The sequence below is a fragment of the Palaemon carinicauda genome, chromosome 23 (genome assembly GCF_036898095.1).
Source record: "Palaemon carinicauda isolate YSFRI2023 chromosome 23, ASM3689809v2, whole genome shotgun sequence".
NCBI lineage: Eukaryota > Metazoa > Arthropoda > Malacostraca > Decapoda > Palaemonidae > Palaemon > Palaemon carinicauda.
This window is the reverse complement of record NC_090747.1, coordinates 63833591-63956426: the sequence shown is the minus strand read 5'-3', so window position 1 is coordinate 63956426 and position 122836 is coordinate 63833591. Positions and strand designations below refer to the sequence as shown.

The window sequence follows — 122836 nt, the reverse complement described above, 5'->3', positions numbered from 1 at the left end:
AGTGTTTGGAACATCATATTCATTAAGGAGAGCTTATAATTGCCTTCCAGCTTCAATATCGAGAGAGACCGGAAGAGTGGTGATGTATGAGCTAAGTAATCACTGGAGCTTATGATTATTACCAGTCTTTTTTGAATTACAATTAATAGTTGCAAGACATTTCTACTACTACTCCCCCACGCTGTATTGCAGTAATTTAGGTGAGGAGTTACTAACGAGTGATTCAATTGTTTTATAATATATAAGGGGAAATACTCTTTTAATCTATCTATTTATTAACTGTCATATTTACATGCTCACATAAAGTTAGTTTATTATCAAGAATTATCCCTAAATATTTACCACTGGACTTCTGATCCAGAGTGTGATTTCCTATAGCAACCCTTATGTTATCCGGAACTCTACGTAGAGAAAAGATTATGAAGTATGTCTTTCTTTCATTTAAGGTTAACTTATTTGCTAGTAGCCAGTTTTTTTACACGAGTTAAATCAGCGGTTAGTGTATCGCAGAGGGAGTAGATATTTTTATGTCTGAAATGAAGCGTAGTGTCATCAGCAAAGAGTATGGAGCTTAACCTACCTACTGATCGAGGTAGATCATTGATATAGGCGAGGAAAAATAACGGTCCTAGGACTGATCCCTGGGGAACACCTATTTTGACATCCATAACCTCTGAGAGATGGCCATCGAGGGTCACAAATTGTTTTCGACTCGTTAAGTAGGATTTTAGTAAGAGTAACGCATTTCCACGTATTCCATAATGTTCGAGCTTTTTAAGCAGCACATCATGAGAGACTGTGTCAAAGGCTTTACTCAAATCTAAAAAGACCGCACCAAGGTATTCATTTTTATTCATCGCATTGTAGATATTTTCAAGAAGGTCATTTACAGCATCACTTGTACTAACGCCACGCAGAAAGCCATACTGACAGGTTGAAAAGATATTACATCTAGTAAAGAAAGAGTAGAGTCGATTTTACAATAATTTTTCAAAAATTTTATTCAATAAGGGAAGGCAACTTATTGGTCTATAGTTATTGACATCCGATTTATCACCAGACTTATGTAGCACAGTAACGCACGCTATTTTAAAAGTGTCAGGATAAATGCCAGAGGCAATACAATGGTTGAACAATAAGGATATAGGAAAGGCAAGTAAACTAGCATTATTCTTATATAGTTTAGTAGGGGGAGAATGAATATTTGCTTTTTTGTTCTTTAGTTTTTTTATAATGTTGATTACTTCAAGTGGAGAAGATGGGGTCAAATAGAGTGCTGATTTGAAGGAGGCAAATAGGAATGAAAATCTAACTGATTATTTTAAGGCAGAGCATCTCGGAGAGTAATGCCAATTGTAGAGAAATGAAGATTAAAAGCATTTGCGAGATGCGGGTAAACACACTGAAAGATTAAATTTTCTTAAACCAGTATTGTACTTTAATAATATTCTTTATTTTTTTGTATTTTATACATTTTATTCTTAACATCATTATTCATATAACGTGTGTAATAAGTTCCAAGCAAGGCGAAACTAAAAAGGATTGTTGGTGCACATATTTCAAATTCCCAATAATGGAGTGGAAATGTTTTATCTTAATAGTCCGGAGTGAAAATTCAGTTTAATAATGCATTGCATACAATCCAAACACGTTCAAAATGTTATGGATGAAAGTGCTTCCGTGACTGCCCACCACTCTTCTGGAAGGGACTTGGCCCGACACCTGCGACATAGGAGTCGTTACTTTCGCTCTACCTCAGGACCAAAGGGCATTGCCGTTTCATTGGTTCGTAAACTGACGAGTTTGGTTATAGGAACTTTGTGAAGATAATTGTCGTATTAAAGGACCAAGAGTTGTATTGGTTTAGGAATTAATCATATTAAAAGTAACTTGTAATGGTTCCAGCATAAACAGAGTCCTTTAATAGTACTTAAAACTTAACATATCAAAATAGATACCTGGTGGCTGGTGTCGAGTCCAGACGTACAGTACTTCCCAGCGTCCTCTTGGCTTTTTTAATTAATTTTATTTCAGAATGAATAAATTATCTAAGTTGGAATAGCACGACACTATAAGCCCAAGGGCTCCAAAAGCAAAATAGTTGAGTGAGGAAGTAAATAATGTTAGTGGAGTAATAGCCAATTAAAAAAAACTTTACTATTAATGTAAGGGTACGAGGATATGCAGTGTAAAGTGTAATTGTGAGTACGTTATCCAACATACTTGTCCTTGTCAGGGGGGGGGGGGCATGGCTGTTGCTGTCCTATCCCTCGTGTGTGTGTGTGTGTGTGAACTTACGATATCAAGAACCTGAAGGTGGTCTGTTATCCCTTTGTATGAAGGGAGGTGCATTCTTTTTCTTCAGTGTCTGCCAAACCTAGAAGCGCCAAGGACATATAACCGGGTAAAACATAGTTGTGGTTTTTTCTCATGAATGCTAAGTCAGCATGATCATGTCTCGTCTTCATTACAATCTAAACTGCAACTATTGAAGAATGAGACTATGAAATAATCAAAAGTCTGATATGATAACGTGAATTGTGCAGTTTCTCTCCACGATGGAGACCCTGCAATAGTACTAAACCCTTGTCCACATGATCGAGCATGCCGGAGGGGCAAACAGTGATACCAGGCTACAATAGTTGGTAAGAATGAGGGTTAATGACGTCAGAAGCAGGAAAACCACAGACAGATCTGGCATAATACAGTGTTGCCAGATCCCTGCCTTTAGTTTTCCTGCTTCTGACATCAACCACCCTCATTTTCACTAACTATTGTAGCCTGGTATCACTGTTTGTCCGTCGGGCATGCTCGATCGTGTGGACAGGGCTTACGATCCTCTTGAATGCCAAAAGATGTCCCAGTGGGAGGAAACATCAGCGCACAGGATGCTTGAAGATGCGTCTCGGTACATCGGTGTCAACACACCTTTTACCAGTACATGGTCTCGTGCCAGGATGAGTAAGGGTGACGAATTGTTTCTTTTGGGGGGAAGAATTATCAGTACTTGCTACACCTTGAAGATGCGTCTCGGTACATCGGTGTCAACACACCTTTTACCAGTACATGGTCTCGTGCCAGGATGAGTAAGGGTGACGAATTGTTTCTTTTGGGGGGAAGAATTATCAGTACTTGCTACACTCATATTAGCTGAGCATACATAATATCGGTTAGGATGAAAGGTCAATACCTTTTTTTTTCCTCCTTCCTGGATGATCTCGCTCTTTCGGGAGAGGAGAAGCACGTTGAAAATGTCTTATGTGCAGCTACTGCTTGTATCTGCTCCTTCGTCTGTTTCAGAACCTTTAGACATGCTATCTGATGAGGAAGGAGTCGCCAAAGCACAGGTCAAATGATGGGGCAAAGTCTCGCGAGCCAACCGATTCGTATGCATGTTTTTATGATATGAGCAGTGGCGTGCTAAATGCCAAGCAGTGGTTCTTCTTCGTCCTTCCGTGACCATGCTTACGACCAACAAAGGCTGCTACAAAGAAATCCGTCAGATATGGAAAATAGTCTTCGGATAGTTGCTCCTAGTCGTACTAGTGGCGAAAAACTTTACTCGCCGATCTTTCCTTACTGTGTGGGAGGGACTGTACGCACCAGGAACGCATCGACTTGGGAAGATGATCCTAGTAATGTTCTCACATCATACAGGAGGAGAGAGGTTATGTATCCGGAACGCTTCGTTCTGCGAGAAAACTCTCGTTACTGGCTACAGGATCATATTACTGGAAGTTCAAATTTTCATAAGCCCGGCAGTCTTGGTTACAGTCTCCCGTTGTAAGACGTGTCGTATTACGTGTAGAACAAATACCAAATTTTGTTAAGTAATTTGAAACATTTTATAAAATAAACTATCTTATACACTGCCTCCCTCAACAACCCAGCATGTCCCAGCAAAAGGAGTGCTGACGTTGACGAAACAACCGCCACGTGTTCTTGATCTCATCTTATACACTGCCTCCCTCAACAACCCAGCAAAAGGAGTGCTGACGTTGACGAAACAACCGCCACGTGTTCTTAATCTCATCTTATTCACTGCCTCCCTCAACAACCCAGCAAAAGGAGTGCTGACGTTGACGAAACAACCGTCACGTGTTCTTGATCTCATCTTATACACTGCCTCCCTCAACAACCCAGCAAAAGGAGTGCTGACGTTGACAAAATAACCGCCACGTGTTCTTGATCTCATCTTATACACTGCCTCCCTCAACAACCCAGCATGTCCCAGCAAAAGGAGTGCTGACGTTGACGAAACAACCGCCACGTGTTCTTGTTCTCATCTTATACACTGCCTCCCTCAACAACCCAGCAAAAGGAGTGCTGACGTTGACGAAACAACCGCCACGTGTTCTTGATCTCATCTTATACACTGCCTCCCTCAACAACCCAGCAAAAGGAGTGCTGACGTTGACAAAATAACCGCCACGTGTTCTTGATCTCATCTTATACACTGCCTCCCTCAACAACCCAGCATGTCCCAGCAAAAGGAGTGCTGACGTTGACGAAACAACCGCCACGTGTTCTTGATCTCATCTTATACACTGCCTCCCTCAACAACCCAGCAAAAGGAGTGCTGACGTTGACGAAACAACCGCCACGTGTTCTTGATCTCATCTTATACCCTGCCTCCCTCAACAACCCAGCATGTCCCAGCAAAAGGAGTGCTGACGTTGACGAAACAACCGCCACGTGTTCTTGATCTCATCTTATACCCTGCCTCCCTCAACAACCCAGCATGTCCCAGCAAAAGGAGTGCTGACGTTGACGAAACAACCGCCACGTGTTCTTGATCTCATCTTATACCCTGCCTCCCTCAACAACCCAGCATGTCCCAGCAAAAGGAGTGCTGACGTTGACGAAACAACCGCCACGTGTTCTTGATCTCGTTAAGTTTAATGAAGGATGAAACAAGTGTCATGTGTTGATAATGTTGAAAACTTTTTCATCTGGATATGATTACTCATATTATTTGTGAAAGAGCCAAGGTATTGTATGCCGACTTTGTTAGAAAGGTGATGTTAAAAATTAGGTGAAGCATCCAAAGCATACCATGGCTAATTTGATAATTTTAATTTAAAAACTGACATACATTACATTTATTTTTCTTTTTTTGTGCTGCATAACCAACCTTCCGTTTCAAATGCTTTGTGGTCGCCATCTTTTTCCAATTTATTTTTGATTACATTGTAACCAAACATCATTCTTCTATATTTTTCATTTCCCGCGGGCAGCACTAAGGCAGACACCATGAGAATGACAACATGCAGTACTGTACTAAATCCACCATAATCTTGAGTACCTCGCGTGTTACCAAGTTATTGCGTTGTACTAAAGACTATAGAACATAAATATTGGAGAATTCTGGGTGAATTATGTTCAAACAAGGGTGTATATGTTCAAACTACCCTTTTACCATGATGAAAAGCTTCTCAATGGAATAATCTATAAACTCCTGGCATTGAAACAGAGCTTTTTCAATGTAAATATTTAAATGTGTGCACAACCTAAAATGGATGTTGGTACTATTGGAGAATTCTGGGTGAATTATGTTCAAACAAGGGTGTATATGTTCAAACTACCCTTTTACCATGATGAAAAGCTTCTCAATGGAATAATCTATAAACTCCTGGCATTGAAACAGAGCTTTTTCAATGTAAATATTTAAATGTGTGCACAACCTAAAATGGATGTTGGTACTCTTTATTAAGTTTACTACCTTAACTCGCCCACCCTGCAAGTCCTAGAATAAAATTAGTGAGGCTTGCTGTACATGGTAAGTGGGCAGGATCTACCTACCACCTAAAGGCAACTAGAGCTTGTTAAAAAGTTTAAACAATCCTTCCAGCTTCGAATAGGTCACACACCAGTTTGTATAGTTAGGAAATACTCCAAAAGCTGGTAGCGCTTACTTTACTGGTCGTCATGTTAGCTCCTTCGTCTCTTGGAACCTTTCCTAATCAAGACTGAGACTCGTTTTGACGACTTTTGATCCACACAATGACGAAGGAAACGCTGAGCTTGCATGCAAGTAAGGTTTTTTGATTAGGAAGTTTCCTATTACTACTTGACAAACTTAGGTAGATATTACACCTGTTTCTATTCAGTAGATAAACTCCTCAGTCATAGTAGTAAGGACTGGTAATGGAGATGTAAACTCCCTTCACAGTGTGTCTTCCAATTCCTTCTCTCCTGTAAAGGAAATGCCTCTCAAGAAACTCCATGGGACCTCACCACCTTTATCATTGCAGTGCCTTATTTTTATGATTATTATTACTTGATAAGCTATAACCCTAGCTGGAAAATCAAGAAGCTATAAGCCCAAGGACTCCAACAGGAAAAAATAGCTCAGTGAGGAAAGGAAATAAAGTAAATGAGAAAATATAAACTATTTAAAAAAAAAGTACCATCAAAAGTTATGTCATATATAAACTATAAAAAGACTCATGATAATGTTCAACTTGGTCAAAGCTATAATAAAGCTTCTAGAATACTGTGCAGTATTGGGCCTCATGATGCCTAGTATTACGAACAGTATGGAACTGTCTGGGAAGCTATGCATGTAAAGGATGGTCAGATTTACAGAAATTCTTGTGCAACATCTAAAATGAACTATTTGAACGACAGTGCCAGAGAAATTTAATAGACCGTAAGTTCCCGTCCTACAAATTAAGATGAGAATCAGCAGCTGAAGACCCCACAGGAGAACAATACTCAAAACAAGGTAGAATGAAAGAATTAAAACACCTCTTCAGAATATAGATCAATGAAAATCTTTTAAGACTCTCAATAAGACAATTTTTTTTTTTGCAATTGAAGACAGACCTAATGCATTTCTCAAAACTAAATTTTCTGATAAGAATCACACCTAAAATTTAAAGTCATACAAAGTTAAAGAACATTATCAATGCCGAGATCTGATTGTTATAGAGCCACTCTCCTTGACCTACTTACAATACTACTTTGAGTTTTGTTAGGATTCAACTAAATAATCCATAATTTGCATCATGCACTATCTTTGGTTAGATCTCCATTAATGGATTCAGCAACCCCAGGGGATGGAATTGATGCAAATAGAGTAGCATCATCTGCATATGCAACAAGCTTGTTTTCTAGGCCAAATCACATGCCATGTCCATAAGAATTGATCGACCAAGATCACTACGCTGTAGAACACACTTCATCATATTCCTATACTTACTATGGTACCCATCATCTCTTACCAACTCTCTGCAGATATTCTTCAAGTCGCTCTCACCAACCCATACATATATTTTTGGCTTCCTTCCATCTAAATTAGGCTACCAGAATAAAGGCAAAGTTTTATATAGTAGCCAATTATCAGTGGTTGATAGTACAGTTATTGGGCCCTTTGACTGGCCAGAGTGCTACATTGGATCAATCTCTCTGGTTATGGCTCATTTTACCTTTGCCTAGACACACCAAATTGTGTGGCCTATTCTCTCCTCAATACACTTGACAACACCAAGATTACCAAATAAATAAACTCAAGAGGTTAACCACTGCACTACACTTGTTCAGTGCCTACTTTCACTTTGGTAAGAGTTGAAGAGAATGTTTTAACTATGGTAAGTAGCTCTTCTAGGAGAAAGACACTACAAAATCAAACCATTGTTCTATGGTCTTTGATAGTGCCACAGCCTCTGTACCATGATCCTCCACTGTCTTGGGGTAGAGTTCTCTTGCTTGAGGGTACACTTTTCTATTTTATATCAGGTTGCATAAAAAAAGTCAGGAAAAAAACAACTTCGTATATTTTGTCATTTACGCAATTCAACATTTATCACAGACCCACTCGCACACAGTAACGCATTCGTCTCTAAAAAATATCTTGAAGATTTATTCGTCGCCTTCCTCCTCTTTATTGTCGTCGTTGACATTCCTAAGAAGAAAAAAATATTTAGAAAAGAACAACATACCAAAAAGCCTTAATCATTAACACCATAGATTTACAAATATAATACCTAGTTGAAAAGAGTATCTGAAAGTTATCATAAAACTGCCTAGGGGAAGGAAAAGTTATCCTAATACTGCCAAGCTGAGGCAAAAGTTGTCTTATTACTGCCCAGTTGAAGCAAAAGTTCCCTTAATACTGCCCAGTTGAAGTAAGTCATATTACCACTGCCTAGCTGAAGGAAAAGTTATCTCAATACTGCCTAGTTGAAACAAAAGTTCTCTTAATACTGCCTAGTTGAAACAAAAGTTATCTTAATACTGCCTAGTTGAAACAAAAGTTCTCTTAATACTGCCTAGTTGAAACAAAAGTTCTCTTAATACTGCCTAGTTGAAACAAAAGTTCTCTTAATACTGCCTAGTTGAAACAAAAGTTCTCTTAATACTGCCTAGTTGAAACAAAAGTTCTCTTAATACTGACTAATTGAAGTAAGTCATATAACCACTGCCTAGCTGAAGGAAAAGTTCTCTTAATACTGCCTAGTTGAAACAAAAGTTCTCTTAATACTGCCTAGTTGAAACAAAAGTTCTCTTAATACTGCCTAGTTGAAACAAAAGTTCTCTTAATACTGCCTAGTTGAAACAAAAGTTCTCTTAATACTGCCTAGTTGAAACAAAAGTTCTCTTAATACTGCCTAGTTGAAACAAAAGTTCTCTTAATACTGCCTAGTTGAAACAAAAGTTCTCTTAATACTGCCTAGTTGAAACAAAAGTTCTCTTAATACTGCATAGTTGAAACAAAAGTTATCTTAATACTGCCTAGTTGAAACAAAAGTTATCTTAATACTGCCTAGTTGAAACAAAAGTTCTCTTAATACTGCCTAGTTGAAACAAAAGTTCTCTTAATACTGACTAATTGAAGTAAGTCATATTACCACTGCCTAGCTGAAGGAAAAGTTCTCTTAATACTGCCTAGTTGAAACAAAAGTTCTCTTAATACTGCCTAGTTGAAACAAAAGTTATCTTAATACTGCCTAGTTGAAACAAAAGTTCTCTTAATACTGCCTAGTTGAAACAAAAGTTATCTTAATACTGCCTAGTTGAAACAAAAGTTCTCTTAATACTGCATAGTTGAAACAAAAGTTATCTTAATACTGCCTAGTTGAAACAAAAGTTATCTTAATACTGCATAGTTGAAACAAAAGTTATCTTAATACTGCCTAGTTGAAACAAAAGTTATCTTAATACTGCCTAGTTGAAACAAAAGTTCTCTTAATACTGCCTAGTTGAAACAAAAGTTCTCTTAATACTGACTAATTGAAGTAAGTCATATTACCACTGCCTAGCTGAAGGAAAAGTTCTCTTAATACTGCCTAGTTGAAACAAAAGTTCTCTTAATACTGCCTAGTTGAAACAAAAGTTCTCTTAATACTGCCTAGTTGAAACAAAAGTTCTCTTAATACTGCCTAGTTGAAACAAAAGTTCTCTTAATACTGCCTAGTTGAAACAAAAGTTCTCTTAATACTGCCTAGTTGAAACAAAAGTTCTCTTAATACTGCCTAGTTGAAACAAAAGTTATCTTAATACTGCCTAGTTGAAACAAAAGTTCTCTTAATACTGCCTAGTTGAAACAAAAGTTATCTTAATACTGCCTAGTTGAAACAAAAGTTCTCTTAATACTGCCTAGTTGAAACAAAAGTTCTCTTAATACTGCCTAGTTGAAACAAAAGTTCTCTTAATACTGACTAATTGAAGTAAGTCATATTACCACTGCCTAGCTGAAGGAAAAGTTCTCTTAATACTGCCTAGTTGAAACAAAAGTTCTCTTAATACTGCCTAGTTGAAACAAAAGTTATCTTAATACTGCCTAGTTGAAACAAAAGTTCTCTTAATACTGCCTAGTTGAAACAAAAGTTCTCTTAATACTGCCTAGTTGAAACAAAAGTTCTCTTAATACTGCCTAGTTGAAACAAAAGTTCTCTTAATACTGCCTAGTTGAAACAAAAGTTCTCTTAATACTGCCTAGTTGAAACAAAAGTTCTCTTAATACTGCCTAGTTGAAACAAAAGTTCTCTTAATACTGCCTAGTTGAAACAAAAGTTCTCTTAATACTGCCTAGTTGAAACAAAAGTTCTCTTAATACTGCCTAGTTGAAACAAAAGTTCTCTTAATACTGCCTAGTTGAAACAAAAGTTCTCTTAATACTGACTAATTGAAGTAAGTCATATTACCACTGCCTAGCTGAAGGAAAAGTTCTCTTAATACTGCCTAGTTGAAACAAAAGTTCTCTTAATACTGCCTAGTTGAAACAAAAGTTATCTTAATACTGCCTAGTTGAAACAAAAGTTCTCTTAATACTGACTAATTTTAGTAAAAGTCATATTACCACTGCCTAGCTGAAGGAAAAGTTCTCTTAATACTGCATAGTTGAAACAAAAGTTCTCTTAATACTGCCTAGTTGAAACAAAAGTTCTCTTAATACTGCCTAGTTGAAACAAAAGTTCTCTTAATACTGACTAATTGAAGTAAGTCATATTACCACTGCCTAGCTGAAGGAAAAGTTCTCTTAATACTGCCTAGTTGAAACAAAAGTTCTCTTAATACTGCCTAGTTGAAACAAAAGTTCTCTTAATACTGCATAGTTGAAACAAAAGTTCTCTTAATACTGCCTAGTTGAAACAAAAGTTCTCTTAATACTGCATAGTTGAAACAAAAGTTCTCTTAATACTGCATAGTTGAAACAAAAGTTCTCTTAATACTGCCTAGTTGAAACAAAAGTTCTCTTAATACTGCCTAGTTGAAACAAAAGTTCTCTTAATACTGCCTAGTTGAAACAAAAGTTCTCTTAATACTGCCTAGTTGAAACAAAAGTTCTCTTAATACTGCCTAGTTGAAACAAAAGTTCTCTTAATACTGCCTAGTTGAAACAAAAGTTCTCTTAATACTGCCTAGTTGAAACAAAAGTTCTCTTAATACTGCATAGTTGAAACAAAAGTTCTCTTAATACTGCATAGTTGAAACAAAAGTTCTCTTAATACTGACTAATTGAAGTAAGTCATATTACCACTGCCTAGCTGAAGGAAAAGTTCTCTTAATACTGCCTAGTTGAAACAAAAGTTCTCTTAATACTGCCTAGTTGAAACAAAAGTTATCTTAATACTGCCTAGTTGAAACAAAAGTTCTCTTAATACTGCCAAGTTGAAACAAAAGTTCTCTTAATACTGACTAATTGAAGTAAGTCATATTACCACTGCCTAGCTGAAGGAAAAGTTCTCTTAATACTGCATAGTTGAAACAAAAGTTCTCTTAATACTGCCTAGTTGAAACAAAAGTTCTCTTAATACTGCCTAGTTGAAACAAAAGTTCTCTTAATACTGCCTAGTTGAAACAAAAGTTCTCTTAATACTGCATAGTTGAAACAAAAGTTCTCTTAATACTGCCTAGTTGAAACAAAAGTTCTCTTAATACTGCATAGTTGAAACAAAAGTTATCTTAATACTGCATAGTTGAAACAAAAGTTCTCTTAATACTGACTAATTGAAGTAAGTCATATTACCACTGCCTAGCTGAAGGAAAAGTTCTCTTAATACTGCCTAGTTGAAACAAAAGTTCTCTTAATACTGCCTAGTTGAAACAAAAGTTATCTTAATACTGCCTAGTTGAAACAAAAGTTCTCTTAATACTGACTAATTTTAGTAAGTCATATTACCACTGCCTAGCTGAAGGAAAAGTTCTCTTAATACTGCATAGTTGAAACAAAAGTTCTCTTAATACTGCCTAGTTGAAACAAAAGTTCTCTTAATACTGCCTAGTTGAAACAAAAGTTCTCTTAATACTGACTAATTGAAGTAAGTCATATTACCACTGCCTAGCTGAAGGAAAAGTTCTCTTAATACTGCCTAGTTGAAACAAAAGTTCTCTTAATACTGCCTAGTTGAAACAAAAGTTCTCTTAATACTGCATAGTTGAAACAAAAGTTCTCTTAATACTGCCTAGTTGAAACAAAAGTTCTCTTAATACTGCATAGTTGAAACAAAAGTTCTCTTAATACTGCCTAGTTGAAACAAAAGTTCTCTTAATACTGCATAGTTGAAACAAAAGTTATCTTAATACTGCATAGTTGAAACAAAAGTTCTCTTAATACTGACTAATTGAAGTAAGTCATATTACCACTGCCTAGCTGAAGGAAAAGTTCTCTTAATACTGCCTAGTTGAAACAAAAGTTCTCTTAATACTGCCTAGTTGAAACTAAAGTTATCTTAATACTGCCTAGTTGAAACAAAAGTTCTCTTAATACTGCCTAGTTGAAACAAAAGTTATCTTAATACTGCCTAGTTGAAACAAAAGTTCTCTTAATACTGCATAGTTGAAACAAAAGTTCTCTTAATACTGCCTAGTTGAAACAAAAGTTCTCTTAATACTGACTAATTTTAGTAAAAGTCATATTACCACTGCCTAGCTGAAGGAAAAGTTCTCTTAATACTGCCTAGTTGAAACAAAAGTTCTCTTAATACTGCCTAGTTGAAACAAAAGTTATCTTAATACTGCCTAGTTGAAACAAAAGTTCTCTTAATACTGCCTAGTTGAAACAAAAGTTCTCTTAATACTGCCTAGTTGAAACAAAAGTTCTCTTAATACTGCCTAGTTGAAACAAAAGTTCTCTTAATACTGCCTAGTTGAAACAAAAGTTATCTTAATACTGCCTAGTTGAAACAAAAGTTCTCTTAATACTGCCTAGTTGAAACAAAAGTTCTCTTAATACTGCCTAGTTGAAAAAAAAGTTATCTTAATACTGCCTAGTTGAAACAAAAGTTCTCTTAATACTGCCTAGTTGAAACAAAAGTTCTCTTAATACTGACTAATTGAAGTAAGTCATATTACCACTGCCTAGCTGAAGGAAAAGTTCTCTTAATACTGCCTAGTTGAAACAAAAGTTCTCTTAATACTGCCTAGTTGAAACAAAAGTTATCTTAATACTGCCTAGTTGAAACAAAAGTTCTCTTAATACTGCCTAGTTGAAACAAAAGTTCTCTTAATACTGCCTAGTTGAAACAAAAGTTCTCTTAATACTGCCTAGTTGAAACAAAAGTTCTCTTAATACTGCATAGTTGAAACAAAAGTTCTCTTAATACTGCATAGTTGAAACAAAAGTTCTCTTAATACTGCCTAGTTGAAACAAAAGTTATCTTAATACTGCCTAGTTGAAACAAAAGTTCTCTTAATACTGCCTAGTTGAAACAAAAGTTATCTTAATACTGCCTAGTTGAAACAAAAGTTATCTTAATACTGCCTAGTTGAAACAAAAGTTCTCTTAATACTGCCTAGTTGAAACAAAAGTTCTCTTAATACTGACTAATTGAAGTAAGTCATATTACCACTGCCTAGCTGAAGGAAAAGTTCTCTTAATACTGCCTAGTTGAAACAAAAGTTCTCTTAATACTGCCTAGTTGAAACAAAAGTTCTCTTAATACTGCCTAGTTGAAACAAAAGTTCTCTTAATACTGCCTAGTTGAAACAAAAGTTCTCTTAATACTGCCTAGTTGAAACAAAAGTTCTCTTAATACTGCCTAGTTGAAACAAAAGTTCTCTTAATACTGCCTAGTTGAAACAAAAGTTATCTTAATACTGCCTAGTTGAAACAAAAGTTCTCTTAATACTGCCTAGTTGAAACAAAAGTTCTCTTAATACTGACTAATTGAAGTAAGTCATATTACCACTGCCTAGCTGAAGGAAAAGTTCTCTTAATACTGCCTAGTTGAAACAAAAGTTCTCTTAATACTGCCTAGTTGAAACAAAAGTTATCTTAATACTGCCTAGTTGAAACAAAAGTTATCTTAATACTGCCTAGTTGAAACAAAAGTTCTCTTAATACTGCCTAGTTGAAACAAAAGTTCTCTTAATACTGCCTAGTTGAAACAAAAGTTCTCTTAATACTGACTAATTGAAGTAAGTCATATTACCACTGCCTAGCTGAAGGAAAAGTTCTCTTAATACTGCCTAGTTGAAACAAAAGTTCTCTTAATACTGCCTAGTTGAAACAAAAGTTATCTTAATACTGCCTAGTTGAAACAAAAGTTCTCTTAATACTGCCTAGTTGAAACAAAAGTTCTCTTAATACTGCCTAGTTGAAACAAAAGTTCTCTTAATAGTGCCTAGTTGAAACAAAAGTTCTCTTAATACTGCCTAGTTGAAACAAAAGTTCTCTTAATACTGCCTAGTTGAAACAAAAGTTCTCTTAATAGTGCCTAGTTGAAACAAAAGTTCTCTTAATACTGCCTAGTTGAAACAAAAGTTCTCTTAATACTGCCTAGTTGAAACAAAAGTTCTCTTAATACTGACTAATTGAAGTAAGTCATATTACCACTGCCTAGCTGAAGGAAAAGTTCTCTTAATACTGCCTAGTTGAAACAAAAGTTCTCTTAATAGTGCCTAGTTGAAACAAAAGTTCTCTTAATACTGCCTAGTTGAAACAAAAGTTCTCTTAATACTGCCTAGTTGAAACAAAAGTTATCTTAATACTGCCTAGTTGAAACAAAAGTTCTCTTAATACTGACTAATTGAAGTAAGTCATATTACCACTGCCTAGCTGAAGGAAAAGTTCTCGTAATACTGCCTAGTTGAAACAAAAGTTCTCTTAATACTGCCTAGTTGAAACAAAAGTTCTCTTAATACTGCCTAGTTGAAACAAAAGTTCTCTTAATACTGCATAGTTGAAACAAAAGTTATCTTAATACTGCCTAGTTGAAACAAAAGTTATCTTAATACTGCCTAGTTGAAACAAAAGTTCTCTTAATACTGCATAGTTGAAACAAAAGTTCTCTTAATACTGCCTAGTTGAAACAAAAGTTCTCTTAATACTGACTAATTTTAGTAAAAGTCATATTACCACTGCCTAGCTGAAGGAAAAGTTCTCTTAATACTGCATAGTTGAAACAAAAGTTCTCTTAATACTGCCTAGTTGAAACAAAAGTTCTCTTAATACTGCATAGTTGAAACAAAAGTTCTCTTAATACTGCCTAGTTGAAACAAAAGTTCTCTTAATACTGCCTAGTTGAAACAAAAGTTCTCTTAATACTGCCTAGTTGAAACAAAAGTTCTCTTAATACTGCCTAGTTGAAACAAAAGTTATCTTAATACTGCCTAGTTGAAACAAAAGTTCTCTTAATACTGACTAATTTTAGTAAAAGTCATATTACCACTGCCTAGCTGAAGGAAAAGTTCTCTTAATACTGCCTAGTTGAAACAAAAGTTATCTTAATACTGCCTAGTTGAAACAAAAGTTCTCTTAATACTGACTAATTTTAGTAAAAGTCATATTACCACTGCCTAGCTGAAAGAAAAGTTCTCTTAATACTGCCTAGTTGAAACAAAAGTTTTCTTAATACTGCCTAGCTGAAACAAAAGTTCTCTTAATACTGACTAATTGAAGTAAAAGTCATATTACCACTGCCTAGCTGAAGGAAAAGTTCTCTTAATACTGCCTAGTTGAAACAAAAGTTATCTTAATACTACCTAGGTGAAACAAAAGTTCTCTTAATACTGACTAATTGAAGTAAAAGTCACATTACCACTGCCTAGCGGAAGCAGAAGTTATCTTAATACTGCCTAGTTGAAGCAGAAGTTATCTTAATACTGCCTAGTTGAAACAAAAGTTCTCTTAATACTGCCAACTTGAAGCAAAAGTTATCTTAATACTGCCTAGTTGAAACAAAAGTTCTCTTAATACTGCCAACTTGAAGTAAAAGTAATTTTACCACTGCCTAGTTGAAGAAAAAGTTAACTGAAGCAAAAAGTTGTCTTATTACTGCCTAGTTGAAACAAAATTCTCTCTCTAAAAGTCTTGTCCCCAACACCAACCTATCCCTCTGGCACGTCACAAGCGAGCGTTACCGGCGCATTCTCTCGCGCACCGGTAATTTCTGCTCTCCCATTGCTGGGTGTGGCCAGAGAGGCTCGGTTGACAGGAGGAGGTTCGATCGTCTCGCATGCCAATGACTCATTCACCAGCGATATCCAACCGGAAAAGTTGGTGGACAGAGTCCCGACTGGTGGATCTAAGGAGCATGCTCATTCTTATTATTATCTATCTTTTATTTACGTTTATGATTGTTAAATGCAAGGGAAAATAGTTTTCAAGTGAAACTTACCTTCTATTCATTTTCAGCTTCATCATCCGGCTTTGATCGTTTCCTGGAAAAGTTACAGAATTAAAAATTAGAGATATATTAAATACTTTCACAACCATCATTAGTGTTTTCAGGTGTGAGGAGAATATGTAAAGAATAGGCCAGACTATCCGGTGTATGTGTAGGCAAAGGAAAAATGAGCCGTAACGAGAGAGAGGGATCCAATGTAGCACTATCTGGCCAAAGGACTCTTGCGGTAGAGTATCTCAATGGGTGGCTGGTGCTTTGGCCAACCTACTACCAACAATTTGAAACTACTCATTTTGACTTCAAATTAAAATTTAGTTGGAATTCAATTTTCATTTTTCTATTGACAATAAAAATTACTTTTTATGAATAGAACATTTTTAAACGTATAGTAACATGAAATATGATACACTCAATGGCTCAGCAGATAGACATAAAGGTTTCTCCAAAATGGAACCATCCATAGCTCACAAGGATGGCAAAGCTACAACAACAACAGGCAGCCTGATCGTAGGCAAGGTTTGTTTCCAATAGACTAGCTTGTAAAGTTAATGATTCCATGTCAACGTCAACTTAATTTTGTCATATGATCTATTTAACTTACTTTTCAAAAACTCTTTTATTTTATTTTTGAAAACAAATAAATATGAAAATCACATCCTATATTGTGCAACTTTATTTTCCTTATTAACAACTGGGAACTGAATTTATGTACATGTACAGTTAATCAATCTATAATTAACGTATAAGGATTGAATTAGACTGAAGTGAACGGTAAAAATTTGTAAATAACAGAAAGGAAATATAAATGACATGTCTGGGTAAGGCAAAATATTTTGGGGTGTTACTCCAAATACTCGAAACAACCCTACTGGATGGTAAAGACGTCTAAGTTTAAAAACTAGTCTTGCCTAGCAACCTGCTGGACTGGGGTTCGTGGCCCGCTCGATAGTTTCTTCACCATCCTTATGAGCTAAGGATGGGGGTTTTTTTAGGGAGTCATCAGCAGCTAATACCTGGCCCTCCCTGGTCCTAGCTTGGGTGGAGAGGTATATTGGGCACTGGTCATATGAATATATACGGTCAGTCTCTAAGGCATTGTCACTGTCCCTCGCCTCTCCCATTCATGAGCGGCCTTTAAAATTAGCAGCCGTAAGTCATGGACTTTCTGTCTATCAACGGTATATGGTACAATTTTGGGAGGTACTGACAAAAAATATGCGATGGAAGAAGAGTGGCAGAAAGGGCATCAATGGATTATGTGTTGATAACAAGAAGAATGTTTGGAAGATTGAAAGTTGTGTTCAGACATACCGCTAGCCATACCCGCTGAGTATGGTTAATGGTATGTATGATAATTTTGTGGTTGAAGGAAAATTAATTGTAGCAAAAGTGAGGACATTCTGTGTGCGTATAAAAGTAATCATAAATTACGCAGGAAACTGTAATTTTACTTAACAATATACTTTTTACCACAGTCATGTATGTAATAAACAAAAGCGGTTGGTACCTAGTTTTTCACTTTTCATGTTTCCTGTGGATTTCTAATCAAATATTTTCCACATGCAGTTTTATAAGTGATAAGTAATATACTGTACAGTAAATGTACATAGGTATCTACGTTCAATTGACATTCAAAACCTCAACTTTTTGGGGACGACCTTAGGCAATGTAAAATTTGTTATCATTATTATTATTAATACTAACTGAACTACAACCTAGTTGGAAAACCAGGATGCTACAAGCCCCAGGGCTCCAACAAGGAGAAATAGCAAGGTGAGGAAAGGAAATAAACTATATACAGTACGAGATATAAATGAAAATTTCTTAAAAAATTGTATTTTTCCTAACACCTTACCAAGAACTACTCTCTTCAGGATCTGGGATGGGAGTGGGAGTGTGCTCGAGAAGGACCCGTGCCCCTCTATATCATGATGTCGAGTCAGCCCCTTCCGCCGCTCCCGGGGCCCTCGTGGATTGCTTACACCCGAGGTCACTCCAGTACCGTGGTATAGGTGTGGGGGGAAGTGTTGTCAAGACTCGGTCCCTCTCAGCGTCCAGGACTGTCCTTGGAGTTTCCATCTTGAAGGGGGTCTTGGTAATGAAGTAGTTGAGCACCAAAGGTTGATGACTGGTCACCAACTGCTGGTAGCCTTCTCTAACATGGACAGGCTGCTGAAGAATCTCAATGATTCAGGCCCCACGGGCTGGATGGCTCCCTTTGTGAGCATATCCTGGATCTTCCTCTCTGAGGCCCACCTTCGCACTGTCAAAGGCAGCCCAGATTCCTGTGAAGAAGATTCGGTGTCCGTTCCGCAGGCCCTGGACCATCCAAGGGTCTGCTCCTTAATTCAACAATTTTTTCCATCTTATGACGAGGCATCCCCCTACCCTCGGAAGACACAGGGAAGAGGGATGTCCTACCCCCTAGTAGGTAACTACTAGGGAATTGGGCATTACGGCAACTCCGGTTGGCAGGGGTTCAACTACGCTTCCCGGCCGAATGCGCGGTGTGTCCTCCGGAAGGGGGGATTAGTTGAGGGACCCCAGTGGGAGATACCAGAAGCCTGGCTCTTTCCCAGAGGCAGGGGTAGACTCACAGGCTGTGGTCTGCCTACTCTGTTCCTTCGGCAGGAACTGGTAACCATCTGACAATGATGATGAGGACACATTGTGGAGCATCACGTCATGTCTCTCCTTCTCCATTTGGCGAGGGCCTCTACCACTTGGTCCTCCAGGAAGTGCGTCTCCCACTATGGGGATGTTTTGAAGGGCTAGCAACTCCCTGTATAGGAGCGTCCTCGCCATCCCGTGGAGTATGGCCTCCCTCCTCCAAAGCACACAGTTAGTCGCTGCAGTGTAGGACTGTCCTCCCAGAAAAGAGAAAGCCCTAGACACAAGAGACTGCCAACTCCCCAAACTCGTTCCTCGCTGCTCCATTCCAGACGACGTTCTCAAGGGCGTAGGCCACAACAGCCGTAGACCAGAAGTCCAACCACGAGGCCACGTCAACCATTGCCCACCCCGCAGCTTTCATGGCTGTAGCTTCCAGGACTGAGAAGCTCACGGAGCCTCCCACCAACCTCTCTTCGGTGGAACCCGAGGCCAAAGCCGCCAGGTTCTCCTCCGTGGACCGATGTCCTTGACTGGTCCCCTCTGGGGTGTAGAGGCAACTGTGACTCACCTCCGGGAAGGTCAGCAACCTAGAGGCGTTGCCTGATCTATGAGAACACCTGGTCTCCGAAAAAACCAAGGCGACATCCTGCAGTGTCTTCCCAACGTCTTGAGAGAGGGGAAGGGCCAAGGAGCGTCTGGCCTCCTTTGGGGAGCCGAAGCGGGGTTCCAGGCCTGTGGTGGGCCTATTCGCTCGGGTGGGGGTGTGCTTCGGAAGGTCCTTCAACCTACGGATCAGGCCAAGAACCCTAAGGAAGATGAACTCTTCCCCTTTCTTCATCATTGGGAAGGTCCATTGAACCATCCTCGGAAGCAGAAGTCCACCTGTGGACCTGTCGCTTGGAGGTCCATCCCACGGTACAGGGTAGTGACTGTCCCGGGGTTCTGCCTCACCGGCAGAAGGGGCATCATGGCGCCCCTCCCCCCAGCTCCTCTTTGAGACTGGGGCGGAACAAGGAGACCCAGATGCGGAAGACAGCGGTCTGGAGGGGTGGCTTTTCCTTCCTCGGCCCTCCATTGCCTCCCGGGAAATCTTCCCACGGGGCGGGGGAAACTGCGCCTGCAGCTCCCCACTCTGGCAAGTGGTCTCTCAGTGGGAACCTGAACGGGGTTCTTGTGCCAATGAGGACCACTCGGCGCTTGGAAGATGTTGATCGGGAGTCGGTACCACCACCGCGCAATCAGATGGGGGAGCAGCTACCTGAGGCACAGCAGGTGCTGCGCAGGCAGTCGGCAGGTACGAGGATGGCGGCCCAGGCTGGGCAGCGGGAGGTCGACTCACGTGGCGGGGAACTCCCCACTAGGTGGTGAGCTTTGTCCTGGAGTAGGGGACCGAGCCTCGCCAACATTTCCCTCCACCCCTTCTCTACCACCAGACTGGAGTGCCCTTGGGTGGAAGCGATCCCTGATGGCCCGGGGAGCCAGGGCACCAGCCACCCATTGAGATACTACCACTAAAGAGTTATGGCGTCTTTTGACTGGCCAGACAGTACTACATTGGATCCTTCTCTCTAGTTACGGTTCATTTTCCCTTTGCCTACACACACACACACACACACACCGAATAGTCTGGCCTATTCTTTACATATCCTCTGTGTCACACCCGACAACACTGAAATTACTTAATAATTCTTCTTCGCTCAAGAGGTTAACTAATGCACTATATTTGTTCAATGGCTACTTTCTTCTTGGTAAGGGTAGAAGAGACTCTTTAGCTATGGTAAGCAGCTCTTCTAGGAGAAGGACACTCCAAAATGAAACCATTGTTTTCTACTCTTGGGTAGTGCCATAGCCTCTGTACCATGGTCTTCCACTATCTTGGTTTAGAGTTCTCTTGCTTGAGGGTACACTCAGGCACACTAGTTTATCTAATTTCTCTTCCGCTTTTGTTAAAGCTTATGTCGTTTATAAAGGAGATATTTATTTTAATGTTGTTACTCTTCTTAAAATATTTGATTTTTCCTTTTTCCTTTCCTCACTGGGCTATTCTCCCTGTTGGAGCCCCTGGGCTTATAGCATCTTGCTTTTCCAACTAGGGTTGTAGCTTAGCAAGTAATAATAATAATAATGAGGCAGAGGGGCGCAGTTCGTCCTCCTCGAGCACACTCACACTCGCATCAGGGATCCTAAAGAGTGTAGTTTGTGGCAAGTCATGTCGGAACAAATTCAAAATATCTTCAAGATCAGGAACGTTAAAATAGAAGAATCACGCCAACCTGTTGGACATAAAATTATCCACTGCAAGTTTGAAAATCTACCGACTCAACTGCCTGATTGAAAAGAGCATTCCACAATCTGGTGAAAACTGGAAAATAACTCACCGGGAGGCTGGAGCTACGAATGCAGATGCTACCCACTCCGGCTTCACTCCGGCAAATTTCTGGTTAGCCGCGGATGCCTTCACTTCCTCAGCTTTTTCCTTATCGTCAAAATATACCATAAACCCTCTGTAAATAAGAGATAATGTTAATTGCATGTGTAAAACTAAGTGCTTAATCTTATGTACAATAATACCTTCCTAATTTTCCAATAGAGAACGTCCAACTTGAAAAAACCATTTGGAGATACAAACAAATGAAAACGTGACCTTTTGTTGACTTTTGTAGTCGAAAATCGTTAAGAATACAAATTAGGTGAAGACAAAATCTAACAAAATTTGACTTACAAACTTTTCTTCCTATTAAATCAAGAAGTTGTGGACTTAGTACAGCAATTATTTTTGGGTACCAACACGCAATCTTGTAACAACTATTATGACATGTACAGTAACTACTATTACTAGCCAAGCTACAACCCTAGGTGGAAAAGCAAGATGCTATAAGCCCCAGGGCTACAATAGGGAAAAATGAGCAAAAAATTTATACAACCAAGTAAAATGCAAACATATGATCAAGTTCAAAATGGGAATACAGTTCAATATGTAATTCTTACATGTCAAAATCACAAATTCCAACAGTTAACGTTAACCCTTCGATGGTCGTTGGACAAATTTTGTCTGATTCCTTACTAACTTTGGCACTGCTAAACTTAATTCGTGTCTAGTTATTACCAGCCATTTCTTTCATTATTCAATACAAAAATTTTACAAGGAGAGAAAATAAATAAGCTACAGGAGCAATAATGAATAATTACATTATGTCAAGAACAGTGACATTAAAATAGATTTTCATAGGTTAACTATAAAAAGAGATTGATCTCAGCCGGTTCAACATAAAAGGGACTTGTAGGAAAAATCTATTTTTGGGTGAGATAGCCATGTCGTCCTGATGCAAGTTCCCTCTGGCAACTTTCTACAGTATAATATTTCTGCGATTGATATTGCAAGAGAATTACCTTCAGGTATCATAGGGTTCTAACCCCCGGAACGACTATCCGTAGATATCATGTATCATTGGGGACGTATCATGAGATAACCATAGATATCTGCACCCCAAACAGACCTTACCCAGTTTAATCCTATAACGGGAAGGATAAGTGAGGAGCCGTTACAGATCCTATCACCTTTCGGTGCTCCAATATGGCCCTGGCGCTCCAAATAGAACAAGAGCTAAACGAACCTTCCAAACGAAAACGATTCAGCCTTGTTGAACTTCTTTACAAGCGCCTTAGCAGTATCCGCGGTTACGTCCTTTTTGAAAAACAGGTACACGGCTTTAGGGTTGCGATCTCTACTCTGTAATGAACAAAAAATTATGAGCAAAATTAATTCACAAGTTCCCAATTGAAAACTGTAAGAACATTTCAAAGGAGATTATTATCATCCGCACTCTAGTTTTGGGGTGTTTAAATGTGCGTGGATGTAGTACGATAGAGAGTAAAAGATGTGAGATTGGAAGTATGTTTAGAAGTAGAAGGATGGATGTATTGGCCTTGTGTGAGACAAAGATGAAAGGAAAGGGTGAAGTGATGTTTGGTGAAATGTCTGGTAGAGTGTCTGGGATTGAAAGGGGAAGAGCGAGAGAGGGTGTGGCGTTATTGCTGAGTGAATGGATGACAGGTAAAGTAGTGGAATGGAAGGAGATATCATCTAGGTTAATGTGGGTAAGGGTTAGGTTGGGTAGGGAATGTTGGGCGTTTGTCAGTGCGTATGGGCCAGGTAGTAAGAAAAGTGAAGAAGATCGGAATGAGTTCTGGAATGATTTAACTAGGTGTGTAGAAGGACTGGGTAGAAGGAATTATGTAGTTGTTATGGGTGACTTAAATGCTAGAGTGGGCGCTGGAGAGGTAGAAGGTGTCATTGGTAAGTATGGCGTACCAGGTGAAAATGAGAGTGGTGAGAGACTGGTAGACAAGTGTGTTGAACAAGAGATGGTAATAGGTGCTAGCTTCTTTAAAAAGAAAGATAAGAATAAGTATACGTGGGTAAGAGTGGCAAATGGAAGAGTAGTAGAAAGGCCATTAATGGATTATGTGTTGGTAACTAAAAGAATGTTTGGAAGATTGAAAGACGTGCACGTGTTTAGGGGTATGGCTAACGGTATGTCTGATCATTTTTTGGTGGAAGGAAAATTAGTTGTAGCAAAAGAGTGGGGGAATAGAGTAGGTGGATGTAAAAGGGAGCTAGTGAGGGTTGAAGAGCTAATAAAACCGGGGGTAAAAAGTAAATATCAGGAAAGGTTGAAAATGGCATATGACGAGGTGAGAGTAAGAGAAACTGGTAATTTAGAGGAGGAGTGGAAGTTGGTAAAAGAAAATTTTGTTGGGATTGCAAGTGATGTATGTGGCAAGAAGGTTGTTGGAGGCAGCATGAGGAAGGGCAGTGAATGGTGGAATGAAGGAGTGAAGGTGAAAGTGGAAGAGAAAAAGAGGGCTTTTGAAGAATGGCTGCAGAGTAATAGTATAGAGAAGTATGAAAAATATGGAGAGAAAAAGGTGGAAGTAAAGCGCAAGGTACGTGAGGCAAAGAGGGCAGCTGACCTGAGGTGGGGTCAGGGATTGGGTCAGTCATATGAAGAGAATAAGAAGAAGTTTTGGAAAGAAGTGAAGAGAGTAAGGAAGGCTGGCGCAAGAATTGAAGAGACAGTGAAAGATGGAAATGGAAGGTTGTTAAAAGGAGAGGAGGCAAGGAAAAGGTGGGCGGAATATTTTGAAAGTTTGCTGAATGTTGAGGATAATAGGGAGGCAGATATAATTGCTGTTCCAGGTGTTGAGGTGCCACTGATGGGAGGTGAGAATGAGAGAGAGATAACAATAGAGGAAGTGAGGAGAGCACTAGATGAAACGAGAGTAGGAAAAGCATCTGGTATGGACGGTGTGAAAGCTGAGATGTTGAAGGAAGGGGGTGTGACTGTACTTGAATGGTTGGTGAGATTGTTTAATATGTGTTTTGTGTTGTCAATGGTACCAGTAGATTGGGTTTGTGCATGTATTGTACCACTATATAAGGGTAAGGGAGATGTGCATGAGTGTTGTAATTCAAGAGGTATTAGTTTGTTGAGTGTAGTTGGAAAAGTGTATGGTAGAGTGTTGATTAATAGGATTAAGGATAAAACAGAGAATGCAATCTTGGAAGTACAGGGTGGTTTTAGAAGAGGTAGGGGTTGTATGAATCAGATTTTTACAGTTAGGCAGATATGCGAGAAATATTTAGCAAAAGGTAAGGAGGTGTATGTTGCGTTTATGGATCTGGAGAAAGCATATGATAGAGTTGATAGGGAAGCAATGTGGGATGTGATGAGGTTATATGGAGTTGGTGGAAGTTTGTTGCAAGCAGTGAAAAGTTTATACAAAGGTAGTAAAGCATGTGTTAGAATAGGAAATGAAGTGAGTGATTGGTTTCCGGTGAGAGTGGGGCTGAGACAGGGATGTGTGATGTCGCCGTGGTTGTTTAACTTGTATGTTGATGGAGTGGTGAGAGAGGTGAATGCTCGAGTGCTTGGACGAGGATTAAAACTGGTAGGCGAGAATGACCATGAATGGGAGGTAAATCCGTTGTTGTTTGCGGATGATACTGTACTGGTAGCAGACACAGAAGAGAAGCTTGACCGACTAGTGACAGAATTTGGAAGGGTGTGTGAGAGAAGGAAGTTGAGAGTTAATGTGGGTAAGAGTAAGGTTATGAGATGTACGAGAAGGGAAGGTGGTGCAAGGTTGAATGTCATGTTGAATGGAGAGTTACTTGAGGAGGTGGATCAGTTTAAGTACTTGGGGTCTATTGTTGCAGCAAATGGTGGAGTGGAAGCAGATGTACGTCAGAGAGTGAATGAAGGTTGCAAAGTGTTGGGGGCAGTTAAGGGAGTAGTAAAAAATAGAGGGTTGGGCATGAATGTAAAGAGAGTTCTATATGAGAAAGTGATTGTACCAACTGTGATGTATGGATCGGAGTCGTGGGGAATGAAAGTGATGGAGAGACAGAAATTGAATGTGTTTGAGATGAAGTGTCTGAGGAGTATGGCTGGTGTATCTCGAGTAGATAGGGTTAGGAACGAAGTGGTGAGGGAGAGAATGGGTGTAAGAAATGAGTTAGCGGCTAGAGTGGATATGAATGTGTTGAGGTGGTTTGGCCATGTTGAGAGAATGGAAAATGGTTGTCTGCTAAAGAAGGTGATGAATGCAAGAGTTGATGGGAGAAGTACAAGAGGAAGGCCAAGGTTTGGGTGGATGGATGGTGTGAAGAAAGCTCTGGGTGATAGGAGGATAGATGTGAGAGAGGCAAGAGAGCGTGCTAGAAATAGGAATGAATGGCGAGCGATTGTGACGCAGTTCCAGTAGGCCCTGCTGCTTCCTCCAGGGCCTTAGATGACCGCGGAGGTAGCAGCAGTAGGGGAGTCAGCATTATGAAGCTTCATCTGTGGTGGAAATGTGGGAGGTTGGGCTGTGGCACCCTAGCAGTACCAGCTGAACTCGGTTGGGTCCCTGATTAGGCTGAAGGAACATAGAGAGTAGAGGTCCCCTTTTTGTTTTGTTTCATTGTTGGTGTCGGCTACCCCCCAAAATTGGGGGAAGTGCCTTGGTATATAGATAGATAGATTATTATTACTGTCTAAGCTACAATTCTGGTTGGAAAAAGAAGGATGCTATAAGCCTATGGGCTCTAGAAGAAAATAACCCAGTGAGTAAAGGAAATGAACAAAAACAACAACAACAACAAATACAGCCACTTTCAGTGCACTGCAGGACAAAGGCCTCAGACATGTTCTTATTCATGCCTGAGGTTTGGCAAGTTTTTATCATCATGCTAGCCAGCGCGGATTGGTGATGATGGGAGGCTTTAGTCTGATCGCTCACAGCAAACCAACCTAGTATGGGTAACGCCCAAACCCGAGAGAGAGAGAGAGAGAGAGAGAGAGAGAGAGAGAGAGAGAGAGAGAGAGAGAGAGAGAGAGAGAGAGAGAGAGAGAGAGAGAGAAAGGGGGGGGTGCGTATTCCGTGTATAACTAATAATAATGTCTATCTACGAACTGTATGGAAAATGTGATACCCTATAACATATTGGTGCTGTTGTAATATTCATTATGAAGAGATTTCAAATGTCAAGAAAATTATATAAATTAGTGTTAATGGTACTATATGTGCGCATAATCATAATACTGCAGCGTGACCTTGAGATCAGCTGATCTCCCAAACAAAAGTAAATCAAAAGTAATTGTTGATTATTGAAATGCTCAAGAAATTAAAAAATAAAATATGAACGTGCTTTAATAAACCACAATTAAACACAATAATGTCTAATGAAATATGAAGGCTTAATATTGAATGTAAAATTGAATACTTTGTGCAGCTTTAGAAATTAACTACCCGTATGCGATTGCCAGAGCGAACACATACACTCACAGAAAGAGCTACAACGAATTCGCATGATACCTAATAATAAGACGAACTGTATGGAAACTGATTTTCAGTAACATATTGGCGCCGATGTAATATTTGAAGATATTTCTAATATGTTAAGAAAAAAAAAATGGCAATCGCATATAAGCCACACAGTATTTTGATAGGTAGGTAGCGGCACTTTCAGATCAGCTGATCATAACCAAAGATTTTAAGTAATTCTTGACTGGTAAAATGCTTCCAAAATTGAAAAGTAGAATACAAAAAATGCATTAATAGAGCATATGATATCCTTTCAAAAAGAAAATGGAATAACGATAGGGGTGCACAGGGCGTTTAAAAATTAACAATAATACTATAAAACACTCACCTTTCTGATTGCAGAGCCATTAACTTTTGGCACCTTGGGTGTGTCGGGAGCCTTTGGGGAGGCTGTTTCTTCAGGCACTTCTGCAGGGGCAACCTCTGCCTTTGGAGTTTTGGGTTTCTTTGGACTTTTGGGTTTCTTTGGGGTCTTCGTTTTAACGGGGGTTACGTTTTCTACTGCGGCGGCCTGTGCCTTCTTAGCGGATTTTGGAGTCTGCAAAGAAAAAGGTATATGAAAATAAAAATCTATAGTACAAATGTTAAGTTATAATAAAAATGTTATTTTCATTAGTAAAATAAATTTTTGAATATACTTACCCGATAATCATGTAGCTGTCAACTCCGTTGCCCGACAGAAATCTAAGGAGGGATACGCCAGCTATCACAATACTAGAAGGGGGTGTACTAACAGCGCCACCTGTGGCCAGGTACTCAAGTACTTCTTGTTGACACCTCCTCAATTATTCCTCGATCCCACTGGTTCTTTATGGGGAGGAAGGGAGGGTCAATTAAATCATGATTATCGGGTAAGTATATTCAAAAATTTATTTTACTAATGAAAATAACATTTTTCAATATTAAACTTACCCGATAATCATGTAGCTGATTCGCACCCAGGGGGGTGGGTGAAAACCAGTGAACAAGATTAAAGGATAGCCAAGTATCCCCAAATTTCATATAACAGTTATCTCTAATAACAAATGAAATCATAAGTACCTGGTAAGGAAGTCGAATTGAACCGTTACTCTGCCTCTTTTTTAAGTTCGTCTTCCTTACTGAGCGCAGCGTTCCTCTTGGAGGCTGAATCAACCCAAGGTGCTAAAGTATATAGGGTTGCAACCCCTACTAAAGGACCTCTACACAACCTTTAACCTAGGCGCTTCTCAAGAATGAATTGACCACCCGCCAAATCAAAAGGATGCGGAAGGCTTCTTAGCCTACCGTAACAACCATAAAAACAACAAAAAGAATTCAAGAGAAAAGTTAAAAAGGTTATGGGATTAAGGGAATGTAGTGGCTGAGCCCTCACCTACTACTGCACTCGCTGCTACGAATGGTCCCAGGGTGTAGCAGTTCTCGTAAAGAGACTGGACATCTTTCAGATAAAATGATGCAAACACTGACTTGCTCCTCCAATAGGTTGCATCCATTACACTCTGCAGAGAACGGTTTTTATTAAAGGCCATCGAAGTAGCTACGGCTCTTACTTCGTGGGTCCTTACCTTCAGCAATGCAAGGTCTTCCTCCTTTAAGTGAGAATGTGCTTCTCTGATCAGAAGCCTTATATAATACGAAAGCCCATTCTTGGACATGGGTCTCGAGGGTTTCCTGATGGCACACCATAAGGCTTCTGACTGTCCTCGGAGAGGTTTAGACCTCTTGAGATAATATTTGAGAGCTCTGACAGGGCAAAGAACTCTCTCAAGTTCGTTACCTACCATGTTGGCAAGGCTAGGTATCTCGAACGATCTAGGCCAAGGACGTGAAGGAAGTTCGTTCTTTGCTAGGAATCCAAGCTGGAAAGAACATGTAGCAGACTCGGTCGTGAAACCAATGTTCTTGCTGAAGGCATGAACCTCACTGACTCTCTTAGCTGTTGCCAGGCAAACGAGAAAAAGAGTCTTGAGGGTAAGGTCCTTGAATGAAGCTGACTGGAGAGGTTCGAACCTAGATGTCATAAGGAACCTTAAGACTACGTCTAAATTCCAGCCTGGGGTGGAAAGACGACGATCTTTAGACGTCTCAAAAGACTTAAGAATGTCTTGAAGGTCCTTGTTGGAAGAGAGGTCCAAACCTCTATGGCGGAGAACTGAGGCCAACATACTCCTATATCCCTTAATCGTAGGAGCTGAAAGGGATCTCTCATTCCTAAGATGAAGCAGGAAGTCAGCTATTTGGGTCACAGAGGTATTGGTAGAGGATATTGAATTGGCTCTACACCAGCTTCGGAAGACCTCCCACTTAGACTGGTAGACCCTACGAGTGGAAACCCTTCTTGCTCTGGCAATAGCCCTGGCTGCCTCCTTCGAAAAGCCTCGAGCTCTAGCGAATCTTTCGACAGTCTGAAGGCAGTCAGTTGAAGAGCGTGGAGGTTTGGATGTAACCTGTCTACGTGAGGTTGACGTAGAAGGTCCACTCTTAGAGGTAGAGTCCTGGGGAAGTCTACTAGCCATTGTAGTACCTCTGTGAACCATTCTCTTGCAGGCCAAAGGGGAGCAACCAGCGTCAGCCGTGTCCCTTCGTGCGAGACGAATTTCTGCAGAACCTTGTTGATTATCTTGAACGGAGGGAATGCGTACAGGTCGAGATGGGACCAGTTCAGTAGAAAGGCATCCACATGAACTGCTGCAGGGTCTGGAACAGGAGAACAAAACAGAGGAAGTCTCTTGGTCATGGAGGTGGCAAACAGATCTATGGTAGGTTGACCCCACAAGGTCCAAAGTCTGTTGCACACACTCTTGTGGAGGGTCCATTCCGTGGGAATGACCTGATTCCTTCTGCTCAGACGATCTGCTGACACGTTCATATTGCCCTGGATGAACCTCGTGACTAGAGAGAGGTTTAGACTTCTTGACCAAATGAGGAGGTCCCTTGCGATCTCGTAAAGGCTCCTCGAATGGGTCCCCCCTTGCTTGGAGATGTAAGCCAAGGCTGTGGTGTTGTCCGAGTTCACCTCCACCACTTTGCCTAGCAGGAGGGACTTGAAGTTCAACAGGGCTAGATGAACTGCCAGCAGTTCCTTGCAGTTGATGTGGAGAGATCGTTGTTCCTCGTTCCACATTCCGGAGCATTCCTTTCCGTCCAAGGTTGCACCCCAGCCCGAGTCCGATGCATCTGAGAAGAGATGAAGATTGGGGGTCTGAATGGCCAAGGATAGACCCTCTCTGAGAAGGAGGTTGTGCTTCCACCACAGGAGAGTGGTCTTCATCTCTTGGTTGATAGGGATAGAGATTGCTTCCAGGGTAGAACTCTTGTCCCAATGAGCTGCAAGGTGGAATTGAAGAGGGCGGAGGTGGAGTCTGCCCAGCTCGACAAACAGGGCTAGGGACGAGAGAGTCCCTGTGAGACTCATCCACTGTCTCACTGAGCAACTGTTCCTCTTCAGCATGCTCATGATGCACTCTAGGGCTTGGCTTATCCTGGGGGCCGATGGAAAAGCCCGAAAACTCTGACTCTGAATTTCCATTCCCAGATACACGATGGATTGTGAGGGAATGAGTTGAGATTTTTCCAAATTGACTAATAGACCCAGGTCTCTGATAAGGTCTAAAGTCCAATGAAGATTCTCCAGACAACGACGACTCGAGGAGGCTCTCAACAGCCAGTCGTCTAGGTAGAGGGAGGCTCTGATGTTTGACAAGTGAAGGAATTTGGCTACATTCCTCATCAGAAGGGTAAAGACCATAGGAGCTGTGCTTAGGCCAAAACACAGGGCTTGGAATTGGTAGACGACCTTTCCGAAAACGAATCTTAGGAAAGGTTGGGAGTCTGGATGAATCGGAACGTGAAAATAAGCATCTTTCAAGTCCAATGAGACCATCCAGTCCTCCTGTCTGACCGCTGCTAAGACCGACTTGGTCGTCTCCATCGTGAACGTCAGCTTGGTGACATACTCGTTGAGAGCGCTGACGTCCAGCACAGGTCTCCAACCTCCTGTCTTCTTGGCCACAAGAAAGAGGCGGTTGTAGAAGCCCGGGGATTGATGGTCCCGGACTACAACCACAGCCTTCTTCTGCACAAGAAGCGACACCTCCTGGTGCAAAGCTAGCCTCTTGTCCTCCTCTTTGTAGTTGGGAGAGAGGTTGATGGGCGAAGTGGTCAGAGGTGGTTGAAGGAAGAATGGAATCCTGTAACCGAACCTCAGCCAACTGACAGACTGTGCGTCTGCACCTCTCATCTCCCAAGCTCGCCAGAAGGTCTTGAGTCTGGCTCCTACTGTCGTCTGGAGAATCGGAGAGTCAGTGTTTTCCTTTGGATGGCTTGGATCCTTTCCTGGACTTGCCTCTGTAAGAGTCTGGACGGGAGCTTCCTCGGCTGGGGGCTCTACCACGAAAGGGCGGTATGAATCTAGTCGCAGGGGTATCAGCCACTGGGGAGCGGTAAGTCTTAGGGGCTGAGGTGGAAGCCTTAGACTTACGAGCCGAAGAAGCTACAAGGTCGTGCGTGTCCTTCTGTATCAAAGCAGTCGACAAATCTTTAATGAGCTCTTCGGGAAAAATGAACTTCGAAAGAGGAGCAAACAGAAGTTGTGAACGTTGGCAAGGGGTAATGCTGGCGGAAAGGAAAGAACACAGCTGTTCTCTTTTCTTCAAAACCCCTGAGACAAACAAGGACGCTAGCTCGCCCGATCCATCTCTGATGGCCTTATCCATACATGACATTAACAGCATGGCATAATCTTTGTCCGTATGGGAGGTTTTCTTGCTGAGGGCCCCCAGGCACCAGTCGAGAAAATTAAACATTTCAAAAGCTCTAAACACTCCTTTAAGCAAGTGATCCAAGTCCGAGAAGGTCCAACACACTTTTGAGCGTCTCATAGCAGATCTTCGAGGCGAGTCTACCAGACTTGAGAAGTCAGCCTGGGCAGAGGCAGGTATTCCCAAGCCTGGTGCTTCCCCTGTGGCATACCAAACGCTCGCTTTCGAAGTGAGCTTCGTTGGAGGGAACATGAAGGAAGTCTTGCCAAGAAGTTGCTTAGACTGCAGCCATTCCCCTAAGATCCTAAAAGCCCTCTTGGAGGATCTAGCTAGGACAAGCTTGGTATAGGAAGACTGAGCTTGTTGCACTCCCAGCGAAAACTCAGATGGTGGAGAGCGGGGTATAGCTGAGACAAAATGGTCTGGATAAACCTCCCTGAGAAGAGCCAAGACCTTGCGAAAATCAAGAGACTGTGGAGAGGGTTTGGATTCGTCCACGTCCGAAGAGGGATCAAGGTGTGCTTCCTCATCATCCGAAATCTCAACCCCAGAATGAGGCGACGGGATCGGATACGAATGCTGAACCGCAGAGTCAGAACGAGCAGGAACAACAACAGAGGTGGAAGGAGGAGGTGCAGCAAGTTCCTGTTCCTGTGGTAAGAGTGGAGCGTGAAGAGATCGAGGCTGTGCAGAACAAGGTAAAGTTCCCGCAAGCAGAGATGTCTGAGGTGCAGGATCAGGGTGCACGGGTAGAGCTCGGTGCAGCAGCTGAGCAGACTGACTCACAGGTGGAAGAGGTTGTTGTACCTCCACCGAGAGTTGCACCGCCGGTGGAGCAGCCAGGGGAGGAGGAGGAAGAGTGGAGTAATCCTCCTGATCCCAAACTGAAGGTTGCCTTAAAGAAGGCTGATGCTGAACAACACCGGGAACAGTGAACACAGAAACTGGTTCAACATCGTACGCCTGGCAGATGGAGCTGCGACTGGGTGCAGCGAGTGCAGGCGGGTGCAGCACAGGCTGAACAGGTGCAGGAGGTTGGTGCACCACCGGTGCAGGCGGGTGCAGCAAAGGCTGAACGGGTGCAGGAGGTTGGTGCACCACCGGTGCAGGCGGGTGCAGCACAGGCTGAACGGGTGCAGGAGGTTGGTGCACCACCGGTGCAGGCGGGTGCAGCATAGGCTGAACGGGTGCAGGAGATTGGTGCACCACAGGTGCAGGAGGTGCAGCACTCTCAGCACAACACTCACGCATCAGGTCCGAAAGCTGAGCTTGCATGGACTGAAGCATAGACCACTTGGGATCAGCAGAGACAGTAGCAGACTGAGGTAAAGCCATAACAGTGGTTGCACCACCGGTGCAGCTCTGTTGTACCTTACTCCTCTTGGGCGGAGTACAATCGCTAGAAGACTGAGGCGAGTCAGAGCTGAGCCAACGACTGCAACCTGGCTGAGCACTCGAGGGTTGGACTCTGCGTTTAAGCGGTCTAGAGACCTGAGACCAACGTTTCTTCCCCGAGAAAAGATCAGCGGACGAGCGGAAGACGGGCTCAATCGTCTGCAAGTGGGAGTGACGGTCTGTGGAAGACACGCCCGCAACCACTGAGGATAATTCTGTGCGCCTAACAAGGCCTGCCGAACCCTTATGCCCTTCGACATTGCTTCTCCCCTGGGCTTGGGAGCTTGCAAGAGGTCCCGGACTGGGAGAACGACTGGCTCGCACAGAAAAATCCCCACGCACCACACTGGCACTAACACTAGCACAAGGCACTGCACCGACACTAGCACTCGTCACAGCACTGGCACTAACTTCACCCACTGCACTCTTGGCCTTCAACTCTTTCACTTCGGCCATCAGAGACTTATGGTCACTTACCACTGACTCTACCTTATCGCCTAAAGCCTGAATAGCACGTAAAACCACTGACATATCAGGCGGAGGGCACACAGTAGGATCGGGGGTAGCCACTACAGGGGTAGGATCAGGAAGAGGATCATGAGATGAGGAAAATAAAGAAGAGTGAGAAGAACTCCTCCTAGCTCTAATTCTCTCTAACTTAGAAGAATACTTTAAAAGTCGGACAAAATCCAATTCCGAAAGACCGGCGCATTCCTCACATCGATTTTCTAACTGACAGGGTCTGTCCCTACAGTCAGAACAAGCGGTGTGAGGATCTACCGAGACCTTCGGAATACGTCTATTGCAAGACCTACAACGTCTATGGGAGGGGGCTTGCGAAATGTCAGACATTTTGTTTTCAAGAGAAGTCAAAGGGAGATCCAAAAAACAAGCAAAAATTCGTTAACCGTTAAACTGAATTAAATAAAAGCTATCTAGCTAATATCAGAAGGTTTCCAGTAATGCGACAGCCGTAAATCAAAGAGAATACATCACCAAATAAGCGAGAATAAACTCGAAGACCATAAGCGTATCCCAGAACGTCTAGCCGGAGGCACGACAGAGGAATAATTGAGGAGGTGTCAACAAGAAGTACTTGAGTACCTGGCCACAGGTGGCGCTGTTAGTACACCCCCTTCTAGTATTGTGATAGCTGGCGTATCCCTCCTTAGATTTCTGTCGGGCAACGGAGTTGACAGCTACATGATTATCGGGTAAGTTTAATATTGAAAAATATTACATATTCAAGTATTTATCATAAATGTACTCTTGTAAATATCGTATTTAATCCTTTTTCTTTAATGTATAGCTTATGAACATTTTCGTTTTCTACATTAAAATTACAAATAAAAATATTTTACATGCATGTGGTTTTCAGTAAATGGTTTGGGCCAAACCACACTTATAACTGAAGAACACATAAAAGGATATACTAATTGATAAATATATGCCTAATATTTAATAAATACCGGCCTAAAATAAATAAAAATACATAAAATGATATTTTCATAAAATAAATTTTTGAACATACTTACCCGGTGGTTATATAAACATAGGTTTAGTCTCTGACGTCCCGGCAGAAATTCAAAACTAGTGGCAATCGCAGATTGAGTAGCCAGGTGTACCACCTGCGCGCCCTCACGCGAAGGTACTTGGAAACATTCCTCGAATCCTCAGATTTTCCATGCCCATAGACTGTCTCTCTAGAGGGGAGGAGGGAGGGAATCAAATTGATATAACCACCAGGTAAGTATGTTAAAAAATTTAATTTATTATGAAAATATCATTTTTAAACATAAGACTTACCCGGTGGTTATATAAATATAGCTGATTGACACCCTTGGTGGAGGGTCAGAGACAGCCAACATTGTTGGAATTTTACTTGAGTTAATAAACCTTAAGGGTTCGTACCTGATAAGGAAGCCGACTTTAATGAATACTTTCATTATGTCGGCTTTCCTTATGAGATCCAGCGATCCACCCAGGGGGCTGAAGACCTCTAGGAGCTGTCAAACCGGTGTAAATACCTCTATGTTGACAGGACCTACTCCAATACCCTTGTTCCGGGTGCTCTCAAAGAACAAAATGACCACCTGACTAAAATCAATGATTGTGGAAGACTCGCAATCTCCACGAACAACCATAAAAAAACAAAAGTTCCAAGAGAAGAAAAGGGTATAGGATTATGGGAATGTAGTGGTGGATCCTTCCCCCACTACTGCACTCGCTGCTATAATGTGAAGCGAACACAGATTTACTCCACCAAAAAGGTTGTGTCCTTACAGCTTTGCAACGATCCATTCTGCTTGAAGGCCACCGAAGTTGTTACAGCTCCAACTTCATGCATCTTGGCTTTTCAAAACTTGAGGTCTGCCTCACTGCAATGTGCATGAGTCTCTCTTATTAAGAGCCTGATGAAGAATGAAAGTGCATTCTTCGACATCTGTAACAAGGACTTCTAGATCAAGCACCAAAGAGCTTCCAACTTGCCTCGCAACTCTTCCGTACAGTCCAGATAGAACTTCAGGCCTCTTACTGGGCACAGGACTCTCTCCAACTCCTCGCCAATCACATCCGAAAGGTTCGAAATCTCAAAAGCCTTGAGCCAAGGTTGAGAAGGGCGTTCATTCTTGGCGAGAAAGCCTAACTGCAATGAGCAGATAGCTTTGTTATCTCGAAAAAACCAACGTTTTAGCTAAAAGCATGAATCCCACTGACTGTTTGAGCTGTCGCCAGACTGACAAAAATAAGTGTCTTCATCGTGAGGTCCTTAAATGAAGCTAAATGCAAGGGATCAAACCTGTCACTCATAAAGAACTTCAGGACAATATTCAGATTCCAAGCTGGTGAATCCTGGAGCTGTTGTGCTTTGTTTGAAACAATCTGAGAAGTTTCTGTAGGTCTTTAACATTAGAAAAGTCCAAGTTTTTGTGCCATGAATACGGTTGCTAACATACTCTTGTATCCTTTGATGGTAGACGATGACAAAATTGCGTTTCCTTCGAAGATATAACAGGAAGTCAGTAATCTGAGTTATAGAAGTACTGGACGAGGAAAGAGATTTGACTCTGCACCATTCTCTAAAAACCTCCCACTTGGATTGATAAACCTTGATGGAAGAAGTCCTCCTTGCTCTTGCAAAAGCTCTAGCTGCTTCCTACGAAAAAAAACCTCTAGTTCTTGTGAGTTTTTTGATAATCTGAAAACAGCTAGATGAAGAGCTTGGAGATTTCGATGGTACCTTTCCAAGTGGGGTTGTTTGAGTAGATCTACTCTTAATGAAAGATTTCTTGGAGTGTCTACCATCCATTCCAGTACCTCTGTGAACCACTCTTTGTCGGCCAAAAGAGGGCCACTGTAGTCACTCCGTCTTTTCATGTGACACAAACTTTTGCACCACTTTGTATTGAATTTGAACGGTGGAAATGCGTACATGTCCATGTTACGAGCTGTTCGACGCTCGACGTCGCGTTCTGCTTGAAGTCTCGTCCCATTAGATGCTCGACATTACGTCTTGCTGGACGCTCGACGTCACGTTAAGTGGACGTTCGACGTCACATCTGTCCGCTTGACTCCTTGGGTTATAGTGGCTAAAACACGGCATTTAATGGGGGAGTTGTGAAGACGTTCGTCATCAAGAACCTCTCGACTAGTAGCCTTACGACGCTTGGCGTCCAGGTGAGGATTTACCTGACGCTCAGGGTCCAAGCCTGCTACTCTCTTGTTGTTCGCCGGTTGATAACTCGAATGAGCGAAGAGTTTCTGTTGCATATCTTGCAGCATATTAAAATTAGGGTCAACCTGTTGTGGTACAGGAGACATCACGTCTACCACAAGCTCTCTTTCTACACCGTTTAAAGAACACGCAGAGAGTCCAGAGGATGATAACCAGTCTGACGGTGGTGGAGGAGCCTGAACCGAGGTCATGTCAGGCTCAGACAGCTGTCCTGCAACTGGGTGAGATGGAAGTTTCTTGACAGTTGCCGACATCTTAAAAGACGTTTGGTAGGAGAGCTTTCTTCGGTAGAATGAAAAAACGCTCAGGACTGCTCCCAAGACTACAACTAGAAGCTTGCGGTGTTCATGATAGGATGCTGATTGACCGTGTCCACCTTCCTCTTCAGAGGTTTGGAAGCTTGACACCAGCCCTGTCTGGGCGCTACGTCATCCGAAGATGACGAAAAAACTTTTACCTCACCTTTCCTATGATGAAGGCGAGCGTCCTGGGAAGCGTCAAAAGGAATGCTCGAGGAGGCATCTGCTCAGAAGCCAAAGCCTCTCGCTTCCTTTTGTCGTTCGACATTCCTTCTCCCCGGGGTTGGGGAGCTTGGAAGAGGTCTATGGTTAGAACGTTCGACATTCCTTCTCCCAGGGTTTAAGGAGCCTGGAAGAGGTCTATGGTTAGAAGAACGACAGGTCATAGCAGACGCACCACCTATTCGAGGGGTGGTGCTTAGGCTGAAACAAAGAGCCCAAAACTGGACAACTTCCTCCTATACACGAACCTTCAGGAATTGCTTGAAGTTTGGATGGATGAGGATGTGGAAGTAAGCATCCTGGAGGTCTAAAGAGACCATCCTGTGTACCTTTCCTACTGCTGTAAGGACTGATTTCGATGTCTCCATGAAGAACTTTGACTTCTGAATGAAGGCGTTGAGAGCAGTTACATCCAGGACCGGACAATAGCCTCCCTCCGAAAAAAAGAGAGACATTGGATGTTGCATAGCTTGTGTCTTTGGCTCCTCTCTGTATTTGGCAGAGAGGTCTATTAGAGTAACTAATAAAGGAGGTTTCACTAGGAAAAAGATTTCGCAACCATCCTTTAGTAATAGCAGGGACCAAAGGTCTGCTCCTCTCCTCTCTCAGGCTCGCCAGAAGTAGTTAAGTCTGCCTCCTACTGTTGTCTGTGCAGTTTAGAGAAAAAGTAAGCATAAACTTTCTTGCTGATTAAGACACCAAAACCTGTGTCTTTGACCAACTCTTGAGGGAGAAGAGAGAAAGAAAAAAAAGAGGTGATGTGTACCTCAATTCTGACTTCTGATTCAAAGTTATCCTGCCTCATTGCCTGTATTTCTTAAGAGACTCAGCTATCCACACAGCACCCAGGGGGCTGTAAAAGTCTCTGTGGGGCTGCCACAAGGTCCTCGACCTTAACGTGGCTAGACCTCCACCCTTGTTATCCTGGCATACCTGATAAGGAAGCTGGCTTCATAGGTTTCTATGCCTCATTTAATGGGACAAATATATTCTTAAAAATAATACATTCCTTTGTATGATAAAAACTTAGCTACTTTTAGTTTGTAAGAAGAGTTTTACTTTCCATTCTCTGCATCGCAAAAGAAATGAAAATAAGTCAAGCTACGTAGTAACAACGTAGCTTACGTCATTTGACTGTGACGTTATAGTGTTGGCGGAGTTCCTTCCGCCAATGTTTTCAAGAATAGGTTCGTTAGTTTTACAGTAGGTTGAAAAAACTTCTAATCCTAACTTTTAAACTATGAACATAGCGATCAAATACCAAAGAAAATCAAAATAAGCAAATGCCAATAACCAATTTAGTAGTACATCACCAAGATAACTGCCAAAATTCAGGTTAAAAACGAGTGAAAAAACAACGATGTTGCCGGCGTGAGCAGCAGAGAAAATCTGAGGATTCATGGAATGTTTCTGAGTACCTTCGCGTGAGGGCGCGCAGGTGGTACAACTGGCTACTCAATCTGCGATTGCCACGAGTTTTGAATTTCTGCCGGGACGTCAAGAGACTAAAGCTATATTTATATAACCACCGGGTAAGTCTTATGTTTAAAAATATATTTTAAATTTTAAAAATCTTAAAAGATTTTGGCGTCAAAGAGTCCACGTGACGTAAACATGGCGGCACGTGCAAGAGGCCACAAAATCGATAAACATTAATGCTGTCTTTAAAATCGTAATTATAAATAATAATAGAATATACAAATACAGTAGCACCTAGTTCCATTACACTTACCTTCATTATGAAATATTCGCACTACGCAATCTGTAAACACTTTTTAAAGTAACTTTATATAGACTGCGTCTGCACTTTACGCCAGTCTATTTCCTAAAGGCTGAGAAGAGATCTTCATCAATGGAATTCATCGCTTTGTAACGGCTCCCCATTTCTTCCCAATACGCACTCACTCACTCTCTCTCTCACTCTCATTATCATTAATATTATTACAAATAAGCGGTTGTAGAAACCTGGTGACCGCACATCTCGCACCCTCTCTATTGCCTCCTCCTCCAACAAGAGAGACATTTGATGTTGCATAGCCTGCATCTTTGACTCCTCTCTGTATCTGGCAGAGAGATCTATTGGAACTAATACTAAAGGAGGTTTGCCTATGAAAGGGATATTGTATCCCTCCTTTAGTAACTGTACGGACCAAAGGTCTGCTTCTCTCTTCTCCTAAGCTCGCCAGAAGTTGTTTAGTCTGGCTCCCACTGCTGTCTGAAGGCGAATGCAGTCAGACTCTGTTTCGCCCTGGTTTGGATATTCTTCTCCTTGCTCTCCTTTCCTCGGGTCTGGAACTACCCCTACTGAAAGTTTTCCCTCGAAAGGGCTGCGAAAACTGAGGGAACGGAGCTTCCTCCTTAGGCTTGCGAGATGTAGACAGAACCTCCCTTGCTGTTTTTGACACCCAATCCTGTGTGGCCTTTTGGGTTAAAGCGGAAGAGACCTCTCTGACCAACTCTTGAGGAAAAAGAGAGGAAGAAAGAGGTGCGTACAGCAATTCTGACCTCTGAATGGGTGTAACCCCAATGGACAGAAAAGAACACATTTGGGCTCTTTTCTTTAGAACACCCGCCGAGAAAAGGGCCGCCAACTCATTGGATCCGTCTCTTAAGGCTTTATCCATGCACGACATAATGTGGACGAGACTTTCAGTGTCCACATCCTTCAAGGCAGAAACCTTTTTCCCCAAGGCTCCCAGAGTCCAGTCAAGGAAATTGAATACCTCAAATGCTCTGAAGACGCCTTTGAGAAGATGATCAAACTCTGACATTGACCACAGTATTTTAGTCTTTCTCATGGCTGCCCGACGTGGAGCGTCTACCAGACTCGAAAAGTCTCCTTGGGCAGAGGCAGGAACTCCCAAGCCGAGAACTTCTCCCGTCTCGTACCAAGCGCTAGATCTGGAAGCCAATCTAGTCGGGGGAAAAGAGAAACCAGTCTTTCCCTGGTCCTTCTTGGATTGCATCCAGTCTCCCATCATTCTCAAAGCTCTCTTAGATGATCGAGACAGCACCATCTTTGTAAACAGAGACTCCTTCCCTAGCGTAAACTCTGAAGGCGGGGAACGAGGAGCAGCAGGCACGAAATAATTCGGAAACTCTTCGGTAAAAACTCTCATGAGTTTCTTGAAGTCAACCAAAGGATGAAGGTTCTTAGGATCTTGTCCTTCCGAGACTTCCTCTAAAAGAGAAGGATGAAGGTTCTTAGGATCTTGTCCTTCCGAGACTTCCTCTAAAAGAGAAGGATGAAGGTTCTTAGGATCTTGTCCTTCCGAGACTTCCTCTAAAAGAGAAGGATGAAGGTTCTTAGGATCTTGTCCTTCCGAGACTTCCTCTAAAAGAGAAGGATGAAGGTTCTTAGGATCTTGTCCTTCCGAGACATCCTCTAAAAAATCAGTAGGGAAAAGGTGAATGTTGATCCTTTCCTTCGACAAGTCTCTAATCGAGGTAGAGACGTCTTGTTTCCTAGGAATCAACTCCTTAGGGTCCTGACTTCTGGCGCCAATGGGTCCAAGATCATGACGCCTAGCGTCACGTTGTCCCAACGCTTGACGATCGGAACTAAGATGCTCGCGATCATTACGATCGGAACTAGGACGTTCACGATCTCGACGCTCGGCTCGTCTGGCGTCATCACGACGTCCGAGGCTCTTATGCTCGGCGTCACGTCTAACTGCTTGATGCTCGGTGTCATGCGGACCAGTCTCTCGATGCTTAGATAGAGGTTCCTCATTACGCCGCTCGGCGTCATGGCTACCAGGTTCTCGACGCTTGGAAAGCTGCCTGTCGTCAAGGACCTCTCGACTTTCAGCCTTCTGATGCTTGGCGTCAAGGTGTGAAGAATCCTGACGATCGGGGTCTTGGTGAGCCACTCTCTTCTTGTCTGCAGGCTGATAGACTTGCATGAGGGAAGAGAGTTTCTGCTGCATATCTTGCAATATACTAAAATTAGGGTCAACTTGTTGTGGCAAAACAGGAGACGTTGCTTCTACCACAAGATCGCTTTCTACATCGCTCAAGGAAAGCGCAGAGCGTCCAGGGGACAAAAACCAATCTGAAGGAGCAGGAGGAGCATGTACCGAGGTTATGCCAGTCTCAGAAAACTGTCTTGCAACCAGTGGGGCTGGACGCTTGACAGCTTCCGACATCCTTCTATCTCCTACCGACATAACAGGGCGCTTGGCAGGAGAGCATTCTTCTGAGGAAGGAAAATGCTCCGGATTGCACCAATGGCTGCAACCAGGAGCCTGAGGCGTCAAGACACGACGCTGATCGACAGACTCAATCTTCCTCTTCAGAGGTCTGGATGCGAGACGCCAGCCCCGTCTGGACGCTGCGTCATCCGAAGAGGACGAAAACACTTTCACCTCACCTTTCCCATGGCGAGGGCGAGCGTCCTGTGAAGCGTTAACAGGTACGCTCGAGGGGACGCCTGCTCGGGCGCTAACGCCTCTCTTATCCTTACGCCGTTCAACATTCCTTCTCCCAGGGGTCGGGGAACTTGGAAGAGGTCTATGGCTAGGAGAACGACAGGTGCGAGCAGACGCACCCTCCACTGCACTTTTAGCACTGACACTAACACTCTTTAATACTTTAACATCGGACATTAACTTGGTTCCGTCCTCTGCGAGCGACTCGACTCTCTCGCCCAGGGCTTGAATGGCCACCATCATGTCCTTTAGAGTTGGTTCAACAGTAGGTTCCTTGACACGGGGAGGGGAACGTAAAGAAAGCCTTCTAATCTTATCCCTCTTAAGCTTACGAGCGTAGCGGCCATACTCCAACCACTCACTCTCAGACAAAATATCACATTCATCGCAACGATCATCCAACTCACAAACTTTCCCTCTACATTTTACACAAATGGAGTGGGGATCAACAGAGGCTTTAGAAACCCGGGTCTTACAACCTTTCACACACAATCTATAAGTTGAAGAAGAGTCAGACATTTAGATTATTTTAAAGAGAGATCAACCAAGCAAGAGTCAAAATAACAAAATCCAAAAGTGGTTCATGAAAATCCAAATGACTGGTTTGCGAGTTATCTAGGGAACCGCAAAGTTAAAGTAGTAATATCAAATGTTGAATCTGAGACAAGAAAACTAACCAAAGGGGTGCCTCAAGGCAGTGTACTAGGTCCTCTCCTGTTTGAAATTTACACGATTGAACTGGCAAATATACTTGAAACTCACAGAGTTAAGTTTAAAATATACGCTGATGATACACAATTCTATTTCCCAATAGAATCAGTTGATGAAGCTAAAAGAAAGATACATGAAATAATGAATGACATTAAGGCTTGGATGTTAACAAAAGAGCTCAAGCTCAATGAATATAAAAGTGAATGTATTATTTTTGGAAATGAAAAAGATATATAAGAATTGAATGCTCCCAAAGAATTGAAATAGGTCAATCGATTATTGACCTAAAGAAATCTGTCAGAAATCTTGGAGTAATCATGGATGATAGACTGACAATGAATGAACATATAAATAATACGGTAAGAAATTGTAACTATCACATTAAATTATTTATTAGTAAATCTATGGCCATACTCATTAATCACCACATATTTTCAAGAATTGATTACTGCAACTCACTGTTCTATGGATTACCAAATTATCAGCTGAAGAAAGTTCAGAGAGTACGAAACAGAGCCGCTAAATTAATAAAAGGACTACACAATAGGGAAAGAGTTACCCCTGCACTAATTAAATTAAACTGGCTGCCGGTAAAAGCGAGAATTGAATACAAGCTACTCTTACTAACGTTTAAGATACTGAACCAAAATGAACCAAAATATCTAAAAGAATGCCTGAACAAACTAGAACTAGAAACAAATGTTACCATAAGACACACGAGTGACAAACATAGGCTATCTGAACCAGGAACAAATAGTAAATTTGGTGAAAAGGCTTTTAGCTACTGTGTGCCTAGACACTATAATAAACTGCCAACTGAAATGAAGGACCTAAAGGAAGCAATTGAATTTAAGAAGAAACTAAAGACATTACTTTTCACATGATCATATGATTTGGAAGATGCTACAATCAAAGAATTGTATAAGTTATAATGAAAATGTTTCGTTAGATGATTGATATGGACCCGCCAGAGTAGTAGTTCACTCGACTTCAGTGGAGGGTTGGATTTAAACCCAAAACAAGTAAACAAATAAACACAAATCCAAACAGCGAAAGCCAAAACCAAATTGTATGATGCTGCCCACGAGGGAAAGATCTGAGGAATGACTGGAATGCTTTTTCCAGGTACCTGAGTAGGGGGGGGGCAGGGGGTATATCTAGGCCTATCTGGCTAAGCGAAACCCCCCCCCCCCCACCCCGACACCCCCGGGGGGCAAATCGGCGATTGCCGCGAGTTTAAAAATTTCTACCGTGACGATTTTTAAAAATAGAAATTTTTCTCAGACAACATCTATTTACCAATACAATTTATTATAATTTTATTAAAAAGATTGCATTTTTTTAATCTTTTTTTTTTTAATTCTATACCGAAATAAGTTTTACAAAATTATAAACCAACTCAACAAAATTATATCAATTGATAAAAATTACAATAGTTTATTGTAAAAACGGTTATAATGAAAATATTACATATTTAAGTATTTATCATGAATGTACTCGTGTAGATATCGTATTTAATCCTTTTGCTGTAATGTATGACTAATGAACATTTTCGTTTTCAACATTACTTATTTTTTTTTAATATGAAAATACAATTACATTTTCTTAACACATTTTTTTCCTTTTATAAAGAAATATTTCCTTGACAAATTATATTTTTGTATATACATTATAAAATCTAATGATAAAATTACATTTTTATTTCATTATTTTGTTAAATAAAATAAAAATGTAATTTCATCATATTATATTAGATGTTATAATGTATATACAAAAATATAAAATATAATTTGTTAAGGAAATATTTCTTTATAAACGGAAAATATATGTATGTTAAATAAAAATATTTTACATGCACATATTTTTCAGTGAATTATTTTGGCCAAACCACATTTATAACTGAAGAACACATAAGAGAATATACTAATTGATAAATATATGCCTAATATTTATTAAATATCGGCCTAAAATACATAAAACTACATAAAATTATATTTAAAAATCTTAAAAGATTTTGGCGTCAAAGAGACCACGTGACATAAACATGGCGGCACGTGCAAGAGGACACGAAATCGATAAACTTAATACTGTCTTTAAAATCGTAATTACAAATAATAATACAGAATATACAATTACAGTAGCACTTCGTTCCATTACACTTACCTTCATTATGAAATATTCGCACTACGCAATCTGTAACCACTTTTAAAAGGAATTTTATATAGACTGCGTCTACACTTTACGCCGGTCTATTTCGTAAAGGCTGAGAACGCAGAGATCTTCATCAATGGAATTCATCGCTTTGTAACGGCTCCCCATTTCTTCCCAATACGCTCTCTCTCTCTCTCTCTCTCTCTCTCTCTCTCTCTCTCTCTCTCTCTCTCTCTCTCTCTCTCTCTCTCTCTCTCTCTCTCTCTCTCTCTCTCATTATTATTATCATTAATAATATTATTACAAGCTAGGCCACAATCCTAGTTGGAAAAGCAAGATGCTACAAGCCCAAGGGCTCCAACGGGGAAAAAATAGCCTGGTGAGGAAAGGAAACAAAGGAATAAACTACGAGAAGTAATAAATAATAGGAATAGAATATTTTAAGAACAGTAACAACTTTGAATTACATCTTGCGTATATAAACTATAAAATCCTCAAAAAAAAGAGGAAGAAAAATAAGATAGAGCAGCAGGCTCGAGTGTACCAGCAAGCAAGAGAACTCCAAGAGTGGAAGGCCATGGTACACAAGTTATGGCACTTCCCAAGACTAAAGAATAATAGTTTGATTTTGGAGTATCCTTCTCCTAGAAGAGCTGCTTACCATAGCTAAAGTCTCTTCTACCCTTACCAAGAGGAAAGTAGCAACTGAATAATTACAGTACAGTAGTTAACCCCCTGAGCAAAGAAGAGTTGTTTACTAATCTCAGTGTTGCCAGGTGTATGAGGACAGAGGAGAATGTGTAATGAATATGCCAGAATAATCAGTCTGTGTGTAGGCAAAGATAAAATGAGCCATAACCAGAGGGGAATTCGTTGTAGTACTATCTGGCCAGTCAAAGGACCCAATCACTCTTTTAGGTGTAGTATCTCAAAGGGTGGCTGGTGCCCTGGCCAACGTATTACACCGAATATTCTGGTTTATTGTTTCCACATTCTCGTCCATTTGACAACACAGGGACTACCAAACAATTCTTCTTCTGTCAAGAGATCAACTATTGCACTGTAATTGTTCAGTGGTCACTCTCCTCTTGGTAAGGGTATCAGAGACTTTTCAGCTATGGTAAACAGCTCTTCTAGGAGAAGGACATTCCAGAATCAAACCATTGTTCTCTAGTCTTGGGTAGTGCCATAACCTATGTACCATGGTCTTCCATTGTCTTGGTAAGTTGTCTTATAATTCATATAGGATATATTTATTTTAATTTTTTCTTGTTTCCTTTCCTCATTGGGTTATCTTCCCTGTTGGGCTTATATCATCCTGCTTTTCCAACTAGGGTTGTAGCTTAGCAAGTGATAATAATGATAGTAATAATCAGGTTTGAATTTCTTTCTTCTTTTATATATTTCTTACACTAAATAGAAATTATCCTATCATTTTCTGTAGTCTTCCCCGTAGAGTTGCTGAAGCTCAGTTAATTTTTTTTTTTCTATATTTCTGACAAAAAATATGGATCAAATCTTCATCATTTTCAAAAAAATACATTTTACACTTTCCCCATGATGTCTATAATGTTTAGCATTAGCGTAATAGTTCTTGATTTAATGAATATCACTGATTCAAATGTATTGTCATTTTTCTTTAATTTCTTCCTTCTCGGTCTAAGTCATAGATATGTTACTACTAGATGCCACAAGAACAGCCCCCGCATAGGTGTAGATGGCGGCCATCTTTGGTAGGAGAATTTGTCTAGGTTGTTCGACGCAGATTCAGTTGTCATCACACACACATGTATATATATATGTGTGTATATATATAAATATGTATTTATATATAAATATATATATATATATGTAAATATATATATATATAATATTTATATATATATATATATATATATATATATATATATATATATATATATATATATATATATATGAATATATATTATAGGTCTATACATATATATATATATATATATATATATATATATATATATATATATATATATATATATATATACATACATACATACATACATACATACATACATTCATATATATATATATATATATATATATATATATATATATATATATGTATATATATATATATATATATATATATATATATATATATGTATGTATATATATCTATATATGTATATATAAATATATATATAAATATATATATATAAATATATATTTATATACATATAAATATATATATATATATATATATATATATATATATATATATATATATATATATATATATATATATATATATATATGTATATATATAAATATCTATATATGTATATATGAATATATACATATATATATATATATATATATATATATATATATATATATATATATATACAGTATATGTATATATATAAATTTATAAATAGATAAATATATATATCTATATATATAAATATATATATACATATATATATAAATATATGTATGTATATATATACATATATATATATATATATATATATATATATATATATATATATATATATATATATATATATATATATATATATATATATATATATATATATTATCACTTGCTAAGCTACAACCCTAGTTGAAAGCCCAGTGAGGAAAAGAAACAAGGAAAAATCAAATATTTTAAGAACAGTAACATCTTTAGAATAAATACTTATAATACAAACTATAAAAACTTTAATAAAACAAGAGGAAAAAAAATAGATAGAATAGCGTACCCATGTGTACCCTCATGCAAGAGAACTCTGACCCAGGACAGTGGAAGACCATGGTACAGAGGCTATGGCAAAATATTTTAACAACCCTAGTTGGAAAAAACAGGATGATATAAGACCAGGGGCCCCAACAGGAAAAATAGCCCAGTGAGGAAAGGAAACAAGGAAAAATAAAATATTTCAATAACAGTAACAGCATTAAAATAAGTATTTTTGATATAAAATATAAAAACTTTAACAAAACAAGAGGAAGAGAAATTAGATAAAATAGAGAGCCCGAGTGTACCCTCAAGCACGAGAACTCTAACCCAAGAAACAGTGGAAGACCATGGTACAGAGGCTATGACACTATGTAAGACTAGAGAACAATGGTTTAATTTTGGAGTGCCCTTCAATTGTAAGAGCTGCTTACCTTAGCTGGAGAGTTTCTTCTACCCTTACCAAGAGGAAAGTAACCACTGAACAATTACAGTATAGTTAACCACTTGGGTGAAGAAGAATTGTTTGGTAATCTTGGTGTTGTCAGGTGTATGAGAACAGAGGAGAGCATGTAAAGAATAGGCCAGACTACTTGGTGTGTGTGTGTGTATGCAAGGGGAAAGTGAGCCGTTGCTCGAGAGAAGGATCAAATGTAATAATGTCTGGCCAGTTAAAGGACCCTTAAGTCTCTAGTGGAAGTTTCTCAATGGGTGGCTGGTGCCCTGGCCAACCTACTATCTAGTAATATATTAATATTATCATTATTATTATTATTACTAGCCAAGCTACAACCCTAGTTGGAAAAGCAAGATGCTATCAGCCCAAGGGCTCCAATAGGGAAAAATAGCCCAGTGAGGAAAAGGAATAAGGAAACAAATAAATGACAAGAATAAATTAACAATATATATATATATATATATATATATATATATATATATATATATATATATATATAGCCTATATATATATATATATATATATATATATATATATATATCTATATATAGCCTATATATAATTATATATATATATATATATATATACATACATACATATACATAGGCTACACACACTCATACATATATATATATATATATATATATATACACAGTATATATATATATATATATATATATATATATATGCGTGTATGTATATGTATGTATATATATATATATATATATATATATATATATATATATATATACTGTGTATATATATATATATATATATATATATATATATATATGTATGCGTGTGTGTATGTATATGTATGTATATATATATATATATATATATATATATATATATATATATATATATATATACTGTATATATATATATATATATATATATATATATATATATATATATATATACATATATATTATCAGCCTCAGACCTATCCTTCCACTAGATAAGAATAACACTAAGAGACAAAAAAGAGCAACATAGATACAAGAGCAAAATAAAATAGAGGATATTCTAACAGCAAGTAAGAAAAAGAAATGGACATGGGCAGGACATATAATGAGAATAACAGACAATAGATGTACATTATTAATAACAGAATGGGTCCATAGTGATTTCAAAAGAAGCAGTGAGAGGAAGAGAAAAGGATGGATGGACGAGCTAAGAATGTTTGCGCGCGTGGACTGGCATTGAGAGACCCCAAACAAATGTAAGTGTGAGGACATGTCAGAGGCCTTTGTTCTACCGAGTGACCTTGATAAGTTACCGGAGCAAGATGTCTGTCGTCTACGCTTGTGCTGGTTAGATTCAAACGGCATCTGTTGTTGAATATCTATGACGAGATATTGCTATTATTTGTAAGCAATGGACGAACACACTGATGGCTTAATAGGTTTTCTTTCAAGGTTAATATATCTCTCAATCATATACTAGACAAATATCATAGATATCATAATGATAACTTTCCCTCCTTAAACCTTAAAGAGTGTCATCATCAACAATCTCATTATGCAAGAATGGTTTGAATTGTTGGAAGTGTCACCAACATTGCAAGAATAGTTTTGATTACCCTTTTTCCTCATGACAACATAAGAAGAAGAGTCTCTTAGGGTTCGGACACACCAGACATGGCGAGCGTCGAGGTAGAGGCACGTTTGAATGGGAAATTGCTTCTGATTGAAAATCTGAGTGTTTAACTTGACAATGAATTATACAATTATGCAATAAAGTTTGGATTCATAAATTTTAGTAAGCAGAGAGAGGGAAAAAATGAATTTTATAATTTATATTGCCAGTCTCGTTTGTACAAAAATAAATCTTATGAATATTTACATAATGCACAACATTGTTTCATATATATATATATATATATATATATATATATATATATATATATATATATATATATATATATATATATATATAGATGAATATATATATATATATAGATGAATATATATATATATATATATATATATATATATATATATATATATATATATATATATATATATATATATATATATATATAAGATCTATTCTAATGTTATTACTGTTCTTAAAATTCTTTATCTTAATCGTTCATTAATTTTATTGTAGTTTATCTATTTCCTTATTTTCTTTCCTCATTGGGCTATTTTACCCTGTTGGAGCCCTTGGACTTAGAGCATACTTTTATGACAACTAGGGTTGTAGCTTAGCTTGTAATAATAATAATAATAATAATAATAATAATAATAATAATAATAATATTAATAATAATAATAATAATAATAATAATAATAAGGGGAGCTTTTAGCACTTGTTGGAAAATTGGTAATGTTACTTCTCTATGTAAATGTGTTTGTGGTAGCTCAAGTCCCACTGATTACCGCCTAATTTTCATAACTCCCATATTATCTAAAGTTTTTGAACGTCTTCTGACAAAACGTCTTAATAGGTTTGCTGAAGGTAATCATCTACTCCCTAGTTTGCAATTTGGTTTTCGTAAAGGCCTTGGAGCATGTGATGCCCTTCTTACAATCTCCAATGCTGTACAGAAATCCCTTGATTGTGGTCGGGAAGTTCGTATGATTGGCTTTGATTTTAGTGCTGCCTTTGACCGTGTTAATCATGAGGCCCTTGTTTTCAAACTGAAACAGTTGGGAGTGGGTGGGTCGTTTCTTAGCATTATTATTGATTTTTTAAGTAACAGATCTCAAAGAGTTGTTGTTGATGGGCACCATAGTGAGTATAGGAATGTGATATCCGGTGTCCCACAGGGTAGTGTTCTTGGCCCATTACTTTTCATACTATATACACATGACATGTGGTTTGGCCTAGAAAACAAGCTTGTTGCATATGCAGATGATGCTTCTCTCTTTGCATCAATTCCATCCCCTGAATGTAGATCTGGGGTTGGTGAATCCCTTAATAGAGATTTAGCTAGAATTAGTGCATGGTGCAAATTATGGGGTATGAAGTTGAATCCTAACAAAACTCAAAGTATGATTGTAAGTAGGTCAAGGACGGTGGCTCCTCAACATCTGGATCTCAGTATAGATAATGTTTCTTTAAATTTGTATAAATTTTAAAATTTTAAGTGTGATTCTCGACAGCAAATTTACTTTTGAGAAACATATAAGGTCTGTGTCTTCTTCAATTGTACAAAAAATAGGCTTATTGAGAAAGTCTTACAAGATTTTCGGTGATCAATCTATTCTGAAGAAGTGTTTTAATTCTTTCATTCTACCTTGTTTTGAGTATTGTTCTCCTGTCTGGTCTTCAGCTGCTGATTCTCATCTTAATTTGTTGGACAGAAACTTAGGGTCTATTAAATTTCTTATTCCTGATATAGATATTAATCTATGGCACTGTCGTTCAATTAGTTCATTATGCATGTTGCACAAGATTTTTCATAACTCTGACCATCCTTTACATTCAGATCTTCCTGGACAACTCCATCCTGTTCGTAATACTAGACAGGCAGTTAATTCTAATAGCCAGGCCTTTTCCATCATAAGGCTCAATACTACACAATATTCTAAAAGTTTTATTCCTGCTGTTACTAAGTTGTGGAATGATCTTCCTAATGGGGTAGTTGAATCAGTAGAACTTCAAAAGTTCAAAGTTGGAGCAAATGTATTTATGTTGAACAGGCTGACATGAGTCTTTTTATTGTTTATTTATGACATATTTGTTTTTGATGTTGTTAATAGTTTATATAGGACATATCTGTTTTGACGTTGTTATTGTTTTTAGAATGATTTATTGTTAATTTTCTCTAATCATTTATTTATTTCCTTATTTCCTTTCCTCACTGGGCTATTTTCCCCTATTGGAGCCTTTGGGCTTATAGCATCTTGTTTTTTCAACTAGGGTTGTAGCTTGGCTAGTAATAATAATAATAATAATAATAATAATAATAATAATAATAATGATTGTTTAGTGTGAAGAAATGGGGGAGCCGTTACAACGTGATGAATTCCATTGATGAAAATCTCTTCTCAGCCTTTCCGAGATAGACCGGCGTTAAGTGTAGACGCACTTTATATAAAGTTACTTTTAAAAGTGGTTACAGATTTCGTAGTGCGAATATTTCATAATGAAGGTAAGTGTAGCGACCTCAAGTGTTGTTTTAACTGTGTATTCTGTAATATTATTTGTAATTACGATTCAAAAGTCAGTTTTAATGTTTATCGATTTAGCGTCCTCTTACACGTGCCGCCATTAATGTTGACATCACGTGGGACCTTTGGACGCCAAAATTTTAAATTTTGTTAATTTATTATATCTTATATTTTGTATATTTTAGGCCGTTATTTTGATAAATGCTACTCATGTATATAAGTTCTTTCAATGTATTTTGGTCTATAATGTAACTTAAACATTCATGAAAACACGTGTTTTGTAAAATACTATTTATCGAATTCTTTGTCTAAAATATTCGCAATACTTTATCAGGATGCTTTATGCGATGTATTTTAGTAGGTTTGAAATTTATATATTGGGTAAATTCATTCATTTACAGTTGTCAATGTTACCTTTCATTGGTTTTTGTTAAATTTACGTAAGTTGGGGTGGTATGTATGATAGCGGCCACCTGCATGTATTATGTCTAACCTAGAAGACAGCAGTGTAAGGGGGGGGGGGCGGGGGTTTTCGCAGTGGGGCATTAACCCCCCGTTAGGTATGTAGGCAAGGACACAGCTTGTAGGTTAGGTAAGGGCGGGAAAATTTAGGTTAGTTGATGTTCAGTTTTAGTGAACGTGTGAGGAACTGGCCGCTGATATACAAAGGCTCTCCATGTTCTAGTTTTTCATAGCTGTGTCCATTATACTGCAAATCCCTTTACCAAATTCGTATTTGTCCCGTGAATTACATTATTTAATCTCTTAGTTTTTACTCGTCCATGGTGCAGTGCGCTCATAAATTAACTTCATTTCTGTGGTGCGCACACCATCTGCTTGAGCTAGTTAGCCTGTTCAACATACAAATCTTCTCTGCAAGTTTAAACCTTTGAAGCTCTACTGATTCAACTACACGATTAGGAAGTTCATTCCACAACTTGGTCACAGCTGGAATAAAACTTCTAGAATACTTTGTAGTATTGAGCTTTCCCTACGACTTGAGGCGCCACTGCGCATATGCTTCAAAACTGGTTTCACTCCCGGTGTGACGGTCTGAACGATCCCCCGGTCTCAGAATTCTCCTTGACATTGTATAATGGTTCTTATATGTTTTTGTCCCATAAACATTATTATTATTATTATTTTCCGCCATTAGCTCGCTTCGCTCGCATGAAAATAAAATATCAAGCTCGTATGTACTGGCAAGCGGTAATGTTGAGCTGCGCACGCTACATTACAGAAAAATAAAACATCAACCTCGTATGCACTGGCGAACGGTAATGTTCGCGCAGGCGCAGATTATCAAGGAGTATTCTGAGACCGGGGGTTGGTTCAGACCGTCACACCGGCAAGCTAAAGAACTATGTTCTTCCTCTAGCCTTATTGTATTTACCCTTGTCTTTTATCTCTTTTGGAGAAATAAAACAGCCTATTATAATGTTCTTAATTTACTTGGTAAATGTTACCAGAGCAATTTCCTGTAACAATGTAAAACGATGCAATATATCAATCATGTAATCGAAGTGTGAGTATAAATGTAACTTCTCGATGAAGTGGTGCACCAATTGTAATGGATAAATTGAGTAAGACTATCATACAACCTTAGTTGGAAAAGCAGGATGCCATATGACCAAAGGCCCCAACAAGGCAAAGTAGCCCAATGAGTAAAGGAAATAAACTACAAAAGTAGTAGTGAACAATTAAAGTAAAATGCTTCAAGAATAGCAACATCATTAGAATAGTTTTTATATATGTTATTATAAGGAGACTTAATGTCGGCCTGGTAGAGTTTAGCCCACGAAGGACGATGGGCGGCGCTGCCAAAGGATGACAACAATTTATTGATATTTATAGAAAAAAAGAGAAACAAACTAAATATATTAGTTTTCACTCTAATATATAAGTATTTGGTATCATTGAAACTGCAAGAAGATGAGGTTTTTTAATAGAGCATTTATTGTTTAATACATAGTTAATTACTTTTGATAAAATTAAAGTCTTTAGAAATCACAGTTGCAAAAAAAATCATTCACTCTGAAGCTGGATTATTACAAAAGTTATTATTCCTATTTGTTATAACTGCTAATTTTGTAAAGAATGTAATTTTAAAAAAGTCCTAAAAAAAAAAAATATTCTATCTAGTAAAAGTGTAGTTAAAAAAATTAGGAGCCTTTGTAGATCAGCGGCCAGGTCCTCCCGCGGACATAGAAAACGGGAATTTCTTCCCGTTTTCTAACCCTTCGTAAGACGTGGCCGTTGTTCTACAACAGAATGTTCTGCCAAAACTCTAGAATAGAACACTGCCTAACCTGAATGTGCCCACCTAACCTTACCTACAACACGTGTCTCTCCTTAACGGGGGGCTGACGCCCCCCTGCGACCCCCCGTACATAGCCGTATAATTATTCTTAAACACCTAAACGGGGGGGCTACCGCCCCCCTGCGACCCCCCTTACACTTGCCTATTCTTAATCGGCCGACATCATGCATACATGTGGCCGCGATCACACAAACCAGAAACGGAGAGGGTTGTACTTACATTATTTCCTGTTCAGCTTGCGGGTTTATTCCGTTATTCGTAACCTCTACAACGGCGCCCCACACTTGTTCAAAGTCACTGAAGTCAGAGTCTTCAACTGGTATTGGCTTTCTGCCGAGAGACAACTTCTTCTTCTTTTGAGGAGGGCACGTTGGAGGGGCACTTTTAGGAGATGTACGGTGATGGGACACCTTTTTTTGTGGAGGGGACGGGTGTTGGGACGGACCAGGACTTTCGGAATCAGAATCGTGGGTATTGAGCGGATAAACACGTTTAACTAATTCCAGGAATGCCTTCAGTCTACACCCCTTACCGATCAAATAACGTTTTTGAATTATATACATCGCAAAGTAGCTTTCGTATAAATGTTTCTGAGTACCGAATTTCGGTAGAACAGATCTTTTTAGTACTCGCCACTGTGATTCGATTGTATTGGTGTGCACACTGGGATCTTTTGGACTCACAAAGTTAATGCTATGATTAACAGTTTTGTGTTGAAGAAATTGATCCTTGATATTATTATAGGCCTTCCAACAGTCCGAAATTATTGTAGTTTCGGGATGGACGCACTCTAATAATATCGGGAGCAATGTCTTTTCCGAACGATCCTCGACAACCCTGAAAAAAGTCTCACGTGTTTCCCGGTCAATCCCGCCGAACACCCATTTGCCATCGACCTTGCTGCCAACGTTATATTTTCTTTTTCCGAATTTACTCTCGTCTATCTCGACGATATGTCCTGGTCCGCCAATTTTTTTACTGTCCATCACTAAGATGTCCGCACACACGTCGCGACAGAAGTTGTACCAATCAACTAGTGTGTGAGAGGCAAACTTTTTGTACATAGGGAGAATCTGGTTCTGAGAAAAACCATAAATAAAACTTGCTAATATAACAAACACATCTTCGTACGGTAGCTTTGATCGTGAAAAAAAGCTACCGTGGTTAGGGGCGATCTTCTTTCGGCAATAACTATATGAACAACGCCAAAAAAACTTAGCTTTTCCACTATTCGCCGATTTTCCATCATTTCACCGATATGACATTTTGCACAAATGCCGGAAAAGTCGCCTAAAAGTCCCATTTTATATAAATATTTTGAAAACTCAGCACTTGTTGTAAAGTTCATAATCCTCAACATACTAGGATTGACTGAATTGAAAAAAGATTCACAAGTATCTACACACTGGTTAGTTGCCATCGCGCCACGTTGGTAAAGAATGAGCATTTCCGACCCTCGATGGGTGCTCCCGTTTCCGTATTTGAATTTTAGAAAAAATGAGTTATGATTGGGTGAAAAAGTTAATCCCCAGGTCAAGTGGGGTCCCATTGGGTCGTTTCAAATTGCCGCGGCCGATTAATAATTCAGAATTCCGCCGCTATGGCGCTGTTGATTCGATCAGAACGTCATCTATAGGGAATTCTAGGAACTATGGGAGCGAGAAACTGCGTGGCAAGGTACAGAGCTCGTTCGACTTATAAATTTCACGTCGAATTAGATGGTTTTCAATATCTTTGTATATCGGTATAGTAAGTACTTACCCTGGATATTTATAACATTCTGAACAGTTAATATTCTATACAAGTTTCCGATAAAGTTGAAAATAAGGCGGCCGCTATCATACATGCAGTTGGCCGCCATCCTACACACATCCCAAAAATTATATAATGTCGAGTGACACTTTTTCACCATTTGGTCATGCGGATTTACAAAAATAGTACAGCGTTCATAATTATCTCTTGGATGGCCTATCAGTATTTTGCTGATAGGTAATATAAGCATTTAGAACTTAATCTAGAATTAATCTTTATTGTTCCTGTGAGTGATGTCTTTTGTGCTAGTAGCGCTGCTGCTAGAGGATGAAGCAACAGGTTCAATGTCAAGATTGTCATAAACATGGCTATTGATAATATAATCATCATTATCATGCTCATATGGCTGTCCAAATCATCAGCACTTGTTTCTGAATCATAAAGATAATCAATATCTTTTATCCCGCCAACCGATAACAAAATCTCGATCGACAATCCAAACGGCACCTACCCCCATTGCCAACGGCTCATGCTTAGCACACTCCTATATCCTCAAAGTATAAGATTTCTGGCAACTTTGCTTTGAAAACGATCACTGATTGGTTAAAGTAGCCTGTGACGTCAATAGAAGGCGGAGCTAAAGGCATACGTATGTGGGAGAAAGGAAGAAAAAATGCATCCACAATATAGACGCTCGCAAGTTGATGGCAATTAATGCATCCATTATATGGGCGGGTCGTCCTTCGTGGGTTAAAAACATTCGCTGCAAGTTTAAACTTCCGCCAAGGTTATGTAGGGGACCTGTATATCGGACTTGGAGTTTTATCTGAATTTGTAGATTTTTGGGGCATCTCGGTATTTTGCAAAGTGTTCAGTTTATGAATACAGTTAAAGATTAAGTTCGGGACCAAATAGTTAAAACGTTTACTTAGATAAAGACAAGGCTAACTAGCAAGTGCAGACTAGTCGACATTATTTTTTGTTTTTGCTTAATCGTATGCGTGCACGTTCCAGCCGTTTTGCTATGTCACTTAGAAAAATCCTTCGGATTGTAGTTCCCGTTTTATAAATTAATTTGATGTATAAGTGAGTGAGGTTGACTTCATCATCTAATTGAAATCACAAAATGTAATGTATATCACGTCTCGGCCTTATACAATTGTACCCATGGGTAGAATTATAGATGTTGGTACTGTATTTATTATTTATAACCTCAAAGTTTTTAATTGTTTTTACTCGCAATCCGAGGTTATTTGCTTTGAGATACTATCACTGTTACAATGCCTAAAAGCCATGGCTGACATGACATTCTAAAGTGTTAGAGACAGTGCTCTTCAGAGCCTTTGTACATCGACGGCCCAGTCCGCGTGCATGCATTGAAAATGGGAATTTCCATCGCTTTTTTCAGTCAGTGGCCTTCGTACTGACAAAACCCTTTACCTAATTAAGCCTACGTATATATTGTACTGCTGAATTAATATTATTATTATTACTGAATTTTGCACTGCGATGACTCGCTGTTCTCGCAATTCAACATTACTTCACGGGGACCTCTGTTCAGTTCAGTTTAGTTGTAGGGCGGAGGGATTCGCCTTTCCATCGGCACCTCCTTGGTTTTCTTTTTATTCTAATTCTTTTATTTTCTTCTCTTTTTTTCCACATTTAATAAATATATTCTTTTCTTTTCTCTATTCCTTATTTCTTGAACAGCACTTTTCTTATTATCATCTTCTTTTCTTCTTCATACGGCTGTTGCAATTCCACCATTTTTCTTTCGTCGCTGAGGTCTGGACAGTCAAGAATGAAGTGGGCGAGGTCTTCATTAACTGCCCCACATAATTTGCATTCTACCCTACCTCCTACTACCTACTCCCTCGGGCGTAGAACCTACCTAACCTAACCTGCAAGCCGTGTCCCTGCCTGCTTACTTGAAGGGGTGACTAACGCCCATGGCGACTCCCCTTAGACGGCTGTATTACTCCGTTCAGGCAAGCTGTACATGGATTTGGTCCCACACCACTGAGTTTTTTATTAATTTTAATTATCCAAATCACTCTTCAATATATAATATATTGAATACCGTACAGTTATATTTAGATTATTGGTGATTTGAACAACACTAAATATAATTACTAGCTAAGCTGCAACAGAGAAAAATAGCCCAGTGATGAAAAGAAGTAAGGAATTAAACTACAAAAGAAGTTATGAACAAATAAAATAGAATATTTTAAAAACTGTAACATCATCCAAACAGATCTTTCATATATAAGCTATAAAAGGAGACATGTCAGCCTGTTCAACATAGAAACATTGGCTGCAGTCAACTACCTGATAAAGATTATTGCATTGTTAAGTAGTCTATACCTGTATTCATTTTTGGCATGATCTCTGTAAAGAATCACTTGTAATAATAATAATAATAATGTTTATTGGACAAAAGATAATTACATTCAAAGATTTACAAAAAGAAAAAAAGACTCAGTCCAAGCCCATGTGGAGCAGAGCTCTTCGGGCAATAATACAACAAGATAATATCATCAATTAAGTAAAAATAAAAAATAAAGTAAATATGGATATAGATATACAAAATGTACGCATACATATACATAATCATATGTATACAAATAGATACATATAAATGAGAATCTTAGCCTAAAAACAAATGGAAATGCATATTTATATGATAAGGAAAGATGGTATATGAAAGCTAATGGTATATTCATTGAAAAAATTGTAGATATTAAGCAAAAAAACTCAGTAAAAGAACTAGTTTTACAAATAAAAAAATATTCTAAACAATGAAACATACTTGCGTTGTGGTTAGGTAGGCAAGTATAAATATTTATTAATAAAGCTTAATACCCAGATAACAGGAGATTTGTATATGATTTCTTAAAAGACCGAACGCTAAGCAGTGCCTTTAGATAAGCGGGCAGAGTATTCCAAAGTTTAATACCTTGGTATAGATACGATTGCTCGCATCTATTAATACGTATGAAAGGAAGAGTTAAGTTTGAATTTCTTGTTCCGTATGAATGAACTGATTGTTCCTGAATTATTTTTCGTCTTAAATCTGGAAATTTGTTCAAAATAAGTGTTTGGAACATCATATTCATTAAGGAGAGCTTATAAGTGTCTTCCAGCTTCAATATCGAGAGAGACCGGAAAAGTGGCGATGTATGAGCTAAGTAATCACTGGAGCTTATGATTCTTACCAGTCTTTTTTGAATTACAATTAATGGTTGCAAGACATTTCTACTACTACTCCCCCACGCCGTATTGCAGTAATTTAGGTGAGGAGATACTAACGAGTGATACAATTGTTTTATAATATATAAGGGGAAATACTCTTTTAATCTATATATGATACCCATTACTTTGGCAATTTTATTAACTGTCATATTTACATGCTCACAGAAAGATAGTTTATTATCAAGAATTATCCCTAAAAATTTACCACTGGACTTCTGATCCTGAGTGTGATTTCCTATAGCAACCCTTATGTTAACAGGAACTCTTCGTAGAGAAAAGATAATGAAGTATGTCTTTCTTTCATTTAAGGTTAACTTATTTGCTAGTAGCCAGTTTTTTACACTAGTTAAATCATTGGTTAGTGTATCACAGAGGGAGTAGATATTTTTATGTCTAAAACGAAGCGTAGTGTCATCGGCAAAGAGTATGGAGCTTAACCTACCTACTGATCGAGGTAGATCATTGATATAGGCGAGGAAAAATAACGGTCCTAGGACTGATCCCTGGGAAACACCTATTTTGACACCAGGTCAGTCTCAGAGGTATATGTTGCCTTCACTGACAGCCTGTTTGAATTTTGATTGGATTATAAAATGCCTGACGGCAGTTTATTGGCATGCGATTGGGTCGTTTAAAATTATTTTGCCTACTGGTTAGTTCAACGTCATCTATAATGAAGTATTGGAAGTAAAGGAGCGAGAAAGAGTTAGGCGTACTTACAAGTTTTAAGATAAATTGGATGATTTGCCGTTGACAGAAATTCTACATCTATCCATACGCTATCTGTTCCTTGATGGCGAAATGGGTAGAGTATATGCGGGGACCGGCATTGTCAAATTAAGTATTCCTGTCCCTGTTGTATGGTATATAAAGCTGGCAAAAGATGTGCAACACAAATATAATTAGTTTATATTTTTTTTGCACACTTTCTTAGACCTTCAAGCCATTGTCTTCTCTTCCTTCCCTTGCTTCCTTTGCAATCTCTAGGGGTCCATTCTGTTTATCTTAATGTCCATCTATTGTCTGTCATTCTCACGTGTCTTCCCATGTCCATTTTTTTTTTTCTTATGTTAGAAGGTCCTCTGCTTTAATTCGCTCTCGTATCCATGTTGCTCTTTTTCTGCCTGTGTTATTCCCATCATTATTCTTTACATGTTAATTATTTAGATTTTTTTGTTGAATTCTTGAGTTTTATTAATTTAATAAGTCATTATTTGATACAAAAAACAGATAGTTGAAGATAGAATTAAGGAGGTAGCAAATCTTAGTTTTCACTGTCTTAATAATCTTCCCTTTTTTCTCTCCACAGACTCCAAAATCCGCTAAGAAGGCACAGGCCGCAGCAGCAGTAGAAAGCGTGACCCCCGTTAAAATGAAGACCCCAAAGAAACCAAAAACCCCAAAGGCGGAGGTTGTGGCAGAGGTTGTGGCGGCAGTAACCCCCAAGAAACCCAAAACCCCAAAAGTAGAGAAAGCAGTCACAGAAACGCCTAAAGTTGAAGCTGTCAAAGCAGAATCCGCTAACGGACAGAGTGCCAACGGAGCTTCAAAGAGAGGAGGACGTCGGCATCGTGGCGGAAAGAAAGTGAGTGGTTCATGTTTATTATGTGTAATGTTTTCTTTTTCCAGTTTCATCATCTCCTACACCTATTGACGCAAAGGGCCTCGGTCAGATTTCGACAGTTGTTTCAATCAAACTTTTGAATTGATACTTTTCCATTCACCATCTCCAACTTACGCTCCTTAGTCCTTAGTTGCGTAGGCCTGGGTTGTCCAACTCTTCTAGTGCCTTTTGGATCCCAGTTAAACATTTGATGAACTAATTGGGGAGTGTGAGGAGCATGCCCAAACCATCTCCATCTACCCCTCACCATGATCTCATCCACATATTGCACTCGAGTAATCTCTCTTGTAGTTTCATTTCTAATCCTGTCACTTGTTTGTAATTAGGCATTTATTCCAACTTGAACACGGACTGTCATCCTCCGATGGGAGGGGTAATTCTGCGATGCAAGAACCTCTTTGGAAAAATTATATTTACTGTGAGACAGCAACAAAGAGATGGAGCTGAGGGGGAGAGTGACTGCTCCCCGCACTCTAGTTTTGAGGTGTTTGAATGTGCGTGGATGTAGTACGATAGAGAGTAAAAGATGTGAGATTGGAAGTATGTTTAGAAGTAGAAGGATGGATGTATTGGCCTTGTGTGAGACAAAGATGAAAGGAAAGGGTGAAGTGATGTTTGGTGAAATGTCTGGTAGAGTGTCTGGGATTGAAAGGGGAAGAGCGAGAGAGGGTGTGGCTTTATTGCTGAGTGAATGGATGACAGGTAAAGTAGTGTAATGGAAGGAGATATTATCTAGGTTAATGTGGGTAAGGGTTATCTAGGTTAATGTGGGTAAGGGTTAGGTTGGGTAGGGAATGTTGGGCGTCCAGGTAGTGAGAAAAGTGAAGAAGAGGGGAATGAGTTCTGGAATGAATTAACTAGGTGTGTAGAAGGACTTGGTAGAAGGAATTATGTAGTTGTCATGGGTGATTTAAATGCTAGAGTGGGCGCTGGAGAGGTAGAAGGTGTCATTGGGAACTATGGCGTATCAGGTGAAAATGAGAGTGGTGAGAGACTGGTGGATATGTGTGTTGAGTGATAAGTAATGGCTTTTTCAAAAAGAAAGATAAAAATAAGTATACATGGGTAAGAGTGGCAAATGGAAGTGTAGTAGAAAGGGCATTAATGGATTATGTGTTGATAACTAAAAGAATGTTTGGAAGATTGAAAGACGTGCACGTGTTTAGGAGTATGGTTAACGGTATGTCTGATCATTTTTTGGTGGAAGGAAAATTAGTTGTAGCATAAGAGTGGGGGAATAGAGTAGGTGGATGTAAAAGGGAGATAGTGAGGGTTGAAGAGCTAATAAAACCGGGGGTAAAAAGTAAATATCAGGAAAGGTTGAAAATGACATATGACGAAGTGAAAGTAAGAGAAACTGGCAATTTAGAGGAGGAGTGGAAGTTAGTAAAAGAAAATTTTGTTGGGATTGCAAGTGATGTGTGTGGCAAGAAGGTTGTTGGGGGCTGCATGAGGAAGGGCAGTGAATAGTGGAATGAAGGAGTGAAGGTAAAAGTGGAAGAGAAAAAGAGGGCTTTTGAAGAATGGCTGCAGAGTAATAGTGAAGTATGAAAAATATAAAGAGAAAAATGAGAAAAATGTGGAAGTAAAGCGCAAGGTACGTGAGGCAAAGAGGGCAGCTGACCTGAGGTGGGGTCAGGGATTGGGTCATTCATATGAAGAGAATAAGAAGAAGTTTTGGAAGGAAGTGAAGAGAGTAAGGAAGGCCGGCTCAAGAATTGAAGAGACAGTGAAAGATGGAAATGGGAGGTTGTTAAAAGGAGAGGAGGCAAGGAAAAGATGGGCGGAATATTTTGAAAGTTTACTGAATGTTGAGGATAATAGAGAGGCAGATATAATTGCTGTTCCAGGTGTTGAGGTGCCAGTGATGGGAGATGAGAATGAGAGAGAGATTAAAATAGATGAAGTGAGGAGAGCACTAGATGAAACGAGAGTAGGAAAAGCGTCTGGTATGGATGGTGTGAGAGCTGAGATGTTGAAGGAAGGGGGTGTGACTGTACTTGAATGGTTGGTGAGATTGTTTAATATGTGTTTTGTGTTGTCAATGGTACCAGTAGATTGGGTTTGTGCATGTATTGTACCACTATATAAGGGTAAGGGAGATGTGCATGAGTGTTGTAATTCAAGAGGTATTAGTTTGTTGAGTGTAGTTGGAAAAGTGTATGGTAGAGTAATGATTAATAGGATCAAGGATAAAACAGAGAATGCAATCTTAGAAATACAGGGTGGTTTTAGAAGAGGTAGGGGTTGTATGAATCAGATTTTTACAGTTAGGCAGATATGCGAGAAATATTTAGCAAAAGGTAAGGAGGTGTATGTTGCGTTTATGGATCTGGAGAAAGCGTATGATAGAGTTGATAGGGAAGCAATGTGGAATGTGATGAGGTTATATGGAGTTGGTGGAAAGTTGTTGCAAGCAGTGAAAAGTTTCTACAAAGGTAGTAAAGTATGTGTTAGGATAGGAAATGAAGTGAGTGATTGGTTTCCGGTGAGAGTGGGGCTGAGACAGGGATGTGTGATGTCACCGTGGTTGTTTAACTTGTATGTTGATGGAGTGGTGAGAGAGTTGAATGCTCGAGTGCTTGGACGAGGATTAAAACTGGTAGACGAGAATGACCATGAATGGGAGGTAAATCAGTTGTTGTTTGCAGATGATACTGTACTGGTAGCAGACACAGAAGAGAAGCTTGGCCGATTAGTGACAGAATTTGGAAGTGTGTGAGAGAGAAGGAAGTTGAGAGTTAATGTGGGTAAGAGTAAGGTTATGAGATGTACGAGAAGGGAAGGTGGTGCAAGGTTGAATGTCATGTTGAATGGAGAGTTGCTTGAGGTGGATCAGTTTAAGTACTTGGGGTCTGTTGTTGCAGCAAATGGTGGAGTGGAAACAGATTTACGTCAGAGAGTGAATGAAGGTTGCAAAGTGTTGGGGGCAGTTAAGGGAGTAGTAAAGAAGAGGGTTGAGCATGAATGTAAAAAGAATTCTATATGAGAAAGTGATTGTACCAACTGTGATGTATGGATCGGAGTTGTGGGGAATGAAAGTGACGGAGAGACAGAAATTGAATGTGTTTGAGATGAAGTGTCTGAGGAGTATGACTGGTGTATCTCGAGTAGGTAGGGTTAGGAACGAAGTGGTGAGAGTGAGAACGGGTGTAAGAAATGAGTTAGCAGCTAGAGTGGATATGAATGTGTTGAGGTGGTTTGGCCATGTAGAGAGAATGGAAAATGGCTGTCTGCTAAAGAAGGTGATGAATGCAAGAGTTGATGGGAGAAATACAAGAGGAAGGCGAAGGTTTGTGTGGATGGATGCAGTGAAGAAAGCTCTGGGTGATAGGAGGTTAGATGTGAGAGAGGCAAGAGAGCGTGCTAGAAATAGGAATGAATGGCGAGCGATTGTGACGCAGTTCCGGTAGGCCCTGCTGCTGCCTCCAGTGCCGTAGATGACCACGGAGGTAGCAGCAGTAGGGGATTCAGCATTAAGAAGCTTCATCTGTGGTGGATAATGTGGGAGGGTGGGCTGTGGCACCCTAGCAGTACCAGCCGAACTCGGTTGAGTCCCTTGTTAGGCTGGAGGAACGTTGAGAGTAGAGGTCCCCTTTTTTTGTTTTGTTTCTTTTGTTGATGTCGGCTACCCCCAAAAATTGGGGGAAGTGCCTTGGTATATGTATGTATGTACTTCCACCTCTATTTGTTAATCCATTTGTGGAAAACTTCCCGGTCACAATTTTACTCGTAGAGTAGTGACACTTTTGTGGATTAATTATCATGTTGAGATGTGGAAGTAATTAAATTTTTAAAAATCCTAGGTCAAAGTTCAAGGCCGAACGAAAGGTTTAGAAAGTATATTTAGTTTTTGTCAGTTGCAGAAATCAAATGTGAAATGCCACCTATATATTTGATACATTAGTGTCCCTTTAAGAGGAGAAAAATTGTATTGCAGTATTTAAGGGTACCTGACACTTGCACGCATTCGTGGCACGCACTGGCACCCATTGATGCGCGAACTCGCGTGAACGAGTCGTGAAATTGTCGTGAACAGTGCGGGAACGATGCGTGCCATGCGTGCCCAGAACTTTGAAATGTTTAAAGTTTGTGGCACACATTGGCACGCCAAAAATAGTCGTGAACGATGCGCGAACTGGAGCGAACAGTGTGGGACGATGCGTGCCATGCCATGCACTGTTCACGCATCGTGCACGCCAGTTCGCGCATCGTTCACGCCAGTTCACGACATGTTCGCGCATCGCAGCGTACCCACTGACATTGTCACACATTGTACTTACGCATTGTCTCGCACTGTTCACGCATCGTTCACGCCAGTTCCCGCATCGTTCACGCCAGTTCCCGCATCGTTCACGCCAGTTCCCGCATCGTTCACGCCAGGTCCCGCATCGTTCACGCTAGTGCACGCCTACTCCGCCAGTGGAGCTCTCATGACTTCCTCATGGACACTTGGTCGTTCCTCATTCAGCACATCGTCCGGGGAGAGACAGTCTCCAGTGAGCAGTTTCGTGGGTCCGAAGGAGGTGCAGAGACAGTCAGCGATGTCGACGATGATGTGAGGTCGACAGGTTCTCACAGCCATGCATCTACCAGCACCAGGAAGGACGAGGGGAAGGGGAAGGGGTCCAGCCGAACACTTGACACCACTCACAGCGACACCTGTGTGTCGGAGGACACCACTCACAGCGACACCTGTGTGTCGGAGGACACCACTCACAGCGACACCTGTGTGTCGGAGGACACCATTCACAGCGACACCTGTGTGTCGGAGAAGGATTTCAGCAATATATTGAGGAATGTGAGTATTCATTGTTTTTGACATATGCAATCTGTTGAATTAAAATGTATTAAATTGTTAAAATGTTTGTTATATATATATATATATATATATATATATATATATATATATATATATATATATATTATATAATATAATATATAATATTTTTTATGTTTCAGCTTATGTCGAAAGCAGATTCGATCGCCCCCACGTTCACGGGCCAGCACAAGATTGTGCACGATTTTGCGTGCCTGCTGGAAGACTACATGCATGCCATCCCAGTACACCGATGGCACGAATTCCAGATTGAGTGCCTCAATCTTGCACACCGCTACAGGGACGAGAGTCAGGTTTTCCAGCAGGCACAGCAACAACCAATAGTGACCTGGGCAGCAACCTTGGCAGCCCCCTCAGCAGCAGGTACCTTGGCAGCCCCCACAGCAGCAGCAACCTTGGCAGCCCCCACAGCAGCAGCAACCTGGGCAGCCCCCTCAGCAGCAGCAACCTTGGCAGCCCCCTCAACCAGGACCCTCGCAGGCACAGCCAGAGCAGCAGCAGCAGCAGCATCGTCCAGCCAGTCATAACTGGAGGCCGCATTCAGGCCCTTCTTCCTTGCCCCGTACCACGGAGTGGCACCCTGGGATGCCAACTCCACTGTCATCCACCCCTGTCCAGGTGACTTCACCATCAGTGTCGTCACCCACCCTTGTCCAGGCTCCTTCACCATCACCTTCATTGACGTCGCTGTCGTCATTCAAGACTCCATTGACCTTCCCTGTCCTGACCCCGGGGGCCATCGACAGCAACCTAGATAAGGCCGTGACACCCTCACCCCTCTACTCGTCCAAGGAACTTGGCACCCCACCAGTCAAGGACAAGAAAATTTAAATACTTATAAATATTTGTACATAAATGAAGTGTGATACTTGTACATATATGTTGTTTTAATGTAAATGCTGCTTTTAATGTTAAAATAAAATGCTTTCTTAAAACTTGTACATATTTTATGTCTGCTATTTATATGTAAATCAAATGCTTTCTTATTGAAATAAAAATAAAGGACAACAAAAAATACAAACGAAAAAGATACGTTTCTTTTAATAACAAAATGGAACAACTATACAGCTCATGGAGGTACTACAATTTTTTCTTGCCAAGGGACAGCACCAGCAGGGGACATGTAGTAATGTGAAAGGTAGTCTCGCAGATCCTTTGCATCCTTCTGGATATGATGGCCGGGTAGAGTCATCAGCCCCTGTAGGTTTTGCTCATTCCTCCATGCACCAGGGATCATAGCATGTGTGTCCGGATCTTCGTAGTCCACTTCTGACAAAGCACCTGGGTATTTGATGGGGACGAGGTTGTGCAGGACACAGGCACACATGGTGATCAGGTTGATGTTGGGCTTCTGCTGCATCGTCGTCAAGAAGCAACGGAACCTTTGACTTAAAATTCCATAGGCATTCTCAACGACACGTCGGGCACGAGACAACCTGTAGCTATATATGCGTTCTCGTAGGACTTGTGACCGATGGGAGAATGGTTTCGTCATCCAGGTTCGGAGAGCAAAGGCGTCATCCCCAACGAAGTGATAGGGCACTGGGTGGTCATCATTAGGGATTGGTTCTGGTTGAGGCACTCCAGCTCTGTTGTCTTCTACAGCATCATGCAGAGAACAGTTGCTCCATGTTCCTCCATCCGACGCACCACCCTCTGCCCCAACATCCACATAGAGGAACTTGTAGGAAGCATCTGCCACTGCCATCAGTACAATGCTGTGGAAGCCCTTGTAATTGTAGTAGTAAGAGCCAGCATTGCGTGGCTTCTTTATGGCAATGTGCTTTCCGTCTACAGCCCCCAGACAGTTGTGGTAATTCCATCTGGAGCTGAATCTGGCAGCAACTTCCTTCCAGGCCTCTTCAGTTTTGGGGCAACGCAGCACTTCGTCCTTGTAGGCCGCGATGATGGCTTTACACACCTCGGGTATTAACTTGCTGATGGTACTTGCTTCAACCCTGAAGCTGCGCTGCAGACTTTGATAGGAATTTCCAGTGGCTAAAAAGCGGAGGGTGACAGCAAGCTTGAGTCCAACTTGAAGCGGTTCCCTCATGAAGGTGGACTGCTTCAGGTGGTGTGGGGTCAACTTCTCAACCATCTCTTGAAACAGGTCAGGTGTGATTCTGAGGTAATTTTTGTAGCCCCTTGGATCTTCCTTGTGGAGTTCAGTCAATAGACTGTCATAGTGTCCAAACGACTGCCTTCTGGTTAACCATTCCCTGACCCACACTTTCCTTTGTATCTTTTTTCGAGGTAGGGTTGGCTTTTGTTTCTCTTTTTCCTTTGCCAGCCTTTTCTGATGGACTCCAACAAATGCTACAGCAGTTGCCAGGTATAGGTATCTTCTCCTCAGTGCAATGGTGTGTGTGACAGTAAGCATTGTTGTCTCTTCCGAAGCCAATCCAAGAATGTCCTCGGGTTGGAGAAGCCCCGTTTTTATATGGAGTGGCCAATTCGTGAACGATGCGGAAAGATGAGTGAACGTGTCGTGAACTAGGCGTGCCAATTCGTGTCATGGCGTGAACTATGCGTGAACGTGTCGTGAACTGGTCGTGAACAGCGCGGGAAAAAACCCACGTGCCAGTGCGTGGCAAAAATGCGCGCAAGTGTCAGGGAGGCTTAAGAAAACGGGGTTAGTTTGTATGAAAAAGGCATCCAGACAAAAGATCTAATAAAATATAGTAAGAACATAGTTAACTTAGTAATATAATTGCATTCCAAACTCGCGTGGTCAGTTGGGTGTGTGAAATCCACTGGCAAGTCAAAAAGTAAACCGATTTTCCATTAATGTCGAGAGTAAATATAATTTGATTGAGAGAAAAGAATTTTGAATAAAACAACCCACCCATGATAAAATATTTTAAGCTTTAATTGGTATCTTGTGATCTAAAATAGATTATTTAGAGGTTGCCTTGATTAGCTGGACCAGTAGATGGTAGTGTTATCAACTTATAAATGAAAACAGTGGAAAATATTGGTTTGCTTTTTTTATTTTTTAATATACCAATATGTAAATTACATGCATTATTATAGGATACAGTATAGCAAACTCAGTTTTATCTAAATACTAACTTTCCAAGATAGCCCAGTAATGGAAGGAAGTAAACCATATGAAAAGTAACGATAACTCGGAAGTTTGCACTTTTTAAGTTCTACCGATTCAACTAACTGATTAGGAAGAGCATTCCACAATGCGGTTACAATTAGAATTAAACTTCTAGAATACTGTATAGTATTGAGCCTCTTGATGGAGAAGCCACAGACCTAGAAGTAACTATGTACCTATTACAATGGGGAGCCACTAAGGAAGCTACCTGAAACGTGACTTTGGTGGTAAACAAACAAGATGGCTCTTGATAGGACATTATTCTCGCTCGGCAATCTTGGGTCTAATAAACGTCAAGAGATAATAAAAATCTGCTTTGTTCATCTTGTGGTAGTTCTAGAATTCTTCAATTCACGTAATATACTGATAATACACATTACTACAATAGTTAGAAAATTTTTGTGCGCCATGATGGTGTAAGCTGTTCGGTCGCTTGAATTTTTCCCATTTGCTCCTCGAACTGTGATATCGTAGCGTGACGCTGCAACACTTTCGCTCGCTATTGTCAGCCGAAGGTTAGCAAAAACCTCGGCGAATAAATTACTAGTGTATTTCCACCATTAGTTTGTACATGCATACATATACCAAGGCACTTCCCCCCCTTTGTGGGGGTCGCCGACATGTAACAGAAAAGGGGACCTCTCCTGTCTACATTCCTCCCAGCCTGACAAGGGACTCAACCGAGTTCGGCTGGTACTGCTATTAGTTTGTAAAATTGGGAAATATACAAATTACTTGAAAAACTTGATATACATAAGTTTACCTGTAATATGATGTCTGTGTGACTCATCAAAATGTTTCTTTCCAGCGTTCTCGACCAGAGGACCCAACAGGAGTATTCATTCGATTCAAGGATGGAATTACCAAAGAAGTTGCACTGGCTTTGATGGATCATTTCAAAGATGCAAAATCGTCCCTCTTTGGAAGGTTGGTGGAGAGATTTTTCCCAGTCATGTTATTACAGTTTCTTATGCCTCTCAAGATGTCATGTTAGCTGGATTTCACGCCTTTGTTATTATTGTTGTTGTTATTACTATAGTCCATTTCTTTTAGCGAGTCATATTTGCGCACACACTCAACGGTGCCCTTTTAGCTCGGAAAAGTTTCCTGGTCGCTGATTGGTTAGAATGATCTTGTCCAACCAATCAGCGATCAGGAAACTTTTCCGAGCTAAAAGGGCACCGCTGCGAGTCGGTGCAAATATGACTCTCTAAAAGAAATGGACTATAACTAAGCTACTATTCTAGTTTGAAATGCAAGGGGATACAAACCCTAGGCCTTCCAATATGGATAAGCCAGGGTGCACTCATACATGCCGTTCTATCTTATTTCTCTTTTTTTTTATTTTTTTTTTATAGTTAATATAACAAGTTTATATAGTTTATATATGACATTTTAATGACATTGTTCTTTGAATATTTTAATTATTACTACTGCATTGTTCTTTGAATATTTTAATTATTACTACTGCAGTTTATTGATTTCGTTGTTTCCCTTCCTCACAGGGCTGTTATTCCCTGTTGGAGCCTTTATAGGGTTTATAGCATCCTGCTTTTCCAACTAGGGTTGTAGCTTAGCTTAGCTTGTACATACATATACCAAGGCACTTCCCCCCAATTTTGGGGGTTAGCCGACATCAAACAGAAAAGGGATATTATTTTTATTATTTGGAGGTTGTTGAGATGGCACCTGTAGTTGATAGCCTTTTCTTTACGAATAGATGTAGGAAAATAAAAATTTATAGATGTAGGAAAATAAGAATTTATAGATGTAGGAAAATAAAAATTTATAGATGTAGGAAAATAAAAATTTATAGATGTAGGAAAATAAACATTTATAGATGTAGGAAAATAAACATTTATAGATGTAGGGAATTAAACATTTATAGATGTAGGAAAATAAACATTTATAGATGTAGGAAAATAAACATTTATAGATGTAGGAAAATGAAAATTTATAGATGTAGGAAAATAAAAATTTATAGATGTAGGAAAATAAACATTTATAGATGTAGGAAAATAAACATTTATAGATGTAGGAAAATAAACATTTATAGATGTAGGAAAATAAACATTTATAGATGTAGGAAAATGAAAATTTATAGATGTAGGAAAATAAAAATTTATAGATGTAGGAAAATAAACATTTATAGATGTAGGAAAATAAACATTTATAGATGTAGGAAAATAAACATTTATAGATGTAGGAAAATAAACATTTATAGATGTAGGAAAATGAAAATTTATAGATGTAGGAAAATAAACATTTATAGATGTAGGAAAATAAACATTTATAGATGTAGGAAAATAAAAATTTATAGATGTAGGAAAATAAAAATTTATAGATGTAGGAAAATAAAAATTTATAGATGTAGGAAAATAAACATTTATAGATGTAGGAAAATAAACATTTATAGATGTAGGGAATTAAACATTTATAGATGTAGGAAAATAAACATTTATAGATGTAGGAAAATAAACATTTATAGATGTAGGAAAATGAAAATTTTTATTTGTAGGAAAATAAAAATTTATAGATGTAGGAAAATCTTAAATTTTTTTTGTTGAAAGTTGTTACTTTTTGGAGATATTTTTAATTATTTTTTTTTGAATTTTCCAGAGGTTTCATTGTCCACCTCAACAGCGAAGCGGCCGCCACAGATTTGATAAATAAAGCACCATCCTTGGTCTTCGGTGGAGAGACACCACACCATGTTGAGCATGCGTATGAAAGAATAGAGAAAAAAGACAGGTAAATCTCTTTTATACAATTTATTTTTCGTGATACGATCAGTTTCTGCCCACTCGATAGAGGGAAACCTTGTCCGTCTTCCAGTCAGCAAGGCTAGAACTTTTGACTTTGGCTGCCTCGAAAATTTTGGGTAGTTTTAATATTTTTCTTTCTATTTTAGAATAATTTAATTTTGCTTTCTCTTTTAGAATGAATGATAAATATGAAGTATTTTTTTTTTGTGGTGGGGGTTGATGAACAAAATGAAAAGCACAAGATTATGCAAGAGTTTCTGGGTAAAGCCACAAATGTGACAAGTTTATACCATTGTTTTGATCGTCCTTGTTACTCTCGCTGGTGTTACGTTGGCGGGAGTAGTTATCGCCACCAGTAGGGATCTGAGGTAGCCCCTGCTTTCACCCTGACTCATTTGTCTTTGAAGGCACTGTATGTGTGGTAGCCCCTTTGGCTGAAAAGGAAAGGGCTGCGAGCTCCTCCTCTTCCAGTTCTTGTTCGTCATCCTGCTTCGTCTTTGTCAGATTCCTCAGTCCGCTGTTTCCAGTAAGATGTCTGTAAGAATTTTTGGAATAATGATAGGAGTTGATTGAGAGACTCGCACCAAATCTGCCTACCCAGACTGGGAGGGTCTTTTTGTACATGTGCATCTCGTTTTTCTAGATGTACCACTTGCATTATCCGGTCGGATGAGGGACTGAGCCTTTTTCCGGTAAGGTCACCCGCTCTCCTCTTCCGCTCGTGAGAAACACTCGAATCCATGGGAAATTATCTCTGTACAGGGTGCTGGGCATCCTGTTGGTACTGTCTTACCGGACCAACCATCCTTGGTCAGTCAGAATAAAGGGCTCTGCCTTCTCAAGACCCATCGGTCAGTCTTCTCTCGCTTTTTTCATATTTTGTCGCTTTGGGATCGATTGGTTTTTCCCACACCAGTCGATAGAGAACAAGATTGCCTTACAAAAGTCTTTACCTCGCATGGACTATCCACACCCTGGGAACAAGAAACGCTCCCACCGAGAACACCTTTCAGTGCTCTCAAGAATGCATATTCTATCGTGTAAATGCAATAGTCTTAAAGGCCCTTCACCCCTTGTGACTGGCATGTATGCTACGCTCCACCTCAAACTCCACTCGCCAACACACATCACAGAAACTAATGTAAGTTCTGCTTCTCCAGGTCCTTGGGTTGTGAAAGCTGAAAGCAGTTCTGTTTCTGAAGGCTACGTGGATTGCCTATTAGACCCTTGTGTTGCAAGATCCATGAGAACTAAACTGGGTTTGTTCTTTGAGGGAGAAAGTAAATCAAGGTGGCTGTTAAAACTTCCGGGGTTTTAACCTTTTTACCCCCAAAGGACGTACTGGTACGTTTCACAAAAGCCATCCCTTTACCCCCATGGACGTACCGGTACGTCCCTGCAAAAAAATGCTATAAAATTTTTTTTTTCCATATTTTTCCAAGAGAATGAGACCAACCTGACCTATCCATGACAAAAATTAAGGCTTTTAGAGCAATTTAAAGAAAATATCCTGCAAAATGTGCTGGGGAAAAAAATAACTCCCTGGGGGTTAAGGGTTGGAAATTTCCAAATAGCCTGGGGGTAAAAGGGTTAACAATGACACCCTCCATTGGAGATGGAAAACCCAGAGACCTGGTGTTCTTTCAACCACCTTTTGTTACAGTATTGAACTTGGAGAAGGCTGCTGTGTCTTCAGCGAACAGTGGGATTTATAGTAGTTGATCAATGTCTTGGCGCATCTGGATTATCGAAAGACCCAACTGGAGTTGGCAGGGTCAGAACTTGTTGCATTGCTTTGGACCAAGTGAATTGTCAGACCTGCATTTCTGGGAATTCACTGCAGTGTAGTCAATCAAGTAATGTCCGGCCTCCCACACTTTCTTATAAAAGAAGAATCATCATGTGCACTTTTCCCTCCTGTCATTCCCACAGTCTACTTTGGTGGTGGAATGTCGTTTGGCGAGGTCCATTTTTTCAGCCCCTGTGTGTGCTGCCCTGAAGTCCCTCTTGCCCTTGGTCCGAATTATTCTCCCAATTTGTCAAAATCTGTATATCTTCTCAGGAGGCATCCAAAGGGCTTCTCTGTCCTGCTGGGCCTCCATGTTACTGTCTCAAGAAAACTCGTGACTTGTGGCCTCAGTCATGGCTTCCAAAGACAAGGATAAATAGATATATCCTAGAATGCTGTTTCTATCCAGTTTCATGAGACTAATAGTTGCCCCTATGCCTCGTACTGTCAACTGACGGGGAAGGGGGTTGATTTGTGGAGTAGGTCGTTATCTCGCCACCTGCTGTTAGTTATAACCACTTCGATACATTTCCAGTTATTCCAGCTTTGCTGAAGTAATACACTTATTTAAATTTCTTGGGTTTACATAGTAAGGAAAAATACAAATTAAATTTACTTTCAAAATTGGATATTTTTACCATATTGAAATTATAAAACAAATATGACTTGGTATGATAAATTTGTAATGAAAAATCCTGAGTTATACATGTTTGTTACATTGAAATGAACATATTTTGTCACGTCATTCATGAAATACTGTATTGCCATTTATTTCAGGAAACCCGTGCCAGCTGAAGAGCCATCTCCCGCTAAGAAGCAGAAAGTAGGTTTTTGTTTTGTTAAAGTATTATATCTTCCTTGTTTAAAAGTTCCATTTTCATTTATACCTGAATTTCCCTTTAACGAAGTATTCTCGCTTTAGCCTTGATGTACTTGGTAAATCAGCTCGAAAGTATTATGATTAATATTATTATTACCAGCTAAGCTACACCCTTTTTTGGAAAAGTAGGATGCCATAAGCCCAAGGGCTCCAACAAGGAAAAATAGCCCAGTGAGGAAAGGAAATACACTACAAAAGAAGTAATGAACAGTAAAAACATTTTAACCCTTTTACCCCCTAGCTATTTGGAACTTTCCAACCCTTAACCCCCCAAGTGTTTTTTTTTTTTTTTTTTAGCACATTTTGCAATAAATATATATATATATATATATATATTTTTTTTAAGCACATTTTGCAATAAATATATTTTTTTAATTGCTTTAACAGCCTTAATTTTTGTCAGAGAGAGGTCAAGTTGGTCTCATTCTTTTGGAAAATGCCTGAAGTTTCTCATAAAGTTAAAAAAATATGCAAAAAAATGTATAAAGCAGTTTTTTGCAAGGACCTACCGGTACGTCCCAAGGGGGTAAAGGGTTAAGTTGTGTGAAACGTACCAGTACGTCCTTTGGGGGGTTAAGTGTTAAGAACAGTAACATAAGATTAGATCCTTCATAAATAACTGTAGAGAGAGACTTGCACGAGTGTTCTACATGAAATCATAATCTTATTTGAGTTGTAAGCAGTAGTAGTTTTGAATAATGTGGAGTTGTTAGATTGTATGGTTTTCTTAGCCAATTAGGTTTAGATACAGCAACATACATTAGATACTTTCCTCTTAGTAAGGGTAGAAGAGATTCAAGCTATGGTGAGCAGATCTTCTAGGATAAGAGCACTACAAAATTAAACCGTCATTTTCTAGGCTTGGGTAGTGCCATAGCCTCTGTACCATGATTGTCCACTGTTATGGGGTAGAGTTCTCTTGTCTGAAGGTACATACGAGTGTTCATCACTTCTTGTTTATTTATTTCCTTTCCTCACTGGGCTACTTTTGAGTTTTAATCACGTCTTGTTTATTTATTTCCTTTCCTCACTGGGCTATTTTTCCTTGTTGGAACCCTTGGGATTATAGCATCCTGTTTTTCCAACAAAGTATGTAGCTTAGCTAGTAATAATAGTAACTAAGAATTTCAACTTCCAAACGTTCGGAGATACAAATTTATATCAAACTAAAATCATAAATTTCAGATATTTTATCCAGATTTCATAATGAAATATACCGTAATTAAACAATATTATCTGATTCAATGCAGTAAACAAGATATTTGTAATAACAGGTGTCCAGTTTGACTAGTTCACTTTTTAACGGAGCTTTTGGTGTCAAAGCTTCCGAGGTTTTGTGGCTGTTGCCTTTACTAACCCTTCTGGTTTTTCTGGATTTTTATGTGACTTCAGTTATTGTACATTTTGGCAGGATGCAATTAAATAGATTCATTTTTAGTCTTAGTCTTATTGTTTAAATTTTTTTTCTGTTCAGGTTGAAAAAAGTGCCAAGGTAGAAAAGAAACCAGTGAAGGTAGAAGAGGAAGAGGAGGAAGATGATGATGAGGAAGAAGAAGAAGAAGATGAGGAAGAAGAAGAAGAAGGTGAGGAAGAGGAAGACGACGACGATGATGATGATGAAGACGATGAGGAAGATGATGATGATGATGACGAAGATGATGACGACGACGAATAAATTACGTCTTTTATCTATGTGAACGTGCTGTTGCGTGAATCTGTGACTGTGATATCCCATGCTATGAAAGAGGTGTCTGCCACAAAATATAACTAGTTTTTTTTTTTAATTGATTTTCCTTAACCTTCAATTCACTTATGTTTCAAAATTAAATAATACTTAGAAACCTGTATTCTCGAAATAGAAAATTCTGTAGTTTGGTCTTGTATGCCCTTCATAATAAGCAAACGAGGAAACTGATAGAATAATGTACACTCAAGCAAGGGAATTCTTATCATAAGACTGGAAGACCATGGAACAAAGGTTATGGCACTACCTAAAACTGTGAACAATGGTTTGTTTTTGGAGTGTCCTAGAAGAGCTGCTTTTCATAAATTCTCTCTTTACTCTTACCAAGTGGAAAGTAGCCACTGAATAATTACATTGCATTGGTTAACCCCTTGAGCAAAGAAGAATTTTAGTCATCTTATTGCCGGGGGTATAAGGAAAGAGGAGATTATGTAGGGAATAATCCAGACTTCTCTGTATGTCAAGGTAAAGGAAAATTGCTGTTGTCCCAGCATCATGGCTAATCATAGCTGTGCGACCAAAGGTGTTGTAGGTTCCTATGTCTGTCTTATCTCTGATTCCATGCTCTCTTGGTCCGCCATGCATTGACCCTTGCAACCTCATTCCTCGTCAAGCTGGGTCGTATCTAAGAATGAGACCACATTACTGTACTGGAGATGATTATCTCGCGCAAATCTTGTTTCGGTTAAGTTTCTTTTCCTCTTCTTTAACTAGCGTGCGCAACCCGTCAAAATTGGCTGCTAAATAGTTAGATATACAAACATATTCAGCCCTTCCCCCTTTCCCAACTACAACCTGGGTTTTTTGGCAATTTTGTGGGAGATGTAATTTCCATGTGTACCTCTGGGTGTCCCCTCACCAGGGTATTACTATTCCTCTCCCTAGTATTATTATTAATAATAGTTAAGCTACTACTGGTGTTACAAAAGCAAGATGCTATAAGCGCAAGGGCTCCAACAGGGAAAGTATTCCAGTGAGGAGAGAAAACATAGTATGTCTGAGTGTACCCTCAAGCATGCAGAGGCTATGGCACTACCTAAAACTAGAGAACAATGGCTTGATTTTGGAGGCATGTAAAACGACGGGGTAGTTATGTCTGGCAATGCTGCTGACCGTGACCAGAGAACTTTAGAATTATGTATATAGTTAGATACTTGGTCTATTATATAGGGGAGATGCCTGTTCATGTCTAAGCCGATGAGCATAGCTGCATTGGTCTTCCCAACACGAGACACTGGCGTAGCATTCTTGAACAGTCCCCTCCACAATTCTATGATTGCCTTTCCCCAATGTGTTTAGGGCTGGTTTTTTTTTCTGATCTTCCGCCAGTTGCGGTTCCCTCTATTGGTCCTGTCATTATGCCATCTTTTTCATTAAGCTTTGGCTTGTGCTTTTGCTAAACAAGTGACAGCTCCTATTTTCCTGGCAGTTTTCACCAGAAGGTGCAGTTTTTCATCGCTCCCTGTTTAAGAGTTGAGATGAATAATTCATTTCAAGACCCAAGACACTTATCCTTCCCCTTAGTGGTTTAGACAGGGTAAAGTCTGTAATTTTGGGTGCAGATATCTATGGTTATCTTCGGATATGTCCCTGATTATACACTGTGTCTTTTGATAGTCATTCCGGGGGTCAGAACCCTGTGATACCTGAAGGTAATTCTCTAGTAATATCAATCGCAGAAATATAAAGTAGGACGACATGGCCATCTGACCCAAAAATAGATTTTTCCTACGTTAAAATCCGTTTTAATTCCCCATGGGTCTGCAGCCCCATGTAATTAACCCAATAATTGAAAGCTAGTATCCCTTCTTGTCCAACCTCTTCTAACTTAGGGTTTGCATTTATCAGTGTCTGTCTGTTTGTGAGCAACTTAACACATCATCTACAGAACCAAAATTGTCCAAACTTGGTATTCATGTTGGGTATGACCCAAGGATAAATCTGTAACATTTTGGATAAGTACATCAAAGTGGTGGTTTGAAAATAATCCCAAAATTAATTTTTTGTTCGTGAACGTTACGCCAAAACTACTGAAACAATTTCAACCAAACTTGGTGGACATGGGTGGTATGACATAGGGTCAAATCCATTAGATTTTGAAGAAAATACATTTCTGTACAAGGACATCATCAAAGAGATGGAGGGGGAGGGAGAGTGACTGCTCCCCGCACTCTAGTTTTGGGGTGTTTGAATGTGCGTGGATGTGGTATGAGAGAGAGTAAAAGATGTGAGATTGGAAGTATGTTTAGGAATAGAAGGATGGATGTATTGGCCTTGTGTGAGACGAAGATAAAAGGAAAGGGTGAAGTGATGTTTGGTAGAGTGTGGGGTTGAAAGGGAAGAGCGAGAGAGGGTGTGGCTTTATTGCTGAGTGAATGGATGACAGGTAAAGTAGTGGAATGGAAGGAGATATCTAGGTTAATGTGGGTAAGGGTTAGGTTGGGTAGGGAATGTTGGGCGTTTGTCAGTGCGTATGGGCCAGGTAGTGAGAAAAGTGAAGAAGAGCGGAATGAGTTCTGGAATGAATTAACTAGGTGTGTAGAAGGACTGGGTAGAAGGAATTATGTAGTTGTCATGGGTGATTTAAATGCTAGAGTGGGCGCTGGAGAGGTAGAAGGTGTCATTGGGAAGTATGGCGTACCAGGTGAAAATGAGTGGTGAGAGACTGGTAGATATGTCTGTTGAGCAAGAGATGGTGATAAGTAATAGCTTTTTCAAAAAGAAAGATAAAAATAAGTATACTGTACATGGGCAAGAGTGGTAGAAAGGGCGTTAATGGATTATGTGTTGATAACTAAAAGAATGTTTGGAAGATTGTAAGACGTGCACGTGTTTAGGGGTATGGCTAACGGTATGTCTGATCATTTTTTGGTGGAAGGAAAATTAGTTGTAGCAAAAGAGTGGGGGAATAGAGTAGGTGGATGAAAAAGGGAGCTAGTGAGGGTTGAAGAGCTAATAAAACCAGGCCTAAAAAGTAAATATCAAGAAAAGTTGAAAATGACATATGACGAAGTGAAAGTAAGAGAAACTGGTAATTTAGAGGAGGAGTGGAAGTTAGTAAAAGAAAATTTTGTAGGGATTGTAAGTGATGTGTGTGGCAAGAAGTTTGTTGGAGGCAGTATGAGGAAGGGCAGTGAATGGTGGAATGAAGGAGTGAAGGTAAAAGTGGAAGAGAAAAAGAGGGCTTTTGAAGAATGGCTGCAGAGTAATAGTGAAGAGAAGTATGTGGAAGCAAAGCACAAGGTAAGTGAGGCAAAGAGGGCAGCTGACCTGAGGTGGGGTCAGGGATTGGGTCATTCATATGAAGAGAATAAGAAGTGAAAAGAGTAAAGAAGGCTGGCTCAAGAATTGAAGGGACAGTGAAAGATGGAAATGGAAGGTTGTTAAAAGGAGAGGAGGCAAGGAAAAGGTGGGCAGAATATTTTGAAAGTTTACTGAATGTTGAGGATAATAGGGAGGCAGATATAATTGCTGTTGCAGGTGTTGAGGTGCCAGTGATGGGAGATGAGAATGAGAGAGAGATTACAAGAGAGGAAGTGAGGAGAGCACTAGATGAAACGAGAGTAGTAAAAGCATCTGGTATGGATGGTGTGAGAGCTGAGATGTTGAAGGAAGAGGGTGTGACTGTACTTGAATGGTTGGTGAGATTGTTTAACGTGTGTTTTGTGTTGTCAATGGTACCAGTAGATTGGGTTTGTGCATGTATTGTACCACTATATAAGGGTAAGGGAGATGTGCATGAGTGTTGTAATTCAAGGAGTATTAGTTTGTTGAGTGTAGTTGGAAAAGAGTATGGTAGAGTACTGATTATTAGGATTAAGGATAAAACAGAGAATACAATCGTAGAAGTACAGGGTGGTTTTAGAAGAGGTAGGGGTTGTATGAATCAGATTTTTACAGTTGGGCAGATATACGAGAAATATTTAGTAAAAGGTAAGGTGGTGTAAGTTGCGTTTATGGATCTGGAGAAAGCGTATGAGAGTTGATAGGGAAGCAATGTGGAATGTGATGAGGTTATATGGAGTTGGTGGAAGGTTGTTGCAAGCAGTGAAAAGTTACTACAAAGGTAGTAAAGCATGTGTTAGAATAGGAAAGGAAGTGAGGGATTGGTTTCCAGTGAGAGTGGGGCTGAGACAGGGATGTGTGATGTCACCGTGATTGTTTAACTTATATGTTGATGGAGTGGTGAGAGAGGTGAATGCTCGAGTGCTTGGACGAGGATTAAAACTGGTAGGCGAGAATGATCATGAATGGGAGGTAAATCAGTTGTTGTTTGCGGATGATACAGTACTGGTAGCAGACACAGAAGAGAAGCTTGACCGACTAGTGACAGAATTTGGAAGGGTGTGTGAGAGAAGGAAGTTGAGAGTTAATGTGGGTAAGAGTAAGGTTATGAGATGTACGAGAAGGGAAGGTGGTGCAAGGTTGAATGTCATGTTGAATGGAGAGTTACTTGAGGAGGTGGATCAGTTTAAGTACTTGGGGTCTGTTGTTGTAGCTAATGGTGGAGTGGAAGCAGTTGTACATCAGAGAGTGAATGAAGGATGCAGAGTGTTGGGGGCAGTTAAGGGAGTAGTAAACAATAGAGGGTTGGGCATGAATGTAAAGAGACTTCTGTATGAGAAAGTGATTGTACCAACTGTGATGTATGGATCGGAGTTGTGGGGAATGAAAGTGACGGAGAGACAGAAATTGAATGGGTTTTGAGATGAAGTGTCTAAGATGTATGGCTGGTGTATCTCGAGTAGATAGGGTTAGGAACGAAGTGGTGAGGGTGAGAACGGGTGTAAGAAATGAGTTAGCAGCCAGAGTGGATATGAATGTGTTGAGGTGGTTTGGCCATGTTGAGAGAATGGAAAATGGCTGTCTGCTAAAGAAGGTGATGAATGCAAGAGTTGATGGGAGAAATACAAGAGGAAGGCGAAGGTTTGTGTGGATGGATGCAGTGAAGAAAGCTCTGGGTGATAGGAGGATAGATGTGAAAGAGGGAAGAGTGCGTGCTAGAAATAGGAATGAATGGCGGGGGATTGTGACGCAGTTCCGGTAGGCCCTGCTGCTTCCTCCGGTGCCTTAGATGACAGCAGAGGTAGCAGCAGTAGGGGATTCAGCTTTATGAAGCTTCATCTGTGATGGATAAAGGGGGAGGGTGGGCTGTGGCACCCTAGCAGAACCAGCCGAACTCTGTTGAGTCCCAGGTCAGGCTGGGAGGAACGTGGAGAGGAGAGGTCCCCCTCTTTTGTTTCTTTTGTTTGATGTCGGCTACCCCACAAAACTGTGGGAAGTGCCTTGGTATATATATGTATGTACTACTAGCTAGGCTACAAGCCTATTTGGAAAGCAGGGTGCAGTAAGCCCAAGGGCTCCAATAGAGAAAAAAATAGCTCTGTGAGGAAGGGAAACAAGGAAATAAATAAGCTATATGGAAAGTAACTTACAATTAAAATGTTTTAAGAACAGTAACATTTAATTAAATCTTTCATATATAAGCTATACAAACTTCCAAACAAACAAGAGGAAGATAAATGAGAACTCTAATCCAAAACAGTGGAAAGAAATGGTACAAAGGCTATGGCACTACCCAAGTTTTGATAACACTTATAATAATAATAATAATTATAATAATAATAACAATCATCATCATCATCATCATTTTCATCATCATAATCCCTTAACACTGAATGAGCAGTAATAGTTACGAAAATAAGGTTGGATATGATAGATTTAAAAGAAAATGATAGAAACAGGAATGATGAAAATAAGGAAGAAGATTTAACCCTTTTTAATAATTTTCTTGAAATATAGAAACGAGAAGATAAGAGAAAATGAAAAGGAAGGAATGAATTAATTGATCTTCAAGAACACTACGAAGAAGATTTAAAGGCAATAATAAGATTATTTTTATTCAGTGAAAGAAGTAGAGTTCAGGTGTCCATTGCTTCTCTTGTGTTTATTAATTTATTTATTTAATATTGATAAGAATGATAGTAGTAGTAATAATAATGATAATAATAATAATAGTAGTAATAAAAGTATAAACTAAAACGCTATAATTTTAGAGGCGCCGTTACAAAGGCTCTGTCACATACCCGAGTATGGTGTGTAAAACCCGTAGAGTTTAAACGTAAACAAACGTTTCCGCACACCTGTCCGTCCCTGAAGTACCCTTGACCTCGAGGAAGTCGAGGTACTCCCTTATCAATATTATTACGTTATCTGTGTCTAGTATCGTTATCTTGACCTCTTGTGGCACTCTGTTACACAACTGTGGCCTCAGTTGGACATACCTACCCCTACGTAAGGTTAAAGGTTCGTGTAATTATATATTTGTAACAGTTTTCAGTCTAATCTGAACCAGACCTTAAGTGTTTTTACTACGAGTTAAATTTATGGAATACACCATTGCTGTCGTAATTCGTAACTTTATAAGTTAATTATTTTTTCTAATGGTATTTTATTTGTTTCTCTAAGTGCTTAAGGCTTTAGTCTCTCTTATAGAAACTATGGGCTTAATTTCACATTGTCATAATACTTGTAAAACCATTTCAACCAGCTTATTTCAGTATATCTCCTATATTTCTACTAACCCCAATACGTGAAGTGTGGGGAATAACCTTTAATTAAGATAGCCGGCACCCCTAGACTACATATCCGGACAACCTCCTGGACGGAAGTCGCTCGAATGTTTCTGTCTGCACTCATGAGCAGCCACTGCCTGTCCCTCCTTGGTCTTAGAAAGGGTGGAGAGGGGCCTTGGGTGCTGATCATATGTAATATGGTCAGTCTCCAGGGCATTGTCCTCCTTGATAGGGCAATGTCATTGAAACTTGCTTCTGCCATTCATGAGCGGCCTGTAAGTCTTTAAACCCCTTTTTATACTGGTAAGAGTCCGTGTCCCACCCTACTGTGGGGCGGTCTTAACCGAACCAAGGCTAGGCAAGTAAAAACTTGTCATTTAATTGATAGACACTCTAGTCTATTTGGTATTAATTTACCCTGTTGTCCATCTAAGGTAGGTAGTAGTTTGGCCAGGACTCCAGGCACCTGTTGAGATACTACTGCTAGAGAGTTAATGGGTCCTTTGACTGGCCAGACAGTACCACATTGGATCACTCTCTCTGGTTACCGTTCATTTTCCCTTTGCCTACACATATACTGAATAGCCTAGGACTATTCTTTATATATACTCCTCTGTCCTCATACACCTGACAAGACTGAAATTTCCAAACAATTCTTCTTCGCTGCAATGTAATTGTTCAATGGCTACTTCTCTCATGGTAAGGGTAGAAGAGACTTTAGCTATGGTAAGCAGCTCTTCTAAGAGAAAGACACTCCAAAATTAAACCATTGTTTTCTTTTCTTGGGTAGTGCCATAGCGTCTGTACCAAAGTCTTCCACATTCTTTGGTTAGAGTTCTCTTGCTTGAGGGTACACTCAGGCACACTTTCTGTTTTATTTCTCTTCCTCTTGTTTTTTAAAGTTTTTATAGCGTATATAGGAAATATTTATTTTGATATTCTTAAAATATTCTATTTTTCCTTGTATCTTTCCTCACTGGGCTATTTTCCCTGTTGGAGCCCCTGGGCTTATAGCATCCTGCTTTTCCAACTAGGGTTGTAGCTTAGCAAGTAATGATAATAATAATATCTACGACGATTAGGGTTGGCTCCCTATAAGTTGAGTAAGATCATGGCATCCTAGGTTAGGTTAGGGAGGATCGGAGCCTTCGGCAGTCGTGGCCGCTTTGGGCAGGTGATGTCGTAACCGATTAGACTTTCTTTTCAAAGAAAATTTCTTAAAAAGAGTATACTCCAATTTCCCGTACGAGATACATTATGACAACATATTATTTTATTATTATTATTATTATAATAACTTGAATAAAACATCATGCTGTGTCTGTTGATCTTGGGTATTTAAATCTACAATTATATGCATAGTACTGTATATTGAAAAATAGCTGAAGCTTTCGCAGTTTTTTCAAAGTGTGTCTTGAGCTGAAGAGTTATTTAAAAAAAAAAAAAGTGGGAAAGCTCCTGCTATTTTTGAATATACAACACATATAATTGGGGATTTTAATACCCATTATTATTATTATTATCATTATTATTATTATTATTATTATCATTATTATTATTATTATTACAGTAATGATAATAATAATAATAATAGCTAAGTTTAAAAAGCAGGATACTCTAAGCCCAAAGGTTCCCATAGGGATAAAGGGATAAATAACCCAGTGAGGGAAGGAAACAAGGAAATAAATAAACTACTGGAGAAGTAATTAACAATTAATATAAAATATTTTAAAGAACAGTACTGTAATGACTTTGAAATAGATCTTTCACAAGAAGGTCCTCAACTTTCGATTTACAAACACAAATCCAACTGAAAACGTAAATTGCAGATATTGTAACCAAGACGTCATTTGCAACATGAAACAGGACTGTTTGTTGACTATTGCAGCTGAAGATTGTAGGCATGTGAGTTAGTAGAAGCCTACCACAGGCCAAAATTTAACACTTCGGCTTACAAACGGCTTCTTGGAACCTATTAAGTTTGTGAGTTGAGGATCTTCTGTATAAACTATAAAAACTTAAAAAAAAAAGAGTAAGAGAAATAAGATAGAATAGGTGATCTTAGCTCTCCTGTGACTGAAGAGTCTCCCTCCTGTATAATCCAGGTACTCTAACAGTTCCCGGGAAAGTTGATCCAGTCAGCGAATTGTGTAGACACGAGAATAGTTACAGATGGTTTCAAACTATTGGAATCAAGATGTATGTCTACTGTGGGTTCTAGAGCTTTTGAACATGCAGTCCCAAGACTATACTACAAGCTCACACTGGACATCCGAAAGATTGAAAATATTAAGACTTTCAATAAGAAAATGAAGACTTGATTTTAAGTGCCTCGGTAATGTGGATTTGCCAATTAGAGTAGAATACGCTGTGTGATACTGTACTCTAAATGCCTAAGAGTACATACAACAAACAGTGATCTCCTGCGTGATCACTCCAGGAAAACAGCCTTTAAAGTAAGGTGTAGCGTAGGGATATCCTCCCTCTTAAGTACGAGTCTTTTATTGAAAAGGATAGTTTGTATTCGTGCACGAACAAATCGCAAATTTTTAAAGGAATATGTATTTTCTCTAACTTTACAAAATCGAGTTCTTCAATTTACGCTTCCCAGGCCCAAAGGTGAAAAGGACAGTCTTGCTTACTGACAGGTGAGTGAAGTATTTATAGCTACTCTAATTCATTAAAATTTAATGTCTGTTCTAGCTATGGTGAAGTCATACTCATATTAAGAAATATACAAAATACTTACAAAATAAGTGATACTGTATTTATGATAGATGATAGCTGGCAAGCCAAAACAGATTGGTGTTATGCATGATTAAAAAAAAATTGTAAGGGGAAAATGTCTATAAAACATGTCCGTGTCTTCAGAATAATAAGCAGTCCCCGTAAGTGAAGATTATTTACCAACTCCCATTTCTAAGCAGCAAATACCGTGGTGCCCTATTGGAAATGTCCCTGCCTGGGGTTCTGTTATACAGGAGATCAAGTCTCTCTCAAACTTGATAGTTTCTTGTAGTTTCTGCAACCTCACCATCCTTGTGAGCTAAGGATAATGGGTTTGGAGCAGCCTTGCCTGGTGTTCACTTGGGTGGAGAAGGGGGTTTTGGCACTGATCATATGGATGTATGATCAGTCTCTAGGGCATTGTCACTGTCCCCTGCCTCTGCCATTCATGAGTGGCCTTTAGACCTTTAAACTCATCTTCAGGGTGCCATGAACTGCCTTCTGATGTCCATATTATTGGTATAGTTCTAGAGTAACGTTAGTTGATCAATCATTATTATTTATTCCAGTAAATACTATTATTTTTCTGTAAATTGCAACTTATAATTTGGCCTTTATTTTCATTTCAGAAGTGTTCACATCAAGGACGTGTTGTCTTCACTATTCCAGCCAATTTGGAAGGGTTAAGAATTGTCAGTTCCCACTCATTTTATAAGCAATATGTGCTCTACTTCAAAGGTAAATAAGTTTTTTTACAATGTAGAAATTTTTTTCTGTACTTTTCATTGAAGTGTGCATACAGTATGTATTGTATTACCAAAATTAAGTTGTTCCGTAACTGAAATACAAACCACGCTATTTACATGGGGTAATTACTTCGGCGTAGCTGAATGACGAGCCATAAAAGTTTTAACGAGGGTTTCCTACCCCGCGTAGTTAGCTAACCCCCCCCCCACACACACCGGTGAAAGGCTCACTTTACTTTTGGCTCGGGTAGAGAACAGACCTGTCTGTGCTCTCCCTCGCTTTGACTGCCATAATTAATCTGTCTTTTTTGCTTTTTCTTTTTTGCAGTGTGACTGAAGTTGGCCTCTGCCGTTATGCGTACTTGCCCTGGACTTCCTGGCCGCCCTTGTGGAACCTTTATATCGGCGGTCGACACGGATCCCCACACCTTGTGTCCTCACTGTAGGGGCCAACGGTGTGATAGTGGTAACGTATGTATTGAATGTAGGGAGTGGTCTACCTCCAGTGGGAGAGGTTTGCCCGGCGCCGTAAGAAGAAGGCCAAAAGGGATCTTTCTCCTTCAGAGGCTTCTCTGAAGAGAGAAAATTCCAGGACTTCTTCTTCCGTTGCCCTTTCCTCCTCCGAAGCTCCCCCTCGAGCAGCCTCTTCCGAGAGGCCGGCGAGTGGTAGCGTAGACCGCTGTGCTTTTGACCGATCCCGGGGTGCGGGAGAGGTAGTTGTCTCCCATAGCGAGGCAGCTGCCCCTCCTCCCCCGGAGGGGGGTTTTGTTTATAACAATGATTTATTGCAGCTTTGGGCTTCCTTGGGGCTTCAGGGTTCGCCCTCCAAGGAAGCCCTGTTTGACATGATCAAACTGGGTGCAGCCGTCAAACAATCTCCAACTACAGCGGAGATAGATCCTCTGTCTGTGGTTGACGTTGTTGTGACGGAGACATCCCGTGGGTCTAGCCAAACTCCCGTTCCTGTGGCTGAGGTACCTGAAGGCTTAGACTCTCCCTCCGAACTTCCTTCGTGGGAGGATCAAAGTCCCACGGTCTCTCCTGCTGGCGATTCTCCCCCTCGGGGGAGTTCGCTTACAGAGACTCCTCTTCGGAGGCCCATCGATGGTCAGCTTGCTGATCCCACGGCCCCTCATGGGCATATAAGGCGGAAGGTTCGTCCTCCCCTTCGCCGTAGAGGCCTTCCTTTCCCTTACAAGGGGGCTAAGAGGCGCCTCTTCGGCTCGTTGTCGCCACAATCCTCTGCGGAGGAGACGACTCGCCGTTCTCCTGTCCTGCCAGCTACCAACCTAGACCTCTTCGGGGATCGTTCGCGATCCCCTTTGGAGGATGGTCGTCCTTCGGGACATTGTGACCTGTCGCCCAGACCATACACTTCCAGAGTTCCTGATGCGCGTGACACGCCACCTGATACTGCCACTGCACTGCGCAGTCTCCGGGCCCTTCGGGGCTGAAGGGTCTTGAGCGCAAAACTGCGCCTCTTGCCCTCAAGCGCCAGGCACCGCCTGAGCGCTCGCCTGCTGATGATGCTGCCGTTCCTGACTTAGCGCCTCGGCGCTCACCCTCAGGCGTTCGCGCCTCCGTTCCTGTTACGCGCCAGGGTCCCCCTGCGCGCCCACGCCCTTCGGCGCCATCCAGCATAGCGTGGCAGCGCTCTCCTGCGCATACGCGCCCAGTTCCTGACACGGCGCTCCAGTGCTCACCTGCGCATACGCGCCCACCGGTGCCCCAGAGGCCACCTGCGCCATCGCGCCTACCAGCAGTTCCTGATACGGCGCTCCTGCGCTCACCTGCGCATACGCGGCCACCGGTGCCCCAGAGGCCACCTGCGCCATCGCGCCCACCAGCAGTTCCTGATACGGCGCTCCTGCGCTCACCTGCGCATACGCGGCCACCGGTGCCCCAGAGGCCACCTGCGCCATCGCGCCCACCAGCAGTTCCTGATACGGCGCTCCTGCGCTCACCTGCGCATACGCGGCCACCGGTGCCCCAGAGGCCACCTGCGCCATCGCGCCCACCAGCAGTTCCTGATACGGCGCTCCTGCGCTCACCTGCGCATACGCGGCCACCGGTGCCCCAGAGGCCACCTGCGCCATCGCGCCCACCAGCAGTTCCTGATACGGCGCTCCTGCGCTCACCTGCGCATACGCGGCCACCGGTGCCCCAGAGGCATCACCCAGGAGGCTCCCAAGTTAGCGCACAGGCGCTCATGGCCGCCTCTGGGCTCTCCCTCCAGACCGCGTGAGCTTGCATCTGATGCAACCGCGCGCGACGCTCCGGTAACGCGCCCTGTTCCTGCTACACGCCCCGTTCCTCTATTCAAGGCGACCAAGGTAGCCCTTCAGCGAACACCAGAGCGTCCTCATCCAACGGCACGCCCTGCGCGACCGCCGCAACAACACAGTCTGGTGCGACCGCATCTTGATGCGCGCTATGCGTGCACACGATCGCCGGCGCGACCAACGCGCCCACAGGCGAGTATGCCGGTCTTATCCGACCAGCGCCAACCTCCGCGCCAACACTCCACCCAGGTCGCTTGCGACCCTGCTCCAGCGCTAACGCGCCCTCCGCCGGTTCTTCCGGACACGCGTTCAGGCGCCCCCGTTATCTCGCATCCTTCGGGGCCGCACCAGGTCGCTACGCGCCCGCGTGTTCGGCCGCCTCCTGCTCCGGCTCCTGCTCGCCACACGCCCTCGCCATCGCCTACGTGCTCTCGCGACCACGCTCCCGCTCCAGCTGCTGCGCGCCCATGCGCCCGCCAGCTCGCCGTCGCTCCTGAATCCCCGCCTGCGCGCCCTCGCGCCCGCCCCCGCCCGCGCGGATATGCGCGCGCGAGTTTCCAGTATCGCCCCAGCCATTCACGCGCGACCCTGACCAGGGCCCGGCTTACGAGCCCCAGCGCGAGCGCCGTCAGGCTGACTCCTATTCGTCGTGTTCCCCTCCCCGCAAGCGCAGACCAACGTGCTCGCCGGAGGAGGGGCGCTTCCCGGGCAGGTCTAGAGATTCTTCTCTTTCAGCCCTGCAGGCAAACCCTCGTTTGTCGACTCCTCCTAGGGATCCCTCGATCTCCTTCCCTCCAGAGGGGGTGTCTGACAGCAGCCCTGGTTCGGCACGGCATCCTAGTCAGGGCTCTTGTGCAGGTGATTAAGCCCGCCCTCTCTGATTCGGGCCACGAACCAGCGGCAGCTTCCTCCCCCCTGAAGAGGAAGAGAGGAGTCTCTCCCGTGGATCCTCCTCCGAGGCCTATTCTGTCTCCGCGCAGATCCTTGCGCAAGGCTCCTTCTCCCCCCCAGACCTTCTCGCCCTCCCCTGCGGAGGAGGATTACCCCTCCTCAGGAGAGTCGGATGAGCCGGAACACTCCCCCATCGCACCAAAGGGGGAGGCTCTGCCTCTCCCCGAGAGGTCTTCTCGTCCAGAGGTGGAGAAGAGCCTGCGCCCTTCGCTGCTCGAGTCCTGTATCCCGCCCAGGAGGGAGCCTAAGGACTCTAAGGCGATTCCCAAATCGTCAGCGAAGGATCAGGCAGGAACTGTCTAGAGCCGTCGAGGATGTACACGTGTTCCCCAGGAAGAGCCACTGGGGATGGGAAACTTCGCTGCAAGTCCTTCGGGAGGAGAGCACCAGGAGTCAGAACACGTGTTCTGGCAAGTCCTGACCCTCATGAGGAACCTTAATGGGATCCCAGACCCTGAGGTCCCACCTCGTGAAGGGAAGGACTTGGTCCTGGACTGCGTCTATGGCACCCAGAAACCCTCTAGGGCCAGTGCAGCTTTGCCCTGGTCTCAGGGGATGAAGAGTGCCAGGGACAAGGTCGAGGGCCAGCTCTGTGAGCTTGCCTCCTCCAGCAGATCGAGTGCCGGTAATAAGCTCCTCCCTCCTCCTCGAGTCCACCAGAGGAGGTACTTCGAGATTCTCGAGGAGTCTTATCTGAGTCTTCCCTTATACCACTCCGTGGAAGAACTCACAGGGGGAGTCCCTCTTGAGAGACTCTCCAACCGGCACGTGTCCTTCTCAGCCACTGAGATCCTAAGCCAGGAGAAGGTCACCAAGTGCGCCATGCAGGCGACTTCGTGGCTCGACATCTGGCTGGGGTCTCTGGGCATCCTGTTGCGGTCCGAGGACCTCTCCAAAGAAAGCACCAGGAAAGCGCTGGAAACCTTTCATCTCTCGGGCACACGGACCATTGAGTTTCTGGCCCACCAAGTCTCGAGCTTGTGGGCCAATACAATCCTCAAGCGTCGGGACGCTGTGGCCGAAAGGTTCCATCATAAGGTACCCAGTGCAGAGGCTAGCAGGCTCAGACACTCTTCTGTTCTTGGTAAGAGCCTGTTTGAGCCTAAGGAAGTGGAGCTCACTGCTGAGAGGTGGAGGAAGTCCAACCAGGATTCTCTCATCCACAGGGCCCTGACATCGAGGCCCTACAAACCTCCAGCAGTCCAGCAGCCCCGTCCGGCTAAGGACACAAAGAAGACGACCACAGCGAAGCCCAAGGTGTCTAAGCCCTTTCCTGCCAAGAGCAGAAGGGGCAAGAAGTCCTCCAGGGGAGGCAAAAACTCTAGAGGTACCAGCCGAGTCCGGAAGCACTAGGGTTGGCAATCCCCCTGCATGTCCACCAGTGGGGGGATGCCTACAGAGTTGCACGACAAGGTGGCAGCTACTCGGGGCGGATGCCTGGACGATCTCCGTGATCTCTCTAGGTTATCGCGTCCCGTTCACAGCCTCTCTACCTCCCCTGACAGCGAACCCAGTGTCGTTGAGCTCTTTTGCCATGGGATCGGCAAAAGGGCAGGCCCTCCGGGCCGAAGTTCAGACCATGTTGGAGAAGGACGCTCTCCAGGAGGTTGTACATTAGACGGGTCCCCAGGCTTCAACAGTCGATTCTTTCTTGTGAGAAAGGCGTCTGGAGGCTGGAGACCAGTCATCGACCTCTCGATCCTAAACGGGTTTGTCAAGCAGACTCCGTTCAGCATGGAGACGGCAGACACGGTCAGACTTGCAGTGAGACCACTAGACTTCATGTGCACACTGGACCTGAAGGACGCGTACTTCCAGATCCCAATCCATCCGTCTTCAAGGAAGTACCTAAGATTTTGCCTAGACAACAAGATCTACCAGTTCAAGGTGCTGTGTTTCGGTCTCTCCACAGCTCCTCAGGTGTTCACCAGAGTATTCACTATCATCTCTTCGTGGGCCCACATGATCGGCATCCGTCTCCTTCGTTATCTGGACGACTGGCTGATCCTAGCGGACTCGGAGGCAACCCTTCTTCGCCACCGAGACAGACTCCTCAAAGTTTGCCAGGATCTTGGGATCGTGGTAAATCTCAAGAAGTCCTCCCTGCAGCCCTCTCAGAAGCAGGTATATCTAGGCATGGTCATAGACACCAATCTCCACAAAGCCTTCCCATCAGACGAAAGGATAGCAAGGCTGAGGAAGGTTGCGAGACCTTTCCTCAATCGAGAAGAACTCCCAGCCCAATCGTGGCTTTGTCTCCTCAACCACCTCTCCTCCCTTACCCGTCTCGTTCCCAACAGTCGCCTCAGAATGAGATCCCTCCAGTGGCGACTCAAGTCTCGGTGGAGTCAAGGACACGACTCCCCGGACACCTTGATCCCGATGGGACCTGCGGAACGGGCGGACCTCAGTTGGTGGGTGGCAGACGAGAATCTACGAAAGGGAGTGGATCTTTTCGTCCCTTCCCCGGATTTGATGCTGTTTTCGGACGCATCAAACAAAGGGTGGGGGGCCCACGTTCTGAGCCACAGGACCTCAGGCCTGTGGGCAGAATCAGAAAAGTACCTTCATATAAACCTGCTAGAAATGAAGGCCGTATTCCTGGCACTTCAGAAGTTCCACCAAGTCCTGGCGAGCCACTCTGTGGTGGTGATGAGCGACAACACCACAGTGGTGGCTTATATCAACAAGCAGGGAGGTACTTTTTCGGAACAGCTATCCCATCTTGCAGTAGAGATCCTGAGATGGTCCGAAGTCCACTCGATTTCACTAGCGGCTCGCTTTATTCCAGGCAAAAGGAATGTGCTCGCCGACAGTCTGAGCAGAGCGACGTAGATAGTGAGTACCGAGTGGTCTTTGGATCCTCAGATACCCAACAAAGTTCTGACTTTGTGGGGTTCCCCGACGGTGGATCTGTTCGCTACGGCGCTGAACACCAAGCTCCCGCTGTACTGCTCCCCAGTCCCGGACCCCAAGGCTCTCTGGCAGGATGCCTTCCAACAACGGTGGGACAACGTCGATGTGTACGCCTTTCCCCCGTTCTGTCTGATGAGGAGGGTACTCAACAAGACCAGAACATCGGTCAATCTCTCAATGACCTTGATAGCTCCGCTATGGCATCATGCTGTGGGTCCCGGACCTTCTGCAACTCCTCACGGAGATTCCGAGGGAGCTCCCTCCACGTCGCGAGCTACTCAAACAACCACACTCCAACATCTACCACAAAGCCGTAGCTTCGCTTCGACTTCACGCCTGGAGACTATCCAGCATCTCCTCACAGAGAGAGGCTTTTCGCAACAAGTTGAGAACAGGATGTCTGGCCACCTGCGCAAGTCATCCGCAGGAGTCTACCAGGCGAAGTGGCGAGTTTTCTGTGGTTGGTGCCGTGGAAGGGGTATCTCTCCCCTCGATGCCACTTTACCAGCAATAGCGGAGTTCCTCGTTTATCTGCGGGAGGAAATGCGCCTTTCAGTCTCGGCAGTGAAAGGCTATCGCTCAGCCTCAAGTCTTGCCTTCAGGCTCAAAGGAATGGACATTTCCTCCTCGCTGGAACTGTCTCTCCTCATACGGAGTTACGAACTTACCTGCCCTCAGTCGGAAGTGAGACCTCCTCCTTGGAACGTGGTTCGAGTTCTCAGGTCTCTTAAGAGACCTCCCTATGAACCATTACGCCAGGCTTCTGATCGCCACCTTACCTGGAAGACGGTGTTTCTGCTAGCTTTGGCCTCGGCCAAGCGAGTCAGTGAACTTCATGGTCTCTCGTACGACGTCGCCCATTCAAGGGGATGGGCGGAGGTAACGTTCAGCTTCGTCCCTGAGTTTGTTGCCAAGATTCAGAACCCGGGAGTGCCGGACCCAAGGTTCGACTCCTTCCAGGTTTCGAGTCTCCGTTCTGTTACAGATGACCCAGACCATCTCATACTGTGCCCAGTCAGGAGTCTGAGGTTGTATCTTAAAAGAACAGCTGCAGTTGGCCCCCAGGTGTGAGCTTTGTTCGTGAGCAACGGGGAGACGAAGAGGAGGGTCACCAGGAATACCATCTCGACCTGGATTCGCAAGGTAATTCATCTGGCCTTGAATCCTGACCCTCCTCCGTCACGTCACCCTAGAGCGCATGACGTCAGGGGCGTGGCTACGTCCCTGTCCTTCAAGAAGAACTTTTCAGTGACGCAGGTCCTGCAAGCTGGGGTGTGGAAGCGTCAGACCACCTTCACGGCCCACTACCTGCAAGACGTGACACACAGGAGGCTCGATACGTTCTCTATTGGCCCTGTGGTGGCTGCACAACAGCTGGTCTAACCTCAGGCTCCTTATTGGACAAGTAGCAGAAGGTTGAGGGCATTGTTACCCGGTTTTAGTCTATGTGAATGAAAAGATCTGTCTGGCCCTTTTCTTTTCTTCATCCTCTCCTCCCTTGGAGAAAGCAGCATCCTGGGTCCTTTGCACAGCTGACCTCGAACCTCTGCAGGTAAGCCATGCTTCCTTGTGTTCCTAGTATTAAGTTGTAATACTGTCATGTCCCCATACCCTGACGAGGTGGTATTGGGAGAGTCCTAGCCTAGATTTCCATCTGAAGAACTCCAGGTCAACTTCCTAGGACGAGTCACTGCTCACCTTCACACACAGCTTACGTAGGCCGCAGCAGTTTCACAACTGCCAGCGAGGAGCAGGGACCCCCTCATCCCATTAGTTCGTTCAAACTCGGGTTCGGGGTCCCCGGGCAAGCCAAAGCCAGTATGGCAGGGTACCTTCCACCCTTCCTAAGGGTTAAGTCACCCCATGTAAATGGCGTGGTTTGTATTTCAGTTACGGAACAAATGACAAATTAGTAGATAATTTGTATTTTTCCTAACTCTACAAACCTTAGCTATTTACACATATGTGCCCGCCAGCCCTGTCCCCCAAGATAAGTCCTACCTCTAAGTAAAGTGAGCCTTTCACCGCTAACTAGCGGCGGGGTAGGAAACCCTCGTTAAAACTTTTATGGCTCGTCATTCAGCTACGCCGAAGTAATTACCCCATGTAAATAGCTAAGGTTTGTATAGTTAGGAAAAATACAAATTATCTACGAATTTGTCATTCTATTATTCATTTCATCCTTTCAGGAAGGTGTAATATTGTCTGTTGACCCACTGTCCTGTCTTCACGATGAACCAGTCCATATCAAGGTATCAGGCTTGAAGCCAGGCCAGGATGTCACTCTTTGGTCATCTATGAGGGACGTCAGAAATGCCCATTTTGTGTCGTATGCACATTACAGGTAAAATTGATTGCTTTTGATGTTGAGCTAATAAAGTGTACATATTGTGCTTTTTGTCTGATGGATCTTCTTGGCGATTGACAGGTTTTTGGTGAATTCTTTCCACGTCCAAATGTTGATGATGATGATAAGGTTTATGCATTAAGCTGGGATACCACTAGGCTTTTTTTGCCAGCAGCAAACCGTTGCTGCTGAAAATGGGAAACTGGTAGCTTGCTGCTCAAGATATTGGCTTCCCAACTGGACAAGGAGCAGTGAGCACAAACCGCGATCATGACTTCGGATGTAAATAACCAAAATGGCTGCTGCAAATAGGATATGCTCTTGCTTGGCAATCTTAGGTCCAACAAGCCTCAAAAGATAATAAGAACCTGCTTTGTTCATCCTGTGGTTGTTATAGAATTCTTCAATTCACGTAATATTCCGAGAATACATATTGCTAGAACAGTCAGAAAATTTCTAGCCACCAGGATGATATTAGCTGATCGGTTTTGTTTACACTTTTTCCTACTTGCTCCTCGGAACACGAGATCGTTGTGTGATGCTACAGCACTTTCGCTCGCAAGGATCGGCTGGAGGTTGGCAGAAACCTCGAGCAAGAAATGACCAGTGGGATTCCAGCATTACTTGAAAAAATTTGTTCATTGCGATCACATTAATCATATACTTCACGGTACAGTGTTGCCTTTTTTCATTACCTCCGCTAACGAAGTTGGAAGGAGGTTATGGTTTTGCCTTTGTTTGTAATTTGTGTGTGTGTTTGTTTGTGAAGAGCTTCCTGGCCACAATTTTAATCTTAAAGTAATGAAACATGCAGGGATTAACTGTGAAAACCTGGAAGTGATTAAATTTTGAAAGGTCATGGTCAAAGGTTAATTAACGGTCGCAGTCAAGCAAAATGTCCAATTCAGGTAATCAACCATAAGTTTGGACATTGTTGTCACAGAGACTCTAAACTTGGTTCATATTTAAGTGTATGAAAATCCGCGCCAATTAATACATGTAAGGTCAAGGTCGAGAAATAAGCTGCCGCAGCAGAGGATTTGGCTATTTAGTGGCTTATGCCATTGGGCTTCCATGGATGTGAATTTTTCATATTTTCACTTTATTTTCTCTTAAATAAAATAGTGGTGTCAGGGGACACTCTCTTTCTCTTGAACCTTGGTGTTTGTAATTCTTGTTCTGCTCAGTAATTATTATTATTTTTATTATTAGTATGGCTGATTACGTAAATTGGACATTTTGCTTGACCGTAACCTCGACCTTTGGACCTTGAGCTTCCAAAATTAAATCATTTCCAGCTTTTTACACAACAGTTAATCCCTGCAAGTTTCAATACTTTATGATTAAAATTGTGGTCAGGAAGCTGTTCAGATACAAACACACATACAAATTACAAACACACAAGCAGGGGGTAAAACATAACCTCCTTCCAACTTCGTAATAACTCAACTCTACAAGCTTGGTAAGTAAGACGAAAGTGTTGTACCAAAAAAGGTACCTGTGTCAACTGATGCTTCTGTTTCAGGGCTGATGGCAACGGGGAGATTGACGTCGATGAGATGAAATCATTAGGCGGACAGTATGAGGGTTTAATGCCCATGGGACTGCTTGGAACCCTTGTCCCTGCTCCAAATGAATACAAATATACTCGGTTTTTCAAGAGAGACGTAGAAAATCCTAACGTTGTGAGTAATTTTTCTTCCTTTTGTTTTTTTATGATTGAGGTTTTCCTCTTTAGTGTTATCTTGTAGAGTGCCAGACTGGAGTCCATTTCATGGTGCTCTTTATAAGGTTATAATTCCCCATTCTGGAATGAATTAGTTCTTGCCTGAGAATTCCAGCCGATGTGGTAACGTCCCTTACCGGTGTTTGCCAGACTGGGGTTCGAGTCCCGCTTAAACTCGTTAGTTCCTTTGATCGCTGCAACCTCACCATCCTTGTGAGCTATGGAGGGGGGTTGGGGTTTGGGGGAGCCTATAGGTTTATCTGCTGAGTCATCAGTAGCCATTGCCTGGCCCTCCTTGGTCCTACCTTGGGTGGAGAGGGGCCTTGGGCTCTGATCATACGTGTGTATGGTCAGTCTCTAGGGCATTGTCCTGCTTGATAGGGCAATTTCACTGTCCCTTGCCTCTGCCATTCATGAGCGGAAAAAGCAAATAAACGAGAGCCATCTTTTATGTCCAGTGAATGACACTGGAGTTACAAAATCAGTTGTCTATACAATAAAAAAGAAAGAATACCACATTCCATTTGGGTCTTTACCACCGTAAGCGGCAAAGAAAAGTCAGATATTCTTAATTTTGGGGCACCTTGACTTCATGGAAACCGGAATGAGGGAAATAGATTTTCTCATAACTGCTTAGTGTCAAACGCATCAGGAAAAGACAGTAAAATCATAAAGGTTTAAAGGCCGCTCATGAATGTCAGAGGCAAGGGACAGTGACCTTACCCTATTAAGTATTGACAATGCCCTAGAGACTAACCATATATACATATGATCAGTGCCCAAGTCTCTTCTCCACACAAGCTAGGACTAAGGAGGGCCAGGCAATGGCTGCTAGATCTATAGGCTCTCCCAAACTCCCCATCCTTAGCTCACACGGATGGTGAGGTTGCAGCGATCAGAGGAACTAACGAGTTTGAGCGGGACTTGAACCCCAGTCTGGCGTTCACCAGTCAGGGACTTTACCGCATCGGCCACCACAACTCCATAATACCAATGTCTAGAGTTAAGGGATCTCTTCCGCATTCAAAAACTGAAGTCGTATTGTAAAAAGGAATTTATCAAATTGGACCTTACGTTGGGCATTAGGTTTTATTCTCAGTTTCCCACATGCTCTCAAAATTCTGTAGATGGAAATGTACTTTGCAAAATGAAAGGAGCGAGAGGTAGAAATGGACAAAGGCAAAAGAAAGATTATCCCTAATGTAAAGTATGGACAGAGCGGATTTTTGTAAAGTACCCTTATTAGGGCAGCATAAAAGGCTCGCTGTAGCCGAAGCTTGCAGGTTTGGTATTAGGTCAGGATGCTCAATGGGAAGATTATTATTAATATTATTATTATTTTTATTATTATTGTTGTTATAATTATTATTACTAGCTAAGCTACAACCATAGTTGGAAAAGTTGAATTCTATAACCCCAAGGGCTCCAACAGGGAAAATTAGCCTGGTGAGGAAAGGAAACAAGGAAATAAATAAACAATATGAGAAATAATGAACAATTAAAATGTTTTAATAGCTGTAACATGAAAACAGATAATTCATATGTAAACTATAAAAATAGATTTATGTTAGCCTGTTCAAGAAGAAAACATTCGTTGCAAGTTTGAACTTTTGAAGTTTGACCGTATCAACTACCTGATTAGGAAGATCATTCCACCACTTGGTCACAGTTGGTATAAAACTTCTAGAATACTGTATAGTATTGAGCTTCATGATGGAGTATTAGCATATCAATCTAGATTATGGTCAATTTTTTATGAAATTCATTATCTTAAATTTTCATCTAGGTCACAGTTGGAGTGTATGACGGACATATTAGCATCGAAGCGCTGTGTTTATCAGAAGATCTTAAACTTCTTTCATCTGTCATTCACAAAAGGCACTACATGGCTCCTGGCGTACAGCGTATTCCAGTGCGGTATGGAAAAGTTAGAGGTTCCCTGTTTTTACCTCCAGGTAAGACAAGACATATACAGTTCAGTGGATCTTTTAGCAGCTTCAGAATTATTTGGAAATATTATTTTTTCCAATTGGTATACTGTACAGCCAAATACATTCGAATCATTGAGTATATCTAACCTAACTGTTAATACCTGTAAATTAAGTAGTTATTAGAATATAATGCAATAATAAATGGAAAATAATACAATACATACAGTACAACACTGTACATATACAAAATATACAGTACCGTATGTACTGAACTATTATTATAATTACTCTTGCTATAGAGAGGTACATTTTCTATTATGTATAAACAATCTGTTTTCTTCAACTGGCTCATATTTTTAACAGTAACTATTTCATTCTTGGTCTGGCTGGCCAATCTTTTCGCATCATGAAAACTTTTTCGTAATACGAGGTGAAAAATCTTCGCATCTCGTTTTGCATCAGGAAAATTTTATATGCAGAAACATTCGTATCAAGAGTTATCACTGTAATTGATTAGGTAATCTGATCTAGCTAGGGCTAACAGGAGCTTCTATAAATTATTGCATTAGCTCTTAATTCATCTGACCTTTTGCCTTACAAAACTATACCTGATTTTATCAGGTGTAAATATTTTTTATGGTCGAGTATCCTCCTTGAGAGCTGTATAAATGAATTATTATTATTATTGTTATTATTATTATTATTATTATTTTTTAAACATCAAACTTAGCCAGTGGATATATATATAGCTAATGTCTCTGACGTCCGACAGAAAATTCAAAACTCGCGGCGATCGAAGATTGGTCAGCAGGGTGTACAACTAGCGCCACCACTTGCCAGGATACTGTAACCATTCCTCAATTCCTCAGTTCTTCTCTGTCGCAGTTGCTTAAACATTGATATTCTTGCTCGCGCTAACCTCAAGTTTTTCTACTGCTTTGGTGAAGTACTTGATTTATTGGTTTATGGCTTTCGCTTGATTGGATTCTTACGATTTTTCCTCGAACAATAAAGTCCTTCAAGAGAAACTCTTTTTGAAGGGAGAGAAAAATTTTTACCCTTGCTTGTTTGATCTCTTTCTGGATTTTCCATAATAGCCGACCCTTCCACAGTGTATGGGAAGTGTGTGAAAGGCTTTAAGATTATAGTATTTATTTTATCACTTTATATATTCTTGTTGATATTTATAGATTTACCTTTATATTTTTATATCTCACCCGCCTTACTAAGGCCTCATCGATCCCCACTCCATTTGTACTAAATACCGAGTAAATTTTGTATTTTTATGGATCGATGGGATGAATATTTTAAGAAAATATTTTAAGTGAATTTTTGTCTTTTTAATAAATTTTTTCTTTGGATAGTCTTCGATCTGTTTTCAGAGATTAACTAGCGTTAAGTTTATTTATGCTACCAGTTTTTAGTCTATCGTTACGATAGAGAGAGAGAATCACGATTCCACATTGGATCGATTTTGATGTTTAGTACATTCTTCTTACAAACTGAAGTTTTTTAAATACTAATAAAAGGAACATGTTATTTTGCAATTAATTAGTCCTTTTAGTATTTTTCTTTAGTCAAATAACCTTTTATTGGCGGAGAGTGAGTGGCTTAGCCAGTACTCTCATACTGTAACAAGAGAGAGAGAGAACGATCCAGATCTTTATTCTCGTCTCAAGTCACTGTACAGGGAGATAGAGAGTGAGAAAACGTTGTTCTTCTCGATTCAGATATTTATTCTCATCCCAAGTCACTGTATAGAGAGAGAGGGAGAGAAAACGTAGTTCTTCACGATCTAGTTTTTTATTCTCGTCCCAAGTCACTGTACAGGGAGAGAGAGGGAGAGATAAAACGTAGTTCTTCGTGTTCTAGTTTTTTATTCTTGTCCCAAGTCACTGTACAGGGAGAGAGAGGGAGAGATAAAACGTAGTTCTTCGTGTTCTAGTTTTTTATTCTCGTCCCAAGTCACTGTACAGGGAGAGAAAGAGAGAAAACATAGTCCTTATCGATCTAGTTTTTTATTCTTGTCCCAAGTCACTGAACCTTTTTAACTTTTACTTTATATATTTAACTTTTACTTATATATATACAGTATGTTTATTTATTTTTACATGTGTGATACAATTATGTACTAATGAGCCTACACTAAAGGACATATTTTGCAATTCTAACCTTTTGGCTTAAGGGAGAATTGCTTGCTACGGATAGAAATCAGCTTTACTGTATTCATGTCCGATGTGAAATTATTAAAAAATGCGAGTGTCAGTGAAAAAAGTGCGAAAAACGTGTTCAGTGTTGCGGAGGGTTCGTCTGTACGGACTTGCCGTTCGCCTAGTCCTAGACCGCTTTCAAGCTCCCCAACCCCTGGGAGAAGGAATGTCAAAAGACCAAAGGGAACGATAGGTTTTAAACAACGAACAGACGTTCCCTCACGAGTTGCGGTTGACGTTTCTTGTAACGTTCGCCCTTATCTTGAGAGAGGTGAGAATAAGTTCTCCTCATCCTCCGAAGACGTTAACGTCAGTAAAAAATCCTGGCGCCAGGTTACAAGACTTTTCAAGAGGAAATTGGTTCCTTCAGAACAAAATGTACGTCCTGGCTGCAGTCATTGGAGCAGTCCGGAACGTCTACTTTCATTGGAGGAAGGCTCTCCTGCCAAACGTTCCTTAATAACGTCTGGTTTTGTTGCCCCGGAGACCCCGGTACAGGGAGAGAAGAGCAGGGTCACGGTTCTTTAATTTCGTCTGGACGTTCCAGACGTGACGTGAGTGCTGCTCCCGTTATCCTCACTGACGTTTCGGATCGAACGTTGCCGAAGTCACGTTCTGATCCTCGTGTGCACGATCCTAATTTTAATATACTGCAGGACATGTAGTTGAAACTATCGACGTTAATGCAGTCATACTGTCCAGCTCCTGAGCGAAAGGAACCTTTGCTTGTGGAGCGTCATGGTGCTGTTAAGCGTGACTCTTATCAGACTTCAAAGCATGAGGTTTCACGTCACGGTGACGTGACCCCTACTGTTCGACAAACGGTCAAACGTGACACCGATCGACAGCTTCACCGTGACGCCGATCGACGACTTCACCGTGACGTCGAATGTCAGTCGATGCAGTCCCGACGTGATGTCGAACGTCAGTCGATGCAGTCCCGACGTGACGTCAACCTTCAACCTCTACCTGTTCTTCATCGACAGGTTGATGCTAGTTGTCAAGCTTTTCCATCTCGACTTCTTATTGACTCTCCACCACGTAGAGACGTAGAAAATCCGGATGAAGTTTATTCTGAGGAGGAAGAGGATATATCTCCTTTCCACAGCTGTACCTTTGGGTATCTTGTCTGAAGAAGAGGAACCTAGATCTGCCCAACAATCTCTGGATTTTAAGAAGATCATGACTGTTTTTAAGGAAGTTTTTCCTTCGCATTTTGTTCCTGCTGCTCCACGCTCACCTCCTTCAGAATTCACCTTAGGGTTGGCTTCTACAGCTCCCTTTTTTACTAAATTGGTGCTCTCTCAGTCTTCTAAGAGAGCTTTGCGTTTGCTGTGAGAATGGTTGCAGACCATAAGAAGTCTGGGCAAATCAATCTTTGCCTTCCCTCCAGCCAGATTGAAGAACTTCTGGCAGGCTTGGGAGAGAAGAGGAGCAGACCAATGGTCTGTCCTCTTGTTGAAGGAGGGGTACATAATACCTTTTGTAAAGAAACCTCCTCTTGTCCAAAAGCTGATAGATCTCTCTCCCAGATACCGAGAGGAAGCAAGAAGACAAGCTTTGCACCTACAGGTGTCCCTCTTTTTAGAGAAGGGAGCTGTGGTGAAGTTTTTTAAACCATCAGTCTCCAGGCTTTTACAACCTCCTCTTCCTAGTTCCAAAGAACTCAGGAGGTTGGAGACCAGTGCTGGACGTGAGCGCGCTCAATGTGTTTATCCTGAAAACAAAGTTCACTATGGAAACTTCCAAATCTGTGCTTGCAGCAGTAAGGGAAAGCGATTGGATGGCCTCACTCAATCTCCAGGACGCATACTTCCATATCCCTATCCATCCGACCTTTCAACATTATCTAAGGTTCGTGTATGGGAAGGAAGTGTTCCAATTTCGAGCTCTGTGCTTCGGTCTCAGCACTGCTCCTCTTGTGTTCACGAAGCTCATGCGGAACGTGGCGAGCTTCCTGCACTCGACAGGTGTCAGAGCCTCCCTTTACCTAGACGACTGGCTACTCAGGGCGTCATCCTTCATTCGCTGTCTGAAGGACCTCAGATGGACTTTGACCCTAGCGAAGGGCTTAGGTCTCCTAGTAAACAAGGAGAAGTCTCAATTGACCCTATCTCAAACTATTCTCTATTTGAGGATGGAGATACGGAGTCTAGTTTTTCGGGCTTTTCCATCACCATCAACACTCGAGAAAGCTTTCTTAAAGATGCATCTTTATCAAAAAGGAGCAGTTGCTCTTTAAGGATGTGGATGAGTCTACTTGGAAAACACTCGTCTCTGGAGCAGTTTGTCTCCCTAGGAAGACTCAATCTTCGCCCTCGCCAGTTTCACCTCAACCACCATTGGGACAAGGAGAAGGGCTTAGAAGCAGTTTCCATACCACTTCCAGAAATGATCATAACTTGCCTGAAATGGTGGGATGTCAATCTCAGACTTCAGGAAGGCCTCTCTCTTGCCCACAAGAACCCAGACCATGTGTTGTTCTCAGACGCTTCGGACGCGGGGTGGGGAGCAACACTAGACACTAGAGTGCTCGGGCCTTTGGACCAAAGACCAGGTAAAGCTTCACATCAACCAGAAGGAGCTTCTAGCAGTTCTTTTGGCCCTGCAAAGTTTCAAAGACTGATTCGAAACAAAGTGGTGCAGATGAACGCAGACAACACCACAGCGTTAGCCTACATCGCCAAGCAAGGTGGGACCCACTCGCAGTCCTTTTACTTAGATCTCCTAGTTTGGACGAAGGAAAGAAACATCACCTTACTTACAAGGTTTATTCAGGGAGAAAGGAACGTGATGGCAAACTGCCTAAGCAGAAGAAACCAAGTCATTCCCACGGAATGGACTCTTCATCAGGAGGTGTATGAGAAACTATGGCGGATATGGGAACGTCCGTTCATAGACCTGTTCAACCTCAATAACGAAGAGGCTTCCTTCTTACTGCTCTCCAGTTCCAGATCCAGAGGCAGTCCACGTCGATGCATTCTTACTGGACTGGTCTCACTTGGAGGTGTATGCGTTTCCCCCATTCAAGATCATTTACAAAGTCCTACAGAAGTTCGCCTCTCACGAAGGGACCAAGTTGACGTTGGTTGCTCCCCTCTGGCCATCGAGAGAATGGTTCACTGAGGTACATCAGTGGATGGTGGACTTTCCAAGAAGCCTGCCAATGCAGTTGGATCTTCTCAATAAAGAGGTTCCATCAAAGCCTCCACACGCTTCATCTAACTGCCTTCAGACTATCGAGGACTCTCTAGAGCTCGAGGGTTTTTCGAAGGAGGCAGCTAGAGCAATTGCCAGAGCAAGGAGATCCTCTACCATCAGGATCTACCAGTCTAGATGAGAGGTATTTCGAGATTGGTGCAAGGCCACCTCCTTTTCCTCGTCCTATACCTCTATAGCTCAAATCACTGACTTCCTGCTACACCTTAGGAATGTACGTAACTTTTCTGCCTCTACCATTAAAGGTTACAGGAACATGTTAGCTGCAGTGTTCAGACACAGGAACCTAGACCTCTTGAACAATAAAGACCTTCAAGACCTTCTCAAGTCTTTCGAGACTTCCAAGAAGCATGGGGTAATGACGCCAGCTTGGAACCTGGATGTTGTCCTTAAATTTCTGATGTCTGAGAAATTTTGAACCTTTGCACTTAACTTTTTTTAAAGATCTTACTCTGAAGACACTTTTCTTAGTGAGTCTTGCTACTGCAAAAAGAGTTAGTGAGGTTCATGCCTTCAGTAAGAACGTCAGCTTCTGTACTGGTAAGGTAGTATGCTCTTTGCAGCTTGGTTTCTTAGCCAAGAATGAGCGTCCTTCCCATCCATGGCCTAAATCTTTTGAGATCCCCAACCTGTCAGATGTGGTTGGTAACAAGATAGAGAGAGTCCTTTGACCTGTGAGAACACTTAAATTTTACATTGACAGAACCAAAAATTTGCGTGGTGAATCTGAGTCTTTATGGTGTTCGGTCAAGAAGCCCTCCTTACCGATGTCTAAGAATGCCTTATCGTATTTTTTCAGGCTCTTAATTAGAGAGGCTCACGCTCACTGCAGTGAGACTGACCTTCGATTATTGAAAGTAAAGACTCATGAAGTCAGAGCTGTGGCAACGTTAGTGGTTTTTAAGCAAAATCGTTCCTTACGAAGCATTATGGACGCAACCTACTGGAGGAGTAAATCTGTGTTCGCTTCACATTATTTAAAGAATGTCCAGACTCTTTATGAGGACTGCTACACTTTTGGACCATTCGTAGCAGCGAGTGCAGTAGTGGGTGAAGGTTCAACCACTACATTCCCCTAATCCTAATACCTTTTTTCTTCTCTTGAAACTATTATCTTTTTGGTTGTATGTGGAGACTGGGACAGTCTTCCGCAATCATTTGATTTTAACGGGTGGTCAAACTTGTTTCTTGAGAGCGCCCAGATCAAGGGTATTGGTTGAGGTCCTGTCATAGGGGTGATTACCCCAGATATGACAGCTCCTAGAGGTCTTTCAGCCCCCTGAGTGGATCGCTGGGCTTCATAAGGATAGCGGACTAATGAGGCAGAGAATCATAAAAGTCAGCTTCCTTATCAGGTACGAACCCTTAATTTTCTTTTTATCAAAACTCTTGAGTTATATTCCTATGATGTTTACTGCTGGTCTCTTTACCCTCCACCAAGGGTGTCAATCAGCTATATATATATCCACTGGCGAGTGGTGGCGCTAGTTGTACACCCTGCTGACCAATCTTTGATCGCCGCGAGTTTTGAATTTTCTGTCGGACGTCAGAGACATTAGCTATATATATCCACCGGGTAAGAATGTTCAAAAATTTATTTTGATATGAAAATATCATATTACTAGCGAAGCTACAACCCTAGTTGGAAAAGCAAGATGCTATAAGCCCTAGGGCTCCAACAGGGAAAAGTAGACCAGTGAGGAAATAAATAAAGGATATAAGAAGTAACGAACAATTCAAATAAAATATTTTAAAAACATTTACATTAAAACATATTTCATATGTAAACTATAAAAAGACTTATGGCAGCCTGTTCAACATTAAAACATTTGCTGCAAGTTTGAACTTTAATTTAAAGTTTTCTTCCTTAACCTGCTATGCTTGCCTGGAGACGTAGCTTGAGATATGAGGCTCTGGTGTCCGAGTTAGTAAAGAAGTCCCCTTCCCCTGGTGACTTGGTTTTGACTTTAAATGTATACTTAATTTTATTTCCTAACCCAGTTTTAGTAGCCCCCTCTTTGAGCCCCAACCAGCATTTAAAAAAAAGGTTCCCCCACCCCGTCCCATCTTAGCTACGCCACTGCATACATGAAGTTGGGAAAACCATATATTTATTTCCTTCCCCAAGCAGTTCTTTCTCTAGAGAGAGGATAGATTTTATATAAATTACTATACTACTTTAAGATCATTTTTCATTGCTGCTCAAAGAGCTGATTGAATTAAGAAGTTTTTTTACTTGTTTATTATGGGAATCGAGAGATGAATAATGGACGAAGGTGTGAGGTCGTGTGATAGGAAGGGGTGTCCCGGTTAGAGAGAGGAGTGGTTTGTGTGTGTAGATGAAAACAAGGAAGATGGAACAATGAATGTTGACTTGGATGGATAGAAGCTTTTGGTATATACGTGCCTTCAATGAGGTTTCTTACTCCAGTCATTTTTGTACTATTGAGTGTGTGTGTATATATCAGAGAATATATGTATCTGTAATGTAAAGGTAGTAGGTTGGCCAGGGAACCAGCCACCCATTCAGATACTACCACTAGAGAGTTATGAGATTCTTTGACTGGCCAGACAGTACTAAATTGGATTCTTCTCGCTGGTTACGATTCACTTTCCCTTTGCCTACACATACAACGAATTGTCTGGCCTGTTCTTTACAGATTCTCCTCTGTCCTCATATACCTGACAACACTGAGATTACCAAACAATTCTTTTTCACTCAAGGGGTTAATTACTGCACTGTAACTGTTCAGTGGCTACTTTCCTCATAGTAGGGTAGAAGAGACTCTTCAGCTATGGTAAGCAGCACTTATAGGAGAACACTCCAAAATCAAACCATTGTTCTCTAGTCTTGGGTAGTGCCATATGCCTCTGTACCATGGCCTTCCACTGTCTGGGGTTAGAGTTTTCTTGCTTGAGGGTATGCTCGGACTCTATTCTATCTTATTTCTCTCCCTCTTGTTTATTTGAAGATTTACAGTTAATTTACTAAAGTTCTAATTTAATGTTACTGTTCTTAAAATATTTTATTTTGATTGTTCATTACTTCTCTTGAAATTTATTATTTTCTTATTTCCCTTCCTTTTTGGGCTGTATTTTTCTGTTGGAGCAATTGGACTCATCACCTCCTCCCATGCCTACTGACGCAAAGGGCCTCGGTTAGATTTCGCCAGTCGTCTCTATCTTGAGCTTTTATATCAATGTTTCTCCATTCATCATATCCTATTTCACGCTTCATAGTCCTCATCCATGTAGGCGTGGGTCTTCCAACTCTTGTAGTGCCTCCTGGAGCCCAATGAACTGTTTGGTGAACTAATCTCTCTCTCTCCAGCTAGGGTTGTAGCTTAGATAGTAATAATAATAATAATAATAATACATACATACATATACCAAGGCATTTCCCCCAATTTTGGGGGGTAGCCGACATCAACAAATGAAACAAAACAAAAAAGGGGACCTCTACTCTCTACGTTCCTCCAGCCTAACAAGGGACTCAACCGAGTTCAGCTGGTACTGCTAGGGTGCCACAGCCCACCCTCCCACATTATCCACCACAGATGAAGCTTCATAATGCTAAATCCCCTACTGCTGCTACCTCCGCGGTCATCTAAGGCATCGGAGGCAGCAGCAGGGCCTACCGGAACTGCGTCACAATCGCTCGCCATTCATTCCTATTTCTAGCACGCTCTCTTGCCTCTCTCACATCTATCCTCCTATCACCCAGAGCTTTCTTCACTCCATCCATCCACCCAAACCTTGGCCTTCCTCTTGTACTTCTCCCATCAACTCTTGCATTCATCACCTTCTTTAGCAGACAGCCATTTTCCATTCTCTCAACATGGCCAAACCACCCCAACACATTCATATCCACTCTAGCTGCTAACTCATTTCTTACACCCGTTCTCACTCTCACCACTTCGTTCCTAACCCTATCTACTCGAGATACACCAGCCATACTCCTTAGACACTTCATCTCAAACACATTCAATTTGTGTCTCTCCGTCACTTTCATTCCCCACAACTCCGATCCATACATCACAGTTGGTACAATCACTTTCTCATATAGAACTCTTTTTACATTCATGCCCTACCCTCTATTTTTTGCTACTCCCTTAACTGCCCCCAACACTTTGCAACCTTCATTCACTCTCTGACGTACATCTGCTTCCACTCCACCATTTGCTGCAACAACAGACCCCAAGTACTTAAACTGATCCACTTCCTCAAGTAACTCTCCATTCAACAGACATTCAACCTTGCACCACCTTCCCTTCTCGTACATCTCATAACCTTACTCTTACCCACATTAACTCTCAACTTCCTTCTCTCACACACTTCCAAATTCTGTCACTAATCGGCCAAGCTTCTCTTCTGTGTCTGCAACCAGTACAGTATCATCCGCAAACAACAACTGATTTACCTCCCATTCATGGTCATTCTCGTCTACCAGTTTTAATCCTCGTCCAAGCACTCGAGCATTCACCTCTCTCACCACTCCATCAACATACAAGTTAAGCAACCACAGTGACATCACACATCCCTGTCTCAGCCCCACTCTCACCGGAAACCAATCACTCACTTCATTTCCTATCCTAACACATGCTTTACTACCTTTGTAGAAACTTTTCACTGCTTGCAACAACCTTCCACCAACTCCATATAACCTCATCACATTCCACATTGCTTCCCTATCAACTCTATCATACGCTTTCTCCAGATCCATAAACGCAACATACACCTCCTTACCTTTTGCTAAATATTTCTCGCATATCTGCCTTACTGTAAAAATCTGATTCATACAACCCCTACCTCTTCTAAAACCACCCTGTATTTCTAAGATTGCATTCTATGTTTTATCCTTGATCCTATTAATCATTACTCTACCATACACTTTTCCAACTACGCTTAATAATAATAATTATATTGTAAACTTCACTTTGCAGGTGACGGCCCGTTCCCTGGAATTGTAGATATGTTTGGCACTGCTGGAGGGCTACTTGAATTCAGGTCGGCCCAGCTTGCCTGCCGTGGCTTTGCTTCCCTTGCTCTGGCTTTCTTCAATTATGAAGATCTTCCCAAGGTCGTAGAGGAGTTTGACATTGCGTATTTCGAAGAGGCAGTGGAGTATCTGCTGAAACACAAGAAGGTAATTTTTGTCGTTTTCTGACTTTACTTTGACTGCTTTTCTGGTTCCGTACGGCAAGGGAACCCTACTCGATGCAGGACTTTGACATTCATTTTATCGTATGCATATCAAGGCATTCGGCATTTTACTTCGAGTCCCAGCTGAAAATAACAAAGATAAGATAAAGAAATAAATTAATAAAACAATGCTGTATCATTTAATACAGTAAGCAAAATGACATTTGTAATAACCTGATCTTTATTCCATATGAAACCCAACTACTGTATTTGTTGACTTTGTTAGCTAGAAATCATAGGCATTGGATTCAGGTTAGGCCTAACCTTGGCCAAAATTGAACAAAATTCAACTTAAAAACAGCTTCTGGGAACTTATTAAGTTCTTTATTGAACACAAATATTTACTTATAACCCACTATCTTTTTATAAAAACCAAATACCTATATTAATAAGTTTCCATGTGAAGTACAATACAGTACAGCACTTAATCGTTATTTGTTCCTACGCTGTGTACAAGCCCTCGTCCTTTCATTACTAAGATTGTTGCAGCCCTGGCTGGAATTGTATGTTTCAAGTGGATGAAGAGTGCTTATTGAACTGGCGATTATTCAGGAAGTTGTTGTTATAATCATTATTATTATTATCATTATTATTACTAGCTCAGCTACAATGCTAGTTTCAAAAGCAGGATGCACTAAGCTCTGGGAAAAATAGCCCTGTGAGGAAAGGAAATAGATAAACTACAAGAGAAATAATGAACAATTCAAAATATTTTAAAACCGTTAACATTGAAATCGATCTTTCATAAATAAGATATAAAAAGAGACTTTCGTCAGCCTGTTCAACAAAAACATTCGCCGTAAGTTTGAAGTTTTGAAGTGAATTGTTCTTATAAATCGAATGGAATTAAGAAGTTTGTATTGAGCATTTCTGTTTGCAGGCATCCCCTTGTCAACCTCCAGTTCAGTGGTAGGTGTAAAGTATGCCCTGAAGGTGAAGACACGGGCAAAGTTTGTGGTGGTCTATTGGAAACGTCCATGCCTGGCTTTCTGGTGGACAGGAGATCTAGTCCCGCTCAAACTCCATAGTTTCTTGTGTCTGCAACCTCACCATCCTTGTGAGCTAAGGATGGAGATTTGGGGATGCCTATAGGTCTACATGCCGAGTCATCGGCAGCCACTGCCTAGCCATCAATGGTCCCAGCTTGGGTGCTGATATGCATATATGGTTGGTCTCTAGTCTAGAGCGCTGTCACTGTCCCTTACCTCTGCCATTCACAAGTAGCCTTTAAATCTTAAACTATCCGCTGGGTCCCGTGCCAGTTCTCTTTCTGATTTTGTTGGCCTGCCTGGGCTTTCATCAGCTCCCGATTATGTTCCCGGTTCTGTCTTTGACACAGAACTGTCAGACTCGTGAGATGAGAGGAGAGTCTCCGGAACATGTTGCCTCACCTTCGGCCTTAGGGATGGATGAGATTTCTCTGGGGCAGGATGTCTCGAAGACCCCACTGGGACAGACTAACCTGAATTAGTGAGTCTTTTGATAAAGGTCCTTGGGTTCATTTGTGATTGCAACGGACTGGGGGAGGTAAATGGTGCTCTGCCTTTGGGGTGGACTTCAATCATTGATTGGGAATTTGGGGTCCCTCAGGGATCGAAGCCCTTGTGAGAGTTGCTGTGATCGGATCTCGTGGGCCTAGTCCTGTACCAGGTGGATGATCAGATCTGTGTGTATAAGATTTCACTTCGATCCAGCAGGTCAGGTGGGATCCTGTCACCTCCACATTCTAGGCAGCGGAGGTGGCAACCCCGAAGTTTTGGCATCGACCTCTCTCAAGCAGTTCCAGCTCGATCAGGAGTCGGGAACAGTCACGTATTTCAAAAATTTGATTAGGTTGTTAACCCTAAACAATTTGGAGAAGTACAAGAAACTTGTACTGCTGTGCAGGAAGGTAATCACCTTCCTTGTCCACCAGGCAGCAGTTTCCCTAGAGGGGACTTTGGTGGTGCGGAACTTGTCAGTGTGGGATGCCAAGTCTCTCCTGAAGAAGAATCATGTGCTGGCAGTGGTGTAGTCGGCTTTACAGGGCTCCCTGATTCATCAAACTCTCTCTTTCAAGGCCTCCGCTTCTTTGAAGGGGCCAGCTGCCAAACCTTTGCGGCCTGCCAAATACAGTCTTTTTTGCAGTCCTTATCTCTCCTTTCAAGAAGGGTAGTGGGGGGAATAGAGGAGTGGATCGAAAATGCGGAGGCCTGCGTTTCCCACTGTCCCATTGCCAGAGTAAGAGGCTGCCTTTCTCGTCTCTGAGCTACGTGGTAGAAACAGGAGGCAGAGATGGGTAGGGAGTGTCCTTCAGGGCAGTTAATTCTTACCCTTCCTTATTCCTATACTCAATTTTTTTTTAAGGAGTCAGATTTGCACCAACTAGGAGGGTGCCCTTTTTGCTCGGTAAAGTTTCCTAATAGCTGATTGGTTGGAAGTATTTTAGTCCGAATAGCATCATTTATTTAATTTAATTACTAAGTACAGTAATGAGAGTGGAAACTTATTTACTATCCTAAATTTCTCCCCCAGATATAGGTTTTGTTAATCCATCCATATACCAAGGCACTTCCCCCAATTTTGGGAGGTAGCCGACACCAACAATGAAACAAAACAAAAAGGGGACCTCTACTCTCTATGTTCCTTCAGCCTAATCAGGGACTCAACCGAGTTCAGCTGGTACTGCTAGGGTGCCACAGCCCAACCTCCCACATTTCCCCCACAGATGAAGCTTCATAATGCTGAATCCCCTACTGCTGCTACCTCCGCAGTCATCTAAGGCACCGGAGGAAGCAGCAGGGCCTACTGGAACTGCGTCACAATCGCTCGCCATTCATTCCTATTTCTAGCACGCTCTCTTGCCTCTCTCACATCTATCCTCCTATCACCCAGAGCTTTCTTCACACCATCCATCCACCCAAACCTTGGCCTTCCTCTTGTACTTCTCCCATCAACTCTTGCATTCATCACCTTCTTTAGCAGACAACCATTTTCCATTCTCTCAACATGGCCAAACCACCTCAACACATTCATATCCACTCTAGCCGCTAACTCATTTCTTACACCCGTTCTCTCCCTCACCACTTCGTTCCTAACCCTATCTACTCGAGATACACCAGCCATACTCCTTAGACACTTCATCTCAAACACATTGAATTTCTGTCTCTCCATCACTTTCATTCCCCACAACTCCGATCCATACATCACAGTTGGTACAATCACTTTCTCATATAGAACTCTCTTTACATTCATGCCCAACCCTCTATTTTTTACTACTCCCTTAACTGCCCCCAACACTTTGCAACCTTCATTCACTCCCTGACGTACATCTGCTTCCACTCCACCATTTGCTGCAACAATAGACCCCAAGTACTTAAACTGATCCACCTCCTCAAGTAACTCTCCATTCAACATGACATTCAACCTTGCACCACCTTCCCTTCTCGTACATCTCATAACCTTACTCTTACCCACATTAACTCTCAACTTCCTTCTCTCACACACCTTTCTAAATTCTGTCACTAGTCGGTCAAGCTTCTCTTCTGTGTCTGCTACCAGTACAGTATCATCCGCAAACAACAACTGATTTACCTCCCATTCATGGTCATTCTCGCCTACCAGTTTTAATCCTCGCCCAAGCACTCGAGCATTCACCTCTCTCACCACTCCATCAACATACAAGTTAAACAACCACGGCGACATCACACATCCCTGTCTCAACCCCACTCTCACCGGAAACCAATCACTCACTTCATTTCCTATTCTAACACATGCTTTACTACCTTTGTAGAAACTTTTCACTGCTTGCAACAACCTTCCACCAACTCCATATAACCTCATCACATTCCACATTGCTTCCCTATCAACTCTATCATATGCTTTCTCCAGATCCATAAACGCAACATACACCTCCTTACCTTTTGCTAAATATTTCTCGCATATCTGCCTAATTGTAAAAATCGGATTCATACAACCCCTACCTCTTCTAAAACCACCCTGTACTTCCAAGATTGCATTCTCTGTTTTATCCTTAATCCTATTAATCAATACTCTACCATACACTTTTCCAACTACACTCAACAAACTAATACCTCTTGAATTACAACACTCATGCACATCTCCCTTACCCTTATATAGTGGTACAATACATGCACAAACCCAATCTACTGGTACCATTGACAACACAAAACACATATTAAACAATCTCACCAACCATTCAAGTACAGTCACACCCCCTTCCTTCAACATCTCAGCTTTCACACCATCCATACCAGATGCTTTTCCTACTCTCGTTTCATCTAGTGCTCTCCTCACTTCATCTATTGTAATCTCTCTCTCATTCTCATCGCCCATCACTGGCACCTCAACACCTGGAACAGCAATTATATCTGCCTCCCTATTATCCTCAACATTCAGCAAATTTTCAAAATATTCCGCCCACCTTTTCCTTGCCTCCTCTCCTTTTAACAACCTTCCATTTCCATCTTTCACTGTCTCTTCAATTCTTGCGCCAGCCTTCCTTACTCTCTTCACTTCTTTCCAAAACTTCTTCTTATTCTCTTCATATGACTGACCCAATCCCTGACCCCACCTCAGGTCAGCTGCCCTCTTTGCCTCACGTACCTTGCGCTTTACTTCCACATTTTTCTCTCTATATTTTTCATACTTCTCTATACTATTACTCTGCAGCCATTCTTCAAAAGCCCTCTTTTTCTCTTCCACTTTTACCTTCACTCCTTCATTCCACCATTCACTGCCCTTCCTCATGCTGCCTCCAACAACCTGCTTGCCACATACATCACTTGCAATCCCAACAAAATTTTCTTTTACTAACTTCCACTCCTCCTCTAAATTACCAGTTTCTCTTACTCTCACCTCGTCATATGCCATTTTCAACTTTTCCTGATATTTACTTTTTACCCCCGGCTTTATTAGCTCTTCAATCCTCACTACCTACCTTTTACATCCACCTACTCTATTCCCCCACTCTTTTGCTACAACTAATTTTCCTTTCACCAAAAAATTATCAGACATACCGTTAGCCATACCCCTAAACACGTGCACGTCTTTCAATCTTCCAAACATTCTTTTAGTTATCAACACATAATCCATTAATGCCCTTTCTACTACTCTTCCATTTGCCACTCTTACCCATGTATACTTATTTTTATCTTTCTTTTTAAAGAAGCTAGCACTTATTACCATCTCTTGTTCAACACACATGTCTACCAGTCTCTCACCAATCTCATTTTCACCTGGTACGCCATACTTCCCAATGACACCTTCTACCTCTCCAGCGCCCACTCTAGCATTTAAGTCACCCATAACAACTACATAATTCCTTCTACCCAGTCCTTCTACACACCTAGTTAATTCATTCCAAAACTCATTCCGCTCTTCTTCACTTTTCTCACTACCTGGCCCATACGCACTGACAAACGCCCAACATTCCCTACCCAACCTAACCCTTACCCACATTAACCTAGATGATATCTCCTTCCATTCCATTGTTAATAAATTACGTTAACGAATAAATATAAAGTATTGGGATGGTAAGTCTAAATTTTATAACAACTCCCGCCAAAGTCAACGAAAGGAGCTTGTTTTCGGATGTACGCTACATAATTTTGTAACTTTTTACATGTTTGAACACAAATTATGATAAATTACAAGTTTTTCAGATTTCAGTGGTGTGTCTGAAACCCCTTAATGTTCGCCGCTCCCCTCTGGAGGTTGGGAGCTCTTTGCCTGTGACTGTGCAGGCTGTTGATGATGAGTTTAACCTAAGGAAGTCTTGGGTTTCATTAGGTCTTTCCGGTAGGCCCTCCATGTCTTTGTTGAGGGAGCTAATAGCCAAGGGTATTTCACCCCCGGTTTCCGGTGACGCCAGTGGTGAAAGTCGTAGTGGTGTCCCCACTGTCAAGAACTTAGGTGGTTCCCCCCCACCCCCTATAAGCCCAGGAGGCCTGTGAAGGCCTGTAAAGTGACTTCCTGGTTAGCAGAATAGGTGCCGGCACCAGTAAATGTTGGCCTGTAATTTGGCGTTATAAGTTTGCCAAGGATAAGTTGAACGTTATCCCGGTTCAAGGTGTTACCCTGATTCCTGACCCGACTTCCGTGTCTCCCACCCCTTCCCATGTGTCTGTCACCCTGACCCTTGTGCCTTGGGGTCCATGGCTTGTACCTACTCCCTCTATCAGTGGCTGTGTCTACGGCTTAGCTTATGGGTGGTCGCTGGGCCTTGTGAGTGTCTTCCCCAACCCCGTGACAGTGTGTTCAAGTGCTTTGGCTCGTGTTGGTTCATTCTGTGTGGTTTCTCCCCCCAGGAGAACATTGTCGATGGCTGCTCAGATCTCAACCAATCTGCAGTTCTTGCTCCGCCTCCTTCTTGTCTTACTCTTTGTCCTCTGACTCTGATTCTGTCACTGCTAAGAGGAAGAAGAAGAGGAAGTGGTCAAAGAAGGCCAGAAAGGCCTGCCCTAGTCGCAAAGATAGTGGTCCATGCAACACCAACTATCTCTCACGAGGGGGTTGGACGGCATCATAGTGGCTTCTGACCCCATTTCATATCCTCCAGGGCTAGGACTGAGAACCAATGTCTTGGTTAACCTGGTAGCCAGCTAGGTCAGGAATGTACAGCCACATACACTTTGTGTTCCAAGGTTGAGGGGAGACCTTCCTTCCTTCCAGGACACTAGGCATCCACTCCTCCCCCCTTCCAACGAGTTGTAACTCAACATGGTTGAGAGGATGGCACCATTGTAGGCTTTCATTGTGTCCTTGTGTGCATCGGAAGACCAAGCATGGGAGCCAGAGGGACTTTCCCTGTGTGTGTGTGTGTGTGTGTGTTGACATCAGGACTCTTGTTGGAGAGACACAAGGCAGAAGGTACATCCTACTCGGCCTCTGCGCCGTGGGCCATGGAAGCTTCTGCCCTGACCTCTCTCCATGCTGTCTCCTGGCTCAACCAGTGGTTATGAGCAGTGATGTGCTTCACAAAGTCAACAAAGTTATCATCTCCTGAGTCTTTGGAGAAGTGTAAGAGTCTTGTGCTGTCTGGTTTGAGGGCTGTTACCTCCCTGGCTCACCTGGCAGCAAATCAGTGGGCTAACTGGGTTCTGAAGAAATGAGACGCTGTGGTTTTTCCTTTCTCAAAACGAATTAGCCCAGAGGTGGTGATGTCGTTAAGTGTGGGGGCTACGTCTCTCTTTCCTAGGAGTCGTGCATGCAGCTTGGAATTTTAGAGAACTGCTTCACAGGACTCCCTGATCCAGTGTGCTCTGTCCTTCTTGGGTGCCAGCCCTTTGGTTCTTCGAAGGTAGCGGCCAAGCCTAATGTATTGGCATCAAGGAAGGTCCCCATGCCTGCTCTGAGACCCCAATCTGCACCACCTGCACCCTCTTCCTGGAAAGAGCCTGTTCGTGCATAGCCTTTTCGAGCACTGCAGTCCGCTTCCTTCGGGAAGGGTAGCAGTAGGAATATGGGGAGGGATAGGGAAACATTGATGCCGTCCTTCCCCTTTCCCACTGCCGAGATGTCTGTCTCGCCACTGGGGGCCAACTTGGCAGAGAAAGGGGGCCGTGTCTAAGGTAGTGGCTGTATTTTGGGATAGTTACTTGCTACCCTTTCAGGACAGTCCCCCTCCATCTCCGTTATCCATAGAATTCCCAGTTAATTATCCAAGATGACCGAAAGCCTTGGCATTGTGGGCAGAGGTGGAATGGATGTTTGAGGAGGATACGCTCGAAGTCGCTCGAGACAAGTCTACGAGCTTCTAAAGATCTGTTTTGATTTTGTTACTGTTCTTAAAATATTGTATTTTAATTATGCATTACTTCTCTAGTAATTTATTTTTTTCCTTATTTACCTTCCTTAGTGAACTATTTTCCCTGTTGTATCCCTTCGGCTTATAGCATCCTGCTTTTCCAACTAAGGTTGTAGCTTAGCTAGTAATGATGATAATAATAATAATAATAATATGAAGGTCAGTAATCATTTCTGGGAAGTAAAATGAACCATCCAGTTAAGTTCCAAGTGGAATTCCAACCCACCAAGCACTCCAGTTAGGTTCTAAGTGAACTTCCAACCCACCAAGCACTCCAGTTAGGTTCTAAGTGAACTTCCAACCCACCAAGCACTCCAGTTAGGTTCTAAGTGAACTTCCAACCCACCAAGCACTCCAGTTAGGTTCTAAGTGAACTTCCAACCCACCAAGCACTCCAGTTAGGTTCTAAGTGAACTTCCAACCCACCAAGCACTCCAATTAGGCTCTAAGTGAACTTCTAACCCAACAAGCACTCCAGTTAGATTCTAAGGGAACTTCTAACCCAACAAGCACTACAGTTAGGTTCTAAGTGAACTTCCAATCCACCAAGCACTCCAATTAGGTTCTAAGTGAACTTCTAACCCACCAAGCACTCCAGTTAGGTTTTAAGTGAACTTCCAACCCACCAAGCACTCCAGTTAGGTTCTAAGTGAACTTCTAACCCAACAAGCACTACAATTAGGTTCTAAGTAAACTTCCAACCCACCAAGCACTCCAGTTAGGTTCTAAGTGAACTTCCAACCCACCAAGCACTCCAGTTAGGTTCTAAGTGAACTTCCAACCCACCAAGCACTCCAGTTAGGTTCTAAGTGAACTTCCAACCCACCAAGCACTCCAGTTAGGTTCTAAGTGAACTTCCAACCCACCAAGCACTCCAGTTAGGTTCTAAGTGAACTTCCAACCCACCAAGCTCTCCAGTTAGGTTCTAAGTGAACTTCCAACCCACCAAGCTCTCCAGTTAGGTTCTAAGTGAACTTCCAACCCACCAAGCACTCCAGTTAGGTTCTAAGTGAACTTCCAACCCACCAAGCACTCCAGTTAGGTTCTAAGTGAACTTTCAACCCACCAAGCACTCCAGTTAGGTTCTAAGTGAACTTTCAACCCACCAAGCACTCCAGTTAGGTTCTAAGTGAACTTTCAACCCACCAAGCACTCCAGTTAGGTTCTAAGTGAACTTTCAACCCAACAAGCACTCCAGTTAGGTTCTAAGTGAACTTTCAACCCACCAAGCACTCCAGTTAGGTTCTAAGTGAACTTTCAACCCAACAAGCACTCCAGTTAGGTTCTAAGTGAACTTTCAACCCACCAAGCACTCCAGTTAGGTTCTAAGTGAACTTTCAACCCAACAAGCACTCCAGTTAGGTTCTAAGTGAACTTTCAACCCACCAAGCACTCCAGTTAGGTTCTAAGTGAACTTTCAACCCAACAAGCACTCCAGTTAGGTACTAAGTGAACTTTCAACCCACCAAGCACTCCAATTAGGTTCTAAGTGAACTTCTAACCCAACAAGCACTCCAGTTAGGTTCTAAGTGAACTTCCAACCCAACAATCACTCCAATTAGGTTCTAAGTGAACTTCCAACCCAACAATCACTCCAATTAGGTTCTAAGTGAACTTCCAACCCAACAATCACTCCAATTAGGTTCTAAGTGAACTTCCAACCCAACAATCACTCCAATTAGGTTCTAAGTGAACTTCCAATCCACCAAGCACTCCAATTAGGTTCTAAGTGAACTTCTAACCCACCAAGCACTCCAGTTAGGTTCTAAGTGAACTTCCAACCCACCAAGCACTCCAGTTAGGTTCTAAGTGAACTTCCAACCCACCAAGCACTCCAGTTAGGTTTTAAGTGAACTTCCAACCCACCAAGCACTCCAATTAGGTTCTAAGTGAACTTCTAACCCACCAAGCACTCCAGTTAGGTTCCAAGTCAACTTCTAACCCACCAAGCACTCCAATTAGGTTTTAAGTGAACTTCTAACCCACCAAGCACTCCAGTTAGGCTCTAAGTGAACTTCCAACCCACCAAGCACTCCAATTAGGTTCTAAGTGAACTTCTAACCCACCAAGCACCCCAGTTAGGTTCTAAGTCAACTTCTAACCCACCAAGCACTCCAATTAGGTTCTAAGTGAACTTCTAACCCACCAAGCACTTCAGTTAGGTTCTAAGTGAACTTCTAACCCACCAAGCACTCCAGTTAGGTTCTAAGTCAACTTCTAATCCACCAAGCACTCCAATTAGGTTCTAAGTGAACTTCCAATCCACCAAGCACTCCAATTAGGTTCTAAGTGAACTTCTAACCCACCAAGCACTCCAGTTAGGTTCTAAGTGAACTTCCAACCCACCAAGCACTCCAGTTAGGTTCTAAGTGAACTTCCAACCCACCAAGCACTCCAGTTAGGTTTTAAGTGAACTTCCAACCCACCAAGCACTCCAATTAGGTTCTAAGTGAACTTCTAACCCACCAAGCACTCCAGTTAGGTTCCAAGTCAACTTCTAACCCACCAAGCACTCCAATTAGGTTTTAAGTGAACTTCTAACCCACCAAGCACTCCAGTTAGGCTCTAAGTGAACTTCCAACCCACCAAGCACTCCAATTAGGTTCTAAGTGAACTTCTAACCCACCAAGCACCCCAGTTAGGTTCTAAGTCAACTTCTAACCCACCAAGCACTCCAATTAGGTTCTAAGTGAACTTCTAACCCACCAAGCACTTCAGTTAGGTTCTAAGTGAACTTCTAACCCACCAAGCACTCCAGTTAGGTTCTAAGTCAACTTCTAACCCACCAAGCACTCCAATTAGGTTCTAAGTCAACTTATAATCCACCAAGCACTCCAGTTAGGTTTTAAGTGAACTTCCAACCCACCAAGCACTCCAATTAGGTTCTAAGTGAACTTCTAACCCACCAAGCACTCCAGTTAGGTTCTAAGTCAACTTCTAACCCACCAAGCACTCCAATTAGGTTCTAAGTGAACTTCTAACCCACCAAGCACTCTAGTTAGGCTCTAAGTGAACTTCCAACCCACCAAGCACTCCAGTTAGGCTCTAAGTGAACTTCTAACCCACCAAGCACTCCAATTAGGTTCTAAATGAACTTCTAACCCACCAAGCACTCCAGTTAGGCTCTAAGTGAACTTCCAACCCACCAAGCACTCCAGTTAGGTTCTAAGTCAACCTCCAACCCACTAAGCACTCCAGTTAGGCTCTAAGTGAGCTTTCAACCCACCAAGCACTCTAGTTAGGCTCTAAGTGAACTTCCAACCCACCAAGCACTCCAGTTAGGCTCTAAGTGAACTTCTAACCCACCAAGCACTCCAATTAGGTTCTAAGTGAACTTCCAACCCACCAAGCACTCCAGTTAGGCTCTAAGTGAACTTCCAACCCACCAAGCACTCCAGTTAGGTTCTAAGTCAACCTCCAACCCACTAAGCACTCCAGTTAGGCTCTAAGTGAGCTTTCAACCCACCAAGCACTCCAGTTAGGTTCTAAGTGAACTTCCAACCCACCAAGCACTCCAGTTAGGTTTTAAGTGAACTTCCAACCCACAAAGCACTCCAGTTAGGTTCTAAGTGAACTTCCAACCCACCAAGTACTCCAGTTACGTTATAAGTGAACTTCCAACCCACCAAGCATTTCCGTTAGGCTCTAAGTTCACTTCCAATCTGCCAAGTAGAGAATCTCCTTAAATAAAGGATGAGATAATCCTATAATTGAACTTTTCTCAGTTTTGAGCCCGAAAGGTCAAAAGTGTAGCTCTCCAACTGGATAAGCAATCGTTATTCAAGTTTTAAAGACTTTCTCAAGCTCACCCTAACTAAAAAACGAGGGTCTGTATGGCTAGGAAAAATAAAAATTACTTTGAAAATTTGTAAACTTGACACTGCAGCACCTTGAACTGTTGTGATACTACTTCTCATGTCTAGTTATGTAATGTGCATCTTTCTTGTAAAATTTTTCTATTGAAGTGATAATTCATGTGATGACTTCCTTCTTCCGTTGATTGATTTTGATTGTTATTTTGCAGGTTCTTGGTCATGGTGTAGGTGTTATTGGTACAAGCAAAGGGGGAGATTTAGCAGTCTCAATGGCTGCATTTATACCATCTGTTATTGCTTGCGTCACGATCAATGGTTTTTTCGCTCCCGCAAACCAGGGGATGAGAGTTAAAGGTTTCCTTTATCCCCCTTTTAAGTGGGATAGGAATAGGGTAGTAATGAATGACGACGGAGTGTTCAACGCGAAGCTCAGCATACCGCCACGTACAGACATAGAAAAATTTTTGCTTCCCCTCGAGAAAAGTCGTTCAGCCTTTCTCTTCCTGGTTGGCTCGGACGATCAGAACGTAAACGCCGAGTTTCAAGCTCGTTGGGCCTGCAAATACTTAGCGCAGCACAATTACAGGCACGACTACCGCGTCGAGTCGTTTCCCGGAACGGGCCATTTGATAGAGCCTCCATTCAGCCCCCACTGTTACGCTTCCTTTCAGCACACTTTTATGAGTGCCATCTGTTGGGGTGGCTCTGCCAAGTACCACACCCTTGGTCAGGAAAAGGCTTGGAAAAAGATGCAGGACTTCTTGTGGCATCACCTGGTGGAAAAAGGTCGAGTCGACAACGAGACGCATCTGAGCTCAGTCGCTTTGAGAAGTCACCTTTAAGCACATTTGAGAAATAACATTATAATCTGCCTTGGAGTAGAAATCGTACCTCATTGTTGTTTCTAGCGGTAACTTGTGCAGAGTTGATGGTTATTTTTCGTCCAAGGATTAGATCCTTGATCATGCTGATTTTGTGAAACTAATTATTATTATTACAATACTATTATTATGATTATTATCATAATTAAGTTATTATTATTATTGTACAAGCTAAGCCATAACCCTCCTTGGAAAAGCACGATGCTATGAGCCCAAAGACTCCAACAGGGAAAAATAGCCCTGTAAGGAAAGGAAACAGGGAAATATGTAAACTACGATAGAAGTAATAAACATCATAAGAAAATATCTAAAGAACAGTAACATTAAATTTGATCTTTCATACATGAAATATAAAAACTTAAAAAAACAAGAAGAGAAATAAGATAGAACAGCGTGCCCAAGTGTACCTTCAAGCATGAGACAAATTCAAATAAGTTGTCTTTCCCACTGCAGTTAGCAGTTACATGCATTCATTCTATTTGTGCACATCACATGTCTTTATGCACTTGCCATATATGCTCAATGTCAACCATTGCAAATATGCACAGAAAATTATGACGCACAAAAAATAAATTCAGACGTCACCCGGCTGTGTGCCCGTGTAATACTCAACTTCACTATCAACATTTCCACTTTATTATTATTATTTTTATTGTTATTAAATGCTAAGCTACAACCCTAGTTCAAAAAGCAGGGTGCTATAAGCCCAGGGGTCCCAATAGGGAAGATAACCCAGTGAGGAAAGGAAAAATAGAATGTTTTAAGAATAGTAACAACATTAAGATAAATATTTCCTATATAAACTATAAAAACTTTAACAAAACAATAGGAAGAGAAACTAGATAGAACAGTGTGCACGTGTGTACCCTCAAGCAGGAGAACACTAACAGGAGAGATGAACAGCACTCAACAAGCTCTATCGGTAAATGTTAATTGCGCAGTTGAGTACAGTATTAGAAAACTAATTTTAAATAAAAAATTACATTTTAGTGGTTGGAAGTACGGGCCTCTAGTTTGAAATTCAGTTTTCCAAACTAGTTAGTTGTTATATCCACTAACAAAGTTTTTGTTTGTTTGTGAACAGCTTCATAACCACAGTTTTAATCGTAAAGCAATTAAACTTGCAGGTATTAACTGTTGTGTAAAAAGCTGACAAGGATTAAATTTTGGAAGGTCAAGGTCAAGCAAAATGTCCAATTCACATAATCAGCCATAAGTCTGGACGTCGGTGTCACAGAGACTTAAAACTTGGTCCATCTTTGAGTGTATGAAAATCCACGCCAATGAATACATGTTAAGTTTGAAGGTCAAGGTCAAGCAAAAGATCGAGAAATAAGCTGCCGCGGAGGAGGTCTGCGGTCTACTGAATTCCCCTCTAGTTAGTTGTAGAGTTACTTCAAGTTTTGGTGTGGTTTGAATTTTGTTGTTAGCATTCCATATTGTAGATAAGTATAATTTGATAATCAGTGCCTTTCGAGAGTAAATAGAGTACAGTAATTACCTCTGCCAACAAAGTTTGGAGGAGGTTATGTTTGTGCCCCTGTTTGTCTGTTTGTGAACCACTTCCTGGCCACAATTTTACTCATAGATCAGTGACACTATCAGGGATTAATTGTTATGTTGAGACCTGGAAGTGATTAAAATTTGAGTCCCAGGTCAAAGGTTAAGGTCAAGGTCGAACAAAAGGTTGACCGAATTAACCCTAACCTTAACCCCAAGTTTGCACATGGTTGTCACACAGACTTCAAATATGCCTACGGTCTGAAAAGTAAGCTGGTTTCAAGAAATAAATTGCCGTGGTGGATGTCTGCACTCTGAGTGCTTTTCTAATTACAGGTGTAATTCCTGTTAGCCATTAATGTTGAAGGATTGGAAGAGTCGCTACTGTTTG

At 41.4% G+C, this 122836-nt stretch overlaps 4 protein-coding genes and 1 non-coding gene across 6 annotated transcripts; 3 read left to right on the top strand and 2 right to left on the bottom strand.

The window, feature by feature from the left end:
• Window positions 1-7761: 7761 nt before the first annotated feature.
• Window positions 7762-44388, bottom strand: LOC137617133 (histone H1C-like). Of its 2 annotated transcripts, none has more exons than XM_068346982.1 (6): window positions 44254-44388; window positions 26884-27093; window positions 22301-22416; window positions 21065-21190; window positions 16065-16107; window positions 7762-7906 (listed from the first exon to the last, which is right to left on the bottom strand). In XM_068346982.1, exons 1-5 carry the CDS (start codon window positions 44257-44259, stop codon window positions 16068-16070), a joined length of 498 nt encoding a protein of 165 aa, XP_068203083.1. In that variant the 5' UTR covers window positions 44260-44388; the 3' UTR covers window positions 7762-7906; window positions 16065-16067. The 2 variants fall into 2 exon arrangements, with proteins under 2 accessions (XP_068203083.1, XP_068203085.1); XM_068346984.1 differs by lacking the exon at window positions 44254-44388 and adding an exon at window positions 38682-38801.
• LOC137617764 (small nucleolar RNA SNORA53) lies at window positions 15757-15985 on the bottom strand. The gene has a single exon (XR_011039656.1). It is a non-coding gene; the product is annotated as a small nucleolar RNA SNORA53 (small nucleolar RNA).
• A 6992-nt stretch (window positions 44389-51380) lies between the features above and the next one.
• On the top strand, window positions 51381-75650 carry LOC137617132 (nucleolin-like). Its single transcript, XM_068346981.1, has 6 exons — window positions 51381-51519; window positions 60172-60447; window positions 69241-69359; window positions 71052-71183; window positions 73764-73809; window positions 75341-75650. Exons 1-6 carry the CDS (start codon window positions 51514-51516, stop codon window positions 75539-75541), a joined length of 780 nt encoding a protein of 259 aa, XP_068203082.1. The 5' UTR covers window positions 51381-51513; the 3' UTR covers window positions 75542-75650.
• On the top strand, window positions 64864-67284 carry LOC137616950 (uncharacterized). The gene is made up of 2 exons (XM_068346819.1): window positions 64864-65287; window positions 65449-67284. Exons 1-2 carry the CDS (start codon window positions 64931-64933, stop codon window positions 65851-65853), a joined length of 762 nt encoding a protein of 253 aa, XP_068202920.1. The 5' UTR covers window positions 64864-64930; the 3' UTR covers window positions 65854-67284.
• A 6080-nt stretch (window positions 75651-81730) lies between the features above and the next one.
• LOC137617131 (acyl-coenzyme A thioesterase 1-like) lies at window positions 81731-121425 on the top strand. The gene is made up of 7 exons (XM_068346980.1): window positions 81731-81916; window positions 85542-85650; window positions 93997-94151; window positions 95680-95839; window positions 97667-97835; window positions 108184-108386; window positions 120274-121425. The coding sequence occupies exons 2-7, from the start codon at window positions 85633-85635 to the stop codon at window positions 120904-120906; spliced, it is 1338 nt and encodes a 445-aa protein (XP_068203081.1). The 5' UTR covers window positions 81731-81916; window positions 85542-85632; the 3' UTR covers window positions 120907-121425.
• The last annotated feature ends 1411 nt before the right edge of the window (window positions 121426-122836 follow it).

Excerpts from the sequence above, each read along its gene's own strand:
- LOC137617133 (XM_068346982.1), bottom strand. Across the intron at positions 22,417-26,883 it reads ATGGCTCTGCAATCAGAAAG|AGTAGAGATCGCAACCCTAA; the intron begins GTGAGTGTTTTA and ends TGTTCATTACAG. Across the intron at positions 16,108-21,064 it reads TTCGTAGCTCCAGCCTCCCG|GAAACGATCAAAGCCGGATG; the intron begins GTGAGTTATTTT and ends TAACTTTTCCAG.
- LOC137617132 (XM_068346981.1), top strand. Across the intron at positions 60,448-69,240 it reads GGCATCGTGGCGGAAAGAAA|CGTTCTCGACCAGAGGACCC; the intron begins GTGAGTGGTTCA and ends GTTTCTTTCCAG. Across the intron at positions 73,810-75,340 it reads CTCCCGCTAAGAAGCAGAAA|GTTGAAAAAAGTGCCAAGGT; the intron begins GTAGGTTTTTGT and ends TTTTCTGTTCAG.
- LOC137616950 (XM_068346819.1), top strand. The coding sequence starts at position 64,931 with ATGGACACTTGGTCGTTCCTCATTCAGCACATCGTCCGGGGAGAGACA. Across the intron at positions 65,288-65,448 it reads TCAGCAATATATTGAGGAAT|CTTATGTCGAAAGCAGATTC; the intron begins GTGAGTATTCAT and ends TTTATGTTTCAG.
- LOC137617131 (XM_068346980.1), top strand. Across the intron at positions 94,152-95,679 it reads GTGTCGTATGCACATTACAG|GGCTGATGGCAACGGGGAGA; the intron begins GTAAAATTGATT and ends CTTCTGTTTCAG. Across the intron at positions 97,836-108,183 it reads TTCCCTGTTTTTACCTCCAG|GTGACGGCCCGTTCCCTGGA; the intron begins GTAAGACAAGAC and ends TTCACTTTGCAG.